This window comes from Dermochelys coriacea, chromosome 7 (assembly GCF_009764565.3).
Source record: "Dermochelys coriacea isolate rDerCor1 chromosome 7, rDerCor1.pri.v4, whole genome shotgun sequence".
Taxonomy (NCBI): domain Eukaryota; kingdom Metazoa; phylum Chordata; order Testudines; family Dermochelyidae; genus Dermochelys; species Dermochelys coriacea.
The window spans coordinates 52,582,557-52,726,735 of record NC_050074.1 but is presented as its reverse complement, the minus strand read 5'-3'; the positions used below and the strand labels follow the sequence as shown (position 1 = coordinate 52,726,735).

At 45.2% G+C, this 144,179-nt stretch overlaps 3 protein-coding genes and 4 long non-coding RNA genes across 9 annotated transcripts; 4 read left to right on the top strand and 3 right to left on the bottom strand.

Annotated features, from left to right (window-relative positions):
- Window positions 1–34,907: 34,907 nt before the first annotated feature.
- On the bottom strand, window positions 34,908–46,750 carry LOC119858577 (E3 ubiquitin-protein ligase TRIM38-like). Its single transcript, XM_043518746.1, is given in 8 exon segments — window positions 34,908–35,911; window positions 35,913–36,001; window positions 36,004–36,131; window positions 36,915–36,954; window positions 38,571–38,650; window positions 41,112–41,224; window positions 41,849–41,871; window positions 46,325–46,750. Coding segments are annotated over 8 exon segments (1,236 nt in total). The 3' UTR covers window positions 34,908–35,574.
- A 23,647-nt stretch (window positions 46,751–70,397) lies between these two features.
- LOC122461021 lies at window positions 70,398–71,222 on the top strand. Its single transcript, XM_043518740.1, has 2 exons — window positions 70,398–70,700; window positions 70,836–71,222. The coding sequence occupies exons 1-2, from the start codon at window positions 70,398–70,400 to the stop codon at window positions 71,220–71,222; spliced, it is 690 nt and encodes a 229-aa protein (XP_043374675.1).
- Window positions 71,223–72,482: 1,260 nt separating this feature from the next.
- Window positions 72,483–73,804, top strand: LOC122460960. Its single transcript, XR_006282614.1, has 3 exons — window positions 72,483–72,548; window positions 72,648–72,747; window positions 73,665–73,804. It is a non-coding gene; the product is annotated as an uncharacterized LOC122460960 (long non-coding RNA).
- A 14,666-nt stretch (window positions 73,805–88,470) lies between these two features.
- HELLS (helicase, lymphoid specific) lies at window positions 88,471–106,738 on the top strand. The gene is given in 8 exon segments (XM_038410595.2): window positions 88,471–88,734; window positions 91,073–91,255; window positions 91,436–91,579; window positions 94,262–94,458; window positions 95,101–95,197; window positions 96,352–96,513; window positions 105,865–106,007; window positions 106,263–106,738. Coding segments are annotated over 8 exon segments (1,191 nt in total). The 5' UTR covers window positions 88,471–88,695; the 3' UTR covers window positions 106,489–106,738.
- Window positions 92,290–143,749, bottom strand: LOC119858983. Of its 3 annotated transcripts, none has more exons than XR_006282610.1 (9): window positions 143,548–143,749; window positions 141,368–141,509; window positions 137,015–137,513; window positions 135,871–136,028; window positions 134,582–134,759; window positions 124,887–124,947; window positions 124,330–124,359; window positions 121,757–121,839; window positions 92,290–92,701 (listed from the first exon to the last, which is right to left on the bottom strand). It is a non-coding gene; the product is annotated as an uncharacterized LOC119858983 (long non-coding RNA). The 3 variants fall into 3 exon arrangements; XR_006282612.1 differs by having other exon boundaries at window positions 121,757–121,834; XR_006282611.1 differs by lacking the exon at window positions 92,290–92,701 and adding an exon at window positions 93,348–93,649 and having other exon boundaries at window positions 135,871–135,961.
- LOC122460958 lies at window positions 102,081–105,138 on the bottom strand. Its single transcript, XR_006282609.1, has 2 exons — window positions 103,288–105,138; window positions 102,081–102,412 (listed from the first exon to the last, which is right to left on the bottom strand). It is a non-coding gene; the product is annotated as an uncharacterized LOC122460958 (long non-coding RNA).
- Window positions 106,772–113,807, top strand: LOC122460956. The gene is made up of 3 exons (XR_006282607.1): window positions 106,772–108,060; window positions 108,292–108,368; window positions 113,765–113,807. It is a non-coding gene; the product is annotated as an uncharacterized LOC122460956 (long non-coding RNA).
- Window positions 143,750–144,179: the final 430 nt, after the last annotated feature.

The following is a 144,179-nucleotide window of genomic DNA, read 5'->3' as shown; positions in this document are numbered from 1 at the left end:
TCTCTCATATATATATATATATATATATATATATATATATACATATATATATATATATATTATACATACACCCTGATCCTAGATATCAATTCCCACTGTCAGATTTTTTTCCCATGGATGTTCCAACCCCAGAGCACCCACACAGTCGGCACCTATGAGTGCAGAGATCCTAGACTGTCTCCCCTTCCCTGTTACTGGGAACCAGAGCTCTGCTCCCAGGGAGTGGTACATGTGCAGAGACAGTGAGACCTGCCCCCATCCCCCTCCCCAGGGAGCAATGCTCCCTGTTGCAGCCTGTGGGCAGGGGCAGGGTCAGGGGGATGCCCCAGGCTGCTCCCAGCTGGGCTGGCTGCAATTTCCTGCATTGGGCAGAGGGAAGCTGGCTGCAAGTTCCCATGGTTTGCAGTAAGTGTGAGGGATCATGGGTGGGACAGCGACACCTGAGTAGACAGAGGGGAGTGGGACCCGGGAGAGGGCTGAAGGGGGGCATGGGGCTCTGAGAGCCAGAGGGCAGTGAGGGGAGAACAGGGATGTGTGAGGGGCAGAAGGGGGTGAGGATCTGCTGAAGGGAGGCTGAGGGAATACACAGAAATCAGGGAGCAGGGGCAGAATTCCGGGGCTCAGGGGAACAGAGCTGGAATAGAGGGAAACTCTGAGTGCGGGGATAAAGAGAAGGAAAGGGGGAATGTGGGGAGGCTGGAGGGAAAATATGAGTGCAAGCAGAGACTGGCTGGGGAAGGGAGAGCCAGAGAGTAGGAGAAAAAGAGAGGGATCATAGAATATTAGGGTTGGAAGAGACCTCAGGAGTTCATCTAATCCAACCCCTGCTCAAAGTAGGACCAACACCAACTAAATCACCCCAGCCAGGGATGGCAATCCTCCTACTAACACAGCCTAACTTGGATTGCACAGCAACAGAGTCACTGCAACGACTGCAATTCACTTTCTGCTGCCAGGCCTTAGTGACCCCCAGGATCGCTCCACCCCGCACCTCCTTGGTCCTAGTGAGATCAATTGCACTGGGCTTTTGCTGTTTGTGTTTGTCTTCTATTGTTATTATTTATTTTATTATCACCCTCGAGCATGTTCTGTCTGTGTAATAGCATGTGTTTTTGCTTTAAATACCCAATTGATACGAAACCTTTCAGATTTTGCTTTTTTTCCAGTCTACTTAGCCAATTTGTATAAATCTGCTTAGATTTTTCCTCGTTTTCTCTTAATTATCAAATGCTGCTATAAACTCTCCTCAACAGTCATGGATTTGTCCTGTCTCTAATTACTGAATAATGTAAGATTCCCTCTATTTGGGAGGAGTAATTACCACATATGGGGGTGTAGTGGAGAGAAAGCCTGGAGCACTGGGACTGATGCCAGAGCTGAGGCCTGAACCAGAGGCAGTGAACCCAAGTCAGGCCATGTATTAAAGCAGATGCTCACAAGTTCACTGCCCAGTACTGTACATGAACTTGGTAAAGTTGTTGCTAGTGTACTAGGCACTAGAATTTGACGTAAATATATTCCAGCTATTACAGAGCATAGGTGCCAAGTTTCTAATCTGCTGGAAGGTACTCCCCCCGGCTTTGTCCAGGCCTCGTCCCCACTCCACCCCTTCCCCAATGCCCCATCCCCACCCTGCATCTTCCCCCCTCTCTCCTCCCACCTCTTCCCCGTACAGTTCCGCCCCCTCCCTTGAGTGTGCAGCACCCTCGCTCCTCCCCTCTTCCCCCCACCGCCTCCTGACACCATGAAACAGTTACTACACGGCAGGCGGGAGACACTGGGAAGGAGCGGGAGGCGCTGATTGGCGGGGCAGGCAGGCAGGCAGGAGGCACTGAGAGGAGGGAGAGGCATTGATGGGGGGCTGCCGATGGGTGGTCAGCACCCACCATTTTTTTCATGTGGATTCTCCAGCCCCGGACCACCCACGCAGTCGGCACCTATGTTACAGATACATCCCAATCTAGTACATAGAATCATAGCATCATAGAATATTAGGGTTGGAAGAGACCTCAGGAGATCATCTAGTCCAATCCCTTGCTCAAAGCAGGACCAACCCCAACTAAATCATCCCAGCCAAGGCTTTATCAAGCCGGGCCTTAAAAATCTCTAAGGATGGAAATTCCATCACCTTCCTAGGTAACCCATTCCAGTGCTTCACCACCCTCCTAGTGCAATAGTGTTTCCTAATATCCAACCTAGACCTCCCCCACTGCAACTTGAGACCATTGCTCCTTGTTCTGTCATCTGCCACCACTGAGAACAGCTGAGATCCACACTCTTTGGAACCCGACTTCAGGTAGTTGAAGGCTGCTATCAAATCTCCCCTCACTCATCTCTTCTGCAGACTAAATAAGCCCAGATCCCTCATCCTCTCCTCATAAGTCAAGTGCCCTAGCCCCCACATCATTTTTGTTGCTGTCCGCTGGACTCTCTCCAATTTGTCCACATCCTTTCTGTAGTGGGGGGCCCAAAACTGGAAACAATACTCCAGATGTGGCATCATCAGTGTTGAACAGAGGGGAATAATCACTTCCCTCGATCTGCTGGTAATGCTCCCGCTAATTCAGTCCAATATGCCGTTGGCCTTGGCACACTGTTGACTCATATCCAGTTTTTCGTCCACTGTTATCCACAGGTCCTTTTCTGCAGAACTGCCTCTTAGCCAGTCAGTCCCCAGCCAATAGCAGTGCATGGGATTCTTCCGTCCTAAGTGCAGGACTCTGCACTTGTCCTTGTTGAACCTAATCAGATTTCTTTTAGCCCAGTCCTCAAATTTGTCTAGGTCACTCTGGATCCTCCAGCATATCTACCTCTCCCCCCAGCTTAGTGTAATCCACAAACTTTCTGAGGTGCAATCCATCCCATCATTGAGATCATTAATGAAGATGTTGAACAAAACTGGCCCCAGGACTGACCCCTGGGGCCCTCTGCTTGATACTGGCTGCCAACTAGACATCGAGCCATTGATCGCTACTCATTAAGCCCTACGATCTAGCCATCTTTCTATCCATTCATCCAATCCATACTTTTTTAACTTGCTGGCAAGAATACTTTGGGAGTCCATATCAAAAGCTTTGCTAAAGTCAAGATATATCATACCCACAGCTCTCGCCATATCCACAGTGCCAGTTATCTCATCATAGAAGGCAGTCAGGTTGGTCAGGCATGACTTGCCCTTGGTGAATCCATGTTGACTGTTCCTGATCACCTTCCTCTCCTCCAAGTGCTTCAAAATGGATTCCTTGAGGACCTGCTCCATGATTTTTCCAGGGACTGAGGTGAGGCTGACCAGTCTGTAGTTCCCCCAAATCTCCTTCTTCCCCTTTTTAAAGATGGGCACTCTGTTTGCCTTTTTCCAATCGTCAGGGACCTCTCCTGCTCACCATGAGTTTTCAGACATAATGGCCAATAGCTCTGCAATCACATCAGCCATTTCTCTGCACCCTAGGATGCATTAGATCTGGACCCATGGACTTATGCTTGTCCAGCTTTTCTAAATAGCCCATAGCCTGTTCTTTCACCACTGAGGGCTTCTCACCTCCTCCCCATACTGTGCTGCCCAGTGCAGTAGTCTGGGGGCTGACCTTGTCTGTGAAGACTGAGGCAAAAAAAGCATTGAGTACTTCAGCTATTTCCACATCATCTGTTAAAAGGTTGCCTCCCCCATTCAGTAAGGGTCCCACACTTTCTCTGACCTTCTTGTTGTTGCTAACATAACTGTAGAAACCCTTCTAAATGTTATGGTACATACAGGCAGAGTTGAGCTACATAGGCATAGTTTTCTTTCAAGTCACAAAACATATTCATTAGCTAATCAGTATATTTACATCTCATGCCACTGTAGCTCCATAAGCGCCTGTTGACCAATGTCAGTCAACAAGATCACTGGGAGGTGTTTGAGTAAGTTTAGATTGTTCGTGGCAGAAAGTGAAAGAGTTAAAAGTGCGAATGGATATCTGAAATTTTTTTAAAAAATCAGTGCCAGAAAATGACTCTGAATGTGATACAGAGATGGTTCCAGAAGAGCCACTTGCTGCTAAGAAAAGCAGAACATGGAAGAGAGAAAAACAAACATTTCAGGATCAGTGGGAAACCCAGTTTCTTGTGTTTCTGAAGCCATCTGATTCCGTTTCTAAGCAAGTTGCAGTGTGCCCTCTGTGTAAGAAAGAAATTCATCAAATTAAAATTTACGTAACACAACATCACTATAGCACTCATGCAGGGGAAGTGGAACAGAATTCCCATGGTGAGTTTCAGAGGCAAAAACTGTTACATGATGCAAAAAACGAACTCGAAAGACAACAGCGATGACTCAGAGATTTTTTGGAATAAAGCAGATCAGATGATACTATTATCATTGTTATTACTTCATTGGATTGATTTTTTTGTCTATGTTTGTGAATGAGAAATAAATTTTGAATATATTTCTATATATGTTTTTTCATTATTATTTGGACATTTATTATGAAAACGCATTTTTAAATTAATTCAGAATTGTTGTACAGACATCCACCTTTTACCAAAAAAGCAAAAGAAACAACAATAAAAAAGATAAAGATATGTATAACCCTTCTGCCTTTTGGAATTGGCAGCAACAAGGGCTGAGTTCAATATCTAGGGGTTTCTCCTCAACAATACAACACAAAACCAGCTAGAACCTCCACCCAGTAACCTGGGACAATTACATACCATCCTTTGGACAGCTCTAAGAGGCAATACTTCCCCTCTCGCAAGCACCAAGTCTGAATGTAGAAAAGAAACTTTTAATAAAAAGAGGGAAGTAACTTGGTATTAATTTGGGAAAACACCGCAAACAGGGTTCATAACATAAACGATGAGCAAAAGACCCACTTACCCAGATAAGCTGGGTAGTGTCCTTTTCCCTCAGGTTCTTAAGTCCAGCAACCAAAACTTTTAACATGCCCATCCCTTCTCTGCACCCCACTCACAGTTGTTGTCCTTAGTCAGTGCAGACCCAGACTCCAGAACAGCATATGCAGAGTTCACCTCGCACCCTGGGTGGAGCGGGGTTGCGGGGGGGGGAAGATAGCCCTTTACTCACTTCACTGCCCAGGCACTCACTTGCAGCTACCCTTTTCCAGCTGCCCTGCTCAGCACTCCACTCCTCTTCACCACCTGCCCTGCTAGCCAAGCACTGCACTATGCCTCCTGCTGGCCAATTACTGCCAATATCAACTGTTAGTGGGGGAGCCTCACTGCTGGTGCACAATGGGTAGTCTCTTATATCAGACACACTGTCCCAAAGCAGGTCTAACGCTGAGACCTAGGTATCACTGATTTCAGCTCTGTGGTAAATAACAAGACTCTCAGTTGAGTCTAAATTAGTTCTGTTATTACACATTGGAAAAAAGACTAAATAGTATCCAAAATCCACACCACCAAATACCTATCCCCACCTTTCCTGCCTCACTGGGCTTGTCTCCTGCCTAGCAAGTGTTGTTTAGTTGAGGGTGAGTCCCTCAATTGAGATATGCCAAGAACAGTTCTGCTGCCCTTGATTCACACAACAAGAATAACAACCCTTTATTACTCCTGCCCCAATAACAAGAAGACTGGGGATCCAGCACCAGCTAAAAGTGATCATTTGGGCAAGCAATCCCATCATGCTGAGCCCCTAGGCAGGGTGGGTGTGTCCATGCAAATGAGATCAGCTCCTGAAGTCCTCTTCCACCACTCATCACTAGATGTCAGGGGAGAGCTCATTCAAACTCTGCTTACACATGCAAAACATTTTATTTGTGTTTCTATTGTGTTTAGGTCCAGTGAAGAATAGAGACATCTCATTACATTACTTTTACATTATAATAATGTACTTTTGTACATTATTTTTATTATTGAGTCTGCAAAAAAACCCCACCCCATAAATAAATTACAATGATTTGGACATGTATATGTGCATATTTATTTATTTTCCCGAAAGATAATTAAATATTTTAAGAAAAATTGTAAGCGTGGCCACCAACAAGAGCTGGTGGCTGCATTCTGAGGCCACCAAAATATTTGTTGTGAGAACCCCTGCACTAGGCCATGCTCCCTCCCCAGCAGCACCTTGCCCTGATGAAAGAAAGGACATTAGGAGGGAAAGACTCCTTGGTAAGGATCCCAGACCCAGCAGGAAGATGAGGTTTCCCATGGGATTCTGAATTCCCATGTTGCTTCATGAGGGATTAAACTCTGATGCCAGCCTGCACTAGAGGAGATCACTGCTAGGTATCTTGAGTCACACATAAAAGGGCTCCAGACAGCACAGGTCCATGCCAAAGACATGAGGGTTTAGACTGGATTGCAGCAAAACTAACCTCTGGACGGTACTCACCTGTGTAAATCTGAACTATTCTAGTGTGTATGTGGGCAAGGACCAGCCAACATGGTTTTATTAGTCCTACCATGCAGCCTTTGGAAGCTCCCCAAATTCACTGCTCCTGGAAGCTTTGCTAGGAACTGTGGGGTAGCTACACAGAGGCATTGCCACTGAAAGAGTTTAGGACAGCACTTGGTCAAACCTTAATCATTCTGAACACAAATCAGCACCTCTAATGGAGTTTTCCCCAGAGTTTAATCCAGTTCAGAAAACTACCTAAGGCTAAAGTTCAATGGGAGATGGGTCCCTTTGAGACTCCCAGCCCATATTTCCAGGCCTGGTGGCTTCCGGGATTTGTATCACTTTGTAAATTAAATTTTCACAAAAATAGGTTAATTGATTCCCCACTCTCACCCTTAAATCAAACCACTCAAATCATTTCTGTTTCTTCAGGAAAAGATCCAGGCCCATTTGAAGATGTGATGAAGTGGGAGATTTTCTTGTTTTTTTTGTTTTTGTTTTTTTAAATCGTTTGCATGCAGAGGGGGTGGGACTCAGTTTCCCTGAGTATTACTGGTTTAACAAGGTGATGGGAGAGAGAGTTTGTTATTACAGAGGACCAGCAATGGAACTTGGGACCCCAGCCAATGGCCAGGAGAATGGATACCCCAGCGACTGGTGACCTGGTGAGCAGGAGGCCAAGCTCGGGAGTCACAGCCGGTTCTGGCCAGTGGGAGGACAATGGGACTGTGGAGAAAGGACCCCGGTGACCTGACCAGCCAGTTCCAGCCAGAGGGGAACAAAGGACGGCTGGGAGGAGAGGAGGCCCAGGCGATCCTTTTTATCTGGACAGAAGACAAAGGACAGAGGCGGGGCTTGGGGTCAGGTGATATCAGATGCCCAGCTGGAAAGCAAGGGGTCTCTGAACTGGAGAGACAGAGCAGGCAGAGCCCACCTGGATGAAGGGGAGACTTAGATGGACTGTGCTGAAGGAGGTCAGACCTGAGGGCCCAGAGAGTTTCCTATGCTGTGTTCATATGCTCAATGAACTCTCCTGTTTTACGCTGTCTGAGAGTCACTCTGGTCTAGAGAACAGGGTTGCATTATTCCCTCTGGGAGTGGAAGCCCCGGGGGTCCAAAGCGAGTGGACTCCCTGAGGGGGCCCATGGCAAGAAATAGGTGTGTTAAGGGCTTAGAGAGGTGCTGTTCTAGGAGGCGAGAGAGAGTGGACCCCCAAGAAGGGCTGTCACACTGAAAGGGGTTCCCGCCAGGGACTGTACGGGGCCAAGAGTGGGCACAACCTGTGAGTCCATGACAACATGGTAGCAGAGGATGGTTTGTGGACATACCTGTAGACAGTTGGCTACGAGTGCAGGCGCTTTGCAGTGAGTGGCTGCCAGCGATAAAATGAGGGAATTGAATGAACCAACATAGAAATGGCCTATAAGCAGCTCCATAAGAGGGAGGGAGGGAGGGAGGGCTGAGCGTCAGGAGGCTCACTAAGGAGCAGCTGATGGCTCAGCTTGTAGAGAGTCTGAGGAACAGGCTGCAGATCCCAGGGGGGCTCCCAGGATGCCCGGAGAGCCGGGGAGTAGCCGTGGGGGCAGTCTGTGAAGCAGCTGGGAGTCTATCAGACCTGACTCCCAAGTCAGCAGTGGGGGCCCCCAGTCAGGTTTCTCCTTGGAGGAGTTGCAGAGACTGGAGCTGGAGCTGAAAGCAAAGGAGCTGGAGAACAGCGAAAGCACAAGTTGGAGTTGTAGGAGAGGCAGTTCAAGAGGGCCTGCCGTGGGGGTGAGTGAGGAAGGGCCCCGAGATGCCCGTTCTGTGGGGAATCTAGACACCAAACTGCTACCCCAGTTTAAGGAGGGGAGAGGGATATTGATGCCTACCTCACAGCCTTTGAGAAGGCTTGTGATCTGAACCAGATTGACCCCACAGACAGACTCTGCTGTCTAATCCTCCTGATCCCAAGGCCATAGAGCAGGGGTGGGCAAAGTTTTTGGCCTGAGGGCCACATCTGGGTGGGGAAATTGTATGCAGAGCTATGAAAGTAAGGCTGGAGCAGGAGGTTGGGGTGCAGGAGGGAGTGTGGGTGTGGGAGGGGGTGCGGTGTGCAGGAAGGAGCTTAGGGCAAGGGGTTGGGGTACAGGAGGAATGCAGGGTGCAGCAGGGGGCTCAGGGCAGGGGGTGCAGCGCAGGAGGGGTGCGATAGGGGGTTCAGGGCGGGGGTTGGGGTGCAGGATGGGTTCGGGGTGTGGGCTGTGGCCTGGTGCTGCTTACCTGGAGCAGCTCTGGGGTGGCAGCGGAGCACAGCAGGGCTAAGGTATGCTCTCTGCCTGCCCTGGCCTAGTGCCACCCCCGGAAGCGGCCAGCACTGTGTCCCTGTGGCCCCTGGGGGATGGGGGGCAGAGGCCTCCACGCGCTGCCCTCGCCTGCAACTACATAAGAACATAAGAATGGCCATACTGGGTCAAACCAAAGGTCCATCCAGCCCAGTATCCTGTTTACTGACAGTGGCCAATGCCCAGGTGCCCCAGAGGGAGTGAACCTAACAGGTAATGATCTAGTGATCTCTCTTCTGCCATCCAGCTTCACCCTCTTACAAACAGAGGCTAGGGACACCATTACTTACCCATCCTGGCTAATAGCCATTAATGGACTTAACCTCCATGAATTTATCCAGTTCTCTTTTAAACCCTGTTATAGTCCTAGCATTCACAACCTCCTCAGGCAAGGAGTTCCACAGGTTGCCTGTGCTCTGAGTGAAGAACTTCCTTTTATTTGTTTTAAACCTGCTACCCATTAATTTCATTTGGTGGCCCCTAGTTCTTATATTATGTACCTAATACCTCCCCTGAAGCTCCCTTTGGCTGCGGTTCCCTGTTCCCGGGGAGCTGTGGGGGTGAACTGTGGGGGGCGGTGCCTACAGGCAAGGGCAGCATGTGGAGCCTTCGCCCCCCTACCGCCCCTAGGGCCACAGGGACATGGTGTTGGCTGCTTCTGGGACCGGTGCGGGGCACGCGGCGCCACGGGGGTGTCAATCCTGCGGGCTGGATCCAAAGCCCTGACAGGCCGGATCTGGCCTGCGGGCCATAGTTTGCCCACCCCTGCCATAGAGGCATTCAGCCAAATGGATGGTATTGAGATGGGGGACTATGACCTGTTCAAAAGGGTTTGCTGCTGAAGTTTGAACTGATCCCCGAGGTGTACAGGAAACGATTCTGGGGTATACGCAAGACCTCAGGGGTCACCTACAAGGAAGTCACCAACCTTCTGGGGGAATATGTAAGTGGGGGAAGGGTGCAGGGGCCACTACTGTCAAGGACGTGTATCAACTGGTGGGGTTGGAGCAGCTGTATGACATCTGCCCTCCAGACCTTAAGATGTGGTTAGTGGACCTGAAGCCTAAAGATCTGCCCAGTGCAGGGGCACTGGTGGATGAGTTTGTGGACAGCAGATCAGGGGAAGGAGGGAGACCCACGCTGGGGACTCAGAAGGACCCAGAGACCTCTCAAAGGTGGGACTCCAGGAAGCCCAACTCAGGCGTGCCCATGAAGGCCGTGGTGGGCTGACCCCCCTCATCAGATTTGAGGGACCTAAAATGTAATTACTGTGGCCAAAAAGGACATAAGGTGGCGCAATGCCTGAAGATGAAGGAAATGGCAGCCAAGCAGAACCCGCAGAGTATCAACTGAGTAGGAGCCCACCCTGAGGAGCCACCAACAGTCCAGGGTGGTTCAGTTGACCCAGCTGTGCCAGGGAGAGGGGACCGCCAGGCCAGGCCAGCAGGGGAAGGTGGAGCTCCAGGTCCAGAGCATCAGTACTCAATCCACCAGGTGAGCATGTGACAGACCCTGGGGGACAATCACCACATCATCCCCACTGAGGTGGTGGGGCAGGGGAAGGAGTGTCCAGGAGTTCTGGGACACAGGCGCAGAAGTGACACTGATGCGGCCTGAGATGGTGGACCCAGAGCAGCTAGTGCCCAGTGCATACATAACCCTGAGGGGAGTGTTCGGGCCACCCGTCAAGGTGCCTGTAGTGAGGATACACCTGAAATAGGGGGTTAAAGAGGGACCCAAAGAGGTTGGGGTGCACGACCACCCACCTACCAAGGAGCAAATAGGTAATCCTCCTTGGAGGACTGGCCAGATGGCACTCAGGACACCCTGGCCCTTACCCGGAGCCAGAGCCAGTGGGGCATGTGGGACCTCCTGAAGGGGGGGACCAAAGCACCGAGGATAGGGCTGGACAGGACTGGGCCAGAGCCTCCGTCCCAATGTGGGAAAACTGAGGCACCACCAACCAGGGCTGTACTCTCAAACCCAGCAGCTGAATTCCAGATGGAGCTGCAGGAGGATCTCTCCTTAGAGAAGCTGAGGGCCCTTGCTGGCCACAGTGGTGCAAGATCCCATGAGAGAGATCTCAGCCGGGAGAGATTCCTATGGAGAAGGGATTCAGGTACCGGGAAAGGGCTGGTTCGGGGCAAACTGAACCTTGGAAAGCCAGGAGGCAGTTGGTGATTCACCAGAGGTACTGCCACAGACTGTTGGACTCGGCCCACGATATTCCCTCTTCAGGGCATCAGGACATCCGGCACACCAGGCAGAGGTTGCTGCAGAACTTTTACTGATCCGGGGTCTTTGATACTGTCTAATAGTATTGCAGGTCCTGTGACTCCTGCCAGATGGTGGGCAAGGCCTGGGATAAGTGTAAAGCAGCTCTAAGACCTTTGCCCATCATACAGGAACCTTTCCAGAAGGTGGCTATAGACATAGTGGAGCCCCTCAGCAGGACGACTTGGTCAGGGAAGAAATACATTCTGGTGGTGATGGATTTCACTGCATACTACCCCAAGGTGGTGGCCTTGTCGTCTATTGAGGCAGACACCGTGGCAGATGCACTGCTGACCATTTTCAGCAGAGTGGGGTTCCCCAAGGAGGTCCTTACAGACCAGGGGCCCAACTTCATGTCAACCCTGCTTCAGTGCTTGTGGGAGAAGTGTGGGGTCCAACACACCAGGGCCTCGGTGTATCACCCTCAGTCCAACGGGCTGGTGGAGAGGATCAATGCGACCCTAAACATGATGCTGAAAACATTTACAGATCAGCACCTGTAGGAGTGGGACAAATATTTACCCCACCTGCTGTTTGCATACAGGGAAGTGCCACAGGAATCCACAGGGTTTTCCCCATTCGAGTTGCTGTATGGGAGGAGAGTGAGGGGACCCCTGGACTTGATGAGGAACGAGTGGGAGAGTAAGACCTTTTCAGATGGAGAATCAGTGGTGGAGTATGTACTGGCCTTCCGGAAAAAGCTCACTGAGCTCATGGGCTTGGCCAGGGAAAACATAACCAGGGCACAAAGGAAGCAGAAGGTCTGGTACGACCAATCAGCACGCACCCGCTCCTATGTTACCGGGGACCGGGTGATGCTTCTCCTCCTCATGAGGAAGAACAAGCTGCAAGCTGTCTGGGACGGCCCATTCAAAGTCATCAGACTGGTAAATGCGGAGAACTATGTAGTGGAACTGTCCAACTGGGTACACTACCACCAGGTGTACCATGTCAACATGATGAAGCCATACTGGAACAGGGAAAAGTTGGTGCAGGCTGTGTGTTGGCAGTGGTAGAAGGGAGAGGATCCCCTGGTGAGTCTCCTCCCTGAGGCTAGGGCTGACCTCTTGCGGGAATCAATTCACCTCTCAGACCAGCTAACCTCTTCCCAGCAGGCTGAGATCAAAGGGGTGCTGCATTCATACTGGCAGCTGTTTTCCAACTGACAGGGGCTCACAACAGGAGCCAACTCTCTCATCAAGTGTTCCCCATTTAGGGTCACTGGTAAAGCAGCCCAGGACCTGGAGAGAGAGGTCAGAGACATGCTGGCTTTAGGGGTGATCCCGCCATCCACCAGTCCTGGGGCCTCTCCCATGGTGCTGGTCCCAAAAAAGGATGGGTCAATCCGGTTCCATGTGGACTATCAGAAGCTCAATGCCATCACCATGTTTGATGCCTACTCCATGCCTAGGACTGATGAGATCCTAGATAAGTTGGGGACTGCCCAGTACCTCGCTACCATGGGTCTCACCAAAGGCTATTGGCAAGTGCCTTTGAACTAAGTGGCCAGGGCGAAATCTGCCTTCACCACCCCAATAGGGCTCTTCAAGTTCCTGGTCCAGCCTTTTGGCCTCAAGGGGGCACCTGAAACCTTCCAGTGCCTGGTGAATCAGTTACTAAGGGGGATGGAGGACTTTGCTCTAGCATATTTGACAATATCTGTGTATTCAGCCAAACCTGGGAGGACCATGTGTCCCAGGTGAAGAGGGTGCTGGGTTGCCTCCAGGATGCAGGACTGACTATAAAAGCTGGAAAGTGCAAGGTGGGGATGGCAGAGGTGTCATACCTGGGCCACAAGGTGGGGAGCGGCCATCTGAAGCCAGAGCTGGCCAAAGTGGAGGCAATCAAGGAATGGCCCGGTCCTCAGACTAAAAAACAGGTCCAGGCTTTCATTGGGATGGCGGGATACTACCGGAGGTTTGTGCCACACTCTAGCTCCCTGGCATCTCCCCTGATGGAGCTTTGTAGGAAGGGCAAGCCAGACAGGGTGGTCTGGACCGAGCAGCCAGAGGGATCTCTGTGCACTGAAGGAGGCACTCATCCAAAGCCCAGTGCTGGTAAACCCAGATTTTTACAAACCCTTCCTAGTGTTCACAGATGCCTCCTTCCTGTGGGTCATCATCCTGGCCACCATGGATGGAGAACACCATCCTGGTCACCATGGATGTAGAAGCTCTTTACACCAATTTTCAGACAGCTGCAGCGGCACAGGAGCCAGAAAACAGAGCTCTAAACAGGGGAGTTTGCAAGGGGAGTTTGTATTGTGGTGCTTGTTTGGGGTTTGCTTTTGCTGGGGGGGGTGGTCTTTTTGGTGTGGCTTGTGTTTCCCAGATTAACAGGATTTAGGTGGGAAGGAGATGACAGATACAGAGGCAGCTGTGGGAGTGACTCCTGTAGTGGAAGACACATTGAGGATGACTGGATGTGGAAGCTGTGGTATGTACATGATCCTGGAGAGGGGAACCGGTAAGAGTTTTTTCTGCATGAAATGTCGTCTGATAGAGCTGATGGAGGAAAAAATCCGAGGTTTGGAGATGCAGGTGGAAAGTCTCATTGAGTTTAGGAAGGGGTTTGAGCAGATGATGGAGCAAAGATATGAGGTATCTGAAGGGAAAAGCTCAGACTCACGGATGGAAGCAGGGCTGGGGAATTTTGAGGGGAGACTGGGTGAGGAAAGTGGTCAGTGGAAACATGTGACTAAAAGAACCAGGCAGAGGAAAAGACGGGCTAGTGAAGGAAAAATAGAGCTTAGGAATAGGTTTGCAGAGTTGGAAAATGAAGAAGGGGCTCAGCAGGTAATTGTTGAAGATGGAAGGGTAAGGAAGAAGAGAAGAGAGGCTAGTCCTATAGGAAAAGCGGAAGAGTCAAGGGAGACTACACCAAATATGAACCCCAGGAAGATACAGGATGGGTTGAAGAAGATTATAAGGGAAAATAGGAATGGAAAGAACTTGCAGCCAGAGGGAACAGGGGAGAGACTGGAGAATAGAACAGTCACCAGGAAAAGGCAGGTCTATGTGATCGGGGACTCTTTATTGAGAAGAATAGATAGGCCTGTAACTAGAGCTGATCCTGAGAATAGAAGGGTGTGCTGTCTTCCGGGTGCTAAGATACAGGATGTAGACCTGAGGTTGAAAAGGATCCTAAAGGGAGCGGGAAAGAATCCCCTAATTATCCTTCATGTGGGAACAAATGATACGGCTAGATTCTCGCTGGAAAGTATTAAGGGAGACTATGCTAGGCTGGGGAAGACGCTTAAGGAAATTGAGGCTCAGGTGATCTTTAGCGGGATCCTTCCTGTTCCTAGAGAAGGGCAACAAAGGTGTGACAAGATTATGACTGTCAACAGATGGCTCAGGCAGTGGTGCTATAAGGAGGGCTTTGGGATGTATGGCCACTGGGAGGCATTCACGGATAGTTCTCTCGGGATGGACTTCATCTGAGTAGGGAAGGAAATAGACTTCTAGGATCGAGGCTGGCACAACTGATAAAGAGAGCTTTAAACTAGGAATTAGGGGGAGATGGATGGGAGATGTCCAGGAAATCTCCACGCCAGATTTTAGCATTGAGAGGGAAGAAGACGAAGTAAGAAAGGATACAGCTGTGGGTAGGAGAATGTATATAAGGAGCGAGGGCGGTGTGGATACTAGTCTAATAGGTTATACTGGCTGTAGAATGACTGTGCCTAATAGGGTACAAAATGTGAGCGAGGCCAAACAGCAAAAATTAAGATGTTTATACACCAATGCGAGGAGCCTAGGTAACAAAATGGAGGAACTAGAGCTACTGGTGCAGGAAGTGAAACCAGATATTATAGGGATAACAGAAACATGGTGGAATAGTAGTCATGACTGGACTACAGGTATTGAAGGGTATGTGCTGTTTAGGAAAGACAGAAACAAAGGTAAAGGTGGTGGAGTAGCATTGTATATCAATGATGAGGTAGAATGTAAAGAAATAAGAAGCGATGCAATGGATAAGACGGAGTCCGTCTGGGCAAAAATTACATTGGGGAAGAAAACTAGTAAAGCCTCTCCTACGCTAGTGCTTGGGGTGTGCTATAGACCTCCGGGATCTAATTTGGATATGGATAGAGCTCTTTTTAATGTCTTTAATAAAGTAAATACTAATGGAAACTGCGTGATCATGGGAGACTTTAACTTCCCAGATATAGACTGGAGGACCAGTGCTAGTAATAATAATAGGGCTCAGATTTTCCTAGATGCGATAGCTGATGGATTCCTTCATCAAGTAGTTGCTGAACCGACTAGAGGGGATGCCATTTTAGATTTAATTTTGGTGAGTAGCGAGGACCTCATAGAAGAAATGGTTGTAGGGGACAATCTTGGCTCAAGTGATCATGAGCTAATTCAGTTCAAACTAAATGGAAGGATTAACAAAAATAAATCTGCAACTAGGGTTTTTGATTTCAAAAGGGCTGACTTTCAAAAATTAAGGAAATTAGTTAGGGAAGTGGATTGGACTGAAGAATTTATGGATCTAAAGGTAGAGGAGGCCTGGGATTACTTTAAATCAAAGCTGCAGAAGCTATCGGAAGCCTGTATCCCAAGAAAGGGGAAAAAATTCATAGGAAGGAGTTGTAGACAAAGCTGGATGAGCAAGCATCTCAGAGAGGTGATTAAGAAGAAGCAGAAAGCATACAGGGAGTGGAAGACGGGAGGGATCAGCAAGGAAAGCTACCTAATTGAGGTCAGAACATGTAGGGATAAAGTGAGAGAGGCTAAAAGTCGAGTAGAGTTGGACCTTGCAAAGGGAATTAAAACCAATAGTAAAAAGTTCTATAGCCATATAAATAAGAAGAAAACTAAGAAAGAAGAAGTGGGGCCGCTTAACACTGAGGATGGAGTGGAGGTTAAAGATAATCTAGGCATGGCCCAATATCTAAACAAATACTTTGCCTCAGTCTTTAATAAGGCTAAAGAGGATCTTGGGATAATGGTAGCATGACAAATGGGAATGAGGATATAGAGGTAGATATCACCATATCTGAGGTAGAAGCAAAACTGAAACAGCTTAATGGGACTAAATCGGGGGGCCCAGATAATCTTCATCCAAGAATATTAAAGGAATTGGCACCTGAAATTGCAAGCCCATTGGCAAGAATTTTTAATGAATCTGTAAACTCAGGAGTAGTACCGAATGATTGGAGAATTGCTAATATAGTTCCTATTTTTAAGAAAGGAAAAAAAAGTGATCCGGGTAACTACAGGCCAGTTAGTTTGACATCTGTAGTATGCAAGGTCCTGGAAAAAATTTGGAAGGAGAAATTAGTTAAGGACATTGAAGTCAATGGTAAATGGGACAAAATACAACATGGTTTTACAAAAGGTAGATCGTGCCAAACCAATCTAATCTTTTTTGAAAAAGTAACAGATTTTTTTAGATAAAGGAAATGCAGTGGATCTCATTTACCTAGATTTCAGTAAGGCATTTGATACCGTGCCACATGGGGAATTATTAGTTAAATTGGAGAAGATGGGGATCAATATGAACATCAAAAGGTCGTTAAGGAATTGGTTAAAGGGGAGACTGCAACTGGTCCTACTGAAAGGCGAACTGTCAGGTTGGAGGGAGGTTACCAGTGGAGTTCCTCAGGGATCGGTTTTGGGACCAATCTTATTTAATCTTTTTATTACTGACCTTGGTACAAAAAGTGGGAGTGTGCTAATAAAGTTTGCAGATGATACAAAGCTGGGAGGTATTGCCAATTCAGAGAAGGATCGGGATATTATACAGGAGGATCTGGATGACCTTGTAAACTGGAGTAATAGTAATAGGATGAAATTTAATAGTGAGAAGTGTAAGGTTATGCATTTAGGGATTAATAATAAGAATTTTAGTTATAAGTTGGGGGCGCATCAATTAGAAGTAACGGAAGAGGAGAAGGACCTTGGAATATTGGTTGATCATAGGATGACTATGAGCTGCCAATGTGATATGGCTGTGAAAAAAGCTAATGCGGTTTTGGGATGCATCAGGAGAGGCATTTCCAGTAGGGATAAGGAGGTTTTAGTACCGTTATACAAGAAACTGGTGAGACCTCACCTAGAATACTGTGTGCAGTTCTGGTCTCCCATGTTTAAAAAGGATGAATTCAAACTGGAGCAGGTACAGAGAAGGGCTACTAGGATGATCCGAGGAATGGAAAACTTGTCTTATGAAAGGAGACTTAAGGAGCTTGGCTTGTTTAGCCTAACTAAAAGAAGGTTGAGGGGAGATATGATTGCTCTCTATAAATATATCCGAGGGATAAATACAGGAGAGGGAGAGGAATTATTTCAGCTCAGCACCAATGTGGACATAAGAACAAATGGGTATAAACTGGCCACCAGGAAGTTTAGACTTGAAATCAGACGAAGGTTTCTAACCATCAGAGGAGTGAAGTTTTGGAATAGCCTTCCAAGGGAAGCAGTGGGGGCAAAAGATCTATCTGGTTTTAAGATTCTACTCGATAAGTTTATGGAGGAGATGGTATGATGGGATAATGGGATTTTGGTAAGTAATTGATCTTTAAATATTCAGGGTAAATAGGCCAAATCCCCTGAGATGGGATATTAGATGGATGGGATCTGAGTTACCCAGGAAAGAATTTTCTGTAGTATCTGGCTGGTGAATCTTGCCCATATGCTCAGGGTTTAGCTGATTGCCATATTTGGGGTCGGGAAGGAATTTTCCTCCAGGGCACATTGGAGAGGCCCTGGAGGTTTTTTGCCTTCCTCTGTAGCATGGGGCATGGTTGACTTGAGGGAGGCTTCTCTGCTCCTTGAAGTCTTTGAATCATGATTTAAGGACTTCAATAGCTCAGACATGGGTGAGGTTTTTCATAGGAGTGGGTGGGTGAGATTCTGTGGCCTTGTGCTGTGCAGGAGGTCGGACTAGATGATCAGAATGGTCCCTTCTGACCTTAGTATCTATGAATCAATGTTCCACATGAGGATGGACTACAAGCTGCCAAGAACAATATCCCTGATGAGGCCACAGCACACCTGGTAGCTGAGCTTTGTGGCTTTGTCCTCACCAAGAACCATTTCAGATTTCGGGACAACTTATACCTTCAAGTCACTGGCACTTCTATGGGTACCCACATGGCCCCAAAGTATGCCAACAATTTTATGGCTGACTTAGAACAACGCTTCCTCAGCTCTCGTCCTCTAGCGCCCCTTCTCTACTTGCACTACATGGATGACATCTTCATCATATGGGCCCACAGGAAGGAGGTCCTTGAGGAATTCCACCAGGACTTCAACAATTTTCACCCCACCATCAACCTCAGCCTTACCAGTCCACACAAGAGATCCACTTCCTGAACACTAAAGTGCAAATAAGTGATGGTCACATGAACACCACCCTATATTGGAAACCTACTGAGTGCAATACTTACCTACAAATTTGCTCCAATCCCTCAGACAGAGACAAACACCTACAAGATCTTTATCAAGGATTCTTAAAACTACAGTACCCACCTGGGGAAGTGAGGAAACAAATTGACAGAGTGAGACAGGTACCCAGAAGTCACTTACTACAGGACAGGCTCAACAAGGAAAATAACAGAACACCACTGGCCATCACATACAACCCCTAGCTAAGACCTCTCCAGCACATCATCAACTATCTACAACCTATCCTGGAAAACGATCCCTCACTCTCACAGACCTTGGGAGGCAGGCCAGTCCTTGTTTACAGATAGCCCCCCCACCTGAGGCAAATACTCACCAGCAACTACACACCACACCACAGAAACACTAACCCAGGAACCAATCCCTGTAACAAACCCTGTTGCCTACTCTGTCCCCATATCTACTCTAGCAACACTATCAGAGGACCCAACCACATCAGCCACACCATCAGGGACACATTCACCTGCACATCTACTAATGTTATATATGCCATCATGTGCCAGCAATGCCCCTCTGCCATGTACATTGGCCAAACTGGACAGTCTCTATGTAAAAGAATAAATGGACACAAATTGGTCATCAGGAGTAGTAAAATACAAAAGCCAGTAGGAGAACACTTCAATCTTCCTGGACATTCTATAACAGATTTAAAAGTAGCCATACTTGAACAAAAAAACTTCAGAAACAGACTTCAAAGAGAAACTGCAGAACTAAAATTCATTTGCAAATTTAACACCGTTAATTTGGGCTTGAATAGGGACTGGGAGTGGCTGGCTCACTGCAAAAGCAGCTTTGCTTTTCCTGGAATTGACACCTCCTCATCAATTATTGGGAGTGGACTATATCCACCCTGATCAAATTGGCCCTGTCAATACTGGTTCTCCACTTGTGAAATAACTCCCTTCTCTTCATGTGTCAGTATATTTATGCCTATATCTATAATTTTCACTCCATGCCTCTGAAGAAGTGGGTTTTTTATCCATGAAAGTTTATGCCCAAATAAATTTGTTAGTCTTTCAGATTTGGGGACAACTCATACCTTCAAGTCAGTGGCATTTCTATGGGTACCCACATGGCCCCACAGTATGCCAACAATTTTATGGCTGACTAAGAACAACGCTTCCTCAGCTCTCGTCCTCTAGCGCCCCTTCTCTACTTGCACTACATTGATGACATCTTCATCAATGACTCCTTGTTATTTTTGTGGATACAGACTAACATGGCTACCCCTCTGATACTGGAGAGGGAGTTTGTTATTACAGAGGACCAGCAACAGAACTTGGGACCCCAGCCAATGGCCAGGAGAATGGATACCCCAGCAACTGGTGACCTGGTGATCAGGAGGCCAAGCTAGGGAGTCACAGCCGGTTCTGGCCAGTAGGAGGACAATGGGACTGTGGAGAAAGGACCCCGGTGACCTGACCAGCCAGTTTCAGCCAGTGGGGAACAAAGGACACCTGAGAGGAGAGGAGGCCCAGGCGACCCTGTTTACCTGGATAGAAGACAAAGGAGAGAGGCGGGGTTTGGAGGCAAGTGATATCAGATGTCCAGCTGGAAAGCAGGGGGTCTCTGGACTGGAGAGAGAGAGCAGGCAGAGCCCACCTAGATGAAAGGGAGACTTAGATGTACTGTGCAGCAGGCCCTGAGAGTTTCCTATGCTGTGTTCAGACATTCAATAAACCCTTCTGTTTTACGTTGGCTAAGAGTCGCTCTGGTCTAGAGAACAGGGTTGCACTATTCCCTCTGGGAGTGGAGGTCCCAGGGGTCCAAAGCAAGTGGACTCCCTGAGGAGGCCCAAGGCGAGAGACAGGCATGCTAAAGGCTCAGAGAATTACGGTTCTAGGAGACGGAGGGACTTAACCCCCTGAGAGAGAGTGGACCCCGAGAAGGGTTGTCACACTGAAGGGGGTTCCCCCCAGGAACCATACGGAGTGAAGAGTGGGCACGACCTGTGAGTCCTTACAGAAGACTCTGAGGGAAGAGAGAGAAAAGCTCCTGAGATTTAAAGTGACTGGAGAGGGGAGAAGCCGGGCGTACCTGGTAGGTGCCCATCATTATTAGTCTGCAGGGACTTGCAGTGGGACATCTGTTTGTAGACAGATTCTTCTGTGGCATAGCGAAATGTGGGTTTCTAAGTTCTTTGTGTTTTTCTGTGATCATGAATTGCTGTCTTAAATTTGTGTGTGTGTGAGAAATCCTCCCCCAGGAGCAGGGTCACATCATCTTCTGCAGAATCTAAGCTTCCATGAGTTAATTTCTAGCCCTTGTGACTTTCAAAAAACTCCTCCCAAGGTGAGCAGACTATATCCCATGCAGTACTGTCTGCCCAAGTCTGCAGGCATTTCTGGGGTTGTTTAATTCTTTTTTCTCCCCTGGTGCCTCTGTCAATGTCCTGCTGAGTCCTGCCTGCTGCTGCTCTGGATCAGGATAGGCCTCTGATAACAGTGTGCTGACCATGTCATACATGGAAACGTCACATGAAGAGATACTGGGACCAAATGGGAAGGTGTTAGAAAATCCTCTCCCTAGTAACTACAGGGTATAGTCAAGAGTTAGATGTCTTAGAAGTTGCAAAAAAGAATTCTCCCTCCTGCATACTCAGCACTTCATGAAAGGACCCCAGGGTCCATACATGTCCCTGATTAGCCCTTTCCCTATTATTTTACAGAAAAAGACAAACCAAGAGTCAGAAGATTGTGTAGGACTTGCAACAAGTGCAACAAGGTCTGGAGGAACAAGAGCGGATCCTGTTGGCCCAGCTGAAACAGCTGGAAAATAAGATTTTGAAGATACAGAATGACAATGTCACTAAACTCTGTGAGGAGATTTCCTGTTTCTGCAACTTGATCAGTGAGATAGAGGGGAAGTGTCAGAAGCCAGCAAATGAGTTCCTGCAGGTGAGACTGAGTTAGAAAAATTCCAGATCCCAACAAAGGGTCAGGACAGCACCTGAATTATGGGCACTAGAGTTCTGCAGTCAGAGATCACAGTGTAACTCATTGAGTGCATTGCTGGAATGGGAATTATTCTTGCTTTTTGAAAAGTTACAGACTCATTTATGCCAGGGATGACATTAACTCAGCAGATTCAAGGCGAAGGCAGGGCCTCTGACAGTGTGTGTCATCATGGCATGTGGGACTAAGGTTGTTTTTCTGTCTCTTTCACCCTCTAGGATTTCAGAAGCATCTTGAGCAGGTATGTGGCTCTCTCTCACCCCCCACATGTTTCTCTGTGCTGTGAAGGGGCTTGGGGATATGTTAAGACCATATCTCCCCTGGGATCTACAGCAAAATGTGTGGGGCAGGGTCACATTTTGTATAGAAATCACTCTGATGAACTTAATCCTGAGGTTCTCATCCTTTAATATAAGACTCTGGAATGATCTATTCAATAGTGACCAAAAGTATTTCTTGGAGATCTTACATCCCTGGGGGACTGGCTGCCTCAGGATTCTGGGGGCACAATATGGGCCTTTCACCCCTAGGGCACTGCTTACAATTGTGCCCTGTTCAGCAGTAACTGAGTGTCTTTCACAGCTGAGGACTGTTTGGAGACTTGTGTGGAATGAGCTGGTGTGGAAGGAGTGAAGGTCTCAATCTAGTTCCTGGAAGAAAGATCCCATAACACTACACACACAAGAAACATGGGAACATACCAGTATTAGTGCAGGGAGGTAAAGGGGTGAATTGGCCATGAAGACTTGGTTCCCCTTTGAAGCACAGTTCTGCTCTGTCCAGGCCAGAGTTGAAGAATATTAACAGGGCTTTTGGGGGAAGGTTGCTTGGCCATGGCCTGTGCTGTGCCTGCTCTAAGGCTGGAAGAAGTAAAGGAATTCTAACTCTGGGCTCCTTAGAGCAAAAACTTCCTCTAGCAAGGAATTATAATGAGTTAGCAAATGAAATGTAATAATGTGAAATTCTCTCTCTCCAGGTGTGAGATGTGGAAGTTCCAGCAGCCCGTGGAGATTTCTCCTGAACTGGAAAAGAGACTCAGTGATTTCTCCCAGAAAAATATTGCTCTTATGGAGACTCTGAGGAAGTTCACAGGTACTGGGAAGGGATCTAGGAGAGGAAATGAGGGCGTGACTCTGAGACTGTGGGAGGAGATGGGCTCTGGCCAGTTGGTCTGTCAGTAAGTTATGTATCAATGTAATGAAAAGTGGAAAACTGACAAACTGAGCAGAGGTAGCAGGGGCCCAGGTGCCAGAATGTGTCACACTTATTCGCTCGGTGAGCTTTGGTACAATCATTAAGATAAAAATATAGCAAAATATGGGGTACCTCGGTTTCTCTTTCCCAACTAGAGAACTGCAGTGCATGTGCTCCAGAGCTATGTAGCATCCACAGCTGCAGCTAGAGTCAATAGGAGCTGCAGGTGCCCTGTGCCAAGGAGATCCATGCTCAGATTGGTACCCAAAATTTACATCCTAAATTAAGGGGCACTTTTGAAATGTGGACCCAGCCCATGCTTGTGCTCTGGCTCTGTCAAGGTTCCTTCCCCACTCTTAACTCTAGGGTACAGATGTGGGGACCTGCATGAAAGACCCCCTAAGCTTATTCTTACCAGCTTAGGTTAAAAACTTCCCCAAGCTACAAACTTTGCTTTGTCCTTGAACCCTATGCTGCCACCACCACATGTTTTAAACAACGAACAGGAAAAGAGCCCACTTGGAGACATCTTCCCCCAAAATATCCCCCCAAGCCTTACACCCCCTTTCCTGGGGAAGGCTTGATAATAATATCCTCACCAATTGGTACAGGTGAACACAGACCCAAACCCTTGGATCTTAAGAACAATGAAAAAGCAATCAGGTTCTCAAAAGAAGAATTTTAATTAAAGAAAAGGTAAAAGAATCACCTATGTAAAATCAGGATGGTAAATAGCTTACAGGGTAATCAGATTCAAAACATAGAGAATCCCTCTAGGCAAAACCTTAAGTTGCAAAAAGACACAAAAACAGGCATATACATTCCATGCAGCACAGTTTATTTTACCAGCCATTAAACAAAAGGAAATCTAATGCATTTCTAGCTAGATTACTTACTAACTTAACAGGAGTTGTGAGGCTGTATTCCTGATCTGTTCCCGGCAAAAGCATCACACAGACAGACCAATCCCTTTGTTCCCCCCCTCCAGATTTGAAAATATCTTGTTCCCTTATTGGTCCTTTGGGTCAGGTGCCAGCCAGGTTAGCTGAGCTTCTTAACCCTTTACAGGTGAAAGGGCTTTGCCTCTGGCCAGGAGGGATTTTATAGCACTGTATACAGAAAGGTGGTTACTCTTCCCTTTATATTTATGACAGCCCCAAATGCCAGCTCATGTAGGCCAATGGGCTGTAGGGAAGGTGTAAATCCGGAGGAATCCCCCCACTACAGGAGCCTCCTGTGCCTCCTCCACAGCAGCTGCAGGCACAAAGTGTTCCTGGGAGCGCTCAGAATGGAGTGAAGTTGACAAGGACAGGGCAGAGGAGGCAGGGGCGGAGAAGGAATAAAGGGGTGTGGCCAGGGTAAAACTGTGCCTCTGACGTCCTGCCCCCTGGCAACATCACATAGGGGGCCACTGAACCAGGGATGCAACTCCGGCTGAACCTCACGACTTCTCAAGCCTATGCCAATGTCTGCACCAGCCCCTGCAGCCACTGAATGTGGGAATCACAAGGTGCTACCCCCCCATCCCTTTACCAGTTTGAGGTGAATCACACCCACTGAACCAACTGTCTCCCTGCCTCAGTTTCCACATCTATAAAATAAGTGTTTTATTATTCCTATTTCAATCTATGGAGGACGAGAGCCCCACTGTGCTGAGCTCTGTACAGATACTGAGTAAATAGACACAAAGAGCTTACAGTTCAGGGCCCTAATCCTGCAAAGTCTTAGCTTCCCATTGATCTCAAAGGAACCAAAGCATGTAAAGTTCTATTCATGTTAAAATCTTTGCAGGATCTGGGCCTAGGTTATGATGAAATACAAAAGGAGAAGGAGACAAACCAACTGGGGACTGAAGGGTGAGGGAACAGGAAATCCATCTTTCACATAGTACCACCTTGGGTGGTTCTGAGGCTTAATGGATGTTGCTTCTATTGATTTGAGATGCCCGAATTAAAGAGAAAATAGGTGGTTTCAGATTAGCTTTTATTAAAGATCCGAGTGTGTGTCTCTCGAACAGTTTTTCTCTCATAATTAAAACAGTTATTTCAGGTAAAGAGAGGGCATGTTGTTATAAATATCACAGCCTGAAATCTCATCTCTTTTTTTCCTTTCCCGCTCCAGATAGTCTGGACTTGGAGCTGGAGACAGAAAGAGGAGAATCTCTAGGATCACACAGACAGGGTAAGATTTTACATGGAGAAATTAAGAGAAAATTCCCATGAAAACATTTTCATGAACATGTAGTGAAAGGTATAAACCAAACCAAAACTGACCGTGACACACACCCCTGAAAAATAAAAACATAAGCATGAAATACTGAGGAGATCCCAAGCTGAAGTCACACAAACGATTCTGACACCAACCTTAGTGCTGAGTCTATGCACTCACTGATGAACAACATACAAATGTCTGAGCTGAGCAACATACAAATGTCCTTAACATTGACCCTGGCGTTTCCATACATGTCTTTGTGCCTTTGAAATATTCAATTCAGAGGGTTGCAACATTCCTCTGCTTTCTCGTGTGAGGGGCTCTCTCCCATTGCTCTTCACTGGGATCCTGCCTTTCTCTTTAGCTAGGCTGGGCGGGGCTATCCCATTTGAGCTGGTTCCTTCTCCCTTTGTTAGAGGTAAGGTCCCCCTCTGATGCTGCCACCTCCTCCCTTCTCTCCGGGCTGGGGAAGCGGCTACTCCTCCAAAGACCACCTCTTATTTACCATTCATTGGTCTTGAGTGGTTCTTCCCCAATGCTGCATCCTCTACTCTTCTCCCACACCAGGGAGAGAAGGATGGGCTCAATATACAGCTTCCCCTGGGTTTAAATCTGTTGCCTCCCTCCTCTCACTCCCCTCCCTGCAGCTTCATGTTCTGACCTTCCCCTCCAACCCTCAGAGGAGCAGCCTCAGCAGGGAGATGCAGGTGGGAAGGAGGGGGAGAGGCAGTTTCTGCAGCTCCCACAGCAACTCCCAGCAGCCAAGGGGAGGAACTGCCAGGACATCTCTGTTTGGTCTCAGGCACTCAGGCCAGAGAAGCAGCTCCCCAGGCTGGTGGTGTAAAATCAGAGACCATGTGCTCTAATCTCTATGACCCTTTCCCCCTCCAGACTCTTTGCCATTTGAGTTAGAGCAAGAAAGGGGGAATCTCTGGGATCACACACCATGGGTGAGTTCTGGAGGATATTTTCCTTCAATTAACAGAAAATTCCCACGAAAACAACTCTCACCCACACGGGTACCCAGACACACTCTTACTGCCCAGCCCCCGAGACATCTTAATTGTAACCTGAGAATTTGTATTGTCATTGACACGCCTTTCCCATAGTAAATTCCAGGCAGTCAGTCGAGAGATCTCTCTCCTCATGGCTGTCGCATCCTTCCCCTTTTCACCTGGGAGAGAGACTCTCCCCCAGGGCTCTTTTCCAGCATCCTTCCTCTCCTCTGGGCATGGCTGGGCTCTGCCATTGGAGCTGCTTTGTGGAGTGGGGAGATGGTGTCTCTCTAGTGCTGCCATCTTCAGTCGTCTCTTCTCTCTGGGCTGGGGAATGGGCTACCCCACCCAATGCCACCTCCTACTTCCTGCTCACTGGCCTTGAACTATTGGCTCTTCCCCAATGCTGCATCTTCATCTCTGCTCCCAAGCCTGGGAGTGGAGAAGGCATTCAGGAGAGGGAGCTTCCCTCTGGGGTTGAATCTGGTACTGTGGAAAGGGATCTGGGGGTCATAGTGGACCACAAGCTAAACATGAGTCAACAGTGTAACACTGTTGCAAAAAAAGTGAAAATCATGCTAGGATGTATTAGCAGAAGTGTCGTAAGTAAGACACAAGAAGTAATTCTCCCGCTATACTCCACTCTGATTAGCTCCTCAGCTGGAGTATTGTGTCCAGTTCTGGGTGCCACATTTCAGGAAAGATTGAAGAAAGTCTAGAGAAGAGCAACAAAAATAATTAAAGGTCTAGAAAACATGACCTATGAGGGAAGATTGAAAAAATTGTGTTTGTTTAGTCTGGAAAAGAGAAGATTGAGAAGGGACATAACAGTTTTCAAGTTCATAAAAGGTTGTTACAAGGAGGAAAGAGAAAATTTTTCTTCTTATCTGCTGAGGACAAGAAGCAATGGGCTGAAATTGCAGCAAGGGAGATTAAGCATTGGAATAAATTGCCTAGGGAGGTTGTGGGATCTCCATCACTGGAGGTTTTTAAGAGCAGGTTAGACAAACACCTGTCAGGGATGATCTAGATAATACTTAGTCCTGCCATGAGTGCAAGGGATTGAATTAGATGACCTCTCAAGGTCCCTTCCAGTTCTATGATTCCTGGGAGGTGGAGGTGGAGGATGCTGGGCTGTGGGGGTGTCCAGAAAGTGGATGGAGGAAGGGATGGATCATCCACAACCCTGAGGATGCTTCTGTCCCCTCTCTCTCTGCAATGCCAGGGATGGGAGTGGAAGGGGTGAAGAACCCCTGAAGCTGCTGGAGGAGCAGAGGGCAGGCCCTAAGGGGCATGTAGGATCATAACTGATGGAGGGGCTGGGGCAGAAGTGATGTGAGGGTTGGGGAGCAGAATTCCTAGGTGGGCTGGGTGTCCGGCAGATGTGGGGGTGGCAGAGACACAGAATTAATTAATTGGGGTTTGGGAAGAAGGTGGATACTCTGCACCAGCAGGTGGTTGGAAGATGGAGACCCAGGGACTGGTGAGCGTGACCTCCAGGCCACTGGGGAAGGCAGGCTATGGTGGGAAGGAGCTGCTGGGAAGTGTGTGTGTGTGCTTGGGGGGGGAAATGTCATTTGGATGAAGGTGAGCTGGCTGTGCGGATGGGAGATGCAGGTACAGAGCAGGTTTAACCAGAAGGGAGAGAAGAAATGAAAGAGGAAAAAACCAGGCAATAATGAAGTAAAATAAGAGTAAACAGAGAAGCCTGGGGAAAGGGATCGGCAGTGATCCCTCAAGGTCGAGGATGATCTCTTTCACAGGTTTTATTTTTCATGGGTTCTTTGGTGACTGAAGAGTCCGATCCTTGAGCCACAGGCTCGTTGGCAGACATTGCAAGTGATGTTGGAAGATAGGGTTGGGCCGTGATTGCTGCATAACCGTTGTCTTTCTTTTTTTTCTGGTGTTTTTCTGCAATCAGGGCAAGGCGATTTTCCTCAAAAGTGGACGTTCCCTCTCTGACAAGTCTTCACCAGTTATCCCTATCCTGGGCTGCTGTCTCCCAGTGTGCAGTGTCAATGCCACATCTCTTGATGTTTATCTCGAGGGTGTCTTTAAATCGTTTCTTTTGGCTTCCTTGTTTCCTTTCTCCTTGGTGAGTTGGGCATACAGCAGTTGTTTTGGTAAGCACACATCAGGCATGTGCACACAGTGCCTGCTCCACCTCAGCTGATGCTGGATAATCAGGGCCTCAACACTGAAGATGTTGGCCTCTGTGAGGACACTAACATTAGTGCGATGATCCTCCCACTTTAAATGGAGGATCTTCTGAAGAAAGAGCTGGTGCTGGTGTTCCAGGTTTTTCAGGTGTTATAGGTCACCCAAGTCTCACAGCTGTAGAGGAGAGTTGGAATTACCACTGCTTTATAAACTAAAAGTCTAATATATGTTCTGATGTTGTGATTGTTGAACACCCGGCAAGACAGTCTGCCAAAGGCTAGGCTGGCACAGTGAATTCTGTGCTGAATCTCGATGTCTATGTCTGCCCTCTGTGAGAGATGGCTTCCAAGATATGTAAAGTATTCTATATTTTCCAGTTCTTCTTTTTCAATATAAATCTTCCTTACTGGGTCTGATGATTGACGGGGCACTGGCTGGTGGAGAACTTTTGTTTTGCTGATGTTCAAAGTTAGCCCTAATCTTTTGTAAGCTTCAGCAAAGCAATTAAGGGCTTTTTGTAGATCCTCCTTTGAGTGTGCAACTACAGCACAATCATCTATGCGCTGGATTTCAGCTATTGTTGCCGATATTACTTTAGTTCTGGCATGGAGATGAGAAATGTTGAAGTTACCATCAATCCGATATTGGATGCCAATGCCCTGTGGCAGATGGTCTTGGTTTAGTGTTTTCATAGCTGCAGAGAAAAGGGTGGGTGCCAGTATACAACCTTGTTTTACGCCAGTTCAGATGACAAAGGCCTTAGAGATAAAGCCACTGTTCAGGATGGAGGCAGTCATCTGGTCATGGAGGAGTCTTACAATGGTGATAAATTTTCTTCGAAGCTAAACTTTGACATGATTTTCCACAGAGCCTCACGGTTGACAGAGTCAATGGCTTTGGTCAAATCGATGATGGTCATATACAGCTTTTTCCTGGATCTGCCTGGCTGCAGAAATCATGTCGGTGTGCCTCGTGATGGTCTGAAGCCACACTGGGACTCTGGAAGTACTTCCGCTGCAACAGGAAGCAGGCGATTCAGTAAGATTCTAGCAAGAATCTTCCCAGCAATGGAGAGGTGGGCAATGGCTCGATAGTTGCCACAGTTGGCCCTGTCTCCTTTTTTGAAAATGGTGACGATGTTAGCGTTACGTAAGTCGGCAGGGATTTCTTTGGTGTGCCAGATTTTGAGAAGCAGCAAGTGAAGCTTGTTAGTCAGTGTTTCTCCCCCCACTTTCAGTACTTCAGCTGGTTTGCAATCAGGACTTGGTGTTTTATTGTTCTTCATTTGTTTAATTGTTTTACAAACCTTCTCAGATGTTGGTGGGTTGGCAAGAGTTTCCCAGATCGGGTGCTGAGGGAAGGAGTCAATGGTGTCGTCAGTCACAGTCAATTCTTGATTTAGAAGCTTTTGGTAACGTTCCTTCCAGCGCTCTTTGATGGATTTGTTATCTTTAAGAAGGGCGCTACCATCTTCTGATCTCAGAGATGTGAGGCCACATGAGCTTGGTCTGTACAGGGTCTTTGTCTCACAAAAAAAACTCTGCATATCATGTCTGTCAGTGAATGTTTGGATTTCTTTTGCTTTGTCCTCCCACCATTTGTTTTTGATTTCTTGGATCCTCTTTGGAACTTCAGCTTTGAGCTGATGGAAAGTGCTCTGCTTCTCATAGAATCTCAGGGTTGGAAGGGACCTCAGGAGATCATCTAGTCCAGCCCCCTGCTCAAAGCATGATCAATCCCCAATTTTTGCCCCAGATCCCTAAATGGCCCCCTCAGGATTGAACTCACAATCCTGGGTTTAGCAGGCCAATGCTCAAACCACTGAGCTATCCCTCCCTCCACCTCTGACTGGATAGTGGTTGGTTTTGCCAGTTGCAGAAAGCTTTTCTCTTCTGGATACGGTGGCAGGGAACTGATATGAAAAGAGTGAAAACAAAGCAATCCTGAGAAGGGAAAATGTCAGGGGGAAGCAGGAGGGGAAGGAATAAGATCAGTGCAGAAAACTGGGAACCCAAGTTGGAATGATCTATGATATTTAGGGGGAGACAGAGAAATAAATGAATGGCAAACACACGCTAGAGACAATGATATGCAAATCCATATGCAATCACTGTATTAAATGAAATAAAATGGAGAAGGAAAGAGAACGCAAGGGTGAGAGGAATCTCAGTCCCACCTGATACACACAGGATCCCTGGAAAGGATTTTGCTAATATGGGGGGGGGGGTGGAGGGAGGCCCTGCTGAGCTAAAGGGCTAATTCCATCTCCAATATCTATGTCTGTAATTCTTCAAAGAACAATAGTAATTCACATTTCAGGAATGCCCACACTGAGTTACACTGCAATCTCTGACTGTCCTGTCCCTGTGTTGGGATCTGGGATGTTTCTAACACAGTCTCACCTGCAGGAATTTGCTCATGGGCTTCTGATACTTCTCCCTTAGCTCACTGATCAGCTTCCTGAGACACGAAATCTCCTCAGAGAGTTTAGTGATTTATTTTCATTCTGGATCTTCAGAATGAGTTTGGCCAGCATGAGTCGCTCTTGTTCCTTAAGACACAACCTTTCACCTCTGGTTTGTTTCTGTTTCAGTAAATAACAATAGGGAAAGGGCTGGTCAGGGACATGGATGGAGCTGGAGTCCTTTCATGGAGTGCTGAGTGTGCAGCAGGAGAATTTATTTTCAAACCCTAACATTTCGGACACTTAACTATACCCTGTGGATTCTCTCACATCATTCTGTTTGACCACAAGCGTTTTTTAGTCTAATTAGCTAAAACTTGGAAACACAAAGCCATTTCAAACTGGAAAGCTGGGATCTTTGGGTTTGACCAAGTTGAAACAAAACATTTAAACAATGTCAAAATTTAAAAATTGAAATCAGGCGATCTGTCAAATTCAGTCCTGTTGTTTCAACAGTTTGGTTTTGATTTATCAGCATTTGTTAACAACAAAACCAAGTTTCATTAATAGATTCCTGCTCAGCTCTACCCCTGATGACCCTTTCCTTGGTCTCTTCCAAGCCCTGTTCCTGGGTTTCAGTGGCTGGGGCCTGGACAGACCAGAAGTAGCTACAGAAAAGACATTCACTTCTCCTCTGATCCACAGAGAGGAGCCCTCACACAACCCCTGTACAGCAGCAGCAGGTCAGGACAGGCATTTCTGGTAGTGGGATCTGAGAGGATGACAAACTCCTTGTCTTGTGGGGTGAGGGAAGGGGAGAGTTTGACAGCAGGGAGCTCATGTCCCTTGTCAATGAAGGTGGGTGTGAGATGAGGCACTGAAAGGAGGAGGAGGAGCTGGTTCTCAGACATTCACCTCCCTCATCCTCACTCTCCATGAATGGGGTCTGACTGCACATGCTCTGCAATTCAGCCACCCATCTGCTCTCCTTTCTCTGAGTGTGGGATGCTGTCCCTGAACTTAGCTGTCTTCTCAGCCCACAGCTTCCCCAACACCAGCTCTGTCTTTTCTCCCCGAGAGGCTGGGTTCTAGGTTGTTCATGGCTGCTGTTCCCCCTCCCCAGCCCTCCCCCGGGAATGCAGAATGTCCCAGTGCAGCCTGGGAATGGCAAGGTCAGTGTTTCCCTCACAGTGAAAAGGGAACCGTGTCCCTATTGGTGTTTGGGTCACAGATTCCACCCCCCCGAAATACATCAGAGATACAAATGACAGAAAATGCCCTCCACATAGAAAGGGAACTTTTAACAACTGATTTATTTATGACCAGGGAAACTGAGGCTTAACTCAAGTGGACAATGAGTCTTGCCTATTTGTGTGAATTTTGGTGGCTATGACTCAGTTGTTCCTCTTGACACTGTAATCACAGACAGTGAGACCATTCTGCATTAACATCTCGCTGCACTGACACAGCGGAAACTGTGCCCACAGGCTATGCGCGCTGGATTGTTGGAGAGCTCCAAGCAAAGGGAGCAGGTCAGTTGAGTGTGGAGGGTTTTTTGCTGGATTCTCAGCTGCCCCAGTGCAGGGAAGAGAGGAGTTGAGTTTCGTTTTCCTTTTTCCACAAATGGGCTGCACCTGAATCGTGACCAACAACATTTGGGGATTTCGGTGTGAGGGAGGTGGGAAGTGCCAGATTCACAAAGGGGACTCAGACCCAGCATTGCAGCACCTACTTTTAGCGTCAAGTTAGGCACCCAGGCTCCCTGTACAATGCATGGGGGGAGTTAGGGACCTAAGAATGGGATCCACAAAAGACAGTGCTCTGAGTGGGAACCTGCCTCAGCCAGACAATAGGACATGCCCAGGACAGTGGTGTGGCCTAAGCCCTGTCCATCAAAGGTTTTAGGTGCCTGGCTCAAGATTGGAGGAAGACAACTATTTGCACTTGGGATTCACAGCCATGAACCCTTTTCGAGGAGCCTAAGCCAGGTTAGCCCCTTCTCATGGGAAATAAGAGGGATGGTACCATTGCCTGCCTTGTTGTCTATGGCCTAGTGGTGAGGGCACTCAGCCAGGCTGTGGGATGCACAGCTTCAAATCCCTTCTCTGCCTAGCCTGGAGCAGGGGCCTGAGCCCAGGTCTCCCATCTTTGAGGGGAGTTCCCCGGCTACTTGGCTCCAGGAGCTGGGGCTCTCGCAGTCTCTCCTTTTGGAGCTGTTCCACTTTTTATAAAATAGTCATTGGAGCAGGGCCTGCAGCCATGATCTCCCCGGAGCGAGGACTAACCGCTAGGCCAGAAATCGCTTTTATTTGCTTCCTGTTCTACTTGTCTTTAGACACAGGAACCATAAATATCTCAGACATGACAGTAATGAAATACCAGCTGCTCTTCAATTAAAGGCTCAGGTACTGCTAGTGTTAAAGATGCACGTTAACCTTTTGCTTGCTGAGAATTATTACCCTTGCGTGTAAAAATAAAAAATCGAAACTGGTTTTTCTTTTCTTTAATCACAGTGATAGAAAACAACAGAATTTTGTTTGCAAAAAACTCTCTTCACCACCCATTGTCATTGCCCTTAGTCTGAGCTGGCCACAAAGAGAAACTTCCCTGAGTCACCAGCAGAGATCCCTGGAGCCCTGAAGCCTCCATGTGTCCCCTGCATTGCACAAGCCTGCTTCTGAGACTCCTCTCTGTGGGGACATAGGGGCCAGTGCAAACTGCCTCTGCACAGACCTCTGCACAGATCGTGCTCTTCAGGTCAGTCAGCAGAGCAGAGGAAAGGACCTCAGCAATGATCTCCATTCATTGCCTCCAGCATATCCCTCTTCCCCCCGACACAGATCGTGGAACCCATGGGTTTGGGACAGTGGGACAATGTCCCTGACATACCTATGGAGCAGAAACTTCCATATGTAAGAACAATTCCAAGGAAACGCTCTGATGTAAAGTTTGCTGAGTTTCATTTCCCTGCTGTATCTGGGAATAGACCACAGTATGGTTTACATTGTCTCAGTGGGCTCTGAAATCTTTGCTCAGGGAGAAGTCCCATCGTAGCCACTTCTCTCTTATCCCCACATTTAGTGTCAGGGGACGGGAGGGGTGAAAGGGGGCACTAGCATGTGTGCTGACTCCTGGCTCTGATGTGAAGTAAGAATAAATAAATGCAAAGTTGCCAGATGCAAGTTCTCATTTTTTTTTAGTGACCATTCAATTCCACCCCTCCCACCGCAAACCCTTCTCCATGTGTGTAAATTTGAACTCAAAAGGGATAACTCACACATACAAAGATCAGCATGGTCTTAAAAGGCTTCAGGATCCTTATCCTCAAAATGAAGCTCCCAACTAACTACTGAAATTTTCAAAAGTACCTAAGGGAGTTAGGAGCACAAATCCCATTGACTTTGAATGGGACATATACACCAAACTCACTTAGGTGTTGTTGAAATCCCACCCTAAGTACTTAATTAACCACAGACAAAAAAAAATAGTTTGGAGTGAAGGTTGTTGCTACATTTCTATGGTTTGCTTCCTTTACATGACTTACAGAAACAGTGAGAAGGCAAGGACATTCTGGCTGATTTGGGTGTCCAAAGCCCTTAGGACGGGAGGCTTTGAAAATCTCATATTGCCACATGGGACACACAAGACTGATAAACCATTAATGGATCACCACTGAGAACATGCTAGCCCATTGTGAGCTATGAAAGGAAATGGAAATGCTTGGCAGGCCTACATAATCTATGGAAAGCTTCATGTGATAGTCCTATGAGTAAGGCTGGTTGAAATTTTTGTATAAAAACTGATTTTTGATAACATTTAGGTTTTGATTAAACAAAATTTTACACTAAAAGTGTCTGCTTTCCATGACATTTTTTTGATTTTTCATCAAACAAACGTCCCAAAACTGAACTATTTCAGAAAAAAAACAAAATACTCTGATGGGGGCATGCCACCATGACTGAGTCTGTTCTATTGTTCCACAGCTATCTCTGATTACATTGGGACTGTCCGGTAGGAAAAGAGTCTCCACTGATCTGACTCATGACTGTGTCTTTACATTCAGATGTAACAGTGCATCAACATTAACAAGTTCTCTGAAGGACTTTTCTATGATGCCACGCTAATCCAGGCAGATCCCATCTCTGTGTGCTGTCTGTTTCTACAGGCAGAATCCTAGCTGTTGGACCTCATATGTTACCAGATCCTTCCACTCAGTGATCAAGGTGAATTTTATCCCAGACAAGTGAAATATTCTCCCATGAATTGTAATTACCTCCAAAATAATGTGTGATATCTCAGTCTCTCTTCTGGATTTCTTACCATAGAACATAGCGACTCTCCTGTATTTCTCATGATGACATTTCCTGAGATCACAAACAGGACAGCAGGACTTTCAAACGTTTGTTTTTATTTGAAGTTCATTTGGACAAAAAGTGACAAGCTCCTGTTTCTGATACTGGTCACAAAAGATGCGCTCTGCAGCAAATCAGAATTTTTGTATTTTTTTTAAAAAACTTGATTCAAATTCCACTGCCAGTGCCCCCAATTGCCAGTAGCAATGATGCTGAAGAGGTTGATCATAATGGCTGAATTTGGCCTCCTATGTTTATATTATGCCATGCCTTGTCGGGGGTGGAGGGCGAAGGAGTTATTGTCAGCTAAAAGTGAAGTGGAGCTCTCTGGATCTTAAAGCATGAGACACCACTGCCTGAGCTATGAGACCCAGCTCTGTTAGCTAAGGCTGTAGCAGGATTATCAGTCTTTCCTGCTACTGCTAGAAGTGGACAGAGGACCATGCTGAATGGGGGTGGGTGACAGTCAAAGCCAAAACATGCCAGCTACTAAAAGGCAGAGTGTTAATTGAACTGCCAGAATTTATCTTGACATTAAGATCTGTTGCAGTGATACAGACAAAGCAAAGTACAGTGAAGATAAAATTGGCTCAAAGAAGGATTTTCTTTCCTAATTTCTCCCTTAAAGCATTTTCCATTCCTTTCTGCAAGAGAATTACATTTATTCCATATAGGTTTCCCCTTCTCCAATGCACGTTAAGGTTTGTGTATGTTGTTCTGAAGGGTATTGACCCTCCCCTCCTATCTCCTTAGCCAAGCTTCACCTCTCCACTCCCAAACATATTCGCTATAGGTTTTCCCCTCTCCAAACTCCACTCACACTCCCCCCATCACCTTCTCTCCCTGGGCTCTACCTCTCTCTCTCTCTCATTTTCTGCCACTGAAGGCTGCAGACTCCTCCACCCTTGTGACGTTCTTCAGAGTCATTGGGATATTTTCCTCCATGTCTCAGGGACACACTGTGATATGGGATGGCCCACACAAGTATGAGAAAGATGTGTACATTCCTCTTTCCCCAACTGAGAAGAAAGGGTAGATTTTGTCCCCAGAGAAAGAGGCCGGTGGGAAAGTGAAGATCAGGGCCTCATTATCAACATTAAAAAATGTCACCTGCCCCCATTCGTAGTCCAGACAGACCCGGATCCTCCTAGGTTTATCAGCAAGAGGGAGGTGAGTCCCCTCAGGGGAAGTGTAAGCCACCAACCACCCTGCCCCCCTCTGCCACAAAGCCCAGAAGCCCTGCTCAGGGCTAACACTGATCCTTCCCTTCCTGCTCACAGACTCTGGCAACCCCGAAAACCCAGCTTCTTGCTTCTCCCACCTCCACCTCCCAGCAATTTCTCCCTGAGGTGAATTCCTCACAACCCAGTACAACCCAGGATCATTGTCAAATCTCTCCAGATTGTTGGGCAGATTCTGCTGTGTGAATCCCCATCTCACACTTTTCTGATCCTCAAACAGGACAAGTTAGGGATGAGCAGTGTCTGGATCCAAAGTCATATTCACTGGGGGGAGGGAGAGAGAGAGAGATAATCAGAGCGTTAGAGGCAGAGCTCAGCCCTGGGGGGAGGCTGAGGGCCATTTCTCATACTCCCCAGCAGCTCTCTTCCAACTGGGACACTCCCTGATTTTCTGCCTCTGTCGCAGGGAGCTGCCTCCCTGGTGGGCTGGGCAGGGAATCTCACTGCAGCTCCCATCCCACAATCACTAGGGGTACTGTTGTAGCTCCTGCTATGAGTGCAGAACCCTTCCAAGCTGCTCCTTATTCCCCCTGTGGGGCTGCCACACTCCTAGCTGCAGAGACAGAGCTGGGAGGTAGCAGAGCTGGAGTTGCCTGCAATGTTCAGTGAAGCCACCAGCGATACCTGGGGCAGGGAAAACAGCCGAAGAAGTGGCATGGGGAGAGATCCTTTCCCCACCCCAGAAAGCAGTGACCCCAAGCTCCTCTCCCTATCCTAAGAGAGCAGGAAGAGAGCGCGGGAGAGTCCAGGAAGGGTATAGAAGGATGTAGCAGACCTGAGAAGCAAGACTCTGTGCTCATTTACCCCAGTGCTCTGTCAGAAGCAGCAGGTCAGAGTTAAGGTTGTTTGGGTGCTAGTTGAGTCTGTTATTGTGGGAATTTAATTGATGATTGCCTTAGATTTAATTTTTTATGTTTTCTTTTTAATTTCAGTGGGGTGTTTTGCTCTGTTTAAGCTCAATTTGTATTTGGGGAATTTATAAATTAATTAGGATTTTTGTGAGAATTTTACCAGATTTTGAAGAGAAAAATCCTCATGAGGACTTACCTTTCTCATCTGGTCCCATAGATTGAAATATTTTTTTTCTCTAATTCAGATGTCAGATTGTCCGGAGAAAAAAAATTGTTACAGAAATTAGATGTTATGCTGATACATTTGTAATTATATCCCCTCTATTAATTAACAAACTTGTCTTTTGGAGGCCCATAGATAGGAGCATAGAAAGAAACAGAGACTGAGAAATGAAGACAGACATTTTTTTCTAGTGAGGCCAGATTAAAATTAAAACAATTTTTCATTTCTATTTCCCCATTCATCCTAGCAGCCCATAGATTTAAAATGCCAGAGGGCCCATTAGGATGATGCCCAGTGATTCCTACTTGGGGATTAATAATTTATGGCTGAACTAGAGCATTCTCTCTTATGTTGATGGAGAACGCACCCCACCCCCATGTGAAATAGTTCCACTGCGGAAGAACATTGGATTATTTTTAGGGCTGTCAAACAATTAAAAAAATTAATCACAATTAATCGTGAGATTAAAAAAAATAATTGCAATTCATCTCAGTTTTAATCACACTGTTAAATAATAATAGAATACGATTTATTTAAATTTTTTGGATGTTTTCTACATTTTCAAATATCCTGATTTCAGTTACAAAACAGAATACAAAGTGCACAGTGCCCACCTTATATTATTGTTTTTGATTAAATATTTGCACTGTAAAAAAGAAACAAGAGAAATAGTATTTTTCAATTTACCTCATACAAGTACTGTAGTTCAATCTCTTTATAGTGAATTGAAAAATACTATTTCTTTTATCTTTTTACAGTGCAAATATTTGTAATAAAAATAATAATATAAAGTGAGCACTGTACACCTTGTATTCTGTGTTGTAATTGAAATCAAATTGACAGAACAAGGAGTAATGGTCTCAAGTTGCAGTGGAGAAGGTTTAGGTTGGATATTAGGAAAACCTTTTTCACTAGGAGGGTGGTGAAGCACTGGAATGGATTACCTAGGGAGGTGGTGGAATCTCCTTCCTTTGAGGTTTTTAAGGTCAGTCTTGACAAAGCCCTGGCTGGTATGATTTAGGGGATTGGTCCTGCTTTGAGCAGGGGGTTGGACTAGATGACCTCCTGAGGTCCCTTCCAACCCTGCTATTCTACGATTTGAAAATGTAGAAAAACAACAAAAAATATTTATAATAAATTTAAAGTGGTATTCTATTACTGTTTAACAGCGATTAAAAGCTGTAATTAATCACAATTAATTTTTTTAATCAAGTTAACTCAAAACAAATTAATCCCTTGTGTTAACCGAGATTAATTGACAGCCCTAATTATTTTACAGTTATGTCTTATTTTGTTTTATTGCTAGTTATTTGTTAATATAGCAGAAGTGAAGCAAGGCATGTTACAAACAGAGAGAAGCAGATAGGGACAAAATACACAGAGACACTCTGGAGCAAAAATGGAGACAGCTTTGGTCAGGGGAAGCATGGCCCAGTGGTTAGGGCAAGAGACTTGGACGATCTAGGTTTAATTCTTTGCTTTACCCTAGACTTCCTGTGTAGCCTTGTGCCACTATGGGTACATGTGCACTGCAAACTAAGGTATAACTGTACCGTGGGTAGGCTAGCGAACATAGACAACAAGAGTAATTAAGATGTAGTTGCATGAACTTCAGCACGGGCTCCCCACCCAGTACAAGCCTGCTGGGTACTCTAGGTATGTACTCAGGTTGCTGGTCCATGGTGCTGCGTTTTCACTGCTATTGTTACCTGCGCTTGGCAGATTAAGGTCACATGGTGCAGCAATGCACACTACAGGGGTGTAATTTCTAAAGTGCACTAATGTGTGTTGCACAATAACTGGCGTGTGCAGACCCTGCTGGTGCATACTAAATGTTCCCTAGTGTGCTTCAAACTGCACTACATTAGAGTGCTCTAGGGAACGTTTAGGGTGCACCAGCAGGGTCTACATGGACTAATTAGTAGTGCACAACACAGCATTGGTGTATTTTAGAAATCACAGTCCTCTTCTTCACATTGCTGCACCATGTAGACATGCCCTGAAGCTAGCACAGATATGCCTGCCCACGCTATAGTTCCACCTTAGTTTGTGGTGTAGCCATACCCTTAGTCACTCTGTCTCAGTTCCCCATCTGTACAGAAGAAGATAATAGCGCTTCCCTATCTCAAAGGAGTGCTGTGAGGATACATACACTGAACTGTGAGGGGCTCAGATACTAGGATCATGGGGGACAAACAAGTGTTAACTACCCTGACTAGGGTAGTTAACATAAGAACGGCCATACTGGGTCATACCAAAGTTCCATCTAGCCCAGTTTCCTGTCTTCTGACAATGGCCAATGTCAGGTACTTCAGAGGGAATGAACAGAACAGGTAATCATCAAGTGATCCATCCACTATTGCCCATTCCCAGCTTCTGGCAAACAGAGGTTAGGAACATAATCCCTGCCCATCCTGGCTAATACCCTTTGATAGACCTATCCTCCATGAATTTATCTAGTTCTTTTTTGAACCCTGTTATGGTCTTGGCTTCACAACATCCTCTGGCAAAGAGTTCCACAGGTTGACTGTGCGTTGTGTAAAGAAATACTTCCTTTTGTTTGTTTTAAACCTGCTGCCTATTAATTTCTTTTGGTGACTCCTAGTTCTTGTGTTATAAGAAGGAGTAAATAACACTTCCTTATTTACTTTCTCCACACCAGTCATGATTTTATAGACCTCAGTCATATCCCCCTTTAGTCATCTCTTTTCCAAGGTGAAAAGTCCCAGTCTTATTAATCTCTCCACATACGGAAGCCGTTCCATACCCCTAATCATTTTTGTTGCCCTTTTCTGAACCTTTTCCAATATATCTTTTCTGCGATGGGGCAACCAAATCTGCATGGAGGATTCAAGATGTGGGTGTACCATGGATTTATAAAGAGGCAATATGATATTTTCTGTCCTATTATCTTTTCCTTTCTTAATGATTCCCAACATTTTGTTTGCTTTTTTGATTGCCGCTGCACATTCATAGAATATCAGGGTTGGAAGGGACCTCAGGAGGTCATCTAGTCCAACCCCCTGCTCAAAGCAGGACCAACCCCCAACTAAATCATCCCAGCCAGGGCTTTGTCAAGCCTGACCTTAAAAACCTCAAAGGAAGGAGATTCCACCACCTCCCTAGGTAATGCATTCCAGTGCTTCACCACCCTCCTAGTGAAAAAGGTTTTCCTAATATCCAACCTAATATCCAACATCGAGTGGATGTTTTCAGGGAACTATCCACAATGCCTCCAAGATCTCTTTCTTGTGTGGTAACAGCTAATTTAGACCCCATCATTAGATTCTAACCTGTTAGAATCACCATTATATATTGTGAATATATAATCCAGCTTCTTTCTAAATAAAGAACAGAAGTATTTACTGAATACATCTTCCTCATCTGTATCATAAAATCATAGAAATGTAAGTCAGGAACGGACTCAAGAAGTCATATTGTGCTGAGGAAAAATTAAGCAATACCTAGACCATCCCTGAGAAGCGTTTGTCTAACATGTTCTTAAAAACCTTCCAGTGTTGGGGATTCCACAACCTCCCTAGGTAACCTGTTCTAGTATTTATCATGAAGTATTTTACCATCTCCATTTGGTTATAGACTTACACCATTGTCATGATCCCATTTGTTCCTACTTTTTTTTTTTAAATCTCCGTGTTGTCATTAACCCTAATGGTCATAGATTTTTCATGAATATTTGTAGCTTCCCTTATCAATTGACTGCATCTCTCAACTAATTTAAAATCACTGATATCAAGGTCCTTCCCCCATCCCATTTGTTATATGCTCTTTTCTTTAATTTGTTGCTTTCACTTGACCTCTTAAAAGGATCTTTTCTTTTCAAGCCCATGACATTATAACCAACATTCTTTAAGGGCTTCTCTACACAGAGTTAGTACACATTGAAATAGCTGACACACACAATTCAAACCCTTAACACGCACTAAATCTCCATTAGCTGCACAGTCTGTACTACAATTTCATGATATTATCATCCCTGATTTAAAGATGTGGACATCAAGATTCCAAGGTTTCAAGATTTGGCACAGAGAGGCTAAGGTCCAAAATTTCCAGCATAATTTCTAAAGAAGAGATCTTGCTAACCTGTATGTGTGCCTAACTTTAAGTACATGAGTAGTCCCACTGAATCCTTCTAGCCCCCCTTCTCAGTACCTTTGAATTTCCTCTGAGTCTCCATTAGAGAATTACTTTGGTTATAAGTATTGAGGCTCTCAGCCAGTTCAGGAGAAATCTCCACTTGGTGCTAGAGCTTCACCTCCATACGCCTAGAGAAAATAGTAAGATTGTTATTCAAGTTAGGGAAAGTTATTCGCCTAAGGAGCCTAGAGAATGAATTACTTTGTTTATGCCAGCCTCACAGCACGTGTAGCTCAGGCAATGACAGTGTAAGCTTCCCCCATGGTGTCCCATCATGGTGCTTCATCCTTACCCAGAAGAATCCAGCTCTAGGGATAAGAAAGAAATTCAGTCTCCAAAGCTAATGTACTTTTGAGCTCTGTGTTTTTCTGAACAATATGGGAGGACCTCTTCAAAAGGCAGCAAAGATAATTTGTTGCCTATTTCCCCCTTTATCCTTACAAATCTCTCACTCTCTGTTATCATATTTCTGGTGCTCTTTTTTCTGTGGACACCTGCCCACCAGGAACTGGAGTAAGACCCCTGGCTCTGCTCCCTAGTATACTTCACAATTCTCTGAATGCTCATCAGATGGTAAACATTCTGGATCCCTGCTGACTTGGGCAGAATCCAGTGGCCTAGAGGTGAAAAGCCCATATTCCATCCCTGGAATCCCAAGGAAAACAGTCCTCCAATGATGAACTTTACTGGGAAAATATTTCAGGTTAAATAACCCATTCCATCCTATTGAAATTTGAGGAGATGACACCTACCTGCTCAAGATGCTGCTGTCCTCCTAGAGGAGAGAGAAAGAGAGGGGGAAGCTCAATGCACATATCTTAGTTAGCAAAAATGTAGTTCTTAAAATCAGATCTTTGTGGTTATTGTTATGGTGAAGTTTTTTTTATGGATGGATACAGTGCTCTGAGTCTCTCAAGGCATCATCAAAAGTGCAGAGTTAAAGTCAATTGTGTTTGCTGTGACTTTCCAGACTCTGAGTAGCTTCTTTACATTTAACACTGTATTTCTGGTTGTTTAATGTTTTTGTTTGTTTCTTACTTACAATGTTTTTGAAGGATTTTTACTCTTAATTGAGAAATTTGTAATATCAACCATGACTTCACCTTAACACATATGTTTGTCTGAGGATCATTGGTTGAATAAATAATGAAGTCTGGTAGAAAGTCAGATCTTCATCGTAACTCTCATTGTCTTTTCTATTTGGTGATTTTATCCATGGAAAGATGATTTAATCCATGATTCCAGGCTGTAGCAGATTTGGGGGGAGGCCTCACAGGTCTATTTCACATTTGGAGCAGAAATTGGTGACCTGGAGCCAGGTATTTTGGGGATGTAATTTATTTACCAAATGTACACATGCCCTGTTTCTTCAAGCACAGGTGGCGAGAGGCTATATCTACACTTAAAATGCTACAGTGGCACTGCTGCAGCTCTGCAGCTGCACTGATGTAGTGCTTCAGTGTAGACGTTTACTACAGCAATGGAAGACTTTCTCCTGTCACTGTTGTTAATCCACCTCCCTGAGAGGTGGTAGCTAGGTTGATGGAAGAATTCTTCCATCGATCTATCTAGTACTGTCTACACAGGGGGTTAGGTCAGCTGTGGATTTTTCACACTCCTGAGAGACGTAGCTATGCCAATGTAACTTTTCAGGTGTAGACCAGTCCACAGAATGTGCACAGACACCTCCCTTTAGAAAGGCATACAGCAAGACAACTCTGGCCTGCCTCCATCAGCAGTTCCCTTGCCTTTCTCTCTTTCGGGCCTCACATGGGACTCAGCCAATCTTTAGCTATGTCTACACTACAGAGTCTATCCTGGCATAGCCCCCTCATGTAGACTCAGCGTACAATGACAGAAGCAGTTTTTCCACCAATGTATGAATAACACCTCCCTGAACAACATTAGCTATGCTGACAGAAGCATTCTTCTGTCAGCATAGCTGTATCTACACAGGAAACAGGAGACTTGTTGACATAGTTATGTTGGCTAAGGCTGTTGCCCTGGATTTGAAGGAGGGGATGTACCCCAGTATGTGATCAAGCTAATTGGAACCATATTATGTGCATGCAGCCACCATGAATTAATAAAATAGATACCATGTAGTTAAGGGTTAATTTGAAAGCAGGCTCTTAGAGGCAAGGTCAAAGGAGAGGAGAGAAAAGTAAATAATTGAGACTGAAAGTAGATAAGTGGATGGAAGACCTTGAGTCTGGGCACCTCTGATATTAGAAGTTTATCGAAAGCTAGGAAAAGTGATGATCCCTTAGGGGTCATTAACACCTATGTGTTTTGTAGAAGTTACTTATAAAAAGTCAAGATAATAGAGTGTACTTTGGAGTAGCCCTCTGAAGCCATCCTAAGAGAGATGTTTTTCCTGACATGTTTACTCCCTGGAGGGTGAGCAACTGGCCACTGCACATCTGCTGTTAATTACTCGATACCGTTCCAGATTGTAGGTAAGTATTTGGATGTTCTAAACCTATTGCTTATGTCTGTGCTCAAGTCTAATAAACTGCAATTTTAGATAGAACACACTTACTTGCATTAATATTTCATCACACGGAATTGCTGTGTTCCTGTTGATTTATTCCCGACACTGCCTGGAGTGAAATAGTTAAGTTACCCCTGCTGTGGGTTCTGAAAACCCTGGGTAGCAAGGGGGAGTGGGTTTTTTCACATCCCTGATTGATATAGCTATCTGGTATAAATATAAGTGTAAACCAATGCTTAACTCACACTAATTTTATCTCATAAGGAAAGCCTGAGTCTCAAGTTTGGTCTCACTTAAAAGTTAAGTGTGCATAGATGTGTCAGCTGGGGAATGAAAGAAAAAACCACATCCCTAACCAACACTGCTATGCCAATAAATCCCCAGTATAGACACAGCTATGCTGATAGAGTGCTTCTCTCAATGTAGAGAATGTGTTGGGGAGGTGGCATTCCTACCCTGGCAAAAAAACTCCTTCTGTTGGTGTACACTTCATCTACACCAGAGGACTCTGCTGGCATAGGTATGCTAATATTGCTATGCCAGCGTAAACTCTGTAGTATAGACATAGCCCTAAACTCTTTCTCTGGGGCCACATGGCCTTTTCTTTACACCCATTCTGGGCAGCCTTTACAATACAAAGAAGCCTCAAAAATGTTTACTGTGTGGGCTTACCTACATGGGGAAGTTAATCTGGAGTAATGTAGGCTGTGAATTTAAAGTGCAATAGATATTCGAATAGCACCCTGGGTGAATATTCCTGTTCTGGAATAAGAGTGCCTTTTTCTGATTTAGCTTAATCCACTCTTATTCTAGAAGTAGTATGTCTGTACATGGAGTTATTCTGATATTGCACTTTAAATCCACATCCTATCTAGCTACCTTAATCTGAAAGAACTTTTAAGCGTAGAGAAGGCCTCTGAGTTAACTGCTCAATCTCACTAACAACCTTCTGAGTGTGGTTATTGTGTGGCACATTAATCTTTAGTACAGGAGTTTTGTCCTGAATGCTGATACAGAGGTTTGGAAGGATTAGATTTTTATTGGTAAATATTGATTTCACTGTACGCAAACTACAAAAAATATTTCCATCAATAATAGACATTTAGATATAGGCAAAGTAAGAAATGCTGCTTGAGAACTTATTTTATTTTAGATATTACTTTGTATATTTTGACATGTGATGTTGAAAATTTTTATTTGAATGGTTATAATGCTTTAAATTTTTGAATCTACATGTCAATTGTCATTAAATAATTCTTGTCTAACCTTCCATTCTTTGATCACTCTATCATTCCCAAAACTCTGAAAATTGAAATTAAAAAATTATTAAAACATAATTTTGCACAACTGTGAAAATTTAAGTTGATAATAATAGAAAAATACTTTAAAATAAACACTGAAATTACAAAATAATAAAAATTGAATTCTGCCAAGCCTAGTTATACTTCAGAGATCTCCAGTCAGCAAGCTGTTAGCACCAATGACCCTCTAACAAACAGGACAGGACCATATGTTTTCAACTTTACCTCCAAGTTATCTGTTAGCAGTGTTTTGTTTGGGGAGGTAAAATTCAATGGATCGTCTTCCCTGCTGTGTTTTCTATTTGTGCCATTTCCCACAGGTCTCCGACATTAATCTACACACCCCAGGGTGGCGGGTGAAGCTTCCCCTTGGGGAGATTAGCTCCCTCTCCCGCCTCTTCCAGCGGAGGCCCTGTCTCTTCTGGCTGAGGCCTGCTGGCTGCTCTCAGCCCCCAGCGTCCCCAGCTGGGGCAGGCGGGGAGCTGGAAGCTCAGCCCCTCCCCTCCATGGCCCCGGTCGGGGGCTAAGAGCTCAGTTAGGGCTACAGGGAGGGGGCTGAGAGCTCAGCCCCAGCTGGGGTCAAGCTCTCAGCCCTGCCTGGGACTGTGGCAGAGCTCTCTCTACCCTGGCTGGAGCGCTAAGCCCAGAGCCCCACCCTCATTCTGCCCCTTCCACCCACGGTCCTGCCCATGTCCCCACCTCATTCCATCCCTTCCCTGCAGCCCCACCCTCATTTCACCCATGGCCCCACTCCTATTCCGCTACTTCCCCCACAGTCCCACCCCCATTCGACCCCCACTCCATCTTTCCCCTACAAGGACCGCCCCCCACACTTGCTCCTTTCTGCCCCCTCCCCACGCTGCAGCCCTGAGACTGGAAAAACTCTGTGGGCTGCAGCGGAGAGCAAGAGCTCCTCCAGCCCCAGGGCTGTGGTGGGGGAGATTTTTCCGGGGGCCCCAAACTGGCTGCCACTGACCCCCCTCCCACCCACAGCATGAGGTTTGGGGAGGCTTATCCTCTCCCAGCCTCCATTACACGCCACCCATGTACATGCCTGAGACAGGAGAGTGGTGGATACTGTTGTTCTCTTCCATCTCAATGCCCTGTCTGTCTGAAGTAGGAACATTCCTTGCATTCATGGCCTGGTAGCACCATGTGCTGATCATGATCTTCAGAGGACAAGTGCCACCCATTCACCTGCAGGGACTGCTGAGCATAGTTAACTGTAGGGTGCCGACAGTCTAAGGTGACAGGGCTGAAAAGAGGTCAGTCCATAATTCAGGACTATGGATGGAGCCAGCTTCCAGGAGAAGAAATCTGTGAAACTGGGAGAATCTGGTGTTTCTGAGAAATACTCAAGAGAAATTTCACCTCCTTGGGGGGAAAAGTATATCATTAAAAGGTTAAATCAGCCAAGTTCATTTGTTTCCTGCCTTGTCCTCCTGGGCAGAATCCTTTATGAGAACCACAGTGTGAGCTCTGTGTTCCTTGGACTCTCTGCAGATCACACAAATGGCTTCTCTGTCATCCTCACAGAACAACTTCAGCTCTTTCTTGTGTCTTGCACATAGATTCACTTTTTGTTCTCTCTCTGCTTCAACATGCAAGTATTTAACTTGCTCTACTCTATTTGCCAGCTGCCAGTTCAGCTGGAAATTCTGTCTCCGGATCTGGGCTCTGCAGCTGGGGCAGCACAAAGGGTCAGAGTCCCCCTCTGTGCATGTCTCACAGTGCTTAGTGATGCAGGCGAGGCAGAAGTTGTGCCCACAGTCTAGAGTCACAGGCTCCGTCAGGTACTCCAGGCAGATAGGACATACGGCTTCATCTTGCACCCTCTCTGCTGAAGTTCTTGAGGCCATGTCTGCTGGACTCACCGGTGTTTTGCCTATTGCTTATTTTTAGTCTGTACGGGGAAGACAGAATGAGAAAAAAAAAATCAGTGAGAAGTAAAGGGGGGAAATGAAGAGTAAATGGCTAGGGGAAGGTGTGGAAACACAACGCGAGAATGGAGAAAGGACAGCAGAGGAGATGAGTACTCCAGACAGGCTTTGGACGGGATAGACATATTGTAAGTTATTTGTACTCCCAGGTACAGGCCATGGTGAGCTAGCTCTGATATTGGACTTGCTCTACTACTCTAGCTAACAGCACTTTCCCTCTAGATGCCCTCCTTCAGTTTGCATTTGACTGAGTGATTTCTTTTGCTTCTGCTCTTTAAGACAGTGGCCAGATCATGTGGAGGATCAGGGATTTATTCACTTTTTAAGAACCACACACCTTGCAAATAATCATTCTGTTACAATCAGCGATCCAGGAGGTGGCTCTGCTTTACCCTGGCTTGACCACACCCATTGGGCCAGAGAGTCTGGGTCTGTCAATGATTCATAGTCCATAGCGAGGTGACGGTGAGGGATTTATACAGAGAAGAATCCATTCTGCTTTACATCAAAAAGAACAGCAGACAGGTATATTAGAATTCAATCACCTGGACTGATGAGGATTGTCTAAGGCCGTAAAAATCACAATAGCCTTTGAAATGCTGGACTTGGAGCTAGGAAGGTGGGGGGCCCTTCCAAAGCTAGATGGAGAAGCGTTATCAGAATAAGAGTGTGACACCCAGAACCAGAAGTACCCCTCTGCCTCAGCAAGAGGGAGCTTTACTGGAGCTTAAACTGTTTGTCAGCTCCCTGCCACACCAGTCTGTCCACCTCACCAGTAAACTTCTTGAGACTCTGCCAGTCTTACCCCTTCCTTGCAGGTAACAATCCCTGAACCCGAGTTCCTGAACCCCCTGGAAAAGCGTTCCTCTGCAATATTCAGCCCTGATCACTGGATATTCACAGAAATTACCAAGTCCGCCACCTCCAAAGAGCCAGGGCACACCCAACCAGTTAATTTAGCTGAGGATCCACACTTTACTTCAATACACGGCACTGAGGTGAGTTTATGGTAAAATTAAAAAAAAGTATTAATAAAGAACTGAGATTTAAGAGATAGTGAACAAGGATAATAGAACCAGGAAATGGCTACAAAGAAAACCCACTTTCCAGTGTCTTGAACTGAACAGATCACAATCCTGGTCTCACGCATTTTCTCATTCACAGTCAGTTCTCAGAGTCCTCAGCCCTCAGGGCTGGGGGACCTGCTTTTCACGGATTGCAAGGGCACTGGCCTCTTTGTCCCTTCAGAGATGGATCCACAATACCTTTTTCCCTTTGCTTAGAATTCAGAAAGCCTTTGAAATGACTTTTCAATACTATAAGGGGGATGGTTCCCTATTCAAAGCCGGGGAGAAAGTATGCCCTAGTAACGGCAATGAGAAATATATTTGGTACCAGCAGACTTCTCTGCACCACTGCTGGTTCCGGATCCAACAGTGATCCAGATGTTGGTATTGGCACGAGTGTCATATATGTAGGTTTCAGTACTGATGCTGGTCTTAGTGTTGGTGCCAATGGAGTTTGGAAGCTGTCTGTGCTGCAACAGACACCCAGTTTCAATGCCTGGTGAGATCTGGAAGATTTCTCTTTCAAGGTCATAAGAACATAAGAATGGCCATACTGGTTCAGACCATAGGTCCATCTAGCCCAGTATCATGTCTTCCAACAGTGGCCAATACTAGGTGCTTCAGAGGTAATGAACAGAACAGACAATCATCGAGTGATCCATCCCGTCACACATACTGAGTTTCTGGCAAACAGAGGCTAGGGACACCATCCCTGCCCATTTTGGCTAGTAGCCCTTGATGGACCTATCCTCCAAGAACGTATCTAGTTCTTTTTTGAACCCTGTTATAGTCTTGACCTTCACAACATCCTCTGGCACAGAGTTCCACAGGTTGACACAGGACTTCCCATGTCTATGCATGTTTGGGATATGGGTCTTTTTTGCAAACTTTGATCTCAGTATTCTGTGCAGCATCTATCAGTCTCTTTTGCTTTTCTCAGAAAAGACAACCGAGACAAGAGTTTCATCCCAGCCAGGACTCTTGTACCAGCCTGTCTGGGTCCATTTCCAAGCTAGACCCTCCCACATCAACCTGGGAGGGACAAGCTAGGACCTCCCACATCAACCTGGCCCCACATCAGTGTACTGTGCTTCCTATTCCTCGCACAGCACTGCCACCAAACGGTCTCAGGGATGGACCAGGGCACACAAGCAAATGCCCTTGGGAGTGCAAATAATGTCAGAATATAGAATAATCGCATGGTTTAAATAACTTGAGAAAAAAAATGATTGGAGGGAAGTTTGTTTCTGTGTGAACTTCCTGCCTTTCATCATCACCCTCCCCTCCCCACCCAGTTTCACTCAGGGAGGCTCCCTTTGGAACTGAAGGAAGTCAATTAAGCAGGGAGGGTTTGTGGATTTCTAATGAATTTTCCCACATGGTATTTTTAACTTAAGGAAAAATATGTATCCTTCTTTCATTTAGTCCATTTACCTTCACTGTTTGGTTTGGAGGGAGAGGTGGGAGGAAGGGTTTCTGGTTTCCCTTCTCAGGGATGCTGTCCAGTGGGAAATACTGGGCTAAGGAAGAAGAGCGAGCTTGAAATGTGGTGTTGATGGGTAACTTGAGCAAATTATTGCTCCCAAACTTGTGCAGCAGGGGAGGTAGCTCCGGATGTGCATTTCCCCTCTATCTCCAGGATCATAAGATCTCAGTTATACAAAAATCTTTGATGTATTTATCCTTGCACCAGCTGTGTGAGACAGGGAAGTGCTATCGCCCCTTTGTACAGAGAAGGACTGAGATACAGAGACATTAAGTGATTTGCACAAGGCCACAAAAGTCTGGCAGAACAGAAAATATAACCCTGGTCTCCAGTCTCAGGTTTGACCCCTAACCATCCCCTAATCCTTCCTCTGAAGTTATAGCTCCTTCTTAAGCTCAGTCAAGCAGAAGGGCTAGAACTGCGTATGTATTTCTGTTGGGGAAGAGGCGACCTTAAATGCATGGGAAGCTTGATGGGGCAGCACTGTGGAGCTAAAAAATTTACACCGAGGATCTGCCCAGAACTGTCTTACCAGAGATAAACAAACAAACAAAATGTAGAACAGAGAGCACTTTAAATTTAGGATCCTTCCCACCACAATGATAATGGGTCTACAGTAGTTCTCAACCTATTTACCATTGTGGGACACATATGCAGCTCTCTGTGTGTTAGGTGGGCCACATCCACACAATATATATACACACTACCTCTACATCTACAAAAACAATAAGGTTTAGTATTTGTTACATTCTAGTTAATTCTTTTTGCAAGTTATACTTTTGGCTTTCATAAGAAGTTCCACAGGTTGATTGTGCATTCTGTGAAGAAGTATTCCTTTTGTTTGTTTTAAATCAGTTGTCTACTTATTTTATTTGGTGACCCCCGGGTTTGTGTTATGTGGAGAACAGCCGAGATCCATACTCTTTGGAACCCCATTTCAGGTAATTGAAGGCTGCTATCAAATCACTCTTCTCTTCTGCAGACTAAATAACCCCAGTTCCCTCAGCCTCTCCTTGTAAGTCATGTGCTCCAGTCCCCTAATAATTTCTGTTGCCCTCTGCCGGACTCTCTCCAATTTGTTCACATCCCTTCTATAGTGGGGGGATCAAAACTGGACACAATACTTCAGGTGTACCCTCACCAGTGCCGAATAGAGGGGAATAATCACTTCCCTCGATCTGCTGGTAATGCTCCTACTAATGCAGCCCAATATTCCTTTAACCTTCTTGGCAACAAGGGCACACTTTTGACTCATATCCAGTTTTTCATCCACTGTTATCTCCAGGTCAGAACTGCCAGTCGGTCACCAGCCTGTAGTGGTACATGGGATTCTTCCTTCCTAAGTGCAGGACTCTGCACTTGTCCTTGTTGAACCTCATTAGATTTCTTTTGGCCCAATCCTCCAATTTGTCTAGGTCACTCTAGACCATAACCCTAGCCTCCAGCATATCCACCTCTCCCCACAGCTTAGTGTCATCTGCGAACTTGGTGAGGGTGCAATTAATCCCTCATTAATAGATCATTAATAAAGATATTAAACAAAACCGGCCCCAGGACCGACCCCTGGGGCCCTCCACTTGATACAGGCTGCCAACTAGACATCAAGCCGTTGACCACTAACCATTGAGCCTGACAATCTAGCCAGCTTTCTATCCACCTTATAGACCATTCATCCAGACCATACTTTTTTAACTTGCTGGCAAGAATACTGTGGGAGATTATCAAAAACTTTGCTGAAGTCAAGATATATCACATCCACCACTTTCCCCATATCGACAGAGCCAATTATTTCATCATAGAAGGCAATCAGGTTGGTGAAGCATGACTTGCCCTTGGTGAATCCATGTTAACTGTTCCTGATCACCGTCCTCTCCTCCAAGTGTTTCAAAATGGATTCCTTGATGACCTGCTACATGATGGGGACTGAGGTGAGGCTGACTGGTCTGTAGTTCCCCGGGTTCTCTTTTTTTCCCCCCTTTTTTAAAGATGGGCACTATATTTGCCTTTTTCCAATAGTCCAGGACCCTCCCCCCCCCCCGATCACCACAAATTTTCAGAGATAATGGCCAATGGCTGTGCAATCACATCAGCCAACTCCCTCAGCACCCTTGGATGCATTAGATCTGGATCCATGGACTTGTGCATGTCTAGCTTTTCTAAATAGTCCTTTACCTGTTCTTTCACCATTGAGGGCTGCTCACCTACTCCCTTTGCTGTGTTGTAAATTATACCCACTGGATCACTCTTATCCACATACTTGTTGACACCCTCAAAGAATTAGATTGGTGAGGCATGATTTCCCTTTCCAACCAGTTTGTCTGGTTCTAAATTTAGGCTTACCTCCAGTCATCTGGTACATACCACAGTGAATAGTTCTGTAATTTTGTATGAGTGCCTTCAGAACGCATCTGATCCTGGTGACTTATTACTGTTTAATTTAACACCTCAATCTGGGGCAGATCCTTAGATTGTCACCTAAAAAGAATGGCTTGGGTGTGGGACTCTCCCCCACGTCCACTGCATTAAAGCCGATCTCCCTCTATTCCCTCCACTCCTCTGCACCCTAATCTCCTCCTCCCAGGAAGCATTCACATTTTAATTTTCTGAAATAACCTGAGTACCTTTTGAATTTTCTTCTGTATTCAGATTACATATCTCCAACATAAAAAGCCCCTTTGGACAGAGACAGATTGTGGCAACAGGCCAACAACTCATTTCCAGATTTCTGCCTAGAATGGGTTCTCAATTTACAATGCTTGGGAGTTGTTCCGGTTTAATGGCCACAGCACATTCCTTGAGCCAGGCAGATCACAGCAAAGCAAGGTGGCTAGCAGCCCTCTTGGGTACTCTGCACATGTGCAGTATAATCCATTCAGTGCATGAGCATTAGGCTCCAGCCAGTCTGGAGAGTTTAACTCTTTATTGAATAGAACATTTAAAATGTTGCTCCTCCTAAAACAGAGGTCCCCAAACTAGGGGGGCACGGAGGAATGTTCGGGGAGTGCAGCGGGCCTGGGTCAGCCCCCACGGGGGATTGGGGGGAGCACCACCCAACCCCACAGCACCCCCAGGTCTGCTCCGGCCCCAGTTGCAGCCCCATCTCTAGCCTCAGTGTGGCTCCACACCTGGCCATGGACCTGGATGCTGACCCCCACTGTGGCCAGCTGCAGCTCCGTTCCCACCTCTGCCCCCAGTCTCAGCCAATAGACACGGTCCATTCCCAGTCCCGGCCCCGCTCCTGACCCCAGACCCACCCTCAGCTGTGGCCCCAGCCTCAGCCCCTTGCTCCTGTCCACAAGTTTTACCCCCTCAGGAACCACAGCCCAGCTCTGAGCTCCAGCTCAGGGGAGGGCCGGTCAGAGGAGAGCAGACAGGATTAAGGGGAAGGCACAACCATCAAAAGTTTGGGGCCACTGTCCTAAGAGGTAATGGGTGTCAGGCACTGGGGGGGGAAATATTCTAGTGAGATCCTTTGGGGTCTGATCAGAGCTATGACTTGATTCCCCAAGTGTACAAAAATTTGTCAGAAAATCCATCAATTTTAAGAAAAATGTTTGGGGGGGGCTATATTTTAGGAACCCCTTTGTCAAATGACCCGTAATTTGACCATTAACCCTTGCTCCCATGAGGCACAGCAAATTACAAGGCAATCCAAGTATCTGTGCAGATTTGAGAGCACCAAGAAATGTCATCCTTAAAACAGAAAGGGCTTCTCAATTTTAACTACAATGGAGCTGGTGCTACCCCAGAATTTGCCAGATCTCTGGCTGGCCTGAAGTTTCTTTCTTGCACAGCTTGTCTGCACTGAAGGCAGGAGACATCTGTATTCGATCCCTCTCAACAGGGGGAGATGCAGGCTAGATAGAAATTGTGCCCACACAGTCTGGACTCTAGAGTGACAGGTTCTGATGTCGCAAGTAGCTTCACTCTGGTGACTTTTCCTAGGCTTCCCTGAGGCCCTCGCTCCCTTTGGACAGTGGAATAGGGTAAGTCTCACTTTCCTGTGCTCAGAGATACGCCCCACCTGCGCAGCAACTGGGAGTTTCCCTTCCTGAAACTGATTCATGGTGTTTGCTGAGATGCTAGGAACCCATTCGGAGAATCACAGCCCTGGAATCTTGTGAAAATGTAGCACTGCCGACCTCCATGAGTCAGCCCCTGCCAATGAAATTAACCCCAAAATCGTGTGTGTTTTTTTAAAGATTATATCGGGTTTTTGGTCTCTTTAGATGTCTGGACCTCCCCCACCCCGCCAGTGTGCGTGAGACAATTAGCTGCCCCCTCACCCACATCTACGGAGTGAAGGATTTCTGCCACACTGCACAAGCTCTCATCCCCTCATCTGGCTGGACCTCAGTCCAGCAATTAATCTGCCCCCCCAACCCTCAAATCAATCCACGCCCCCACAGCCCCCGCATCAGTTCTGCCCCCCAGATCTGACTGACCCTTCAATCCTGCCCAGCCCCCATATCCATCCCCCACCACATCCGCCCCTCCCCCAGACCCACATCAGTTCCACCCTCATATCCTCCCCCCAGCCTCACCTTTGCTCCTCCGGCAGCTCCTGAGGCTCTTCATGTCCCTCTCTCAGGCCTGGGGGCTGCAATGGGGTCCCCTCTCTCCCCTTCCAGGCTGGGTGGTGCGGGGAGAAGCAGAGGAGATGAGCTGGCCGCTACTCACAGGAAGGAGGAGGAGGAGGAGACAGCGCTGAGCTCGCTACCCTCGCGTGGAATCAGAGAATCCGCTTCCCATCACGATTTGCTACTTTGCTGTTACTGAGCAGGCTGGAGGGACTGGAACATGCTCAGTCCCATTTGCTGAAGCCGCTGCCCTCACTTGCATCCCAATCAGCTCCCTGCATTCAAAGGGGGCAAGTCGTTGGTGGGTGGAATTTGTGCAGGGGCCCAACAGGGTTGCCAGGCATCTGGTTTTCCACCGGAACTCACAGTCGAAAAGGGACCCTGGGGGCTCTGGTCGGCACCGTTGACAGGGCGGTTAAAAGTCCGGTCAACGGCGCAGCTGGGTGCTGGGTCTAAGGCAGGCTCCCTGCCTGCCCTGGCTCTGTACTGCTCCCAGAAGCGGCCGCCAGGTCTCTGCGGCCCCTAAGTGCTGGGGCGGCCAGGAACTGGGAGGCTCCAGGTGCTGCCCTCGCCCCAAGTACCGGCTCCACAGCTCCCATTGGCAGGGAACCGCAACGAATGGGAGCTGTGGGGGCAGTGCCTGTGGGCACGAAGGCACCGCGCACTGCTGCCTGGCTGCACATGCACCTAGAGGCCACAGGGACCTCGTGACCACTTCCTCAGAGCCACAGTAAGCACTGCTGGGACCTGCACACATACCACTGCACTCAGTCCCCTCACCCAGCCTGGAGTCCCCTCCTGCGCTCCAAACCCCTCATCCCGGCTCCACCCCCAGCCAGAGCCCTCACACCACCCCCCCCCCCCCAGCATCCCAACCTCCTGGGTCAGCCCAGACTCCCCTCCTGCACCCCAAACATCTCATCCCCTGCCCCACCCCCAGCTGGAGCCCTCCCCCCGACACACGCTAACCCCTGCCCCAGCTCAGAGTCCCCTCCCACACCCCAAATCCCTCATCCCCGGCACCACCCCAGAGCCCACACCCCCAACCGGAGCCCACACCCTAAGCCCTGCCCCAGCCCCGAGTCCCCTCCTGTATCCCGAACACCTCACCCCCGGCCCTACCCCCAGCTGGAGTCCTCATCCCCCACACCCCCTGCCCCAGCCCGGAGCTCCCTCCTGCAGCCCAGAGCCCATACCCCCCTCCAGCCCAGTGAAAATGAGTGAGGGTGGGGAAAAGTGAGTGATGGGGGGGGGATGGAGCTAGCGGGCGGGGCCTCAGAGAAGGGGTTGGGCAGGGGTGTTTGGTTTTGTGTGATTACTAAATTGGAAACACTAGAGCCAAAGCTTGTCCAGAGGAGGGTAAAACAGGGGAAGGAGATGAACAGATGGACAAAATTGGAACAGAGAGCAGGAGCTGGAGTTCAGAAAAGGAGAGATGTGCTTCCAGACAGCGGGAGAGGGGGAAAACCCAGGCCAGGGAGAGGCAGTTGGGATAAAAGTTACCATAAATGGGGTGAGCCATCTGCTGTGGTTGCCAAAATAGCGTGTGGGTGCCTTTGTGTTCCTGGCTTGTCCATCTCAGCACCCCCACCCCAGTACTCCACAGCCCCACGCCTACCTACAGCAGCTTCTCTGTCTGCAGTGATGGACTGAGCTCCCAATAGAGACTTGATTCAGGGAGATATTTCACAAAGACACACCTACTCTGCCATAAAACAGATACTTTTTGTGTGTGTTTCTTTGCTTCAAAGAATTCCTGCTCTGTTTCCGTAGGTGTCAAACTTCTGCACAGGGCCTCACAGCAGCTCACCAAATGGCCTTATTGCCTGTTTTGGACTCCCTTTCCTCTCATCCACTGGAAATGCAGTTTCACTCCTTTTAATTTATTTTAAAAATACAATTTTTAATACAGTGTTTGCTACCGTACAAAGAAGAGGGCAATGTGATAGCTACTCTCAGGATATTGCAGGCTAAATCCAGCTGGGATTTCTCTGTTCATTTATCCATCCATCTTAATATATGTTTTTCTCTCCATCCTCTGTCTATAACATGGCTTGGAGTTAGAGTCAGTCCAAATCCTTACAGGGTCTATTTCTGTAGAACATAGAGGCTCTCCTTCTATGTTTTATGGGCTAGATTCTGCTTTCCTACATCAAAGCAAATCTGGAATAAGGAGGATAAACTTCAGATATGGATTTACTTCAGTTTTACAAGATTGTAAATGAGAGCAGAACTTGATTTTTTCAGCAAATCTCCTCAGCAGCAGTGGTTAGCATGCTGTCTACAAAATTATCTAGCAGATAGAGCAGTGTATGTGGGGTGAGAACTTTTGGGTTTGATTCCTGGTTCTGCTACTGTGTATGGAGAGCAAGTTGCTTACCTCAATTTCCCCGTCTTTAAAACACCCTGACTACTGGACTATAGCATGTTTTGGACTGTACAATGATTTGTGCTTGTTCTCTGACCCAATTAATGGTCAATTATTTAAATGAAGTGGAATGGCTTCTAAAAGAGATATTGAGAGACACCCATGTGAAAGTATCCTGCAGGTCAGTGCACACTCCTAAGGCCTGGGAGCTCCTGTTAAATCCTGTCTCTATGTAAATTGGAGGCCAGATTCTCAGGTGGGGTAAATTAGCCTAGACCCACTGAAGTCAATGAAGCTTTGCTGATTTAAACCACCTGAAAGTCTAGCCCAAAATTACTATTTAAGCCCATGTTGTTAGCTACAGTACACAGTTACAGCTGTATAGCAAGAACTGGCTATTTACTGCATAATTTGCTTTCCCAGACCTTGATATGCCTTAGTAGCTAGGGCTGTGACCTAATCACTTAAATAGGAAGCCACAGAAAACAAAGTCACAGCCCTAGTGAGAGAGTGTGAGTGTGAGTGTGAGTGAGGCTTTTTCACCCTTGAGCTCCCATCTTTTAGGCCTTGTCCATGCTGGAGATAGAGTGTGTTTTTTACAATGTCTAGCCCAAGGTCCAGTGTGCTTCAACAGCGGCTCTGGGAACTACAATTTGTGGACTAAAAACTGCAGCATGTTGCAAAAAGAAAAGGAGTACTTGTGGCATCTTAGAGAGTAATAAATTTATTTGAGCATAAGCTTTCGTGAGCTACAGCTCACTTCATTGGATGCATTCAGTGGAAAATACAGTGGGGAGATTTATATACATGTATTTTCCACTGAATGCATCTGATGAAATGAGCTGTAGCTCACGAAAGCTTATGCTTAAATAAATTTGTTAGTCTCTAAGGTGCCACAAGTACTCCTTTTCTTTTTGTGACTACAGACTAACACGGCTGCTACTCTGAAATATGCAGCATGTTGGGAGAACTTCCTGGTTCCTACCAGGATGTACTCTCTACCCCCCAGCAGGAGGTCGTAGCACTGGCTGAGCTGGGAGCAGGTAGCAGGCAAGCAGAGAGGAGGCTGGTGGACTGTAATCCTGTTCTATGTTCTTTACAGAATAAAGCCTTGTTCTGGTCTGAGGTGAACATACACTGACACACAATGCAGAGCACACAGAGGAGCCTCAGGCTCAGTTTCCCAAAGTTGTGTAAAAAGTCGCAATGCAGGCTTCCCCTTTCTTGAACAACCTCCTACTGGGCCACTGAACTGGAAGGGGGGGGCTACAATTTTTTAGTTATTGGTGCCTTGACTCAGATAGGGGAAATTTAATTTTTTGCACAGTAGGGAAGCTGCCACACAAGAGAACCAGAACAGCATTGATTAACAGTTTGGAGCCCAGGGGGGTTGGCCTGACCCTGATTTGGTGTCAGTGAGAATAGAGACCCCCAATGAGTATTGTAGCCAGAAAACTCCTGCTACTAAGGGTGAAGCTATGGGGGAGGGGGGGAATCTTGGGGAGGAACACAGTAATGTCATACCTCCCTGCCCGGCACCAAATTCGTGGGGTTCCTGTGTTCAGTTGTGGTCCAGATTGCAGGATAGACACAGAGGACTGGATAAAAGATATATAGTACCTGCTAGCAGCCACTGGCATTCCTGAGCCTTTGAAGTTCCCCACTCTTGTCAGATACCTGGGGGGGGGATGTAAATTAGTTCTTAACCCGCCACCTCAGGAGCAGTTTCCAACCCGAGCTATTGAAGAGCTTAGAGCAGATACAGTGACTGCCATTTATCACTGGACCCCATGGCAGACTTTTATGAGAGATGCCAATGCTCTAGAGCAGGGGTGGGCAAACGTGTTGACCCGAGGGCCACATCTGGGAATAGAAATTGAATGGCGAGTCATGAAGGCTCGCAAAATTGGGGTTGGGGAGTGGGAGGGGGTGTGGGCTCTGTGGTGGGGCCAGAAATGAGGAATTCAGGGCATAGGTGCCAACTTCTGCTCCCGCTGGTGGGTGCTCTACCCCCCTCTGCCCCCATCCCTGTCCCGACTCTACCCCTCCCCAGCCCCCTCCCGCTCCTGCCTCACCCCCATTCCAACCCCTTCCCCAAAGTCCCCGACCCAACTCCGGCCCCTCCTTGCCCCTATTCTGACTCCTTCCCCAAATCCCTGCCCTGGCCCTGCCTCTTCCCCGCCTCCTCCCCTGAGCGTGCCATGTTCCCGCTCCTCCCCCTCCCTCCAAGCACACTTCCAAACAGCTATTTGGTGGCGGCAAGGCGGGAAGCACTGGGAGGTAGGCAGAGGAGCAGGGATGCGGTGCGCTCAGGGAAGGAGGTGGAGGAGGAGGTGGGGTGCAGGGGGGGAGCTTGGCTGCTGGTGGGTGCAGAGCACCCCCTAATTTTTCCCCATGGGTGCTCCATCCCTGGAGCCCCCACGGAGTCGCCACCTATGGTTCAGGGTGTGGGAGGGGGCTCCAGGCTGTGGTGGGGGGTTGAGGGCTCCAGCTGGGTGTGTGGGTATGAGGCATTTGGGATGCAGGAGGGTGCTCCAGGCTGGGATTGAGGGGTTTGGAGGGTGGGAGGGGATCAGGGCAGGGGCATGGGGAGAGGCTCAGGGGTGCAGGCTCTGGGCAGCGCTTACCTCAAGCAGCTCCCAGAAGCAGCAGCATGTCCCTTCTCCAGCTCCTACATGAAGGCATGGCCAGGCGGCTCTGCATGCTGCCCTGTCCAAAGGCACCGCCCCTGCAGCTCCCATTGGCTGAGGTTCCTGGCCAATGGGACCTTCAGGGGCGGTGTTTGAAGTGGGGGCAGCATGCAGAGTGGAGCTCCCTGGCTGCCCCTACACATAGGAGCCAGAGGGGGGCTATGCCACTGTTTCTGGGAGCCGTGTGGAGTGGCCCCCAACCATGTGCCCCAGCTGGAGTGCCAGGGCGGGGCAAGCCCCACACCCCACTCCACAGCGGGAGCTCAAGGGTGAGCTCTAGAGAGACAGCTTCATCCTGTGCCATCGAGTTAGAGGCCCTACTGCGGGTAGTAGAGAAGAAGCTCTGAGGGGGCCATTCTTTCCCTGATAGGGACTATAAGTTGACACAGCAGTTCATGCAGGGCATCAGGGAGTGAGAAGTGCGGGACAGGTTGACACTTATGCAGCCTTGCTACATGACATTCTGACAGCTGCAAGGAGAACTGCATCAGCTGGCCCAGGAGAGGAACATAGAGGGTAGAATGGATATGCCAGCCCAGAGGATAAGCAGCATGAAACAAGCTGCCCAGTCAGATGGTGCTGTGCAGGTTGCTCCCAAGGTGCCTCCACCCAGCAGTACCTCAGATCATGTGATGCTGGAGGCAGTAAAGGGCCTAACTGGGCTAGTCCAAGAACTGACTGTCCTCCAGAGACAGAGCCATGAGAGAATGGGACAACTGGAGGCACAAGTACTGCAGCAAGGTGCAGTAGTAAGGACAACATATCAAAATTCCAGATGGGGAAAGGTCAAGATTCCCCTGATGTTAGTGTTCATGGCGCCAGAGGCCATTTCATATGCCTCCATTGTGCACAAGAAGGCCACATAGCCCGGGGCTGCCATCAACCTCTTCAGCATCACTTCATGGGGCCAGGGCAAGGTGAGGCTCCCTCTTCAAACTGCCCCTTTAAAGCCTGGCACTGAGGGGCTGGTAAAGGGCCTAGAGCTGGTGAGAAGTCCTCCAGTAGCATTAGTGTTCACAGCTTCCCAACATATTCTACCAGTTGCAACTTGGCATCCAAGCCTGGTGGAGCCCTTGAATGAGGAAATTGTGGAAGTGAATGGTATCCTGTGCAAGACTGTAATTGATTCAGGGTCTCAGGTCACAACCATCACAGAGGATTTCTGGAGAAACCGCCCTACTCTGAGCAAGTTGCATCCCATGCCTGTAGTTATCCTAATAGAGGGAGCCAGTGGCCAAGGAGTCTCCCATCAAGGAACAATCAAATTAGATGTATCTTTTCTTGGCCAATCCTACAAGGGAGTCCCGGCCCTTGTGGTGCCTGGGACAAAGTACTGCCAGGGAGTCTCCATGTTGTTAGAGACAAATGTCATCTATTCCAGTTGGCAGGATTTAGCACCAGTGGGGGAACCAATTCCCAGCCTGCCTAAAAGGGGAGTCATCAGTCTGGTATGTAGCCTCTTAGTAAATGGTCTCTGGCCAAGAGAGGCCATCCTTGAGATACACTGGCAAGCGGCCCATCTTGTTAAGAGCTGGAGATGTTATGCTTCTAACAGGTTTCAGAGTAGCAGCTGTGTTAGTCTGTATTCTCTAAGGTGCCACAAGTACTCCTTTTCTTTATGCTTATAACAGTGGTTCCCAAACTTGTTCCGTTGCTTGTGTAGGGAAAGCCCCTGCCGATGCGGCAGGTAAACAAACCGGCCCGGCCCACCAGGGGCTTTCCCTGCACAAGCAGTGGAACAAGTCTGGGAACCACTGGCTTATAAGAAGCACATGAAGAAAAGGAGTACTTGTGGCACCTTAGAGACTAACAAATTTATTAGAGAATAAGCTTTCGTGAGCTACAGCTCACTTCATCGGATGCATTAGCTCACGAAAGCTTATGCTCTAATAAATTTGTTAGTCTCTAAGGTGCCACAAGTACTCCTTTTCTTTTTGCGAATACAGACTAACACGGCTGCTACTTTGAAAGAAGCACATGGAATCTTTTAAAAAGGGTACAAGGCAATATGCTGCCTTTATTGAGAGTACAATTTAAGCATTGAAATCAGCATGTGTTTTCATTCACACACACATACACCCCGAAAGGTTCTGCAGCTGGATCTTATAGTTACCTTAGTGTTGCTCAGTCAGTTCCAGTGACCAGCTGACACTGCACACAAGGGAGGGGAGCTGGGGCTCTGTCAAATGCGTTCGAAGCTCTGGTGTTGATGCAGAATGAACCCAGAGTCCTGTTGAAGTTTGTTAGCACCTTGCCTGGCTACTACAACATTTTGGCGACATGGGTGGGATCTTCGCCTCTGAACCCACCTGTACCCTTTCTACAAAGTCCAGGTGAGCCTCCAATTGCTTTTACTGCCTGGATCCATATGTTTGAGACTTATCTGCTTGCAATCAGTGCTACAGAGATTTCTGAAGTAAGAAAGCATGCTCTGCTAATCCACTGCCTTGGAGCAGAAGGGCAGCATATATTTTACACTTTTCCCCTTGCAGATGATAAACATGAGACTGCACTCACTGCCTTAAAGAACTTTTTTGTACCAAAAGTGAATGTAGTAGCTAATCGCTACAGAATTTGCCAGCGTAAGCAGAAACTGGGGAGACTATAATGCAGTATATTGCTTCCCTGAGGAGTCTGATTGTAATTTGTGATTTTGGGAATATGGTAGATGAGATGATTAGAGACCAGCTCATTGAGAAAACAACCATGCTTCATGTAAGAGAATGTTTATTTCTAGAACCACAACTTACACTAGAAAAAGCAATAACCATTGCTACCCAGATTGAGTCAGCAACAGTTGAAACCAAAATAATGAATATGGATAGAGGATTCAGAGTAGCAGCCGTGTTAGTCTGTATTCGCAAAAAGAAAAGGAGTACTTGTGGCACCTTAGAGACTAACAAATTTATTAGAGCATAAGCTTTCGTGAGCTACAGCTCACTTCATCGGATGCATTTGGTGGAAAAAACAGAGGAGAGATTTATATACACACACACAGAGAACATGAAACAATGGGTTTATCATACACACTGTAAGGAGAGTGATCACTTAAGATAAGCCATCACCCACAGCAGGGGGGGGAAAAGGAGGAAAACCTTCCATGGTGACAAGCAGGTAGGCTAATTCCAGCAGTTAACAAGAATATCAGAGGAACAGTGGGGGGTGGGGTGGGGGGGAGAAATACCATGGGGAAATAGTTTTACTTTGTGTAATGACTCATCCATTCCCAGTCTCTATTCAAGCCTAAGTTAATTGTATCCAGTTTGCAAATTAATTCCAATTCAGCAGTCTCTCGTTGGAGTCTGTTTTTGAAGCTTTTTTGTTGAAGTATAGCCACTCTAAGATCTGTGATCGAGTGACCAGAGAGATTGAAGTGTTCTCCAACTGGTTTTTGAATGTTATAATTCTTGACGTCTGATTTGTGTCCATTCATTCTTTTACGTAGAGACTGTCCAGTTTGGCCAATGTACATGGCAGAGGGGCATTGCTGGCACATGATGGCATATATCACATTGGTAGATGCGCAGGTGAACGAGCCTCTGATAGTGTGGCTGATGTGATTAGGCCCTATGATGGTATCCCCTGAATAGATATGTGGACAGAGTTGGCAACGGGCTTTGTTGCAAGGATAGGTTCCTGGGTTAGTGGTTCTGTTGTGTGGTGTGTGGTTGCTGGTGAGTATTTGCTTCAGATTGGGGGGCTGTCTGTAAGCAAGGACTGGTCTATCTCCCAAGATCTGAGAGAGCGATGGCTCGTCCTTCAGGATAGGTTGTAGATCCTTGATGATGCGTTGGAGAGGTTTTAGTTGGGGGCTGAAGGTGATGGCTAGTGGCGTTCTGTTGTTTTCTTTGTTGGGCCTGTCCTGTAGTAGGTGACTTCTGGGTACTCTTCTGGCTCTGTCAATCTGTTTCTTCACTTCAGCAGGTGGGTATTGTAGTTGTAGGAATGCATGATAGAGATCTTGTAGGTGTTTGTCTCTGTCTGAGGGGTTGGAGCAAATGCGGTTATATCGTAGCGCTTGGCTGTAGACAATGGATCGAGTGGTATGATCTGGATGAAAGCTAGAGGCATGTAGGTAGGAATAGCGGTCAGTAGGTTTCCGATATAGGGTGGTGTTTATGTGACCATCGCTTATTAGCACCGTAGTGTCCAGGAAGTGGATCTCTTGTGTGGACTGGTCCAGGCTGAGGTTGATGGTGGGATGGAAATTGTTGAAATCATGGTGGAATTCCTCAAGAGCTTCTTTTCCATGGGTCCAGATGATGAAGATGTCATCAATGTAGCGCAAGTAGAGTAGGGGCATTAGGGGACGAGAGCTGAGGAAGCGTTGTTCTAAGTCAGCCATAAAAATGTTGGCATACTGTGGGGCCATGCGGGTACCCATCGCAGTGCCGCTGATTTGAAGGTATACATTGTCACCAAATGTGAAATAGTTATGGGTCAGGACAAAGTCACAAAGTTCTGCCACCAGGTTAGCCGTGACAGTATCGGGGATACTGTTCCTGACGGCTTGTAGTCCATCTTTGTGTGGAATGTCGGTGTAGAGGGCTTCTACATCCATAGTGGCTAGGATGGTGTTTTTAGGAAGATCACCAATGGACTGTAGTTTCCTCAGGAAATCGGTGGTGTCTCGAAGATAGCTGGGAGTGCTGGTAACAAAGGGCCTGAGGAGGGAGTCTACATAGCCAGACAATCCTGCTGTCAGGGTGCCAATGCCTGAGATGATGGGGCATCCAGGATTTCCAGGTTTATGGATCTTGGGTAGCAGATAGAATACCCCAGGTCGGGGCTCCAGGGGTGTGTCTGTGCGGATTTGTTCTTGTGCTTTTTCAGGGAGTTTCTTGAGCAAATGCTGTAGTTTCTTTTGGTAACTCTCAGTGGGATCAGAGGGTAATGGCTTGTAGAAAGTGGTGTTGGAGAGCTGCCTAGTAGCCTCTTGTTCATACTCCGACCTATTCATGATGACGACAGCACCTCCTTTGTCAGCCTTTTTGATTATGATGTCAGAGTTGTTTCTGAGGCTGTGGATGGCACTGTGTTCTGCATGGCTGAGGTTATGGGGTAAGCGATGCTGCTTTTCCACAATTTCAGCTCGTGCACGTCGGCGGAAGCAGTCTATGTAGAAATCCAGGCTGCTGTTTCGACCTTCAGGAGGAGTCCACCCAGAATCCTTCTTTTTGTAGTGTTGGCAGGAAGGTCTCTGTGGGTTAAGATGTTGGTCAGAGGTGTGTTGGAAATATTCCTTGAGTCTGAGACGTCGAAAATAGGATTCTAGGTCACCACAGAACTGTATCATGTTCGTGGGGGTGGAGGGGCAAAAGGAGAGGCCCCGAGATAGGACAGATTCTTCTGCTGGGCTAAGAGTATAGTTGGATAGATTAACAATATTGCTGGGTGGGTTACGGGAACCATTGTTGTGGCCCCTTGTGGCATATAGTAGTTTAGATAGCTTAGTGTCCTTTTTCTTTTGTAGAGAATCAAAGTGTGTTTTGTAAATGGCTTGTCTAGTTTTTGTAAAGTCCAGCCACGAGGAAGTTTGTGTGGAAGGTTGGTTCTTTATGAGAGTATCCAGTTTTGAGAGCTCATTCTTAATCTTTCCCTGTTTGCTGTAGAGGATGTTAATCAGGTGGTTCCGCAGTTTCCTTGAGAGTGTGTGGCACAAGCTGTCAGCATAGTCTGTGTGGTATGTAGATTGTAATGGATTTTTTACCTTCAGTCCTTTCGGTATGATGTCCATCTGTTTGCATTTGGAGAGGAAGATGATGTCTGTCTGTATCTGTGCGAGTTTTTTCATGAAGTTGACAGATTTCCACTCTATACGGCTAAATTCAGTGCCTTGCATAATGACAGGTTTCAGAGTAGCAGCCGTGTTAGTCTGTATTCGCAAAAAGAAAAGGAGTACTTGTGGCACCTTAGAGACTAACAAATTTTTTAGAGCATAAGCTTTCGTGAGCTACAGCTCACATCATCGGATGCATTTGGTGGAAAAAACAGAGGAGAGATTTATATACACACACACAGAGAACATGAAACAATGGGTTTATCATACACACTGTAAGGAGAGTGATCACTTAAGATAAGCCATCACCCACAGCAGGGGGGGGAAAAGGAGGAAAACCTTCCATGGTGACAAACAGGTAGGCTAATTCCAGCAGTTAACAAGAATATCAGAGGAACAGTGGGGGGTGGGGTGGGGGGGAGAAATACCATGGGGAAATAGTTTTACTTTGTGTAATGACTCATCCATTCCCAGTCTCTATTCAAGCCTAAGCGCTATTCCTACCTACATGCCTCTAGCTTTCATCCAGATCATACCACTTGATCCATTGTCTACAGCCAAGCGCTACGATATAACCGCATTTGCTCCAACCCCTCAGACAGAGACAAACACCTACAAGATCTCTATCATGCATTCCTACAACTACAATACCCACCTGCTGAAGTGAAGAAACAGATTGACAGAGCCAGAAGAGTACCCAGAAGTCACCTACTACAGGACAGGCCCAACAAAGAAAACAACAGAACGCCACTAGCCATCACCTTCAGCCCCCAACTAAAACCTCTCCAACGCATCATCAAGGATCTACAACCTATCCTGAAGGACGACCCATCGCTCTCTCAGATCTTGGGAGACAGACCAGTCCTTGCTTACAGACAGCCCCCCAATCTGAAGCAAATACTCACCAGCAACCACACACCACACAACAGAACCACTAACCCAGGAACCTATCCTTGCAACAAAGCCCGTTGCCAACTCTGTCCACATATCTATTCAGGGGATACCATCATAGGGCCTAATCACATCAGCCACACTATCAGAGGCTCGTTCACCTGCGCATCTACCAATGTGATATATGCCATCATGTGCCAGCAATGCCCCTCTGCCATGTACATTGGCCAAACTGGACAGTCTCTACGTAAAAGAATGAATGGACACAAATCAGACGTCAAGAATTATAACATTCAAAAACCAGTTGGAGAACACTTCAATCTCTCTGGTCACTCGATCACAGACCTAAGAGTGGCTATACTTCAACAAAAAAGCTTCAAAAACAGACTCCAACGAGAGACTGCTGAATTGGAATTAATTTGCAAACTGGATACAATTAACTTAGGCTTGAATAGAGACTGGGAATGGATGAGTCATTACACAAAGTAAAACTATTTCCCCATGGTATTTCTCCCCCCCACCCCACCCCCCACTGTTCCTCTGATATTCTTGTTAACTGCTGGAATTAGCCTACCTGCTTGTCACCATGGAAGGTTTTCCTCCTTTTCCCCCCCCTGCTGTGGGTGATGGCTTATCTTAAGTGATCACTCTCCTTACAGTGTGTATGATAAACCCATTGTTTCATGTTCTCTGTGTGTGTGTATATAAATCTCTCCTCTGTTTTTTCCACCAAATGCATCCGATGAAGTGAGCTGTAGCTCACGAAAGCTTATGCTCTAATAAATTTGTTAGTCTCTAAGGTGCCACAAGTACTCCTTTTCTTTTTATGGATAGAGGAGGAACAGTCCAGGCTGTGACTCCTTTGCAGAAAAGTTCACTATCGCTGCCGATAAACAATTACAAGAGGAAAACTAATGAAAAACCACCAAATCAGCAAATTCAAAACACAGTAAAAGCATGCTTTCGCTGTGGATCCCCACAACACCTTGCAAGCTACACAGGATGTCCAGCAAAAGTAGTTCAGTGCAATCGTTGCAAAAAGATTGGGCATTTTGCTAAGGTATGTTGCAGCAGCCAGTTCAATCAACAGGTGCATGCAGTTACAATACCAGATGTTACTGTGTTGAGCGTGGACAAAATCGCTACCGCACATATTCCAGAACAAATAAAGTGCACGGTAAACATTTCCACCATACCCTCAGGCAAATCACACTCTATTCAGCTAATGTTGGAAAGTGGCTCAGCAGTATCTATACTACCTGATTCCATCCATTTGCATTATTTTAAAGATGTGCCTCTTACTGAACCCAAGCTTCACTTGGTGTGCTATTTGAAAAACCAGATTCCAGTATGTGGCTGCCTGCCAGCAATAGTTACTTTTGGTGATTGCTGTGTAACTGCAGAGTTCTACATTGTCCACAAAAAGAAAAGGAGTACTTGTGGCACCTTAGAGACTAACAAATTTATTAGAGCATAAGCTTTCGTGAGCTACAGCTCACTTCATCGGATGCATTGTCCACAAAGGCACTCCTATCCTTAAATCTCAGGGTAGTTAATGGACGAATTGATCTTCCTCAGCAAAGCACTCTTGTGATACACACACTAGTTTCAGCTGGGACCCAACACCAGGTTGAGGAGAAACTCAGCTGTGCTTATGGGTTTCTGCATAAAGTTAAAATGTGGAATAATGTGATGCCTGTATGACAGAAATCACGGCGCTTACCATTTTCAGTCAGGGAAGCTGTTTCAGAGGAACTTAGAAAACTTGTTCAAGAGGACATTATTGAAGAGATTAACTTCTTGGAATGGGTTTCACCTATAGTAGTGACGCAGAAGAAGGGTGGAGGCATTTGCCTTTGTGTGGACTTAAGGGAGCCAAATAAAGCTATTGTGATTGACAGCCATCCTCTTCCTCACGTAGAAGAAGTATTTGCAGAACTCCGTGTAGCAAAGATGTTTTCTACTCTTGATTTGTAGAGCACATACCACCAGGTTATGTTGCATGAAGACAGCAGAGACCTCACAGCATTTATTACACATGAGGGACTATTTCGTTTTAAATGTGTTCCATACGGTCTTGCATCAGCCCCAAGTGCCTTCCAAAAAATGATGTAATTGATTTTGAAGAATCAACATGGAATTCAGTGCTATTTGGATGATATTATCGTGTTTGGAAATACTTCAGAGGAACATGACAATAACCTGCAGTCTGTACTAAACTGCATCAGCAAAGCAGGCCTCAAGCTCAATAGGTCCAAATGCAAATTTAGACAAACTGAACTCTCCTTTCTGGGGCATACAATTTCACAGGCTGGACTAAAACCTGATCCGGCTCATATCCTGGCAATTTCAAATGCTCCTCCAACAGATTTGCAAACCTTACGTTCCTTCTTGGGCCTTACCTCCTGGTATTCAAAATTCATTCCCAGTTTATGCTTCTGCCATTGAACCATTATGAGAATTACTACAGGGAAGTTCAACCTTAGTGTGGACAATGGATGCACAAGCTAGTTTCGAAATGGTGAAAGACTTGATTGTACATAGTCCAGTACTTGCACTATTCAGTCCTGCATTGCCCACAATTGTAACTACTGATGCTTCTGATTATGGACTTGGGGCTGTCCTCACACAACTTCATGAGGTCAACACAGAGAGGACTGTTGCATTTGTTTCAAGGACACTAAGGCCATGTCTACATTAACCGCCGGATCGGCGGGTAGTGATCGATCTATCTGGGATCGATTTATCGCATCTAGTGTAGATGTGATAAATCGATCCATGATCGCTCTGCCGTCAACTCCAGAACTCCACCATGGCGAGAGGCGGAAGCGGAGTCGACAGGAGAGCGGCAGCTGTCGATCCCATATCGCGAGGACGCGAAGTAAGTGATTCTAAGTCAATCTAAGATACATCGACTTCAGCTACGCTATTCTTGTAGCTGAAGTTGTGTATCTTAGATTGATCCCCCCCCCCAGTGTAGACCAGGCTTTAGTAATGCTGAGAGAAAATATTCTACAGTCGAAAAAGAAGTACTTGCTTGTGTCTGGGCTACTGAAAAATGGAGAACTTACCTGTGGGCTGCATGTTCAAATTGCACACAGACCACAGCCCTTTGACGATGTTGCTCACCACGAAAGGACTGGGAAGAGCAGGATATTGTATTGCGCGATGGTCTGCAAGACTACTCTCTTTCAATTATGAACTGGAATATAAGCCTGGAAACTAAAATGTGGTAGAATCATAGAATATCAGGGTTGGAAGGGACCCCAGAAGGTCATCTAGTCCAACCCCCTGCTCAAAGCAGGACCAAGTCCCAGTTAAATCATCCCAGCCAGGGCTTTGTCAAGCCTGACCTTAAAAACCTCTAAGGAAGGAGATTCTACCACCTCCCTAGGTAACGCATTCCAGTGTTTCACCACCCTCTTAGTGAAAAAGTTTTTCCTAATATCCAATCTAAACCTCCCCCATTGCAACTTGAGACCATTACTCCTCGTTCTGTCATCTGCTACCATTGAGAACAGTCTAGAGCCATCCTCTTTGAAACCCCCTTTCAGGTAGTTGAATTACCTGAGTAATTACCTTCTCAGGTAATTGGTAGCTGATTGCCTTTCTCGCCTGCCTTTGCCTTCACCAGATGGTCCACCGGAGGATGAGGATATAGTAGTTGCACTTATTACAAGCACTCTTACTGCAGTTACAAGAGAATAATTTCAAGCTGCTTGTTCAGCATTTCCAATTCAACAAAAACTACGGGAATTTCTGACAAAAACCTTGACCCAGTTTTAGAGTTCGGGATGAACTTTCTTTGCTTGATGGCTGTGTGCTATGAGGTACACACTGGCTACTTGTGCAAGAAGAATTACAATTAAAACTCATACACCTGAGTAGTAGAAGGGCCCTACTGTCAATCAAACCCTAACCCCATCCCTTGACCCCTTAAGCCCCATCCCTTGACCCCTTAAACCCTGCCCCCTGTCACCGGAAGTCCCGCCACATGGGGGTATTACTTCCGGGGTCAAGGCTGCCACATGACTGGAAGCAAGGTGTGTCATGTGACCCTCTAACAAGTGCTCCCACGTCCCTCTACCAATCAGGAGGGGTTTTGCCCATGTAGGACTGCCCCGAGAGGAGATTTGACCAATCAGGGCAAGTTCCAGGGTGGGGGGTCCTGGCCGGAAATGGGCTGTGTGACCTCTCTAACTACTCCTCCCCCCACTCTCTACCAATCAGGATGGATTTCGCCCCGTAGGCCCGCCCACAGAGGAGATTTGACCAATCAGGGCGAGTTCTGGGGCAGGGTGTCTTGTCCAGAAGTGGGTCGTGTGACCCCTCTAACAACTCCTCCCTCACACCCTCTACCAATCAGGATGGGTTTTGTCCTGATAGGACTGGCCCCGAGAGGAGATTTGACCAATCAGTGTGAGTTCCGGGGCGGGGTGACCCGTCCAGAAATGATTTGTGTGACCCCTCTAACAACTCCTCCCACCACCCTCTACCAATCAGGAAGGGTTTTGACCACATATGTCTGCCCCGAGAGCAGATTTGACCAAAATAGGGCAGGTTCTGGGACGGGGTGAACTGCCCAGAAGAGGGGCGTGTGACCCCTCTGCCAATCAGCGCGCAGCACCATAACGCCATAAGTCCCAGCACTGGGCAGAAGAGGCCATCTTTTACCAAAAGTCCGTGTTTTAGAAATCGTGGAAACATGGACTCCTTCATCACCCCCCTGAGAACTTCGGACTTTGTTTTAGCCTCAAGGGTCTTCGACAAACCACGGAGAAAGCGCTACGTCAGTGAGAGTTCTGAGGAGGAGGAGGGAGCGACTGAGGGGATCCCTTTGGCCCAGCCATTGATGGATATGCCAGAACCCGAACCCGAAACCCAGCTGCTTGTGAGGCACCCCGATGAGCATGATGGCCTCTTGTTGTCCATCCCCCTGGAGGAGGAAGGCGAACGCAGCTCAGGGGAGTCACTAGTGGACAAGATGAATGGAAAAGACAACACTCAGGTAAATGAATGTTTAAGAAGTGACGGTTGAGGGTTAGGGGTGTAATGGGGCTAGGAACCAGGGATTGTGTAAATCAAAAACCAAGCATTGGGGTGATTACACTGTTTCTTTTCCGAAAAAAAAATCACTCAACAGTTTGACGATGCCTTTCTAGAGGACCCGGAGACCCTGGACAGCATTGCATCAAGCAGCGAAGATGAACCGGGCCCACCTTGTTTTTGCTCAACGCCGATACAAAATGTTGAAGAGCATTCCAAGGATGACGGCTATGAGGAGTTTACAAGGAGGCTTGGCATGGAACTGATTGAGCCAGTGCCACGTCGTGAATGTAAAAAAGTCATGCGGACTATTGTACGCGTTGCTGTTTATGCTGTTCTTAATCACTATCTTAGGGAAAAGCTTTTTGAAGATTGTGAGGGCTGTGTCATAGATGTACCAGGCCAGCGGCACCATGACTGTGTGACTTGGACTTCAGTGGATATAAACTGCAAGCTCCGGGGCCTGTGTGCTGAGCTGTGTTAGGAAAGCTTATTAAACACTGTTATTGCCATAGGTTATGCTATGCAATGTCTGTGCCTAACCAAAGAACATTTAGTGCAAGGGATGACCTTGATAAATGCTGTGCAATTCAGTGGAGACCCTGACCGTGTTTTAAAGAAAATGACCAAACCGGAAGATGCCTGCTTAGAGCGTTATATTGACCGTCTGGTCCGCACAAAAAGTTACAGAACGCTGCTTAAGAAAAAGGCTATTTGTAAGAAATCTAAAAGGACTAAGTTAGAAAATGGTGAGGGGCCAAACATGCAATATAAAACTTGGTAGCTGTAAATTAAAAAAAAAATCTATTGAAAAGAGCTTTGTGACTATATGTATTTCTGTTAAAAGGTCTCTGGCCCTTAAGGGAGCTTAAAGTTTTTTTTCTTTTTTTAATGGAGCATCTTGGTTTGTTTTCAAGGAGCTGTATGTCTTTTAAATAAAAAAAAATAAATTGTTTGTGAGAACCTAGCTCTTGTGTCTTTTGTGCAAGAGAGACCCATTTACAGCAAAAAAGCTGAAATGTATGTTTTGGGAGGGGGAAAAATATCCTAAAAATGTGTTTACAATAAAACAAACAGGGATGGTTCAGACATGTGGTTGAGTACAATAAAGTTGACGTATTCTGTTGAACTGAATGGGTTTAACCCCCCTCACTGAATAGCCAGGGTGACTGTGATTACTCACTCTTGTTGCCATAGGGCTAAATTTGATGGGGGTGCACCCATAGTAAGGTAAGGCTGGTTCTAATTAATATGAAATGAAATAAAACCTCAGGAGTTCTCAGATGCTATTGGACAGTTTAAATATAACCTTTGGAGTTGGCAGAACTCTATTGGACAGGAGTTTAAATATGACGCCAGGAGTTGATGGAACGCTATAGGCCAGTTTAAGTATGACCCAGGAGTTGGTTGAAGGCTATGGGGCACTTTTTCTAGAAAGCACCCCCACCCCACCAAACTTTAAGCATGAAAGAAACATGTTTTTAAAAAAAACAAACAAACAAAAAAAAACAAGCCTCAAGATTTTCATTGATATCTGCAAAGGGTCCCTCACTTGAAATGGTTATTGTAAGAAGGCCTTACAGGGGAAAAAAAATGTATTTGAACTTAAAAAAGAAAAGCAAAACAGCCCAATTATGCAGAAAACTTATTCCCCCCCCCCATCAGAAAAGGGAATGCTGGGGGGGTGATCCAATCAACCTGCTAACTATTTTGAAACAAAGAATTAGGATGGTATAAAAACCTCAGGTAGCTTGGAGACTGTTTCTTTCAACAGAAACTCTCTTGAATTGCTGATGGACTGCAAGAGGAGGTGTGCTCCCTGTTTTTAACTCTGAAAATATATATATTATATAATGCCATTCTTTGACCATGCTGTCTTAGTAAATAATGGTGCGTATCTTTATTGCAGTGTGATCTGTTTAGCATGGAGCCAGTAACTTTAAGTTGCAGTTCATCACCCGGCCAAGATAAACACCATTTTTAACTGTAGTTGTGCTTAATAACTTCAGGTATTACACAGGTTGAATAAGGATTTGGGGGCTAATACTAACAAACATTTTGGCTTATTTTTTAAACCAAAGCCTCCAAGTACACATGCCTGGGGCAGGGGACAGAATAACCAGGGGGTCTTTTTAAAAGCATGTGGGTTTATTGAAAAAGTATTTTGTTGCAAACAGTGTTTTAAACTGCTGTTGTGTGTGTTTGTGTAAAACATAGGTGGTTTTTAAAAAGTATATGTCTGCAAACTGATGGAAAGGGTGTGTTTATAAAGCTGCTGGGTTTTTGTGTGTGGGTGTGAGAGAGGGGTCTGTGCAAGACATAGTTGCAGGGTTTTAAAAGTACTTGGTTGCAAACTGTTGCTTTGTTTCCAACTAACAGGGTTTTTCTGTGCATAATGTGTTTTTTAAAATAGGGTGTTGGGGCATTTGGGGGCTAATGCTAACTAACATTTTGGCTTGTTTTTTAACCCAAAGGCCCCAAGCACACATGTCTGGGGCAGGGTGGGGGACAGAACAACCAGGGGTCTTTTTAAAAGCATGTGGGTTTATTGAAAAGTAGTCTCTAAGGTGCCACAAGTACTCCTTTTCTTTTTGTTGCAAACAGTGTTTTAAACTGCTGTTGTGTGTGTGTAAAACATAGGTGGTTTTTAAAAAGTATATATCCTCAAACTGATGGTAATGGTGTGTTTCCAGTTAACAGGGTTTTTACTGTGCAAAATGAGATGTATTTTTTAAAAAATATTTGTGGGGGTTGTTTTTAAAGTGGTAGAAATAAACTCAAAACTTGTGTTTGTTGTATAGCCTGAAATGGATTATTTTGTTATAAAGCTATGACTTTTTAAATAGAAAAAACACCCTAATTAATTTTTTTTTAAAGTTTACTAGACAGTTTCATGTGTTTTATTACAATCATGTTTGCTTTACAGTACGGTCAAAACATGAGGGAGTAAAAATGCTCAAAAGAAAAAGGAAAGCGACAACTGAAAAGAAAAATTCACCAGTATCAGTGATGGATGGATGAAGCCGGGTAAATATATTTTGCTTATTAGTCTGGTTAATTTATAAGGTTTTGTATTTTAAGTAAATACACAGGTGTAGGTGAGAAAGCTGGCAAAGTTACATTTTTGTAAAAAAAAATTTTCCCCTCCCCCAAGGCATGTGCAGCCCTTCTGACAAGGCTGTAGTGGGAGCTACTAAGACACCTCCCCAAGAACCACCAAAGAATCAGGAATCTGCTTTGAAACCTTTAACAACGCAAAACAGCACAAGAGTGCAGATGAAGCATCGGGGCAGTCCAAACCTCATATATGTCAAACCCAAGGACAAAACCAAAGACTCTGGTAAAAAACATCCATGCAAATGCAACTTCAGTTCCTCAGCAGCCACCACTACACCAAGCTCTGAGAAAACTGTGAGCGAAAACACACACATTCACAAACCCAGAGCAGGCGCTCTAGGGGTTGTGAATAAAAAACCAAGGATTGAAAACTCCTGCGATGCCAAGGTATTGCAACCATTCAACCACAACTCCAGTTCCTCAGCAGCCACAGCCGCACCAACCCCTGAGAAAACTGTGAGCGAAAACGCCCACATTCACAAACCCAGAGCACGCGCTCTAGGGGCTCTGAATGTGCGCAAAAACACACACATTCACAAACCCAGAGCAGGCGCTCTAGGGGTTGTGAATAAAAAACCAAGGACTGACAAGCCATTCTCCCAAAATCATAAGCTTGTCACAGATCCCCCATATTCTAGTATTTGGGAAGAGTTTGATGTTCCATTCAGAAAACTGATGGACGCTATATCCTTGGGGGGGTCTAAAACAACAGTATTCTAAAAAGATTTGGAAAAAATATGATGCTTTGTTCAGAAAACTGATGGATGGGGGGCCTAAAAGAAAGGAGGGCTGGAAAGGGTGGCTTTGATCAGGTGTGACTAGGTGTGGAAAGGGGCATCCTCAAGGGTGCACATCAGCTCATGTGTAAACAAAAGGGGGGTCAGCACTTGGGGGATAAACAGATGGCTGCCAAAAAGTTCCAGGCCAGGGTCACTCTAAAAATTTTAAAAAGGGCTAAAGAGGTAATGAGGAAAAAAAACCAAAAAGAGGTGTCCCCTACCGGAGGCTCTCAAACTGGCATGTCTGAAAATGGGGAGGAGAAATCAGACTCTGGTTTAGAAAATTCCCCAGAGGGCTCTCTAGACGGGGTCCCATCTACTCCCAATGACCCTCATGGAGGCGCCTCAGAGTCTGACTCTCAATTAGTATCTGATGAAGAAGATGCCACTGATGGTTCCATAGGGGAACCCCCAAGTAACCCTGAAAATGCAGAGGTGTATATGGAGAGAGTGAGAAGTTGGCAACATGAATTACTTAGATTTGGGGGCTCGGTGTATTATGAGGAGTTTCGTTTTGTCAATCTTGAGCAAATAAATTCAGCTCAACAGGTTGTTGAAGCCATACACAGAAGGATACAGCTAGTTCTTGATGACATTAATAGTAGGGTAGGCCCTGATGATTGTGTACAGTTACGTTTAGAGAGCTGTAATTTAACTAACCCTTTGTTTTCAGTCAGAAGAACTAGGGATGAGCTGTCCACTGAGGATTTCTTAAACCAGACCTCAAAGCTGCTACAGAGCAATACAGAATTGCATGTCGATGGGACATTGCGCCTCATTGTGACAGTTGTAAAAAATAGGGGTGGGGGCGCTCATAGAGTTTTAAATTCTATCCTTAGTAGTCAAATTATTCATAAAAAGAGACAATGTTTAGTAGACCTGATTTACATCGGTACCAATCTATGTTTTGCAGGTGGGCTCTTGGCCATCATGTCTGGTCATAAACCTACGGATGCGGAATTGTTAGCGGAGGCGAGAAAGTTACACGAGAAACTGGGGTGGTCAGATCATAAAAAGGTTATGCTCAGTGATGTAGCAAAGTTTGAACAGCATTTAGGAGTTAACATACAGGTGGTGCTGTATGCGGTGAAAGGTGGCTGGGGTTTTTTTAAAACGGAGGGCCCAGTACCCGATGAGCATTACTATGGGGTTCTGGATGTGTGAAAAAGTTGTTTGGAGCAAAACATTATTGTGAGTTTTGCCACACGATGTACAGTCACGACCACTCTTGCAGGTATCGTTGCCGCCTCTGCTTGAGCGCAACATGCTCAGACAGTGTGGGTGTGCAGCTGAGGTGTCCCAGCTGTAGACTGTATTGTCGGTTCAAAGAGTGTTTAGACAGACATGTCAACTGTGCATCAAAAAACCAAGTTGAATGCCTGTTTAAAACTTTGTATGATAAGTGTCAGTTGTACGTGGACAAGCAGCACAGTGTAAAGGGAGGCGGTGTAAGCAGTGTCAGGGCTTGATTGTTGGAGATATAGACAGTCACCTCTGTTTTATGGATAGCCTTAGAAAGCCCGAATCCTCAGAAAAGTATATTTTTTATGATTTTGAATGCACGCAGGAGACTGGGTTGCACACTCCCAATTACATTTTTGCTATGTCCCTAAAGCCAGAAAAATCCTGGGAATTTAAGGGCGACGAGTGTCTTTCTATGTTTGTTAAGACCTTTATTGGCAAAGACTTCTGGGACTACACATTCCTAGTGCACTATTCCAAAGGTTATGATGCATACTTCAGCTTTAGACAGTTACTGAAGGAAAAGATGTGCATAGAACAGATCACTCAGGTTAGTAAATTAATGTGTGTGGAAGGCCCTGGGCATTTGTTTTATAGACTCTTTAAACTTCTTGCCCATGAAGCTTAGCAAGCTCCCGCAGGTGATGGGGTTTGAAAGTTGCAAAGGGTATTTTCCACATTTTTTAACACTTTAGAAAATCAAATTATGTGGGGCCTATGCCTGGTGTGGAGCACTATGGTGTAGAAAACATGATGCCCAGGGAAAAAGCAGAATTTCTCGACTGGTATCAAGACCACAGCTCTGAGACTTTTGACCTACAGAAAGAGCTTGCATATTACTGTCAGCAGGATGTAAAAATTTTGAGACAGGCTTGTATCCTATACAGAAAAGAAATTATGAAAATGACAGAGAAGGGTGATATAGTAGAGAGAGAACCTGGTAAATTCACCGAGATAAAGCTGTGTATAGATCCATTCCGGTACATAACGCTGGCATCTGTCTGCATGGCTATGTACAGGTTTATGTTTTTGGAGCCTAACATGGTAGCTCTTCTCCCTCCAGACAACTATCACAGACGAAAAAGAGATATTCAACCCCATCTATTCAGTGGCTGTTGTATACCTCTCAAAAAGAAAATATACAAATATGGCATGCTTTACAGGGTGGGGAACTACAGGTAGGCCCCTACTTTTTAGACAGTTATGCCAATGTTGATGGGATACACACAGACTTTGAGTTTAATGGTTGCTTTTTTCACGGTTGTGTCACCTGTCATTGTGAAAAAGCACAAAACCCTATGATGGGTACAACTTTTGGGTTTCTTTATTACAAGACACAGCTCAAGACTGACTATCTAAAATGACTTGGGTTTGTAATGAGGACTCTTTGGGAGCGTGAGTAGGAGGTGATGAAAGAAACAGACAGGGCGCTTGCAAGCTTTTTAAGCCGAGCCCAGTTACCCCAGCCTCTCATGCCTGAGAAAGCGTGAGTTTACACCAACACAAGATCAGGCTAAACCCCACTAAATGCCAAATTGCTAAACTGTTTTTAAATTCTCTGTGGGGTAAATTCGGCCAAAGAACCAACCTACCCAATACCAGCATCATGAGAGACACTGACGAACTCTTTCAGTACCTAGAAAAGGAGTACTTGTGGCACCTTAGAGACTAACAAATTTATTAGAGCATAAGCTTTCGTGAGCTACAGCTCACTTCATCTGATGCATTTGGTGGAAAAAACAGAGGAGAGATTTATATACACACACACAGAGAACATGAAACAATGGGTTTATCATACACACTGTAAGGAGAGTGATCACTTAAGATAAGCCATCACCAGCAGCAGGGGGGGAAAGGAGGAAAACCTTTCATGGTGACAAGCAAGGTAGGCTAATTCCAGCAGTTAACAAGAATATCAGAGGAACAGTGGGGGGTGGGGTGAGAGGGAGAAATACCATGGGGAAATAGTTTTACTTTGTGTAATGACTCATCCATTCCCAGTCTCTATTCAAGCCTAAGTTAATTGTATCCAGTTTGCAAATTAATTCCAATTCAGCAGTCTCTCGTTGGAGTCTGTTTTTGAAGCTTTTTTGTTGAAGTATAGCCACTCTTAGGTCTGTGATCGAGTGACCAGAGAGATTGAAGTGTTCTCCAACTGGTTTTTGAATGTTATAATTCTTGACGTCTGATTTGTGTCCATTCATTCTTTTGCGTAGAGACTGTCCAGTTTGGCCAATGTACATGGCAGAGGGGCATTGCTGGCACATGATGGCATATATCACATTGGTAGATGCGCAGGTGAACGAGCCTCTGATGGTGTGGCTGATGTGATTAGGCCCTATGATGGTATCCCCTGAATAGATATGTGGACAGAGTTGGCAACGGGCTTTGTTGCAAGGATAGGTTCCTGGGTTAGTGGTTCTGTTGTGTGGTGTGTGGTTGCTGGTGAGTATTTGCTTCAGATTGGGGGGCTGTCTGTAAGCAAGGACTGGTCTGTCTCCCAAGATCTGTGAGAGTGATGGGTCGTCCTTCAGGATAGGTTGTAGATCCTTGATGATGCGTTGGAGAGGTTTTAGTTGGGGGCTGAAGGTGATGGCTAGTGGCGTTCTGTTGTTTTCTTTGTTGGGCCTGTCCTGTAGTAGGTGACTTCTGGGTACTCTTCTGGCTCTGTCAATCTGTTTCTTCACTTCAGCAGGTGGGTATTGTAGTTGTAGGAATGCATGATAGAGATCTTGTAGGTGTTTGTCTCTGTCTGAGGGGTTGGAGCAAATGCGGTTATATCGTAGCGCTTGGCTGTAGACAATGGATCGAGTGGTATGATCTGGATGAAAGCTAGAGGCATGTAGGTAGGAATAGCGGTCAGTAGGTTTCTGATATAGGGTGGTGGTTATGTGACCATCGCTTATTAGCACCGTAGTGTCCAGGAAGTGGATCTCTTGTGTGGACTGGTCCAGGCTGAGGTTGATGGTGGGATGGAAATTGTTGAAATCATGGTGGAATTCCTCAAGAGCTTCTTTTCCATGGGTCCAGATGATGAAGATGTCATCAATGTAGCGCAAGTAGAGAAGGGGCATTAGGGGACGAGAGCTGAGGAAGCGTTGTTCTAAGTCAGCCATAAAAATGTTGGCATACTGTGGGGCCATGCGGGTACCCATCGCAGTGCCGCTGATTTGAAGGTATACATTGTCACCAAATGTGAAATAGTTATGGGTCAGGACAAAGTCACAAAGTTCTGCCACCAGGTTAGCCGTGACAGTATCGGGGATACTGTTCCTGACGGCTTGTAGTCCATCTTTGTGTGGAATGTTGGTGTAGAGGGCTTCTACATCCATAGTGGCTAGGATGGTGTTTTTAGGAAGATCACCAATGGACTGTAGTTTCCTCAGGAAGTCAGTGGTGTCTCGAAGATAGCTGGGAGTGCTGGTAACGAAGGGCCTGAGGAGGGAGTCTACATAGCCAGACAATCCTGCTGTCAGGGTGCCAATGCCTGAGATGATGGGGCGTCCAGGATTTCCAGGTTTATGGATCTTGGGTAGCAGATAGAATACCCCAGGTCAGGGCTCCAGGGGTGTGTCTGTGCGGATTTGTTCTTGTGCATTTTCAGGGAGTTTCTTGAGCAAATGCTGTAGTTTCTTTTGGTAACTCTCAGTGGGATCAGAGGGTAATGGCTTGAAGAAAGTGGTGTTGGAGAGCTGCCTAGTAGCCTCTTGTTCATACTCCGACTTATTCATGATGACGACAGCACCTCCTTTGTCAGCCTTTTTGATTATGATGTCAGAGTTGTTTCTGAGGCTGTGGATGGCACTGTGTTCTGCATGGCTGAGGTTATGGGGTAAGCGATGCTGCTTTTCCACAATTTCAGCTCGTGCACGTCGGCGGAAGCAGTCTATGTAGAAATCCAGGCTGCTGTTTCGACCTTCAGGAGGAGTCCACCCAGAATCCTTCTTTTTGTAGTGTTGGCAGGAAGGCCTCTGTGGGTTAATATGTTGGTCAGAGGTGTGTTGGAAATATTCCTTGAGTCTGAGACGTCGAAAATAGGATTCTAGGTCACCACAGAACTGTATCATGTTCGTGGGGGTGGAGGGGCAAAAGGAGAGGCCCCGAGATAGGACAGATTCTTCTGCTGGGCTAAGAGTATAGTTGGATAGATTAACAATATTGCTGGGTGGGTTACGGGAACCATTGTTGTGGCCCCTTGTGGCATATAGTAGTTTAGATAGCTTAGTGTCCTTTTTCTTTTGTAGAGAAGCAAAGTGTGTTTTGTAAATGGCTTGTCTAGTTTTTGTAAAGTCCAGCCACGAGGAAGTTTGTGTGGAAGGTTGGTTCTTTATGAGAGTATCCAGTTTTGAGAGCTCATTCTTAATCTTTCCCTGTTTGCTGTAGAGGATGTTGATCAGGTGGTTCTGCAGTTTCTTTGAGAGTGTGTGGCACAAGCTGTCAGCATAGTCTGTATGGTTTGTAGATTGTTTCAGTACCTGTTTTCCCCCAACTACGAGGTTTCATCCTGAGTTTATCGATGATGAAACAGCATGCATATCTTGGAAGCACGCAAAAGACCGTTATTCTGTCTCTGGCAATACCAATGTTTTCATAGCCTGTTTCACCACCGCTTATGGCCGCTTAGAACTATACAGCCTTCTAGATGGGTTGCAAGAGTGGTGCCTGTACCACGACACTGACTCGGTGATATTTGTGAAAAGGGAGGGGGCCTAGAATCCCCCTCTGGGGGATTATTTAGGGGACCTCATGAGCGAGATCCCACCAGATCAACACATCACCGAGTTTGTGTTGGCAGGCCCAAAAACATACAGGTATAAGCTGTCAGGAGGAAAGGCCTGTATGAAGGTCAAAGGTATTACCCTGAACGTAGCAAACTGTGAAAAGATCAACTTTGACCGTTTGAAAGATCTAGTCCTGGACTATTGCATGGGTCTGCAAGAAAACCCCTCCAAAAAGATAGAGGTGCAGCAGCCCTCTATTGTAAGAAACAAAAATCAGTGGCAAAAAGAGACAAAAACCATTAAAAAAACACAGAAAGTCATTTACAACAAGAGGGTCCTAGGAGAAGGGTTTAAAACCCTGCCCTACGGCTTTTGAAAAATGGATACGAGGTGGAAACACCCCTTTTCTGCAATTCTCGCGGGGCTTAGCAACTGCGGGAAAAGTTACTTTATAAAAAATATATTGGATAATGCCAAACAAACATTGTCTGTCACGCCTGAGACTATTGTGTGGTGTTACAGTTGTTGGCAATCTCTGTATAAAGAACTGCTCTGTAAATATCCCTTTATCAATTTTGTGGAGGGGCTGCCTGATGCTTTTGACGATGATAGTTTGTTTCCTACCAATAAAGTAAAAATGATTATCGTAGATGATCTGATGAACTCTGCTTGTGAAAGCGATGAAATTAAGAAAGCCTTTACCAAGTACTTGTGGCACCTTAGAGACTAACAAATTTATTAGAGCATAACCTTTTCTTTTTGCGAATACAGACTAACACGGCTGCTACTCTGAAACCTTTACCAAGTACGTGCATCACAGGAACCTGAACATTATGTATGTAATTCAGAACGTATTTTGCCAGGGAAAAAGAGTCGCACTATTAACCTAAACACAAAGTACATGGTTCTGTTCAAAAACCCCAGGGATAGATTACAAATTGCTACACTCGCTCGGCAAATGTACCCCAGCAAAGCTCAATTCTTTCTAGAAGCTTTTGAGGATGCTACCAAAAGGCCTTATGGCTACCTGGTGGTGGATTTAAATGCTTCCACACCAGAAGCTTATAGACTAAGAACTTGTCTTTTCCCTCCAGACTGGCCAGCAGTTTATACTTTAAAAAGAACAACAGCCGGGTATAAAAAGAGATGAATTATTGGCAGGCCCTCTTTTTAACAGCCCAGGCTGCTGACTGAAAACATGTCTAGCTGTGTGAAGAGAGACCTGGGCCTTTTAAAATTACTTAGCAAATTGTCCCCGCAGCGAAGGAGGGCTATACTCTGCCTCTGACGATCTAGTAGCGGCCATCTCAGAAATAGCACTCATACCTTAAAAGGAAACATACCTTTAACACAGAATCAAGTGCGTGTGCTGAAAAAGAAACGCACGCTTATAAAAACTTTGTGTAATAAAAGGGTTTCACTTAAAAGAAAGAAGCATCTGGTGAAGCAGTCTGGGGGGTTTATCGGACCATTGTTAAGTTTTGCTATCCCTCTGATAACAGGGCTTTTAACTAATCGATAATGGAGTATGCAGAAAAAATGTACCTGGTGCCCAGCCGCCATCTGGAGCAATTAAGGGCTCCCCCTCCAGCAGAGGAAAATATCAGAATGACTGGAACTCGCTTACTGGATGCTGAAATGAAGTCTGTTCTTCAAAGGACTGACTTAGCTGAATATGGAAAGGCTAAACTTTACAGCACCGTTCTTCAAAGGTACCTAACGAACGTGAAGCAGAGTGATGTGGATAAAGGAAAAATAAGTCTGTTTCTTCCAGAACAGGAACAGTGTGTGACTGCCAAACCCTCAGAAACACCAAAGACCTCGGACTCTGTTGCTCAGGAGGTGTTGGATAACGTGAATAAGCGTTATAAGAAAAATGCATTACTATTGTTAAATAAGCTGGGCCAGGATAAAAATATCTCTTCGTGGAACGATAAAGGGTCTTTTGTGTACAAAGGCTTTGTGATTAATGGTTCTAACATGCTCGACTTAGTCAGGGCCATCACCCAGATGCGCTCTGTTCCTAGCAGATGTGTACCTAAAGGATGGAATATGTTTATGAATGCCATGCGGAACTGAACATACCATCTTCCGTCATGGGCAACGCAGCCAACAGAGATCTTTTGGAACGCCTCAAGGCCTCGACTGCCGACACCGGGGTGGATCAAGAAACCGTGACCCCTTTTTTGCCGTTTAAAAAATGAAAATTGGCTAAAAGAGCCGAATGGCTCAGTGTGTGATCTTTTTCACATTGTAATTGTTTTTTTAAAACTGGTAATGTTTTGCTTTAAATAAAACATTTCTGAATTGGTCATTGTGTTTAGTTTGTTTTTTTAAAAACCCCACCAAACTTCAATTGTCTTTAAACCCCTCACCTGGGGTGCTTTATTGGGTAACATGGCTATGAAAATTGTTGCAAGATACACATGTCTGGGCTTGTTGAAACACGTTTTGAGCATGGCTAGGCATGTCCAAGAATTTAAATTTATTTTTTACAAAATTCATCACCATCCGGTAATTTTGCACTAAGTAATTAGAATACAATTTTAAAATCTGGTCAAAAGATAAACCCTTGCTACGATGGTGTAAGAAAAACACGCAGTGATAGCCGCAGGCGATGGAGCTGGGGTCTTGGAATTGTCTGTTGTGAAACACAATGTCTGTGGCATTTTTGTTTAAAAATTTCATAATGCTTTTAGGAAAAAACACACTGTTTGGGGGGTGCCAACGTTACGCTCCACCAGATACAAGGCAAGCCAGTGTTCACCTGGCTAGTTGTGTGGATGTGTGTTGACCACCAAACCTAGGGGTCTCTGAGACTGGCTCCCTGGCGGCAAGCTATTGCAGGGAAACACATCTAAGAAATTCTTTTTCGTGTAAGGGTCCGTTGATAAGACTCATGAGAGCTGCACAGTGTCCATGTTCACATTTAGTCAAACAGAACATTTCTCCTCTGATTATCTCTATGACGTTGTCAAAAACCCCATACACGATCATATTGATGGTAACGGTTAAAGCCTTCCTAAAATGTATTTCTGCTCTCAGGTTCCCATTTTAATCAGGGAATAGTGATTGGCACATTCCTGGTTGGGGGACAGGTCAAAGGCAAACAAGGGGTAACTCTGTGTAAACTCCTCACGATCGATTAACAGAGAACGATCTTTCATGTGTTTACCAGCCGTCTGTAGCAGATTCATGTATTCTCTCACGCAGCGTCCTGCCTCAAAGTTTGGTTGCAGAGGCTTGGTTGGTATTTGTTCACCATCCACATACAAAGCCACAAAATTAATATCGTAATGCTTAAAATGAAAGGGGATTTTTAGTGTAACTTCCGCTAAAGGCATCATTATCCACAAACCCTAGGATAAGCATTTTGGGTAACTGATCCTTCCTGTGAAGCTGTATTCCCCACTTTCTCCAGAACAGCACAAGAGACATGACCTACCATGTCTTTAGCTATGTTTTGAGCGGCAGTTTTTACGTGGGGTTTAATAATCTCTAGCCCCCTCCTCAAAAGCGGTACGTCTTTTCGAAAGAGGCTACAGAATATTCCACCCACGCCCGCCCCATACATCATGGGGCCCCATGATATCCAGGAAGGGCATATCCCACTTGGGCTTTGTAATAGTTCCTGTAGATGTTGGGGTCGCCGTAATTTTTTAGGATCGCCATAATAGTGTTTTGCTTTTTAGAAAACTTGCTGTCTCCGGGGACGCAGGTGTAGCTTGATGATCACCTTGCCAAAGCGAAATGAGACACTTCTGTTCTAATCTGTCTTTATTTCAATGGTAATGGTGTCAATGTGGTGTTTTACTGATAGGGACGTAATGAGGTTTATCATAGGCGATGGTAACAAACTCGTTGTTCCTTCCTTGGACGGGGACACAGCGTAACAGGGGAATAGAAAAGTCCCCCACAAACTGGTGTTCTATGATATCCATGTACAGATACAAGGAATTAAAACCCCCTGTAATGTCTGCCGAGAGGGAATTTTTGGACACTGCATTTGGGGCCCAAGCCCAAAATGTTAGCTAGCTAGCTCCCCGCTGGTAGAAAACATATAAGTAAAAGCGGTGGATTTAAGTCTAATTTTTCTACCCACAGGGTCATAGTTCATGACCATCTCAGGTGGTCTGGGGTGACAAGCCATGGTACTGTTCATATGATCCAGTAATTTGGGTATGGACGAGTAATAACCTCGTTGTAGGATGAAATTCCATGCCATATCTCCAAAGGCGATTTCAAAAGGAGTGTCTTCGTTGATAGTGCTCCCAGCTGTGCGGGTATTGTATTTCCACTAACCCCACCTCCCAGGCACCAGAGAGATCCAAGAACTTAATTGGCTGTATTGTAAAGTTCGAGCTGGTGTTTTGGGGAAAAACTGCAGAGCTGGCGTTGCTGGGCAAAGTAATGTAAAACCCGCCGTTGCTCATTTTCTCTGTCTTTGTAGGAGGAATAACTTTTGTTTGTTTTTGTTGTTTGTTTGTTGTTTGTGTCTAAATGTCACAGAGTTGAGAAGCTTTCATCCAGCTGTTAAACTTATCAGGCCACCCCAACCATTTCACCAATAGTTGCTTTTTTCTCCCTTTTCCTTTCTCCGCTAGAACTTTTTCAATCCTGTAAATCCTGTCTCGTTTGGGGTTTACTTTTTGTAATTCTTCAGGGTAAAAAGATCCAGTAACTGTCTCACCCTCGTAATCTTTTAATCTGTATACAGGTCTCTGACCCCTGGTTAAGGCTTCATCCACTATGAATATCTCATCGGTAAATGTCTGTTCGTAACCTTTTTCAAAAGCTCTTTTGGTTTTAGATAAAAGAAAAACTTGTGGCACCTTAGAGACTAACAAATTTATTTGAGCATAAGCTTTCGTGAGCTACAGCTCACTTCATCGGATGCATTCCGATGGTTTTAGATAGTCTCACGTGGTCGCTTTTTCTAAAAGGGGCAACAACCGGTTTTATTTTAAAACCATCTTCATAAACCGTTTTCCATACCTTCAGAGAATTTGAAGGGTTAACATCAGTGGGTCTGGTACATATAGTTCTGTGAAAGCTCTGGTTGTAACTCTTTATAAAGTCAGGTAACACATCGATGTAGCAAAAGGTGTTATGGGCTGTAAAATATCTCCACATCCTAGTTTTTAAAGTTCTGTTAAATTGCTCCACAACCCCTGCTTTGTCTTCATTATTAGTAACAAAATGGTGAATGCCATGCCACTTTAACAATCTGCTTAAGGGTTTGTTTAAAAATTCTTTCCTCCAATTGGTTTGTAATTTTTGAGGCACACGCCATTCGCTAAAAATAGCTTTTAAGGCCTTGGATACCTCACCACTCGTCTTGTCTCTTAGGCCTAAGGCCCAGGCATATTTGGATAGAATGTCTACCACTGTTAAGATGTAAAACCGCTGTTGTGTTTGGAGAACCGGGGCATATCCACCAAATCTGCCTGCCACTGCGCATCCACATCTGAAACAATGGTCTTGTTTCTTTTAAATCTTATTCGAGCCGGTTTGTGTAAAGTGTAAGCATCCTGGTCTGAAAGCCAAGCTGTAACCTGTCTTCTATTTAAAGTTTTACTATGGTCACTTGAAAAAGAGGGTTCACCCCGCCAAAGCTTCCAACTTCCCCGGGGGTGTAATATATTTTCTTTAACAGAGCCGTCTCTGGAGACATGACTGTTACTGGCACCATCTTTTACTAACATAAGTATGGGTGGGGGACGACATTCATGTTAACACATTTAAATAAATTTTATTAATCTCCTGGTTTAACACAACCTTTTACAACTGCCTGTAAAAATGGATGCCATGACTCCTAACATGAGGGAGTCTGTGCTGGTTCACTCTTCCATTTTGTCCTTTTCCTCTTGAGATCTGTGTCTCAGATATGAGCAAAAACAGCTGATGTATGATACATTTACTCCCACAGGGCTACCGATGTGTAAGTTCTCAAAGGCCTCTAGAAAGGCATCATCGAGCTGTCGAGAGATTTTTTCAGAAAAGAAAAAGTGTAAGCACCCCACTGCTTGGTTTTTGATTTACACAATCCCTTGTTCCTAACCCCATTACACCCCCCCCACCCCCAACCATCACTTCTTAAACATTTATTTACCTGAGCCACGTCTTTTCCGTTCACCTTGTCTAACAGTAACTCCCCCAAGCCATGATCACCTTCCACCTCTGGGGGGTGGACAACAAGAGGCCATCTCGCTCATCGGGGTGCCTCACAAGCAGCTGGGTTTCGGGGTCGGTTTCCGCCGTATCCACCAACGGTTGGGCCAAAGGATCCTCCTCGGAACTCACTGATGTAGCGCTTTCTCCACACAAATTCAGCTTTAGCTCAGGGCTAAAACAATGTCCGAAGTTCTCACGGGGGTGGTGAAGGAGTCCATGTTTCCACAATTTCTAAAACACGCACTCTTGGTAAAAGATGGCCTCTTCTGCCCAGCGCTGGGACTTATGGGATGATGGTGCTGCGCTCTGATTGGTAGAGGGGTCACACGCCCCTCTTCGGGGCAGTTCACCCTGTCCCAGAACCTGCCCTATTTTGGTCAAATCTGCTCTCAAGGCAGTCCTATGTGGCCAAAACCCCTCCTCATTGGTAGAAAGTGGTGGGAGGAGGAGTTAGAGGGGTCACACGAATCATTTCCGGATGGGTCACCCTGTTCCTGCTGCTCTGAGCGGCATGGTAAGGGCGGGCGGGGGAGTTGGATAAAGGGTAGGGGATTCTGGGGGGGCAGTTAGGGGACAGGGAGAAAGGGGTGGTTGGATGGGGTGGAGGTTCTGGGGGGTCAGTCAGGGGATGGGGAACGGGGGGGGTTGGATAGGGCGTGGGAGTCCCGAGGGGCTTGTCAGGGGGTGGGGGTGTGGATAGGGGTCATTGCAGTCTGGGGACAGGGAGCAGGGGGGGTTGGATATGGGGTGGAGTCCTGTGGGGGGGTGGTTAGGGGAAGGGGACCCCAGGAGGGGGTGGTCAGGGGACAAGGAGCAGGGAGGGTTGGATGGGTCGGGGGTTCTGAGGAGTGCAGTCAGGGGGCAGGAAGTGGGAGGGGATGGGGGACAGGCTGTTTGGGGAGGCACAGCCTTCTCTACCTGGCCTTCCATACAGTTTCGCACCCCGATGTGGCTCTCAGGCCAAAAAGTTTGCCCACCCCTGGGTTTAATGGTGCACTGATTTAGTATTAAGCTCAAGCCTCCAGAAGTTGGAGCCTAAATTTGTCTTGTATTAAATGTGAATTGTTTGATAGTGTAATGTGGAGCACAAGGGAAACATCTTTGCCTCTCAAAGTATAAGTCGTATGCTCAGGAAAAACCAAGTGCTGGAATATTAGATCAGGCTTGCAAGATACACATGATAAAGTGTTCTAGTTCTGAGAATTGATAAGGTGCAGGTGGCGGGGCGGGGAGGGGCGTGACTGTTAGTTTTCTGCTCTGTTCTTCTAGGGAATTGAGTGTGAGGGGGAAGCCAACTTCTAGTGGTCACTAGAATTCCCTTAAAAAAGGGAAACCGTTCCACGTGAAATATGTTGTCCTTTGTGTGTCAAGTTTTGAGGTCGGGTTCACTTTTATGGATAGCAACTTGGTGTTCAACATTTATCATTTTATTTAGTAAATATTACTGCTTTTAAACTACAAAGAGTTGAAGGATACATTGCCATTTAGCAGTTGAATGTTTTAAATATTAATTGGCTAAGTGGCAATATCATCACTGGAAATTTTGTGCTTGAGTTATTGTGTGTGGTCAGCCACACTTCGATTAAATCTGCCTTTATCATTGCAGCTGGATGCTGTTTTTCCTAACTGTAGCAATAACATTGACTTGGAGATTTGCTAGAAGTCTCAGCAGCTTGCTCAGTATGTTAACTAAGCTTTGCAATGTTTGTGCTTAAATTCTCTGAACTTCCTTCTGTTGGATGAAAGCTCTTCTAACAAACTGTGTGCAGAAGACCTACAGAAAAATGGAGATTCTAATAGCGTCATTAAAGATAGGTTGTCACAAGCTGTATGACATAATGCCAAGCACTTCCTTGATCCAGTATGGAAATTTAACGGGGAGCCAATACCCTTTCAACAGCCAAAGCTTTTTTCAGGAGGTGTTATGAGGTGGTACCAAGTTGAAGGCATGGAATGGCTGAGGGTATGAATCTATATGTTAGCCTATATGTTTATACTCATTTCAACAGAAGATGATATTGCTCATGTTTCAAAGTCTTCCAGATTAAGTATATTGGGGGAACAGTGTTTCTTTTGGGTTTGGCACAAAAGCTGCACAGAGCTGTATTTTTGTTTTAAGGAACTCTTGGTCCATGTTAGCTTTGGCCTTTCCAGCCCTGTGTGGTTGACTGAACCACAGAAATTGCATGCACGTTCCTTTAAAAGAAGGGAATATGTATGGGGGCATTGCCATGTAATGTCCGGGTGGAAATTTTCAAGGAAGACAGCTTAAAGCCACTCTCCTAATAGGAGTAAAAAATGCATGTGGGAGATTGTACTCCATTTCCCCTGTTACAACATATTGATATTTCAGGCAGGATGTTCCTTACCTGACTTCAGATGAGCTCTATCCCAACTGTCAAAATTCAGTGCTTCCATCTTTATTTTGGAATTACAAGTGGCCTGTAAAGGATTTCTAAAACACAAAATTGGGCTCGTGCACCTATTGTTTCTTTATGATGTATAAAAGAAGCGTGGATATTTTAAAAAAAATTTCTTCTTGATTTTTCACTTTAGAAATATCAGGAGTGTCAAGTCTAGTCTTCCCTGTTCTAACTAGAGAATGTCTTGGGGATCTGATGTGTGTTGTGAGCTCTTACAACCTATTTGGAGAGTTGGTATTTTGAATTTTTAACAAAAACTTATTTATATTGGGCATTGGAGTTAAATGTATTAGAAGATTTAAATAGTCTGACTAAAAGTCTTTCCTCTTTCAACTTCTCATGATTACAGGGCTAACTGACCAGTTCCATGTCTGATCTCTCTGAGTGCACCTCTTCAGGTGGTAGGCCTCTTGCCCGTACCTGTCCCAGGGTAGAATCTTGTGCCATTTTCCCACTCTTAGACAGGAACCTGAGTATACCAACTGCTTAACATTCAACAGGTCCAACCCAGCATCAGGCATGTGTTTTCTCCTTATGGGAATTTGTGACCAATGGTATTGACTCAAGAGCCTTCTAAAAGATGTTTTAAAATTCATTTCTCTCTTGAATCTTTGTTCCAATTGCTAAATAAAAGTAGCTATGCACATTCAGTTTCATCTAAATTGTACACTTCATTACATACTGAAAAGGAAAGCCTGACTTGGCAACAAGAACAGAATAGACCCAATTAAGTCTTCTGAATTCATCACAGGGCATACCTACACTACAGATTTCTGCTGGCACCATTATGTTGGTCAAGGGTGTTAAGAAGTGTGCCAGCAAATGGCCCCTACTGTAGCCTCAGGTACACTTGCAAAACTGCGCTTTTTCATGTTATAGCTTATTTCTCTCGGGCTAGGGGGTTGGAATAAGCTTTATGGAAAAAGTGCAGTTTTGCTGGTATAAGTTATGACTGCACTAGGAGCACACTTTGTCTGTATAGTATACTGGTATATCTATACTACCAAAGCACTCCTAGTGTAGATGTGGCCATAGTGTCTTTCCAGGTAGACAAGATCTAACTTTCTAATGTTTAAAAAACAAACAAACACAAACCCCTCTCCCAGTTTTTCTTTAAATGGCCTTTTATCCACCAAAGAAGCTTAAAAGGATACAAGCGCAAGTTTTTTCCTCTGATTGTTTTTGGCTCAAACTTAAAGGTAACAATGTGCTGATTTTAGAAAGCAGATGATAAAGGCTAGTTGGCTAAAATATCAGTGTAACTATGTAAGGTGATTCCTACTTCTGTGCAGAAGCATGACAGTACAATTATGCAGCTGTTTTTTTGTTAGCTATGTCTCTGTATTTGTTTAACTTGTAAAGCATATTTATTCATGGAGCAAGCGATAACTTTTAAAATTTATTTTTATATTGAACACTAAAGTGTCTGAATATGAAATACTGTATCTATATTCTGCTTTGATTATTCAAAAATGACCTAACAGAATTTTTACCAAACTTTAGTAAAAAAAAATTACCTTTTAGTTTAGAAACAAGCATGAAAAATGATAGCAGAAAATTTTCAGTGAAGTTACTGTATCAGGGATAAGCTTTCAGTTAAGGGCATGCAGATACCTGATATGTGTCCAAGTTCTTGCACTTTCACAAGGCCAGTTGGCCACCTAACTGGCCACATGTATGCGTAAATATTTGACTGGCACATGCACGTAGATCCTTTATATTTAAGTTAGGCAAGTAGAAATTTTATTCATCTAACTCTGAAAATATGCATATGGGAAAAGATTGATAGCAGGAGGCAAATGGTGAATGCAGTCAGGTGTTTATATTCACCTGGATGCCTAGTGCTTATTAGGCATGTGTATCTTTCTGTGTATGCAGATGCTTTGGGAAAATGGCATTAATGGCATTTTGGCTGATGAAATGGGACTGGGAAAGACAATCCAATGTATTGCTACAATAGCACTGATGGTAGAAAGAGGAGTCCCTGGACCATTCTTAGTATGTGGTCCCTTGTCTACTCTTCCTAACTGGATGTCCGAGTTCAAGAGATTCACTCCAGAGGTAAAAAGTATTTTCTTTTTAGTGTTTAGAAGAGCAAATTATTTCATTCTCATAACTGTTTTGGTTTGGAACTTGTTCTATATGTATTGTAACCACAGTGGTAGTTCTTAGTGTGATTACTTTAAAATGTGTGGGTTCTTGATTGCTACTTATTAATGGAAGTATAAAAACTCCTTTTAGATTCCCATAATGCTGTACCATGGAGCCCAGCAGGAATGTCATAAATTGGTTCAAAAAATTCACAGGCGAGAAGGTTCACTGCAAATTCATCCTGTGGTCATTACTTCGTTTGAAATAGCCATGAGAGACAGAAATGTCTTGCAGGTACACAAGTGCACCCTGCCAGGTGGATTGCCTCATTATCTCTAATATATCTTAAACAGTGTTTTCTAGTGCAGTAGGAACTTCAAACATTCTATCTGCCTGGTGGCAGTGTCACACTGTAACAGTTATAGCTGCTTTTATCAGTTTCCAAGTGCACTGTTCCCTCAGTGTCTAGAGCCCTGGATTGGCATATTTAGTAACTTTATGAAAAAAGTAGAATGCACTACCTAAAAGGGGTTGTGGACAATGGTAGGGAAATTAAGAAGGCAAGCATAATCCATAGCCTGATGCAAACTTGTCCTAAGTGATCTCTCGACAGATGGACAAAAATTGGTTGTTTAAAGGGGAGGTGATTGTGACGGGTTCCCCCGGGGTGCCACCTGGAACTGGGGTACCACTGAGCTCTCTGACATACCAGCCTGGGCTCCCTCTCTCACTGTGCTGCTGTGATAAGCTGCAGACCCACTCCCAGTCCTATACTTCCACCAGCATTCACACATGTAGGGACACATCCAACTGCAGTTACATACAGGCTTTATGACCAGCCACTTCATGAAGCACCAGTAGAAAGTCTGCAGCCAAAGTAACTCTCAACTCCCCAGGCACACACCCCTTCTGGAGCATAAACCCAAAATTATACCATCTTGCACTGCACAGGGATTTGTACAGTATAAGCTCATAGAGTGTTCCCTTCCCGCCCCTCCCCTTTCCTCTCCCCCCCATGTGGAGAGGAATACGCAAAAGCCTTTGCCCCTTGAACTACGATTTCCCATGCATTTCACTCAAACTCTCTAGTTTAGATAAAGCAAAAACAAGTTTATTAACCACAAAAGATAGATTTTTAAGTGATTATAAGGGACAGGAAACAAATCAGAGCAGATTACCTAGCAAATAAACAAAACACAAACTAAGCTTAATATACTAGATAGATTGGATATGAATTAGCAGTTTCTCATTCTGAGAGATGACACAAGCAGGCTTGCAGATTCTTAAGGAACAAGCTGCTCTTGCTTTACAGCTTGAAATCCCCAGGTCTTTCATACACGACAAGAAATCCTTTTAGCCTGAGTCGAGCACTTCCCCCAGTTCAGTCTTTGTTCCTCAGGTGTTTCCAGGAGCTGTCTTGTGTGGGGAGTGAAGAAAACAGATGTCACTCCTTATATAACTTTAGCATATGGTGGGAACCCTTTGTTCCAAACCTCAGCTTGTGGAAAAGCACTGGCATCCCAAGATGGAGTCCAGAGTCATGTGGCCTGGACACAGGCCCTTGCATACCTTACTGAGGGCTTGTCTGCACTGCAACATTGTCAACAAAACTTTTTTCTTTCACAGGTACTTTAAAAAAAAAACCCACCCCCACCCCCTGCACAAAAGACACAAGTTTTGCCGATGCAAGTGGCAGTGTGAACACGGCTTTGTTAGCAGGAGTGCTCTCCTGCTGACAAAGCTAACGCCGCTCGCGAGGCTGGACAGAGAGCATTTACAAACACTGACTTTTAGAAACAAGACTGTGTAGTGTAGACACACTCTGAGTCGTAGCAGCCATTAATTACAGGCTGCGTGGAACCTTCACAGGAAGATTAAGTTCTTCCAGGGTCCATTGTCTTTGTTGATGGGCCATTGGCACTGTCTGGCTTCATTGTTGTACCTGAAAGGCTGGCTGTGGGTGTTTTCCAGAGTAAGCCCATTTGAAATACAGATCCCTAGTCAGTATTCATAACTTCAGATACAAAAATGTTACATGCATACAAATGGGATAATTATATTTGTCAAATCATAACATTTTCAATGACACCCCACATGACTTATCTTGTACAAAGCACATCATAATTATGCCATAATCATATTATAGTAATATTACTATGAAGAATATGGGGTGCAGTGTCACAGTGGGTTTTGGAGTAGAATTTGTATTCAGTACAGTACATTGGAGTGGTCACTTAAGACAGGAGGTTGCTTAACAATGGTCATCTCTTTCGCTGTAGAGTCAAAGGAGGAGCATTCCTGATGCAGCACGGTTTTTGATATCCAACGTAATAACATTTCAGTTCTACATCAGCTTGTGCACTCCTGAATAATATAAACTATAAAACATTACATAAACTACATTTAAAAACATTAAGGTTGCAAAGTCAACAGTTAGGAAGTGCCAGAATTAAGGTTGCCCGTTGCTCAAGCATGGTCTTCACTGAGTATGTACGAACTGAGACTTTTCCATAGCTTATAACATGGCCAAATTTGGGGTGGGTTTTTATGAATATTTAGAAAGGCACTTCCCTGACACACAGGTCAGTCCTTGCTGATTTTAACTCCCTGCTCCACTGGAGCCCAGATAAAGTCACATGAATTTAAGATATTTTTGTTAGCCTTGTTCTTGGAAACAACTTGGGCTGTTGTGGGTGAAATTTTCCCTCCTCTTCCCCGCCCCAATCTCCTCCCCTCACCCCCCCCCAAAAAAAAAAACCCAAAACGTCCAGCCTGAGGTAGATTCCAGGCATGGGAAATTTTTGCCTAAACAGTTGAAGTTAGGCAAAGTTATAAGCAAATGACAATAGGGTCTTATAATGGGAAGTGTTGGGCAGCCATAATAGGCAGTTCTACTAGTCCTGTCTGTAATATGTATTTTGATGTGGCAAAGATCACATTTCTTGAAATGGTAGGTGACTTCTTTTCTTTCTGTAGCATTGCTTCTGGAAGTATCTGATAGTGGATGAAGGACATAGGATTAAGAACATGAACTGCCGTCTTATCAGGGAATTAAAATGGTTTAATGCTGACAATAAACTTCTGTTAACTGGTACTCCCTTGCAAAACAACTTGGCAGAACTCTGGTCACTACTTAACTTCCTGCTGCCAGATGTATTTGATGACTTAAAAAGGTAGGCCATGGTCTATTGGCCCAGACTGTTTGTGTGTGTTCTGCATGAGCTGCTCAGAACTAATGCCCTGCATCATTACAACTATCCGTCTGTTCATCTGAGTTGGATAAATTGATAAGTTATCACACAATGATTGAATTCATCTTTGATCAGTGATGGAGGGGCTTGAATGGTTTCTCCTTTCCTCCGGTGACTTTTTATTTTTCATTTCTGAAGTTGCTTCTACAAAGAGGGAAACAATTTTCATATCTCAGCCAGTGAGCAAAAATTAAAACCCTCTGAGCCAACCAGGAAGCATTAAGTTTTCCTTCTTGACTACCTGTCACATCGCAGTGCCAAAAAAACAACTTTGAATTCAGTGCTAAGCTGGAAAGAGATGGCAAAGGTCTAGTTCTACAGCAGAAATAATGTTATTTTGTATAACAAATTGCACTGTACTTTCCAACTAACATTTCTATTTGTTATAATTCAGTTTACAATTGTCTGGCCTTAGATAAAAGGAAATGCATGTTTTAATTCTACCCGATGTACATCTTTCATACATAAGATGCTTTAGAAACTTCTTTGGAGTTTGACACACATTCAAATAACAACTAATAATGCATATGAAATAACTTGAATTTGTTTTGTCTCTGTCTCTAGCTTTGAGTCCTGGTTTGACATTACAAGCATTACAGAAATTGCTGAAGACATTGTTGCTAAGGAAAGGGAGCAGAACATCTTACACATGTTGCACCAGGTCTGGGATCTTGATGGTTTTGCTGTTCTTGTTTTAAAGTGTTATTGCACCTTTAATCCTGAGCATATTATTAGAACAGATTTCTTCTTTGGAGTTGATCATAACACAACTTAGCAGGTCTGGTGTTGTATCTTTGGCATTGTTGGCACTTCCTGCATTTATTTTGTATTGGACCTTCTCAACATTAGAAGATTAGAAGAATGGCATAAGTCTTTGATGATTTTTTTTTTTTTGGTTTTGGTTTTGGTTTTGGAATGAAACTGAGAATTCTGAAGACTAAAGCTAACTGTAACTTTTGTATCTGCACTTTTTTAGCACTTGATGTTTCATTAGCATTAAGTTGAGTTGTGTGTGTCATTGTAAATAACTTCAACAGTTTGTCTTTTATGGAATGCGACTCAAACATATTTCTATCTCAAATCATTTTGTTGGCAGTGGCATAGCTTTGTGGGCAGGGATCTCTTCTTACTTTCCAAGTTTGTAATGGGGTTTTATTCCCCTATTCAAAGGCAAAACCAAACTATTGTTAGGTGGTCACTATTTTTTTTTTTAAGTCAACACTTGCCAACAGTCACCACTGTTTTCCTATTCTAGCTCTACGGAAAAACTTGTCTCCTAGATATGCTATGAGCTGTAGCTCGCGAAAGCTTATGCTCAAATAAATTTGTTAGTCTCTAAGGTGCCACAAGTACTCCTTTTCTTTTTGTTGACAAATGCTGACTCTTCACTGACAACCCCTATAATCCAGTAAGGGCACTACTTCATTGTTGTATCAGGATCACATAAATGTTTAAGTCCATAGAGATCCTAGGGAATGTAACTTTCAAAATATTTTTTAAATAGCCACTTTTCAAAACTATGGCATGTACACAATAACTGCATTAACATTATAAGGATTTCTCAGTATTTTAGTATGAACCCCTCAGCCCCAATCCAGAACACACACCCCATCCCAAACCCTAACCTGCTGAAAGTGAATGAGGGTGGGGGAGTGGAGTGGAGTGGGCAGGGCCTTGGGCAAGGGGCGAGGTAGATCCTGGGTTGCCCTTAAATTCAAAAAGTGATCTTGAGCATAAAAAGGTTGGAGACCACTGCACTAGAGAGCTTGGCCCCACATGTTTAATGGTTGTGATATGTATTTGTTTACATTTTAGATTTTGACGCCTTTCTTATTGAGAAGACTGAAATTTGATGTAGCTCTGGAGGTTCTTCCTAATCAAGAAGATGTGGTGTATGCACCACTGGCAAAGAAACAAGAAACCTTCTATTCTGCTATTGTAAATCGGACCATTAAAAAGCTGCTCAGAAACAATGAGGTACCTACTGCTGTGGACTTCAGAAATGTATAAAAACAATTATGGTTCACAAATGAAAATACCATAGCATTGGTTACACTAGTAGTGACTTCTAAAACACTTTTTTTTTTACCAGTTTCATTTTGTGTACAGATGCATAGCTCGTTGGTTATATTAGAATTCTATACATTGAAGTTGAATAGAAACATTCTACTTTATCAATTTTGGTGTCATTTTTTTTGTTACAGGTCTCTAAAATATTTTCCTGATTTGAGATTTTGGACTTTTGTCTATTATTTCATTGCCTCTCAGCTCAAAATTGGCTTATTACCCTGTCAAAGTTTCCATATACTTAAGTCTTTTTAAACTTCAGCACTGACTATTATTGAAGAAAATAATAAAATTGAGTAAAAGCTTTTTGTTGTGAATAGTTCTAATCCTTCTGCCACTTATTTCAATTGGAATTTATTGCTGTTGACATCAGTGGGAATAGAATTTAGAGCATGTTGCTCCTTGGCTAGTTTTAGCCTAGAAAGGACATAATGGTATTTCTGTAGTTCACAGCTAAGAGACCTTCCTCTTGCTCAAGTGACAGTTAAGGTTGTTGTGATAGTCCACAAGAGCAGTGAGTCCCCGTGCACCTCTTAGAAAATGAGGCTTTCTGTATCTAAAGTTTCAGAGTAGCAGCCGTGTTAGTCTGTATTCGCAAAAAGAAAAGGAGTACTTGTGGCACCTTAGAGACTAACAAATTTATTAGAGCATAAGCTTTCGTGAGCTACAGCTCACTTCATCGGATGCATTTGGTGGAAAAAACAGAGGAGAGTATCTAAAGTTGTGTACTGAGAATTGAAGCCACTTTTAAAAAAAAATTAGAATTTAAGTTTAGTTAAGTAGTAAACAGCTGAACATCTTCAGTAATCATACTTCGGTTATTGTCACAACATAACTTTTAGGTAGAACAAGAGGGTGACCTTCTATAGTTATTTTCTTATCAAATGCAGAGCTTGCCAAGCCAATTTGTGGCAGCCTCCTCTACGAAGTGTAGAGCCCTCAGACCTCCATCAAATCTTGTCAGAGGGCAATCCTCAATAATGTGTGACATTGTCTCTTTGGCCATAACTGGATGTGCCCCAGGTGTGCAGGCTGGCTGCACATTGATCCTGGCCCGCTTGAAAAGGACCCTGACTGGCATGATAAATCAAAGCCAAGTACACACATGGTAGGGTCAGTTATAAGAGCCTGGTTCTTCTTTAAGTCCATTCCATATTAGGTGTGTGAGCTCGTCACATGCACCGGTGCCAGAAATTTTTCCCTCAGCAATATCTGTAGGGGACTGGCTCTGGTGCCCCCTGGAGTGGTGCGCACATGCTGCAGTATAAGGGGCACCTCCGGTTCTCCCCACCCTGAGTTCCTTCTTGCCACCAGTGACGGTGCTGGGGCATCTGCTGCTTTGACTAGCATTGTTTTGTTCTCCGTTCTTGAGAAATTTACAAACCCTGTAATATCGTAGAATATCAGGGTTGGAAGGGACCTCAGGAGGTCATCTAGTCCAACCCCCTGCTCAAAGCAGGACCTAATCCGCAGCTAAATCATCCCAGCCACGGCTTTGTCAAGCCTGACCTTAAAAAACTCTAAGGAAGGAGATTCCACCACCTCCCTAGGAAATGCATTCCAGTGTTTCACCACCCTCCTAGTGAAAAAGTTTTTCCTAATATCCAACCTAAACCTCCCCCATTGCAATTTGAGACCATTACTCCTTGTTCTGTCATCTGCTACCACTGAGAACAGTCTAGATCCATCCTCTTTGGAACCCCCTTTCAGGTAGTTGAAAGCAGCTATCAAATCCCCCCTCATTCTTCTCTTCCTCAGACTAAACAATCCCAGTTCTCCCAGCCTCTTCTCATAAGTCATGTGCTCCAGCCCCCTCATCATTTTTGTTGCCCTCCACTGGACTCTTTCCAATTTATCCACATCCTTCTTGTAGGTTGGGGCCCAAAACTGGACACAGTACTCCAGATGAGGCCTCCCCAATGCCGAATAAAGGGGAATGCTCACGTCCCTCAATCTGCTGGCAATGCTCCTACTTACACAGCCCAAAAAGCCGTTAGTCTTCTCGTCCACTGTAACCCCTAGGTCTTTTTCTGCAGAGCTTCTGCCTAGTCATTCAGTCCCTAGTCTGTAGCGGTGCATGGGATTCTTCCATCCTAAGTGCAGGACTCTGCACTTGTCCTTGTTGAATCTCATCCGATTTCTTTTGGCCCAATCCTCTAATTTGTCTAGGTCCCTCTGTATCCTATCCCTATCCTCCAGCGTATCATAGAATCATAGAATCATAGAATATCAGGGTTGGAAGGGACCCCAGAAGGTCATCTAGTCCAACCCCCTGCTCAAAGCAGGACCAAGTCCCAGTTAAATCATCCCAGCTAGGGCTTTGTCAAGCCTGACCTTAAAAACCTCTAAGGAAGGAGATTCTACCACCTCCCTAGGTAACGCATTCCAGTGTTTCACCACCCTCTTAGTGAAAAAGTTTTTCCTAATATCCAATCTAAACCTCCCCCATTGCAACTTGAGACCATTACTCCTCGTTCTGTCATCTGCTACCATTGAGAACAGTCTAGAGCCATCCTCTTTGAAACCCCCTTTCAGGTAGTTGAAAGCAGCTATCAAATCCCCCCTCATTCTTCTCTTCTGCAGACTAAACAATCCCAGCTCCCTCAGCCTCTCCTCATAAGTCATGTGCTCTAGACCCCTAATCATTTTCGTTGCCCTTCGTTGTACTCTTTCCAATTTATCCACATCCTTCCTGTAGTGTGGGGCCCAAAACTGGACACAGTACTCCAGATGAGGCCTCACCAGTGTCGAATAGAGGGGAACGATCACGTCCCTCGATCTGCTCGCTATGCCCCTACTTATACAACCCAAAATGCCATTGGCCTTCTTGGCAACAAGGGCACACTGCTGACTCATATCCAGCTTCTCGTCCACTGTCACCCCTAGGTCCTTTTCCGCAGAACTGCTGCCGAGCCATTCGGTCCCTAGTCTGTAGCGGTGCATTGGATTCTTCCATCCTAAGTGCAGGACCCTGCATTTATCCTTATTGAACCTCATTAGATTTCTTTTGGCCCAATCCTCCAATTTGTCTAGGTCCTTCTGTATCCTATCCCTCCCCTCCAGCGTATCTACCACTCCTCCCAGTTTAGTATCATCCGCAAATTTGCTGAGAGTGCAATCCACACCATCCTCCAGATCATTTATGAAGATATTGAACAAAAATATCCTACCACTCCTCCCAGTTTAGCGTCATCTGTAAACTTGCTGAGGGTGCAGGACCGACCCTTGGGGCACTCTGCTTGATACCGCTGCCAACTAGACATGGAGCCATTGATCACTATGCGTTGAGCCCGACTATCTAGCCAGCTTTCTGTCCACCTTATAGTCCATTCATCCAGCCCATACGTCTTTAACTTGCTGGCAAGAATACTGTGGGAATATAGTTGTATATAGTTAGTAGTCAAATTAGTTACCCTTAGTAGTAGTTCTTGAAGTCTTCTTTAATCCCAAATGGGACTCAGCCTGGGGATGGGGCACGCTTTAAGCCCTGCGATCGTTGCAAACAGTGTATGCCCACCAGTGATCCCAATCGTAGCTGCCTAAGGTGCTTGGGTGAAGGGCACATAAGTAACAAGTGTCATATTTGTAAGTCCTTCAAACCCAGGATGAAAAAGGAGCAGGACAACCGCCTTAAAGTGCTCCTGATGGAGTCAGCACTCACTCCGGCACCGGAGCAATGGTCCAACTTGGCACCAAGCACCAGGGTGTTGGTGCACAGTGCTCTGCCTGCACTACCACGAGCCAGTTCCGATTCCCCCTCCATGGATCATAGAATATCAGGGTTGGAAAGGACCTCAGGAGGTCATCTAATCCAACCTCCAATTTTTGCCCCAGATCCCTAAATGCCCCTCAAGGATTGAACTCGCAACCCTGGGTTTAGCAGGCCAATGCTCAAACCACTGAGCTATCCCTCCCCCTAGGCAAGAAGCTGAAGAAGACAGTGAGGGGAAGATCTCCTGCTTCCCACAAGGGAAAGGAGAGGGCTGGGGGCAAGCCAAGACCCACGCCAGCAGCTCAACACTTCCTTCAGGAAATTGGGCCCCAGCTCAAGTCGAGCGGTGCAACCCATCCCATACCTTGTCTGCAACTCCGGATAGCAGTGGAGGCCTCTGTCAGCTTCAGGTGCCATTGACACCTGAAGCCCTACAGCTACCTCAGGAGATCCTGACGCTTCTGGTGCTGCCCATTCCGGCAGTACCCTGGTATCAGGGTAAACCCGCCTTGGGACCTCTGCATATGTTCCTGCCTCAGTGGCACCATTCCCCATTGCAAGGGACACGCCGCCACCATTTGCCTACTGAAAGCCTTCACGCCTCAGAGATAGAGAAGCAGGCTCAACGGAGCCCTTTTCCTGTCTCCCGACTTTGGGCACTGACAGCAGGATTCGAAGCATACCTCACCAGTAGCCTGGCAGAGACCCACCAAGGCATGTGCCCCCTAGCAGGAGCACCAAGACCAACCCCTCACATCTCCAAGGGCTCGGTACAGATCACTGACTGATCAGGGGACTGAGCCAGCAATCACTAGCCCATCATCATCTGTCTCCAAGATGGAGATTGCTGTATTTGGGAGATCCTCCTGGCAATCGGCTTGTGGTCCCACTTAACGTCCCGGTACCAGTTGAGTCGCTTCAGGCATAGATTGCCGGATTTCCGACACTGATCTGCTGAACGCAGTAGGTCTCCAACGCTCCTACCAAGACATTCGTCTCACTCAGACAGGTCTACCTTGAGGCGCAGTGACTAACATCAGTCAGACAAGAGCCGCTGCCCCGTCTTATCTTGGTCTCCTGGTACCGACTGCTCTGGTTATAGCTCCAGCATGGAGCAGGGTCCCCTGACTGCAGGACTAGCTCTGGTGCCATCTACATCATCTGCACCGAAATCCATCCTGTGGCCCCAAGCACAGTGGCCAGTGCCATGTTATCCATGGAACCCTTGGGGGTCACCCAGGCTGCCCACTCAATACCGGGACCTCTCTCCAGTGCTTGAGGCTTCGCGGGGAGAAAGACCCCACAGGTCTAGGAGGACCTAGGGGAGCAAGCTGCTGGACCACCAATGGGCATTGAGGATCCTGCGGCACCGGCATCATCCTTGTCACCAGACGAGGCAATCACGGGGCCCTCTCACCCAGTTTCTCAGGATGATGCTAAGACACACCAGAAACTATTCAAGAGAGTCACATCTAACCAGGGGCTTCAGGCAGAGGAATTGGAGGAGCCTTCAGACTCCCTGTTTGACATCCTCTGCTTCTCCTATGGTGGCTTTACCCCATAAAGGGTAAAGGGGATATCTAAGATTACTAATGCCCTGTGGCAGTCTCCATCCCTCCCATCTCCAAAAGGGCAAGCGCAAGTACTTTGTGCCAGCTAAGGGACATGAGTACTTATTCCCACCCGGCCCTCAATTCCCTTGTGGTTGAGGCAGTTAACCACAGGGAAAAGCAAGGACAACAATGACTCAAGGATACTGGATCTCTTTGAACGTAAAGTTTATTCATCTTCCAGTCTTCAGTTAAGAGTGGCCAAACACCAGGCTCTCCTTGGCCAATATGACTTTAACATGTAGCAAGTCATGGTCAAGTTCGAATGTTTGCTTCCTGAGGGGTCCAGGAAGGAATTCCAAGCGGTTATTGACGAAGGTATGACCGCGGCCAGGGCGGCCCTCCAGGCAGCGTCAGATGCAGCGGATTCTGCTGCTCACACCATGGCTCCGCCATCTCCATGTGGCAAGCCTCCTGGTTGCTCCTCTCTAGCTTGTCTGCCAAGGCTCAGCAGTCGATGCAGGACCTTCCCTTCAGCAGCCGGGCCCTATTGGCAAAGCAAACAGACAGCAAGCTGCATGGTTTAAAGGACTACCATACCACCCTGAAAACTCTGGGCCTTTACGTCCCAGGCCTGGCACATAAGCAGTTCAAACCACAACAGCCTCAGGGCCAGGGAGTCAGCCTCAGTAGGACCTGCCTCACAAGAAAGCCCAGGGCTACGAATGTCATCCGAGCCACCCGCTTCCACCCTCTGTGCAGTCGAGCTCAATCTGAAACAAGCAGGGGGCAAACTGATCATTTTGAGGTGCACCCAAAGGTGAACTACCAGACTATTCCTTGGATCCATCTTCCCCAGTTTTTTCCAACCGCCTTTCCTTTTTCCTTCCTGCATGGACTGCTATAACTTCAGATTGCTAGGTCCTCAACACTGGCACAGGGTTATACCCTCCAGTTTCTTTCTGCCCCCCTTTTTTACCCCTCCTTCCCTGTCCCTCTTCAGAGACCCGTATGAGAGTCTCCTCGCGCAGGAGGTAAAAGGGTTATTGCAGCTGGATGTGGTAGAGGAGATTCCTCTCGAGTACCAGAACAAGGAGTTCTATTCCCGGTACTTTTTAATCCAAAAGGCCAAGGGCGGTCTACGGCCCATTCTAGACCTGCGAGACCTCAAGAAGTACCTAAAGAAGCTGAGGTTCCATATTGTCTCCCTGGCCTCTATCATCCCTTCCCTGGATCTGAGAGACTAGTATGCCGCCTTCAACTTGAAGGACACGTACTTCCACATAGCGATCTTTCAAGGACACAGATGCTTCCTCCGATTTATGGTGGGGACCTGACCAGTACCAGTTTTCAGTCCTCCCGTTTGGCCTGGCAACAGCACCGAGGGTGTTTACCAAGTGCATATCGGTGGTGGATGCTTACCTCAGGCATCCCAGATCTACCTGTACCTTGACGACTGGCTAGTGAAAGGCAGCTCCAGGTCTCAGGTCCAAAAGGATGTTGCAGTGCTGCAAGCTACGTCCCTCTCCCTGGGCCTACTGGTGAATGACAAAAAGTCTATGGTAGTTCCGGTGCAGAGGATAGAATTCATCGGAGCGGTGCTTGACTTGACCTGTGCCAGAGCATTTCTGCCACTAGAAAGGTTCCAGACATTGGCAGACCTCATCGCGGAAGTCTCCACATCCCCCCTGACTATGGCCAGGGTTTGCCCGCATCTTGGGGTCCACATGGCTGGCAACGGTCTATTCCCAGTCCAGGGATCACCTGGAAAAGATCATTTCCAACCCCAAACAATCTTACCTAGCTGTGATGGTGGATCAATCACAGGACAGTCCTAGAGGGAGTTCCATTCGACACTCCCACCCCCACTCCATCGAGTTAGTTTTTGACACCTTGGCTGAGGTGCGCACCTCAGCAATCTCCACACCCAGGGTATGTGGTCCCAAGAAGAGAGGATGTGTCACATAAACATCAAAGAACTCAGAGTGGTCCACTTGGCATGCAGATTGTTCCTACCTCACCTGTCGGGCAAGGTGGTGAGAGTCCTGACAGACAACACAGCCTCGATTTTCAACATCAACAGGCAAGGGGGAGCGCTCTTGGCTCTCAGCCAAGAGGCAATCCATCTCTAGGACTTCTGCATCAGCCATAAAATCCACTTGGAAGCATGTCACCTCCCTGGTGTCAAGGACACGCTAGTGGATCACCTCAGCAGAGACTTCCTCTCTCACTACGAGTGGTCATTCCACCCAGAGGTAGCTTGCATGATTTTCCAGTGGTGGGGAACTCCCCAAGTGGGCCTGTTTGCCACCAGGCAAAACCGGGAATGTCATCGGTTTTGTTCTCAGCAAGGTCTGGGCAAGGAGTCCCTCTCTGATGCCTTCCTCCTGTCCTGGTCAGGGGAGCCTGATGTATGCATTCCCTCCGATTCCACTCATCAGCAAGGTCCTGGCAAAGATAAAGAGAGACAAGGCACAGGTTATCATGATCTCCCCAGCATGGTGTCACCAGCAATGGTTCGGCACCCTCATGAACCTGGCAGCAGCCCCTCCTTGGCCCCTGCTTAATCAGCTGGACTTGCTGTCAAAAAACCACGGTCGGCTATTATACCCCAACCTCATTTCCCTCCAACTCTCGGCGTGGATGCTGCGTGGCTGAACCCAGAGGAGCAGACCTGCTTGGATGAGATCCAACAGGTCCTCCTGGGGTGTATGAAGCCCTCAACCAGACTAAGTTACTTGGCCAAATGGACGAGATTTTCCCGCTGGGCGTCGGAGTGTGTCATCTCTCCCTCGCATTCTTCCGTACAGTCTATTTTAGACTACCTGCTTCATCTGAGGAACCAGGGCCTGGCACACTCTTCCATTAGAGTACATCTCGCAGCCATCTCTGCTTTTCACCCACTGATCTAGGACCAGATGGTGTTTCCTCATGACATCATGGTCAGATGCTTGAGAGGCCTCGAGAGACTGTTCCCGCAGGTACAGACCCCTGTCCCACAGTGGGATTTTGGTTCTTTGAGCTTCTGGGCTCCTGCTCCCTTTCCCACCTGTCATGGAAGGTCACTTTCCTGGTGGCGGTGACATCGGCGAGACGAGTCTCTGAGATTAAAGCCTTGGCCTCAGAACTGCCGTACATGGTCTTCTTCAAAGACAGGGTTCAGCTGCGGCCCCACCCAGCCTTCCTGCTGAAGGTGGTATCCATCTTTCATATGAACCAGAACATCTTCCCCCCTGGTGTTCTGTCCCAACCGGCATAAGACTAGTGAAGGGAGGTGTCTTCACATGCTGGACGTCCGTTGGGCCTTGGCTTTTTACCTACAGCATACCAACCCTTTCCGTAAATTAACACAGTTCTTCATCACCACTGTGGATAGGATGAAAGGCTTTCCAGTGTCCTTGCAGAGGATTTCCAACTGGATCACCTCTTGCATACGGACATGTTACGAACTGGTGGGGGGTCCCGCCAATCATCAGAGCCCACTTGACTAGAGCTCAGGCATCCTTGGCAGCCTTCCTAGTGCACATCCCTATCCCCAGGACATCTGTAGAGCCGTGATTGGTCATCTGTCCACACATTCACAGCACATGCTGCGTTTGGCAGAGTTGTGTGGCAATCTATTAACTCCTACCCATCTCCATTGGTACTGCTTGGGAGACACCTAATATGGAATGGACATGAGCAACATATCTCAAAGAACAGCAGTTACAGAAAAAGGTAACTATCTTTTTCTGATGTCAGCTGCAGACCAGTCTTCACTACATCAATGTCACAGAGAAATTTGGGCAGTATAAAATATTTTTCCAATAATGTACCTTCAATAATAAATATTGGGAAATGTATACTGTTAGTGAAGAGACTCTTTAAGCAGTAGATATATTGAGAATCACTGGGACACCAAGGGGTTGGGTCACATCTGGCTGCCCTCTCCCCTTCCCCCCCCACAATGATACATGAGAAAAGTTTGCTGACTGTCATAATTTGTATCACTTGCTACAGGAAGAAGCAGTCGAGTTGAGTTCTATAGGACAACCAAAGCGTCGGAGTTGAAAAGCGGTTGTTTACTGTGAACTAGATGGTGATACACCTGATGAGCTGGAAAAACTGATCAGCAAAATGCAAGAAGAAGTAGAAAAAGAGAGGTGTATATCTCAAAGAAAAAAATCCCTGTTTTAAAAATATCTTTAACTTAGAAGATCCCTTTAAATACACTATGAAATATTACATAAAATTGAAACTAAATTTTGAATCAAGATAAATGAAAAGCTGCATTATCCTTTTTCTAATTCTGAAAATCCAGTAGTTCACAGTATGTCTTCCAGACATTTGTTAGGTTGTACTGTACTTAAAATGCATTGACATTTTGCTGTACTAATAACATTATCTGTCTTTGCAAGGCCAGTGATAGAAATGACCATTCCTACGGATTCAGAAATCAACCTTAAACTGCAGAATATTATGATGTTACAGAGGAAATGTTGTAACCATCCATATCTCATTGAATATCCACTGGACCCTGCCACACAGCAATTTAAGGTACATATCCTGAAGCATTCAAAGCAGTGTTTTTTCAAAATTACTGTAGGTAATGTAATGCCGGTGAACAACTTTAGACTTGTATAGTATGTTTCTCCACAAAACCCTACCCAATGTGATTCAGTCTTGTTTTGAAATTTCCTACAGCAGATATGAGAGAGAGTAAGTTCAGTGTCTGTTCCCAGCCAGTGGCAGGGGGCAGGCAGTGCCTGTGGGTGAGAGCTGCGCGGAGCTGCTTGCGTGCCTCCGCTTAGGAGCCAGACGTGCTGCTGGCTGCTTCCGGGGTATAACAGAGTCAGCAGTGCCAGGACAGGCGGGAAGCCTGCCTCTGCACCCTGGCTATGCCACTGACCAGAGCCGCCGGAGATAAGTCAGGAAATCTCAAAGTAAAGTTATACATGCAAACTTTCTTCTGCACACTGTATATACATTGATTGTGTCTCTTTAAAATGGTTACATACTGTTTCTCAGTATTTCATGCAACTTTTTCTACATCTGAGAAGTACATTGTTAACCTGTAGCATATCTTAAGTACTAAAGCACTACAGGGAGAATTAACAAAAACTTAGTGAGGTGCGTGGTAGGATTTGAAAGCAAGATCTTAGAAGTGACTGAGGAAAGAAAGAAGTGCATAATGGGGGAGACAAGGATGGACAGATGTTTCAGTAAATGTAACAAAAGTTCAGGCAAGGTTGGGTGAGTCCAATGGTAACAGAAAGCTGTAAAGCCTTCTGGGCATGTGTTGTGTTGTTCTTGGCTTTGACCTTGTTCAACTATGGCCAATTAGAAGTAATCTTATACCATTTCTTGATAGACATGATAGCTGATCCAAGTGACCCCTCTTTCATTAAACCTTCCAGGTCTCATCTTCAGTCATACTTTGACTGAATCTATCTCTCTTGTTTTTACAATACCAATACATTCTGTTGTCTGGAAGACTTCTCTTCTGTTCCCACACTCAGATCTGAATTGGAAAACATCCAGATTTGGGTACAGAAAGGTGTCTGGATGTTCTCGTCTGAAGAAATGTTTTTGTTTTAAAAATGTTAATCAAAACAGTTATAGCTAATTCACTGAGCGAAATACACCCCAATAAAATGGACAGGATATCTTTCATTTATTCTCTATCTTGTAGTGATAATACTCCTCACTTTGTTTCAATCAGCAACATTGCAAACAGAATACATTTCGGCATCCACCATCTAACTTTATTTGCAATGTTTTTACTGTAAGTAGAACTAATAGCTTTTCCACTGTGTGTGTGTGCATGTCAAATCAGTGTTTTGCAACCTTTTTTTTTTTTTTTTTTTGCATGACACGATTAGAAAGTAAAGGCCTACATGAAAACCTTTTATGCAGCTCTGACTTCCGCTATTTAATTTAGTAGTCACAATTTAGGGTATGTTTGGTATATGTTTAGGCAACAAATCCAAGTATATCCAAGAAATAGTTCTTTCTCTCTCTTTCTGAGTTGGGTTAGCAACATACATTAGATGTCAGTTTATAGAATTCATTGGTAATTTGGCAGCCTTTATATTCAAAAAAGGTTTCTCTTTTTATAGATCAGTTTAAAGGTGGTAAATCTGGGTTAATCCAAACAAAGGGTTGCTTGGATCCTAAGGAATTAATGGAATTACTGAAATCCAGGGACTATGAAAGGTATGTTAACTTCCACATTTTGTTAGACCTGGGAGATGCAAATAAGCGTCTGAGGATCTCAACTATCCTGCTCTTCCAGTATTGCTAAATGGGATGTGGATCTCTGATATATGGGAGGGGAGGTCCTGGGGGATTCTGGTATGGAAAGGTGGTGACGGTGGGGGGGGGGGGTCTTTGTGTGGAAAAATGATGAGAACTAGTGTTTAGACTAAGATACTCCTATTTCTATAGAGAGGTTAAAGGATCCAGAGAGAAAGTAATCCGTGACAAAGATCTAGAGTTACTGCTGGATAGAAGTGACCTTATTGGTAAGTAAAACTAATTTGGTCCTCTTTTCCTATTTGACAGTAAAATATATAGAATTTTTCCCTTTATATTTTTTATGTAAAAGCAGAGGAGAATTGCCAATGCCTTTATTTGCCCAAGAGCATGGTCCCCACAGAAATTTCTAATAAAATTTTGTCAGTGTTCTATTCAAACAAATGGATGTATGTGAAGTACCATTGTCTACTACTACATTGACAACTAGAGCTGGTCAGGAAGTCTTAACAACTTTTTTTGGTCAGAAAATTCCAACTCCTCAAAACTGAAATTGTTCCTGGGAAATGAGGGGTTGTTTTGATGAATTTCCTGTTTTGAAAATCTTTAAAATGGTCAAAACAGAACATTTTTAATACATGGGGGGGAGGCTTGAAACAGATTTTGTTTTGAAACACATGCTAATTATAGTTTGTTTGTTTGTTTAATTTAACATTTTGAAATTGTTGAAATGTTTCAATTGACCTCAACCAAAAAAGTCTCAGATTTTTTTAGTTTTCCTCCTGATTTTCCTCCTGATTTGGGATGGAGTAACCATTTCCATCAGAAATGCAGAGTTTGAGGGGGAGTTTGTATTGTGGTGCTTGTTTGAGGTTTGCTTTTGCTGGGGTGTGCTCTTTTTGGTGTGGCTTGTGTTTCCCAGATTAACAGGACTTAGGTGGGAAGGTGATGACGGCTACAGAGGCAGCTGTGGGAGTGACTCCTGTAGTGGAAGACACAATGAGGATGACTGGATGTGGAAGCTGTGGTATGTACATGATCCTGGAGGGACCTGGTAAGAGTTTTTTCTGCATGAAATGCCGTCTGATAGAGCTGATGGAGGAAAAGATCCGAGGTTTGGAGATGCAGGTGGAAAGTCTGGTTGAGTTTAGGAAGGGGTTTGAGCAGATGAAGCAGCAAAGACATGAGGTATCGGAAGGTAAAAGCTCAGACTCACGGATGGAAGCAGGGCTGGGGAATTTTGAGGGGAGACTGGGTGAGGAAAGTGATCAGTGGAAGCATGTGACTAAAAGAAACAGGCAGAGGAAAAGACGGGCTAGTGAAGGAGAAATAGAGTTTAGGAATAGGTTTGTAGAGTTGGAAAACGAAAAAGGGGCTCAGCAGGTACTTGTTGAAGGTGGAAGGGTAAGGAAGAAGAGAAGAGAGGCTAGTTCTATAGGAAAAGCGGAAGAGACAAGGGAGACTACACCAAATATGAGCCCCAGGAGGATACAGGATGGGTTGAAGAGGATTATAAGGGAAAACAGGAATGGAAAGAACTTGTAGCCAGAGGGAACAGGGGAGAGACTGGAGAATAGCACTGTCACTAGGAAAAGGCAGGTCTATGTGATAGGGGACTCTTTATTGAGAAGAATAGACCGGCCTGTAACTAGAGCTGATCCAGAGAATAGAAGGGTGTGCTGTCTTCCGGGTGCTAAGATACGGGATGTAGACCTGAGGCTGAAAAGGATCCTAAAGGGAGCGGGAAAGAATCCCCTAATTATCCTTCATGTGGGAACAAATGATACAGCTAGATTCTCACTGGAAAGTATTAAGGGAGACTATGCTAGGCTGGGGAAGACACTTAAGGAAATTGAGGCTCAGGTGATCTTTAGTGGGATCCTTCCTGTTCCTAGAGAAGGGCAACAAAGGTGTGACAAGATTATAACTGTCAACAGATGGCTTAGGCAATGGTGCTATAAGGAGGGCTTTGGGATGTATGGCCACTGGGAGGCATTCACGGACAGAGGACAGTTCTCTCGGGATGGACTTCATCTGAGTAGGGAAGGAAATAGACTTCTAGGATCGAGGCTGGCACAACTGATAAAGAGAGCTTTAAACTAGGAATTGGGGGGAGATGGATGGGAGATGTCCAGAAAATCTCCATGCCAGATTTTAGCATTGAGAGGGAAGAAGATGAAGTAAGAATGGATACAGCCGTGGGTAGGAGAATGTATATAAGGAGCGAGGGCGGTATGGATACTAGTCTAATAGGTTATACTGGCTGTAGAATGACTGTGCCTAATAGGGTACAAAATGTGAGCGAGGCCAAACAGCAAAAATTAAGATGTTTATACACCAATGCGAGGAGCCTAGGTAACAAAATGGAGGAACTAGAGCTACTGGTGCAGGAAGTGAAACCAGATATTATAGGGATAACAGAAACATGGTGGAATAGTAGTCATGACTGGACTACAGGTATTGAAGGGTATGTGCTGTTTAGGAAAGACAGAAACAAAGGTAAAGGTGGTGGAGCATCATTGTATATCAATGATGAGGTAGAATGTAAAGAAATAAGAAGCGATGCAATGGATAAGACAGAGTCCGTCTGGGCAAAAATTACATTGGGGAAGATAACTAGTAAAGCCTCTCCTACGCTAGTGCTTGGGGTGTGCTATAGACCTCCGGGATCTAATTTGGATATGGATAGAGCCCTTTTTAATGTCTTTAATAAAGTAAATACTAAGGAAACTGCGTGATCATGGGAGATTTTAACTTCCCAGATATAGACTGGAGGACCAGTGCTAGTAATAATAATAGGGCTCAGATTTTCCTAGATGCAATAGCTGATGGATTCCTTCATCAAGTAGTTGCTGAACCGACTAGAGGGGATGTCATTTTAGATTTAATTTTGGTGAGTAGCGAGGACCTCATAGAAGAAATGGTTGTAGGGGATAATCTTGGCTCAAGTGATCATGAGCTAATTCAGTTCAAACTGAACGGAAGGATTAACAAAAATAAATCTGCAACTAGAGTTTTTGATTTCAAAAGGGCTGACTTTCAAAAATTAAGGAAATTAATTAGGGAAGTGGATTGGACTGAAGAATTTATGGATCTAAAGGTAGAGGAGGCCTGGGATTACTTTAAATCAAAGCTGCAGAAGCTATCGGAAGCCTGTATCCCAAGAAAGGGGAAAAATTAATAGGAAGGAGTCATAGACCAAGCTGGATGAGCAAGCATCTTAGAGAGGTGATTAAGAAGAAGCAGAAAGCATACAGAGAGTGGAAGATGGGAGGGATCAGCAAGGAAAGCTACCTAATTGAGGTCAGAACATGTAGGGATAAAGTGAGACAGGCTAAAAGTTGAGTAGAGTTGGACCTTGCAAAGGGAATTAAAACCAATAGTAAAAGGTTCTATAGCCATATAAATAAGAAGAAAACTAAGAAAGAAGAAGTGGGGCCGCTAAACACTGAGGATGGAGTGGAGGTTAAAGATAATCTAGGCATGGCCCAATATCTAAACAAATATTTTGCCTCAGCCTTTAATAAGGCTAAAGAGGATCTTGGGGATAATGGTAGCATGACAAATGGGAATGAGGATATGGAGGTAGATATTACCATATCTGAGGTAGAAGCGAAACTCAAACAGCTTAATGGGACTAAATCGGGGGGGCCCTGATAATCTTCATCCAAGAATATTAAAGGAATTGGCACCTGAAATTGCAAGCCCATTAGCAAGAATTTTTAATGAATCTGTAAACTCAGGAGTAGTACCGAATGATTGGAGAATTGCTAATATAGTTCCTATTTTTAAGAAAGGAAAAAAAAGTGATCCGGGTAACTACAGGCTAGTTAGTTTGACATCTGTAGTATGCAAGGTCCTGGAAAAAATTCTGAAGGAGAAATTAGTTAAGGACATTGAAATCAATGGTAAATGGGACAAAATACAACATGGTTTTACAAAAGGTAGATCATGCCAAACCAACCTAATCTCCTTTTTTGAAAAAGTAACAGATTTTTTAGATAAAGGAAATGCAGTGGATCTAATTTACCTAGATTTCAGTAAAGCATTTGATACCGTGCCACATGGGGAATTATTAGTTAAATTGGAGAAGATGGGGATCAATATGAACATCAAAAGGTGGATAAGGAATTGGTTAAAGGGGAGTCTGCAACAGGTCCTACTGAAAGGCGAACTGTCAGGTTGCAGGGAGGTTACCAGTGGAGTTCCTCAGGGATCGGTTTTGGGACCAATCTTATTTAATCTTTTTATTACTGACCTTGGCACAAAAAGTGGGAGTGTGCTAATAAAGTTTGCAGATGATACAAAGCTGGGAGGTATTGCCAATTCGGAGAAGGATCGGGATATTATACAGGAGGATCTGGATGACCTTGTAAACTGGAGTAATAGTAATAGGATGAAATTTAATAGTGAGAAGTGTAAGGTGATGCATTTAGGGATTAATAACAAGAATTTTAGTTATAAGTTGGGGACGCATCAATTAGAAGTAACGGAGGAGGAGAAGGACCTTGGAGTATTGGTTGATCATAGGATGACTAAGAGCTGCCAATGTGATATGGCTGTGAAAAAAGTTAATGTGGTTTTGGGATGCATCAGGAGAGGCATTTCCAGTAGGGATAAGGAGGTTTTAGTACCATTATACAAGGCACTGGTGAGACCTCACCTAGAATATTGTGTGCAGTTCTGGTCTCCCATGTTTAAAAAGGATGAATTCAAACTGGAGCAGGTACAGAGAAGGGCTACTAGGATGATCTGAGGAATGGAAAACTTCTCTTATGAAAGGAGACTTAAGGAGCTTGGCTTGTTTAGCCTAACTAAAAGAAGGTTGAGGGGAGATATCATTGCTCTCTATAAATATATCAGAGGGATAAATACAGGAGAGGGAGAGGAATTATTTAAGCTCAGCACCAATGTGGACACAAGAACAAATGGGTATGAACTGGCTACCAGGAAGTTTAGACTTGAAATTAGACGAAGGTTTCTAACCATCAGAGGAGTGAAGTTTTGGAATAGCCTTCCAAGGGAAGCAGTGAGGGCAAAAGATCTATCTGGTTTTAAGATTCTACTCGATAAGTTTATGGAGGAGATGGTATGATGGGATAATGTGATTTTTGGTAAGTAATTGATCTTTAAATATTCAGGGTAAATAGGACTAATCCCCTGAGATGGGATATTAGATGGCTGGGATCTGAGTTACCCAGGAAAGAATTTTCTATAGTATCTGGCTGGTGAATCTTGCCCCTATGCTCAGAGTTTAGCTGATCGCCATATTTGGGGTCGGGAAGGAATTTTCCTCCAGGGCAGATTGGAGAGGCCCTGGAGGTTTTTCGCCTTCCTCTGTAGCATGGGGCACAGGTCACTTGAGGAGGGCGTCTCTGCTCCTTGTAGTCTTTAAACCATGATTTGAGGACTTCAATAGCTCAGACATAGGTGAGGTTTTTCGTAGGAGTGGGTGGGTGAGATTCTGTGGCCTGCGCTGTGCAGGTCGGACTAGATGATCAGAATGGTCCCTTCTGACCTTAGTATCTATGAAACTGTGGCAGAAGCTAGCAATACTTTGACTGTAATAGCTGCTTACAGCAGAATTTAAGTTTACAGCTTTTTTTTTTTTTTTTACAGTGGAAAGTCAAGTACTGTATATCCTGAATGGCTCAAGTGAGTTAAGAACTAATGAAGTATTATAACAAAGACTGACTGAGTTTCAAAAGCACCTAGTGGTACTGATTTCCTAAATCTCCTAAATGTATGTCAAATACTACTGGTTTAAGGGTTTGCACCAGTTTGAATTAAGTTGGTTAAAGCACTGCACTCTTCTGTTGTAGACAGGACCTTGAACTGTGGTGTCAGGGGAGAGTTTCCAAAGCACCCCATAGATAAAGGAAAAAGAGTCCTACTAAAAGATAGGTTTCAGAGTAGCAGCCGTGTTAGTCTGTATTCGCAAAAAGAAAAGGAGTACTTGTGGCACCTTAGAGACTAACAAATTTATTAGAGCATAAGCTTTCGTGAGCTACAGCTCACTTCATCGGATGCATTTGGTGGAAAAAGCAGAGGAGAGATTTATATACACACACACAGAGAACATGAAACAATGGGTTTATCATACACACTGTAAGGAGAGTGATCACTTAAGATGAGCCATCACCAGCAGCAGGGGGGGGAAGGAGGAAAACCTTTCATGGTGACAAGCAGGTAGGCTAATTCCAGCAGTTAACAAGAATATCAGAGGAACAGTGGGGGGTGGGGTGGGAGGGAGAAATACCATGGGGAAATAGTTTTACTTTGTGTAATGACTCATCCATTCCCAGTCTCTATTCAAGCCTAAGTTAATTGTATCCAGTTTGCAAATTAATTCCAATTCAGCAGTCTCTCGTTGGAGTCTGTTTTTGAAGCTTTTTTGTTGAACCAGTTGGAGAACACTTCAATCTCTCTGGTCACTCGATCACAGACCTAAGAGTGGCTATACTTCAACAAAAAAGCTTCAAAAACAGACTCCAACGAGAGACTGCTGAATTGGAATTAATTTGCAAACTGGATACAATTAACTTAGGCTTGAATAGAGACTGGGAATGGATGAGTCATTACACAAAGTAAAACTATTTCCCCATGGTATTTCTCCCTCCCACCCCACCCCCCACTGTTCCTCTGATATTCTTGTTAACTGCTGGAATTAGCCTACCTGCTTGTCACCATGAAAGGTTTTCCTCCTTCCCCCCCCTGCTGCTGGTGATGGCTCATCTTAAGTGATCACTCTCCTTACAGTGTGTATGATAAACCCATTGTTTCATGTTCTCTGTGTGTGTGTATATAAATCTCTCCTCTGCTTTTTCCACCAAATGCATCCGATGAAGTGAGCTGTAGCTCACGAAAGCTTATGCTCTAATAAATTTGTTAGTCTCTAAGGTGCCACAAGTACTCCTTTTCTTTCTACTAAAAGATAATGGCACTGATTCTTTCTAAAAAAATCCCTTATGTATATTAAAACTGGATGGCATTAAGGAATATTAAGCCTCATGCTTTAGGCTTTAAGCCTGTCTTTAAAATGTGGGAATTATCCCACATGAGATCTAAACCTAGTACCTGTCTTCAGCACGTTTACACCTTCCTCAGAAGCAGCTCATACTGGCCACAGTCAACCAGAGCTGGATAGCAGCCCTTAGAATGAATTGCTATTCTGCAGCAGAACCCTTATATAGGAAACTGATTTTTAAAGCCACTGCACCAGTGCTGGCAGCAGCTTTCATTTATGATGTGGTAAAAGGGAAGTAACTGCTTCCAAGAAAGGACGATTACTGGAAAGCCCCAATTATGCAGGCAAGAAAAGAATTTGAAGAGTAGCTTGTTTTTTAGTACATCGAAAGCAGGCAGCATGCCAAACAGTGGGACCATTGGATGATTGAGGTGCTAAAGAAGCACTCAAGGAAGATAAGGCTATTCCAGAGAAGCTAAATGAATTCTTTGCATTGGTCTTCACTGCAGAGGATGGGAGGGAGATTCCAACATTTGATAGTCTTTTTAGGTGAAAAGAAAAGGAGTACTGGTGGCACCTTAGAGACTAACACATTTATTAGAGCATAAGCTTTCGTGAGCTACAGCTCACTTCATCGGATGCATTTGGTGGAAAAAACAGAGGAGAGATTTATATACACACACAGAGAACATGAAACAATGGGTTTATCATACACACTGTAAGGAGAGTGATCACTTAAGATAAGCCATCACCAGCAGCAGCGGGGGGGAAAGGAGGAAAACCTTTCATGGTGACAAGCAAGGTAGGCTAATTCCAGCAGTTAACAAGAATATCAGAGGAACAGTGGGGGGTGGGGTGGGAGGGAGAAATACCATGGGGAAATAAAGAAAAGGAGTACTTGTGGCACCTTAGAGACTAACAAATTTATTAGAGCATAAGCTTTCGTGAGCTACAGCTCACTTCATCGGATGCATTTGGTGGAAAAAACAGAGGAGAGATTTATATACACACACACAGAGAACATGAAACAATGGGTTTATCATACACACTGTAAGGAGAGTGATCACTTAAGATAAGCCATCACCAGCAGCAGGGGGGAGAAAGGAGGAAAACCTTCCATGGTGACAAGCAGGTAGGCTAATTCCAGCAGTTAACAAGAATATCAGAGGAACAGTGGGGGGTGGGGTGGGAGGGAGAAATACCATGGGGAAATAGTTTTACTTTGTGTAATGACTCATCCATTCCCAGTCTCTATTCAAGCCTAAGTTAATTGTATCCAGTTTGCAAATTAATTCCAATTCAGCAGTCTCTCGTTGGAGTCTGTTTTTGAAGCTTTTTTGTTGAAGTATAGCCACTCTTAGGTCTGTGATTGAGTGACCAGAGAGATTGAAGTGTTCTCCAACTGGTTTTTGAATGTTATAATTCTTGACGTCTGATTTGTGTCCATTCATTCTTTTACGTAGAGACTGTCCAGTTTGGCCAATGTACATGGCAGAGGGGCATTGCTGGCACATGATGGCATATATCACATTGGTAGATGCGCAGGTGAACGAGCCTCTGATAGTGTGGCTGATGTGATTAGGCCCTATGATGGTATCCCCTGAATAGATATGTGGACAGAGTTGGCAACGGGCTTTGTTGCAAGGATAGGTTCCTGGGTTAGTGGTTCTGTTGTGTGGTGTGTGGTTGCTGGTGAGTATTTGCTTCAGATTGGGGGGCTGTCTGTAAGCAAGGACTGGTCTGTCTCCCAAGATCTGAGAGAGCGATGGCTCGTCCTTCAGGATAGGTTGTAGATCCTTGATGATGCGTTGGAGGGGTTTTAGTTGGGGGCTGAAGGTGATGGCTAGTGGCGTTCTGTTGTTTTCTTTGTTGGGCCTGTCCTGTAGTAGGTGACTTCTGGGTACTCTTCTGGCTCTGTCAATCTGTTTCTTCACTTCAGCAGGTGGGTACTGTAGTTGTAGGAATGCATGATAGAGATCTTGTAGGTGTTTGTCTCTGTCTGAGGGGTCGGAAACCTACTGACCGCTATTCCTACCTACATGCCTCTAGCTTTCATCCAGATCATACCACTCGATCCATTGTCTACAGCCAAGCGCTACGATATAACCGCATTTGCTCCAACCCCTCAGACAGAGACAAACACCTACAAGATCTCTATCATGCATTCCTACAACTACAGTACCCACCTGCTGAAGTGAAGAAACAGATTGACAGAGCCAGAAGAGTACCCAGAAGTCACCTACTACAGGACAGGCCCAACAAAGAAAACAACAGAACGCCACTAGCCATCACCTTCAGCCCCCAACTAAAACCCCTCCAACGCATCATCAAGGATCTACAACCTATCCTGAAGGACGAGCCATCGCTCTCTCAGATCTTGGGAGACAGACCAGTCCTTGCTTACAGACAGCCCCCCAATCTGAAGCAAATACTCACCAGCAACCACACACCACACAACAGAACCACTAACCCAGGAACCTATCCTTGCAACAAAGCCCGTTGCCAACTCTGTCCACATATCTATTCAGGGGATATCATCATAGGGCCTAATCACATCAGCCACACTATCAGAGGCTCGTTCACCTGCGCATCTACCAATGTGATATATGCCATCATGTGCCAGCAATGCCCCTCTGCCATGTACATTGGCCAAACTGGACAGTCTCTACGTAAAAGAATGAATGGACACAAATCAGACGTCAAGAATTATAACATTCAAAAACCAGTTGGAGAACACTTCAATCTCTCTGGTCACTCAATCACAGACCTAAGAGTGGCTATACTTCAACAAAAAAGCTTCAAAAACAGACTCCAACGAGAGACTGCTGAATTGGAATTAATTTGCAAACTGGATACAATTAACTTAGGCTTGAATAGAGACTGGGAATGGATGAGTCATTACACAAAGTAAAACTATTTCCCCATGGCATTTCTCCCTCCCACCCCACCCCCCACTGTTCCTCTGATATTCTTGTTAACTGCTGGAATTAGCCTACCTGCTTGTCACCATGGAAGGTTTTCCTCCTTTCCCCCCCCTGCTGTGGGTGATGGCTTATCTTAAGTGATCACTCTCCTTACAGTGTGTATGATAAACCCATTGTTTCATGTTCTCTGTGTGTGTGTGTATATAAATCTCTCCTCTGTTTTTTCCACCAAATGCATCCGATGAAGTGAGCTGTAGCTCACGAAAGCTTATGCTCTAATAAATTTGTTAGTCTCTAAGGTGCCACCAGTACTCCTTTTCTTTTTGCGAATACAGACTAACACGGCTGCTACTCTGAAACCTCTTTTTAGGTGACACATCTAGGGACCTATTCCAGATAGAGGTGGTTTTGGAACAAAATTACTGATAAGTCACCAGGCCCAGCTGATCTTCACCTGAGAGTTTGGAAGGAACTTTAGATATAAAATTACAGAGCTACTAACTTTAGTATGTAACCTATCACTTACATCAGCAGCTGTCACATTGGTGGCTAGATAATGTAATACTGATTTAAAAAAAAAAGGCTCCAAAAGTAATCCTGGCAAAAGCAAACAATGTTAACTGTTCCTTTCCTAATGGTTGCTAAGATCATATATATCATATTGCCACTATATACCTCCATGGTATGCCAACACTTTGCATATTGGGTGCAGTTCTTGTCACTCCTGTCACAAGAAAAGATGTATAAGAATTGGAAAAGGTACAGAGGAGGGCACCAAGAATGATGAGTATAGAAGCGCTTCCGTAAGGGGAGAGTTTGATGGACGGTTCAGCTTAGGAAAGAGATGAGTAAGGGGAATAGGCTAAAGGTTTATAAACTCATGAATAGTGTGGCAGAAGTGTTGGTTGTCCCTTCATGTAATACAAGAACCAGTGGTAACCCAGTTAAATTAGTAGACAGCGAGTTTAAAATGAACATAAGGACTTCCTTGTCATCCTGTGGTGCTCGTTGCGCTGTTGTGAAAGCCAAAAGTAGCACTTGATTCAAAAAAGAAGGTGAGGATAAATTCATCAGTCGCGGTGGTCAGGGTCTCATGCACTCGGTGTCCCTAAATCTCTGTTTACCAGAAGTTGGGACTGGCCAGTGGGATAGATCACTTCATAATTGCCCTGTTCTGGTCATTCGCTCTGAAGTATCTGGTATTGGCCCCTTTGAAAGACAGGCTACGGGGCTGCATGGTAGTCATTCTCAAGCGTTGCTAGAGCAGAGAGCAAGGAGATCAAGCCCTTCTCTACTGCCAAAAGTCTGTTTCCTCTTAGGTATTTGAAACCCAAGTAGTCTATTACACTTCCCACCATCCAGTGAACAAGGCATGCCTTTTAACTACACTGCCCAGTTGGACCAGAATCTCACAAACCCCCACAATTAATTGCAAATTCTTTTACAAGTTGCATAGAGCTACATCTACCCCCAGCAAAGCTTTGATCTCTGCAGCCATTGTCACCACAGTTTGTAAAGAGCCATACACCAGTCTCCCACCTCTTCCCCAGTGCTGAGATTCTGAGTCTAGACAAGGCATCCTAGAAGGACTTTAGCTATGTAAACAGATGCCCTAAGATACTGATGTAGCTGTGGCTATGCTGGGGGGGTGTTGGCAGCATAAGCTTGGTAGAGCAGGTGTGAGTTTGTTCACACCTCTGCTGCTAAAATGTAAAGTGTAGACCAAACAGCCATTATCTCCCACCAAGCTGTCCTTTCAGACAACTCCAACAATATTGTCAACCAGGCAAAAAGGTGCAGCACATTGAGCCTGGGAGGGTTATGGGGGGCATAAAATAAATGGAAACACCTTTCGCTGTAGTGAATTTAACAGCCAGACAAAAGGAGCTGGGAGTGCAGCCCTTGGCCCACAGGCTGCAGCACCCCCACCTTGCCTGCACCACTGCCCAATGACCACTTGATGCAGCTGTGGCTAAATCAGCACAAGCTGAGCTCCCACATTCTAGCCAGCAAGTCCTTTGGGGCTGGGGACACCATTTCTCCCCTGTTAGTGCTTCCACCAGCACCCCCTTGGGGGGACACCACACATAGCAATGCCCCTGTTCTGACAGCAAGGAGAGAGATGAGGTGTCAGGGACTGGGGTGGTGTCACATTAGCTAAAAGGCTGTCATCCTCCAGCTACTGGGGGAGGCATTACTCTAGATAGCGGGTGTCATCCCTAGGTTATGGAGGGAATCTCTCTGATGGGTGGGGGTCAGTCTCAGATCAGTGGGGACATCAGCCTCTGATAAGAGGGTCCATGGGGGGCAGGGAGAAAGCATCTTCCCCCAATAATGGGAAGCCGGGGGGTGGGGAGTCAGGGAAGGGATCTCCCACCTCCTTACTGCCTGGCAGGGGGCGAATTCCCATCATGGGGGAGTGGGGAGTCCTCACAGTGGGGGTCCTGCCCCTTTCCTGGTGGCCAAAGTGGGGTTTGCCAGGTTTGTTGGGGGGGTTGAGCTGTTGGTCCCTCCTTTGGTCAGGGGGTGTGGGGGGGTCCCCTGTAGGGTGTGGGTCTGTCAATTCCACCCCCCTCCCCCTGGGCAAGGGTTGTGGGACCACAGGGATGGTCCCTTATGGAGGGCACTGGATGGCCCTCTGGGGGAATGGGGCTCTGTCACTCCCACCCCAGGACAGGGGGTCTGGGAGATTCCCTGTGGGGAGATGCAGGGAGGGTGTCCCCGGGAGGGTGTGGGGGCCATCAGTCCCTTCCCAGGGCAGGGGGTGCGAGAACAAGGGGGATTCCATATGGGGGTGGGTCCCCAGGAGGTGTGTGGTCTTTTAGTCCCTCCCCAGAGGGGGGTGGGGGGACAGGGTAGAATTTTTTGCTAGTGACCATGTATGGTTGAATTATTCATGGCACAGCCTGATCTTTGTATGATTATTAGTTCACCAGCTCACAAGATGGGTGAATATTTAGCAAATACTTTATTCAATGAAATTTCACCAGTTGCCTGTAACAGAGCTGAGGCACGAGCCAGCAAGCACTCATGGTCAGGTCTGCAGTGGAGTTTGCCGGGATGGATCAGTGGGGAAATGCAAAACATTTTAACTTGCATGCTAAGCCTGTTTGGGCACTACTTTCCTCTAAGGAATCAGAGTTGCCTTTAAAGACAGTATTGCTTTAAGACAGTATTCCCCAAGAAAATTACAGGATTTGATTAATAATCCCTTGCCCTCTGCTTTCCTATTGATTTGTATATCATCATAATTGCTATCAGGGATTTGGCCTTTTATAGACATTCTAGACAGACCACTGAAGTGCTGAGTTCAAGTGAAACGTTAGACCGATTTTGCACCTTCAGATCTATGCTGTTCCCCACACACATAGCACTACAATTCCCATCTGCCTTTGCATAAAGCTTTGCAGACTCAACCCTCTCCTTCCGTTTGTGCTAGTGAAATCTCTTTGAGCTATCAGCACTAGCAAAAACAATGAGCAGTCCTTGGGGCACCTTAGAGACTAACTCCACAGCCCTAGCAGAATCTTTTGCTAAACTCCAGGGCAGATCCAATTTAATCCAGAAGAGGGCAGAAGCCGTGTACAACACCCACTATATGAGAAAATTCTCCAAGTAGGGAAGCAAAACTAGTCATTTATTTGTTAAATGCACACAGTGTGCTCACTGCTGTGCTATGCAGGACACAAAGGCCATCCCTGTTTTGAGCTTTGCAGAGAGCTGCTGCTGGCTCTTTCCAAAGAGTAACTTTTTACCCAGTACTTACATTATTTTTAACTTTCAAAGTGGGATGCTTTCAGATCGGATCGGACGTATTTTGTTGACAAGCTCCAGATGCCGGTTGCTACACTTAGGAGGAATTTGGAAAATCAGACTAGAGTGAATACAACTTCCAAAAATATGTTGTACTGCATCATAAAATCCAGTGCATTCCTTCCCAGCAATATTGGATACCCTGTTCCCATAGTGATACATTTCTTCACTATGTAATTCAATGGTTTTCAAATTACAGGTTGCGACCCCATACTGGGTCACAGTGGCTCTAGTCGGCGCCGGCACCACACTCCCATTGGCTGGTTCCCATCTGCCTTAGCACCCCTGCTGCGCCCACACCCCAACCCCATGCCCCAATTCCCAACCCCAGATCCCCCTCCTGCACCCCAAACTCCTGATCCCCAGCCCCATCCCAGACTCTGCACCCCCAGCTGGAGCCCTCACCCCCTCCCACATCCCAAGCCCCTGCCCCAGCCTGGAGCCCCTTCCCACATTCCAAATCTCTCGGCCCCCAACCCCCTTCCCCAGCCAGAGCTCTCACCCCCCACCCACCTCAATCCTCTGCCCCAGCCTGATGAAAATGAGCGAGTGAGGGTGGGGAAGAGTGAGCAATGGAGGGAGGGGGGAATGGAGTGAGCGGGGGACAAGGCCTCAGAGAAGGGGCAGGGCAGGGACATGCCTTGGGAAAGGAATGGGCCAGGGCAAGGGTGTTCAGTGGGGTGACCAGATGTCCCCTTTTTAAAAGGACAGTTCCGTATTTAAGCCCTCCTGCAGGTGTCCCAACTTTTTCTTAAAAATGGACAAATTGTCCTGTATTTTCTGTCTCTTCCACATCAGTACTGGCGGGTCCTGCTGCTGGCTGGATCACTGCTCACAGCCGCCTGACCACCAGCGGAGAGTGTGGGGGAGGTCCAGTAACTGATAATGGGGGTGGGTATGCAAGGCTGGTGGCAGAGTGAAGATGCGGCGGGCAGGACCAGCCATTCCCCCTGCTGGTCCATCAGCTCGGCCCCCCTCCCCGTCCCATGTCCAGCTGGCACTTGGGAAAGCCTAAGACCATCCAACCCAGGGCACTGGCCAGAAGGAGCCACGCCCTGCATGTTCCAAAGAGCCACACAGTGCTGACACGGGGAAGCCTCTCCACCCCTCAGCTAAACTCTGGAGTTGTGGGGGGGAGCAATTTCCAGCCTGTTCACACCCAAACCTGGAGAATCTACAGCAGCTCCCGGGACGGGGGTTTAGCACCTTCTTCACCCCGCTCCCTTGCCCTGTGTCCTGCCTCCAGGGAACGCGGGACTGCTCCATCCCCTAGGCACTCTCCCCTCCTGTGCCACCTCTCTGATTGGGTTCACTGAAGCCCCTGCAGTCAGGTTCCCAGGGCCCTGATGCACCATGCACCCTTAGTAGAGTTGCCAATTTTGGTTGGATGTATTCCTGGAGGTTTCATCACATGATGTTAATCTTTAATTCCTGGGGACTTCCGGGCAATCTTGGAGGGTTGGCAACCCTAAACCTTAGGGTTTAACCCCTTGCGGCCTGTGCTGCAGCTAGGTTATGTTGGTGGCCAGGAGCAGTCTTTCAAAACTGTGCGAGCAGGAAGGGACAAGCTTCTTCCAGCAGTGGGGAAGAGGTAGGAGTAGGGGGAGAAGAGATGAGCTTTGCAAAGACACAGGCCAAGTCATCCCTCTCCCGTCCCCTCCTCCTCCCCTGCAGCTGGAAGCCGCTCCCATCCCTTCCCTCCCCCACATTGCCCGAAAGGCTGCTACTGGTCACATTCTGGTGTGAACCCTGGCAGAAATCTGGGGAGCAGGGGCAGGGCATATGACCTTGCATGCCCCCACACATGTTGCCTTGGGAAGACGCAACACCAGGTACCAGGAGAGGCTGGGAATTCGCAGCCAATACTTTAGCACCAAGATACTTGGTACAGAAAGCCTCAGGAGATACACTGCAGGCATAAGGGCTGTGACTGCAGCCCATGGTATTGCTCCCACTCATGGCAATGGTGGATTTGGCCCATAGAGGCCAACATTTATTTAATCCAAAATACATTAGTTCACATTATTGTCTAGATTCAGGCTGGTGCTGTCACTCTCCGCACTGCAGGACCAGGAGTTTCCTCCTGAAAATGCTCAACACTCGAGTGAGAGGTTTTCCTTTAGCCTATATAATAGAATAAGCCAAAATGACTGACTTTCATTCAAAATACTGCCAAAGGGATTTCCCAACTCACACACAAGATTTCAAAGAGGTGCTGAGCATCCTCAATGCCTATTGAGCTCAGCTGGAATTGTGGGTGCTGAGTACCTAGGAAAATCAGATTAACAGAGTGAGTGTGTGTGAGAGAGAGAGACAGACACACACACCCATGTTAATACCAGTGTGGGTCTTTGTCCCTCTCTAGCAGGTGGACCATGTAGACAGTTTTATGGGCCAGGCAGCGAGGTTCATGCTTTTAGATCCAGAGACCCTGAGTTCAACTACCACAGATGACCCACCAGTTGGGGGTGGGGATGTGGATGGGAGTGTGTATTCTGTCAAGGAAATAAGGATTTAATTTCTCACCTGTTAGTGGTTGGATATTCTCTAATATCTCTTGGATAGATAAGAGAAAGATATAATTAGCATTGACATGTTTACATAATTTGTAACTATGTTTGACATCATTTTGAAAATTGTTACTCCCAAACATTGTAAATATGTTTCTAAAAATAGCATCTAGCTATGTTAGAACAAGATTCAACATAACATGCTCAAAATATACCATCAGGTAGTCTTGAATAAAGTTTCGGCTAAAAACTGTTTTTTCAGAAAGTCCTGGCCCACTTTGGAGAATCAAGCCCTTCTAGATACAACTGTTCAAAAAAAGTTTAAGTATGGCTTTGCTTAAGAGGACAGTTGTGTGACATGGAAAAGGCTTTATGATAGTGTATGTACACGCAAGAGTAAAGCCAAAGACTAGGAAAAAACTTTTTTTCTACTAACTTAATTTTTAACCTTTACCAATCAAGGAAAGGTTATATACAGCCTACTCTGAAACCCATTTTGCTGTATCAATTTTAAGGAATTTGTCATGCTGATCCCTGAGAAGCAATTTGTATAAAACAGCCAACACATCTTACCGTTGCCGCTTTTAATAACATTTCTTTCTTTTTTTTCTAATTTCTCTTTCCTTTTCTGCTCCTAAAAAACACAAAGTTCTTACTTGTATTGAACATCTGCAATAAATCTACCCATTATAAAAATACTAATATACACTGAGTACACACAGCTCTATATTAACAATGGAAACTGGGGACTGGTTTTGCTTTTGTAGTCATATTTTAAAATGGTGCCAAGATGAAAGCTGATAAGTAGCTGAAATTGCTTGGCAGTGGGTAACTAGAATTATTTTCAGAGTAGCAGCCGTGTTAGTCTGTATTCGCAAAAAGAAAAGGAGTACTTGTGGCACCTTAGAGACTAACAAATTTATTAGAGCATAAGCTTTCGTGAGCTACAGCTCACTTCATCGGATGCATTTGGTGGAAAAAACAGAGGAGAGATTTATATACACACACACAGAGAACATGAAACAATGGGTTTATCATACACACTGTAAGGAGAGTGATCACTTAAGATAAGCCATCACCCACAGCAGGGGGGGGAAAGGAGGAAAACCTTCCATGGTGACAAGCAGGTAGGCTAATTCCAGCAGTTAACAAGAATATCAGAGGAACAGTGGGGGGTGGGGTGGGGGGGAGAAATATTTTGTACTGCTTTTTGCTGTATATTTTACATAAAACTAATGCCTTCCCTGCAATCTATTTTTGCATGACATGCAGCTGCATTTTCAGTTTTACACATTGCATTGTTCCAAATTATTTAAACCGGAACGAAGAAAACTGGATTCCACCTACCTAAAATAAAATTTTAACTCTTCTGCCAGGTGGAGCCAGCAGCAACCAGGGCCAGGTTCAATATCTAGGGGTTCCTCTTCAACAAATACAACAGAAAATCGGCTCAAGCCCCCACCCAGTAACCTGGGAAAATTACACACCACCCCTGGGTGCCAATGACAGGCAATACTTCCCCACTTGCAAACACAGAATCTGAGTATAGAAAATAAACTTTTAATGAAAGGAGGGAAGTCAACCGACATTAATTAGGGAAAATGCCACAAGCAGGATTCATAAACATAGAACTGTGAGCAGGACACTCACCCCAGAGTGCATGGGGCAGTGCCTTCTGCCTCATGTTCTTGAGTTCTACAACCAAAAGTTCCTTTTCTGTGCCCCTCTCTGCTCCCTCACAGTGGTTTGTCCTGGGTCAATGAGGACCCAGAGTTCAGACGTGAATCTGTGTGAGTTCACCTCCCACCCAGGGAAGAAGGCACCTTGCTTGCTCTGCCATCTGAGTGCTTGCCCTGGCTGGCCGCTCCTGCCAGCTCGCCACTCAGGTTCCCACCGGCCGCTGTTCCCGCCTGTCAGTCACCTTCTGCTTCCACCTGCTTCTCTGCTGTGACCTCTGCCATTCAGTCTGTTCGTGACTTTTAGCTCTTAATAGGCTGGGCAGAATCACCAGTGCACATAACAATCTATGAAGCAAAAGACTTAGGCCTTGTCTACATAGGAAGGATGCATTGGTTTAACTTAAATCTGTTTTTAAACTGGTGCAAAAAGTTTTGTGTGAACATTTGTATTCAAGTTCAAGACTGGCTTATGTTGGTTTAACTATACCAGTTCCCAGTCAACTTCAGTTAAACTGAAAAATCTACTTTTATAATCAAATAGGAGTGTCCACATAGGGGTTTGCACTGGTTTAATTTGGTTTAAAGTTGCACCTTAACTTAAGTCAATGCAGCTTTCTCTTGTAGACAAGCCCTATGTCCTAAAACACTTGCCTCAAGGCTAATTGGGAAGCTCAAGAAGGTCCACAAAGTAGAAGTTACCACTGGATCTAATTACTTTTTGTATAGTCTCTAACACTGGTAGAGTTCTTGTCATAAACATACAGCTAAGCGTAGCATAAAATCCCTCTTTACCCTGTAAAGGGTTAATTCCTCTTTTACCTGTAAAGGGTTAAGAAACTCAGATAACCTGGTTGGCACCTGACCAAAAGACCAATAATGGGAGAAGATACTTTCAAATCTGTGGGGGAAGGTTTTTTGTCTGTGTCTCTCGGAGCCAGCCAGGAAACAGGGCAGGGAAAAACACATCTCCCTAAGCTATATCTGAACTAAGCATCTAGTATTGCAGAAATAGTAAGTAATAGGAAAGAAATTTGTTAGGTTATCTTTTGCTTTAGCTTGTGACTTTTCCCTGTGCTAGGAGGGAGGTTTATCCCTGTTTTTATAACTTTAAGTTTTGCCTAAAGGAGAAATCCTCTGTGTTTTGAGTCTTTTGTTATTCTGTAAAGTACTTACCCTCCTGATTTTACAGAGGTGATTCTTTTACCTTTTTTCTAATTAAAATTCTTCTCTTAAGAACCCGATTGGTTTTTCATTGTTCTTAAGATCCAAGGGTTTGGTCTGTGTTTACCTGTACCAATTGGTGAGGATATTATTCTCAAGCCTCCCCAGGAAAGGGGGTAGGGTTTGGGGGGATATTTGGGGAAGGTAGGGCTCCAAGTGGCCCTCCCTGAATGTTTGTTTAATTCACTTGGTGGTGGCAGCGATACTAAGGCAAGGAAGGAATTTGTGCCTTGGGGAAGTTTTTAACCTAAGCTGGTAAAAATAAGCTTAGGGGGTCTTTCATGCGGGTTCCCACATCTGTACCCCAGAGTTCAGAGTGAGGAAGGAACCCTGACAGTTCTGATTTAAACCCTTACAGGATCCTGACATCTACAAGCTGATGTGTCTTTGCCTTTATTTGAGGGGAAGGGGTTTGTTTGACAGGAATGTGGAGGCATCTGTTATTCACAGAAGAGGCACAACTCAGGCAATGGCAGGACATGCTTCCCCAGCACAAACACACACACCAGGGTGCCTCATTTCTGATCTGGAGGGATTCCCACTGGAGTTAAGTGAAAGTCACAACTGCAATTCAGTCCTTAGCCTCTCTGTTGACAGTGCCGATAACAGAGCAAACTAAGGCCATTTGTGATGGTGCTTTTTGTGATGTAGACACCTGTCTAGTGGGAAATGGGCTGAGATATCTCCCAACACAACTCTAGCTTATGCCACATAAACCAGTGCACAACCACCACATGATGTAACATGGGTACTAGCCTAGAATAGACGAGATCTGGTGACTTAAAAGAGACTGTGTATCCTATTACCGATCTATAGAGCCATGCAGTTCCACATCTCTCCAATATTTAGTATGAGGGAGGGGCGTTGGGTACATTTGTATACGAGAGACTGAGGATTTTCTGGACCAAACTCAGGATAGCCTTCTAGGGGCACAAAGCTCTAAAGATGTAGAGCAGGTTGCACAGAGGAGCCAAGAGGCCAGTGAAGAAGCTTGGCAACATGTGACCTCCAGAAGAGGTAAGCGGAATGTCCGGGTTCCAGTAACACAGACACAGGTAACTAACCGCTTTCATGTTCTCTCCACAGGTACCAATGCGGAGAGTGGACCAGATGATATGTCTGGGGGGAGAAAGCAGAAGGAGACTCCGCTGGTTGGGAGGCATGAGATGCGATGTCCTGAGGTTGGAGGTTCCACGACCACCACTCCCAAGAGGAGAAGGCGGGTGGTGGTGGTCGGGGACTCTCTCCTCCGGGGGACTGAGTCATCTATCTGCCGCCCTGACCGGGAAAACCGAGAAGTCTGCTGCTTGCCAGGGGCTAAGATTCGTGATGTGACGGAGAGACTGCCGAGACTCATCAAGCCCTCGGATCGCTACCCCTTCCTGCTTCTCCACGTGGGCACCAATGATACTGCCAAGAATGACCTTGAGCGGATCACTGCGGACTATGTGGCTCTGGGAAGAAGGATAAAGGAGTTGGAGGCGCAAGTGGTGTTCTCGTCCATCCTCCCCGTGGAAGGAAAAGGCCTGGGTAGGGACCGTCGAATCGTGGAGGTCAACGAATGGCTACGCAGGTGGTGTCGGAGAGAAGGCTTTGGATTCTTTGACCATGGGATGGTGTTCCATGAAGGAGGAGTGCTGGGCAGAGACGGGCTCCATCTTACGAAGAGAGGGAAGAACATCTTTGCCAGCAGGCTGGCTAACCTAGTGAGGAGGGCTTTAAACTAGGTTCACCGGGGGAAGGAGACCAAAGCCCTGAGGTAAGTGGGAAAGCGGGATACCGGGAGGAAGCACAGGCAGGAAGGTCTGTGAGGGGAGGGCTCCTGCCTCATACTGGGAATGAGGGGCGATCAACAGGTTATCTCAAGTGCTTATATACAAATGCACAAAGCCTTGGAAACAAGCAGGGAGAACTGGAGGTCCTGGTGATGTCAAGGAATTATGACGTGATTGGAATAACAGAGACTTGGTGGGATAACTCACATGACTGGAGTACAGTCATGGATGGTTATAAACTGTTCAGGAAGGACAGGCAGGGCAGAAAAGGTGGGGGAGTAGCACTGTATGTAAGGGAGCAGTATGACTGCTCAGAGCTCCAGTACGAAACTGTGGAAAAACCTGAGTGTCTCTGGATTAAGTTTAGAAGTGTGTGCAACAAGAGTGATGTCATGGTGGGAGTCTGCTATAGACCACCGGACCAGGGGGATGAGGTGGATGAGGCTTTCTTCCGGCAACTCACGGAAGCTACTAGATCGCATGCCCTGATTCTCATGGGTGACTTTAATTTTCCTGATATCTGCTGGGAGAGCAATACAGCGGTGCATAGACAATCCAGGAAGTTTTTGGAAAGCGTAGGGGACAATTTCCTGGTGCAAGTGCTAGGGGAGCCAACTAGGGGGAGCGCTTTTCTTGACCTGCTGCTCACAAACCGGGTAGAATTAGTGGGGGAAGCAAAAGTGGATGGGAATCTGGAAGGCAGTGACCATGAGTTGGTTGAGTTCAGGATCCTGACGCAGGGAAGAAAGGTAAGCAGCAGGATACGGACCCTGGACTTCAGGAAAGCAGACTTTGACTCCCTCAGGGAACAGATGGCCAGGATCCCCTGGGGGACTAACATGAAAGGGAAGGGAGTCCAGGAGAGCTGGCTGTATTTCAAGGAATCCCTGTTGAGGTTACAGGGACAAACCATCCCGATGAGTCGAAAGAATAGTAAATATGGCAGGCGACCAGCTTGGCTTAATGGTGAAATCCTAGCGGATCTTAAACATAAAAAAGAAGCTTACAAGAAGTGGAAGCTTGGACATATGACCAGGGAAGAGTATAAAAATATTGCTCGGGCATGTAGGAAAGATATCAGGAGGGCCAAATCGCACCTGGAGCTGCAGCTAGCAAGAGATGTCAAGAGTAACAAGAAGGGTTTCTTCAGGTATGTTGGCAACAAGAAGAAAGCCAAGGAAAGTGTGGGCCCCTTACTGAATGAGGGAGGCAAGCTAGTGACAGAGGATGTGGAAAAAGCTAATGTACTCAATGCTTTTTTTGCCTCTGTTTTCACTAACAAGGTCAGCTCCCAGACTGCTGTGCTGGGCAACACAAAATGGGGAAGAGATGGCCAGCCCTCTGTAGAGATAGAGGTGGTTAGGGACTATTTAGAAAAGCTGGACGTGCACAAGTCCATGGGGCCGGACGAATTGCATCCGAGAGTGCTGAAGGAATTGGCGGCTGTGATTGCAGAGCCCTTGGCCATTATCTTTGAAAACTCGTGGCGAACGGGGGAAGTCCCGGATGACTGGAAAAAGGCTAATGTAGTGCCCATCTTTAAAAAAGGGAAGAAGGAGGATCCTGGGAACTACAGGCCGGTCAGCCTCACCTCAGTCCCTGGAAAAATCATGGAGCAGGTCCTCAAAGAATCAATCCTGAAGCACTTAGAGGAGAGGAAAGTGATCAGGAACAGTCAGCATGGATTCACCAAGGGAAGGTCATGCCTGACTAATCTAATCGCCTTTTATGATGAGATTACTGGTTCTGTGGATGAAGGGAAAGCAGTGGATGTATTGTTTCTTGACTTTAGCAAAGCTTTTGACACGGTCTCCCACAGCATTCTTGTCAGCAAGTTAAGGAAGTATGGGCTGGATGAATGCACTATAAGGTGGGTAGAAAGCTGGCTAGATTGTCGGGCTCAACGGGTAGTGATCAATGGCTCCATGTCTAGTTGGCAGCCGGTGTCAAGTGGAGTGCCCCAGGGGTCGGTCCTGGGGCCCGTTTTGTTCAATATCTTCATAAATGATCTGGAGGATGGTGTGGATTGCACTCTCAGCAAATTTGCGGATGATACTAAACTGGGAGGAGTGGTAGATACGCTGGAGGGGAGGGATAGGATACAGAAGGACCTAGACAAATTGGAGGATTGGGCCAAAAGAAATCTAATGAGGTTCAATAAGGATAAATGCAGGGTCCTGCACTTAGGATGGAAGAATCCAATGCACCGCTACAGACTAGGGACCGAATGGCTCGGCAGCAGTTCTGCGGAAAAGGACCTAGGGGTGACAGTGGACGAGAAGCTGGATATGAGTCAGCAGTGTGCCCTTGTTGCCAAGAAGGCCAATGGCATTTTGGGTTGTATAAGTAGGGGCATAGCGAGCAGATCGAGGGACGTGATCGTTCCCCTCTATTCGACACTGGTGAGGCCTCATCTGGAGTACTGTGTCCAGTTTTGGGCCCCACACTACAGGAAGGATGTGGATAAATTGGAAAGAGTACAACGAAGGGCAACGAAAATGATTAGGGGTCTAGAGCACATGACTTATGAGGAGAGGCTGAGGGAGCTGGGATTGTTTAGTCTGCAGAAGAGAAGAATGAGGGGGGATTTGATAGCTGCTTTCAACTACCTGAAAGGGGGTTTCAAAGAGGATGGCTCTAGACTGTTCTCAATGGTAGCAGATGACAGAACGAGGAGTAATGGTCTCAAGTTGCAATGGGGGAGGTTTAGATTGGATATTAGGAAAAACTTTTTCACTAAGAGGGTGGTGAAACACTGGAATGCGTTACCTAGGGAGGTGGTAGAATCTCCTTCCTTAGAGGTTTTTAAGGTCAGGCTTGACAAAGCCCTAGCTGGGATGATTTAACTGGGACTTGGTCCTGCTTTGAGCAGGGGGTTGGACTAGATGACCTTCTGGGGTCCCTTCCAACCCTGATATTCTATGATTCTATGATTCTATGATTCTATCTCTGGGTATTTCAGGAGAATCAGAAGTCCGTATTTCAGGGTGGTGCTGGTTGTGCCAGATCCTGCCAGGAATAAATCTAGTGTGCTTCTCACCAAACTATCAGTGTTAAATTCCAATTGGACATTTTGTTTCTCCTACAAAAAGGTTTGGAACAGTTGACTGAAAAGCGTCGGAATTTATTCACACAGACCAAATAAGTCTCCCCTTACACACAATGTGTGGCTTTATATCAATCCCACAGCACCGGCCTTGGGGCTGGCAATTGCAATAGCATTACTGCAGGGCTTTGGAGAATATTTTGCTCTTGTAAAGAAGGGAGAATTGGACTATTATAGCAAAAAGATTTGTTTTCATTTGTCTTTCTAATTGTTAAGACTCAGCTGTGCAGTAGGTCCTTGTTTCCTAGATTTATATATTTCAAGGCCAGAAAGGACCACTATGATCATCTAGTCTGACCTCCTGTGTAATACCAGAAATAGAATCCCCAAAATAATTCCTTTTGAACTAGAGCACGGCCTTTAAAAAAATCTTTTAGAAAAACATGCAATCTTGATTTTAAAATTGCCAAGGAAGGAGAGTACACCATGACTGCTGGTAAATTGTACCAATGGTTACCCATCCTCATTGAAAAATGTATGCCTTATTTCCAGTCTGAATTTGTATAGATTCAACGTCCAGCCACTGGATCTTGTTATGCCTTTGTCTGGTAAATTGAAGAGCTCATTATCAAATATTTGTTTCCCTATGGTAGGTACTTATAAAATGTGGTTAAGTCACCCTTAACCTTTTCTTTGTTAAACTAAACAGATTGAGCTATTTGAGTTTATCACTAGAAGGCAAGTTTTCTAATTTTTTAACCATTCTCATGACTCTTCTCTGAAACCTCAATAATATTTCAACATCCTTGAATTGTGGGCACTGAACTGGATGCAGTATTACAACCAGCAGTTGTACCAGTGCCAAATACAGAGGTAAAATAACTAGGGATATCAAACCATTAAAAAAATAATCATAATTAATCATGAAATGTAAAAAAATTATTTTTATTACAAATATTTGCATTGTAAAAAAGATTTTAAAAAATCAATATACAAGTTGAAGCATGAAGGGGCATATAAATGTTTAACATATCTGGCATGTAAATACCTTGGAACTCCAGCTACAGCAGTGCCGTGCGAATGCCTGTTATCACTTTCGGGTGACATTGTAAATAAGAAGCGGGCAGCATTATCTCCCGTAAATGTAAACAAACTTGTTTGTCTTAGCAATTGGCTGAACAAGAAGTAGGACTGAGTGGATTTGTAGGCTCTAAAGTTTTACATTGTTTTGTTATGGCGTGCAGGTAGGTAAAAAAAAATAATTCTACATTTGTAAGTTACACTTTCACAATAAAGAGATTGCACAACAGCATTTGTATTAGGTAAATTGAAAAAATACTATTTCTTTTACCTTTTATGTTTTCTGCAAATATTTGTAATCAAAAATAATATAAAGTGAGCACTGTACACTTTGTATTCTGTGTTGTAAATCAAATCAATATAATTGAAAATGTAAAAAGAATCAAATATATTTATAATAAATTTAAATTGGTATTCTATTATTGTTTAACAATGCAATTAAAACTGTGATTAAACATGATGATTTTTTTATCTAGCTAATTTGTTTTGCATTAATCGCTTGAGTTAACCGTGATTAATTGACAGAGCTAAAAATAACATCTCTGCTCCTATTCAAGATTCCAGTTTATGCATCCAAGCAGCGCATTAGCCCTTTTGGCCACGGCATCACACTGGTATCCTGTGGCACCTTAGAGACTAACAAATTTATTTGAGCATAAGCTTTTGTGAGCCACAGCTCACTTCATCAGATGCTATAGCTCACGAAAGCTTATGCTCAAATAAATTTGTCAGTCTCTAAGGTGCCACAGGTACTCCTTTTCTTTTTGCAAATACAGACTAACACGGCTGCTACTCTGAAAACTGGGATCTTGTGTTTAGCTAATTACCTACCATGACTCCCAAGTCCTTTCCAGAGTCACTGCTTCCCAGGATAGAGTTTCCCACCTTGTAAGTAAGGCCGGCATTCTTTGTTCTTAGATGTATACATTTACACTGTGCCCAGCTTACCAAGGGATCCAGATCCCTCTGTCTCCGTGGCTTGTCGTCTTCATTATTTGCCACGCCCCCAATTTTTGGTTGTCTGCAAACTTCATCAGTGATGATTTTATGTTCTTTTCCAGATCATTGATAAAAATGTTAAATAGGGGGGCTAAGAACAGATTCTTGCTAGAACCCATCAAAAACACACCTGTTTGATGATGATTCCCCATTTACAATTACATTTTGAGACCTAACCATTCGCCATTTTTAATCCATTTAATGTGTGTCATGTTGATTTTTTTATCAGTCTAGTTTATTAAATTGCTTGATTCTTTTTACTTATGTATGCTATTTGTCTGGGAAGCAGCAGAATACTTACATTTTTTTGACAAAAAGAAAAAAGAAATTCAAACATTTAAAAACATTTTTAAAAAAGGAAGATGGCTTGGTGTTGATTCTCCAGGAGAAGTGACTTCATCGAACATTAATAATGAGAATACTTTAACCCAAGCTCTAGTAAGCAAAAGGACTGCCACTCTCACATACCTGTTCTATTTTGATAAGGAAAGCATCGATGAAGTCTCAAGGATAATTGGGATCCAGAGACCCTTTGTGCATCTTCACTGTCTCCAAAACAAAACTTGTGAATTCCTTTAAGTTTTTAAATCTCTTTTTGTGAGGCCCAGGTATGTAATCCATAAGAGTCGGGGGAAAAAATCTTCAGCTGTAATGATTGAAAGGAAATACACATCCTAGTTTATTTGGACACAACTTTGGTTTATCCGGAAAAAAAAAGTTAACTTCATAATGATTATTCAAGTTGCTTACTTCAATATGATATATTGATTACCTTATATGACAAGTTTATAATCCAACTTGGATCCCAAAACTCTTTGCAAACTATACCAAATCACTCTCCAATATACATACTTTCTGCACTAAAACTTTGGTGAGTTCGTTCACTAGCTAACACAGTGATTTTCAATCTGTGATCTTATATTCTTATTGTCCGCAGACCATGTCTAAGGGATCCATGAAAGGTTGTCATTACCATACAGCAGGGATTTCACCTGTAGTCCGCAGACCCTGGGAGTCCGCAGACTATGTCTAAGATTTCCATTTTTTGCGCCTCTATTTGAAATTTTGTAGGGGTCTGCAAATGAAAAAAGCTAAAATACTGAGCTAAAATACTCTGTATTATTTCCAAAATACAACTACCCTCAATACACAGATCCAGTTCTTGAAAAATCTCACTCAAATGCACAAACATTAACCCTGACCACAGATTTCTAGGCAGTAATAGCACATTATAGACTTTAAAAGGCAAAAAGCCCTTGTGTTGAGGTTGGAGTTCAGGGGTAAAATTCTCTGCTGATGAAACTCTACTGACTTCAACTGAGTTATACCATCAAAGGTTCTCAGGAAAGGGTGGGTGCGGTGGATGGATGGGTGCTGGAAGTGAACAGGAGTTTGCTTTGGAGGTATGAAATGGGATCACATTCAGGTATCCCATTGTGAATATATTAAGGCATGTGAATTGCAATGGTTTGGAGGTTAATGTTTTAATTGGCAATTTCCTTTATTTTTACCAATTGTGTTGAAAGGGAATTTCCTAGAGCAAACTTAATTCTGAGCTAATGAAGTGTTTTGTATGAGAATTTAAATAATCCTGAGAAAGAAGTCTGAGGCTGGGTTGGTTGAAGCTGCAGCCTAATGAGGAGAATGGGAACATGATGGGAATCTGAAACAACAACTGTCTGAGGAAAATGAACAGTCATTGAATTAAATCTCCTTACCGTAAAAAGGAGAAGAGTAGAATAGTCACTGAAACTCACCCATGCTGGGAGAGAGCAGAAGAGCTCATCATTTTCCTCTATCAGACCCATTAATGTCAAAAACGTTTTATCCTCGTAGTCAAACTGGTCCCTGAAGACAATGGAACAGATGACAGAGACCACATGGGTGAGGGAGAGGATGGGATCAAAGGGCTGCTCTGGACCAAAACAAACACAGAATCCAGTTTAAAAAAACATATGTGGCCTCAGTGTCGCAGTCATTGGGCCCATGGGAAGTTCAGCATCTCACAGCTCCAGGCCAAGATGGGGGCTGTGACATGAGACAGGGCTTCCCCCACCCCCCACTCTTATCTCTCCTACCTTAAGTTTAAAAAACCCACCCAAACACACACACTTCCCATTTTGAGGGAATCAGTTTCACTCTGCCTGACTTGCTCTGGTCTGACCATCAGTCCCTGTCTGACCTGCTTGTCCGGCATGGGGCTTGTTTCATAGAAAGGGTCCCACTCAGAATCAGACCCTGCTCAGAGGGTACAGCCTGAGCCATTGCTTTGTGTGGCTGTAGCATCTTTTCAAGCTCTTATAACGCAGCACTTTCCCTTTTGATACTGCCAGCCGGGGCTGTGAGTAGTAAATACGCTATTGTGCTGCCGAAGGAGGGCATGCTCCCAGCACAGCAACCAAGTGGATGGGTCTGTTTTGCATGTCTCTTCTTTGCACCAAATAGACCCCACAACCGTCTGCTGAGCTTGAATTTCCCCCTTTCATCAGCAATATTTCAGCCTCCTTTTCACATTCTCCCTTCTGCACAAACATAAATAGCTTTCCCTTTTGATACTGCCAGCCGGGGCTGTGAGTAGTAAATACGCTATTGTGCTGCCGAAGGAGGGCATGCTCCCAGCACAGCAACCAAGTGGATGGGTCTGTTTTGCATGTCTCTTCTTTGCACCAAATAGACCCCACAACCGTCTGCTGAGCTAGAATTTCCCCCTTTCATCAGCAATATTTCAGCCTCCTTTTCACATTCTCCCTTCTGCACAAACATAAATAGCACACTGGTCTGCCATGCAGAGCAAACCAGTCGGTGCAATGTTTAGGAGACTTGTCTACAAGAGTTCACCCCACTGACCTGTACACCACATTACTTAGGGGGAAGAATGTTCAGAAGCAGCATTTAGTTCACCTTTCAGAAGGTTCAGTGGGTGCTTCCCCAGCACCAGACTCTAATCATGTCCTTTGATGCAGTCAGGATCCTTTTTGTTCTTCCTAAGAGTAACAACTGCCCCATTGATTCATGGAGCAAAAGCGGCAGCATCAATGTGTCTCCTCATATACATACACAGGGTTAATGAAGGATCTCCTGGCGTTCCCTCTTCACACAGACCATTCTTCCAGGCACAGATAGCTGAAAAGGTAGCCATTAATTTTGCACCAGCGCAGTTTTCTCTGTATAACCAAAACTGTTCCATGGAGTAGGTGAACCACGGTTGCTCAGATAAAAACCAGAAATGATACCATTACAAAAGACATGAAGCTGATCCCCACCATGTGTATTTCTGAGCCTTTCCACCAGGAAATGGGCCTCCTCCTGGATCCGCTCCTCAATGCTCTTCTTCTCCATCCCAAAATCCCTCAGGGTACTGAGAGCAAATCGATGCAGCTCCTGACTGCTTGAAATAATACTTGGGAAAAGGGAAGGAGAAGAGGAATAAAACTTAAATCAACTACTTTTGCCTAAAAAGAAAAGCAGTACTTGTGGCACCTTAGAGACTAACAAATTTATTAGAGCATAAGCTTTCGTGAGCCACAGCTCACTTCATCGGATGCATTTGGTGGAAAAAACAGAGGAGAGATTTATATACACACACAGAGAACATGAAACAATGGGTTTATCGTACACACTGTAATGAGAGTGATCACTTAAGATAAGCCATCACCAGCAGCAGGGGGGGAAAGGAGGAAAACCTTTCATGGTGACAAGCAAGGTAGGCTAATTCCAGCAGTTAACAAGAATATCAGAGGAACAGTGGGGGGGAGAAATACCATGGGGAAATAGTTTTACTTTGTGTAATGACTCATCCATTCCCAGTCTCTATTCAAGCCTAAGTTAATTGTATCCAGTTTGCAAATTAATTCCAATTCAGCAGTCTCTCGTTGGAGTCTGTTTTTGAAGCTTTTTTGTTGAAGGATAGCCACTCTTAGGTCTGTAATCGAGTGACCAGAGAGACTTTTGCCTAAGTATGGTTACATTGTAAGTACTTTGAAATTTAAACTACTTGCAGCTTAATGCAGAGAAAGGGAAGCTGGAATAACAGTATCCTATACCTTAACCTCATTGTACTTTCATTGTCATTACAATGAGTATGCAAACTAAGTTCACTGTAGTTCTATTGGTTATCATGCCAAATTGCACCCACTTTAGTCTATAATAGAATGTGAGCTGTCATGTTAAGTGAGAAAACAGGCTGTTGGTATAGGAAAGTAGTTGTCTGAATGAGACTTTTTTCCCTTTTACTTCTGATCACAAAAATCTGAGTAAAGCACATGTTCTCACACATCATAAAACTAAGAAATACATTGGGACATAAATAGGTAGGTAAAGTTTGTATTGTTCTAATAAAAGAACTGTGTAATTGCATGGAATTTTCATTGTAACTAAGTAACTAAAGGAAGGGATTTTCCCCTCTGACCCACATATGAATACTCTAGGTATAAGAACAATAGTATAGTTAGTGCAAAGATATTGTGGCATATTCATCTATCAAAAAGATAACTCCAGTGGGGTTAACGTAACTGCAGAAGGTTCACAAACTAAATAGTTCTGTGAACTTTTCAAGCCCCTAGGATAGTTGGAATTTCATTGCAAATTCCACTGGGTTTGCCCACCACTTGATGCTCACAGAATCATAGAACCATAAGGTTAGAAGGGACCTCAAGCGTCATCTAGTCTAACTCCTGCCAAGATTCAGGATTCATTGTGTCTAAACCAGTGGTTCTCAAACTTTTTGTATTGGCAACCCCTTTCACACAGCACACCTCTGAGTGTGACCCCCCCCCTTAAAAATTAAAAACATAGGTTTTTAATTTAATTTAATTTTAATTTAATTTCATTGTAATGGGGGCTCAGGCTGTCAGCCCCACCAGGCACAGGCTGACACCTTGCAACCCCCAGATAATAACCTCGCAACCCCCTGAGGGGTCGTGACCCCTAATTTGAGAACCCCAAACCATCCAAGACAGATGGCTATCCAGCCTCCTTTTGAAAACCTCCATTGAAGGAGCTTCTACAACCTCCCTAGTCAGTTTGTTCCATTGTCCTACTGTTCTTACAGTTAGGAAGTTTTTCCTGAGATTTAATCTTAATCTGCTATGCTGTAGTTTGAACCCATTGCCTCTTGTTCTGCCCTCTGTGGTAAGAGAGAACAACTCTTCTCCATCTTTTTTATGGCAGCCTTTCAAGTATTTGAAGATAGCTATCACATTCCCCCTTAATTTCCTCTTTTCCTGACTAAACGTACCCAGTTCCTTCAGCCTTTGCTCACATGGATTGCATTACATCCCTTTAAGAAAAGGAGCACTTGTGGCACCTTAAAGACTAACAAATTTATTTGAGCATAAGCTTTCGTGAGCTACATCTCACTTCATCAGATGCATTCAGTGGAAAATATAGTGGGGAGATTTATATACACGCACAGAGAACATGAAACAATAGGTTTTATCATACACACTGTAAGGAGAGTGATCACTTAAGATGAGCCACCACCAGCAGGACGGGGGGGAAGGAGGAAAACCTTTCATGGTGACAAGCAAGGTGGGCCATTTCCAGCAGTTAACAAGAACGTCTGAGAAACAGAGGGGGTGGGGTGGGGGGGAGAAATAACATGGGGAAATAGTTTTACTTTGTGTAATGACTCATCCACTCCCAGTCTCTATTCAAGCCTAAGTTAATTGTATCCAGTTTGCAAATTAATTCCAATTCAGCAGTCGCTCGCTGGAGTCTGTTTTTGAATGTTCTGAAACATTACATCCCTTATTATCTTTGTCAGTCACCTCTGGATCCTTTCCAGTTTCTCCAAATCTTTTCTATACATTGGTGACCAAAATTGGACACGGTACTCCAGCTGAGGCCTAGCCAGCGCCAAGTAGAGCTGTACTATCACCTCCTGTGACTTGCTACGCCTTTGTTAATGCAACCCAAAATTGCATTTGCTTTTTTTTTGCAACAGCATCACATTGCTGACTCATGTTGAGGTTCTGATCCACCACAGCTCCCAGATCCTTCTCAGCTGTGTTGCTGCCAAGACAATTATCCTGCATTCTGTATTTATGCATTTGGTTTTTCTTCCCTAAGGGTAGCACCTTAATTCTATCTTTCTTAAATTTCATTTTGCTGTTTATAGCCCAGTTCTCCAATTTATCATGATCCCTCTGAATCTTAGCTCTATCCTCCAAAGTGTTTGCAACCTCTCCAGATTTGGGTTACAGCCAAATTTGATCAATATGCTCTCCATTCCTGCATCCAAGTCATTAATAAAGATGATAAATAACACTGGACCCAGAACAGATCCCCGTGGAACCCCACTTGAGACCTCCTTCCAGTCTGACATCATTCCATTAACAGTTACTCTTTGTTTGTGGTTATTTAACTAATGATGTATCAACTTAACGGTAGTACTACCAAGCCCGTATTTCTCCAGCTTACTTATGAGAATGTTATGTGAGACTGTGTCAGAAGCCTTTTATACTGCATTTTTCAACCTCTGAAGCAAAAAGTAGAGTTTACACTAATGTGAAGTTAAAGAGAAGCATTAAGACATGGCAGGAAATCTCCCACTTCCCATCTGAACCATTTTGCTGACACCAAGCAATTTTAATTTGCAAGAAAGAAGCGAGGGTAGAGTTCTGGTCAGAAAATTGACTCAGTATTTTGGTATCCCCATATTTTTTCTTCCTTCTTTGCCAAAAACCCTCAAGAACTGAGAGCTGCAAGCCTAGGCACCGACTCTGTGGGTGCTCAGCACGCAGTGGCAGCCCCACCGATCAGCTGTTATTCCATTGCTTCCTGCCTGCCGGTGGATCCCACTGATCAGCTCCTCCCCTCCCACCAGTGCCTCCCATCTGCCAATGATCAGCTGTTGAATGGTGTGCAGGTGGCACTGGGGGAACGGGGAGGAATGGGGCAGAACACTCTTGGGGAGCGGCGGAAAGAGGCAGGGTGGAAATGGAGTGGGTCGGGAAGAGGCAGGGCAGGGGTTGGGGTTGGGGGAAGGGGTGGAGTGTGGGCAGAGCCTGGGGTGGAGCACGGGTCAAGCCCCCCTCAGCAAATCACAGAGTCAGTGCCTCTGGCCTCAAGTGACAAAATAAATCTGCAACTGCCATGAGAAACCTAACTTTAACCTCTTATTTTTAAAAATCTTTTTAAACCCAATCAGTACTATTGTAGTAAATGAAACTCCATCTCTTTCCCATTTTCACAGTTATGATTTTCACAGACCGAGAGAATCAGTTCTATGTGCTGAAGCTACCAGAAATGTACCTGTTCCTTTGGTGATCTTCTCAAAAATTGGCAAAATTCATCTTCCACTGAATTCGTCCTTCACAGCCTCACGTCCATGCAGCACCACAGCCCAGTCTGAGCCTAAATATATTGTAAACACTGGATCATACTTTCCACTGAGCTGTCAAAGTATAACAAAAAAAGACCAACAAATTTTAACATTAGTTGGTTAATTAGTTAATTGGGAATATTAGTGGATTTCATAACAAAGGGATAAAGGCGGCTGTGTGCAGCTCTGCCAGTTCTAGTCAGGATTAGTACTGAGTAGCAACCTTGAATGCATTGTTTTCCCTTCAACATTTTGCATTTTGGATCTGGTTTGGGTATCTCATGGTTGGTCTTACTCTGTGAAGAGCAATAATGAAGCATAAAATCATAGATTTCAATGCCAGAAGGGACCACTGTGACCATTTAGTCTGCCCTCCTATGTAATACAGACCAAAGAACTTTCCCAAAATAATTACTTCTTTTAAGAAAATATTCAATCTTGATTTAAAAATTGTCAATGACGGAGAATCCACCATGACCCTTGGTAAGTTGTTCCAGTAGTTAATTTCCCTCACTGATAAAAATTTATGCCTAACATTCCATTTGAATTTGTCTAGATTCAGCTTCCAGCTGCTGGCTCGTTAGACCTTTCTCTGCTAGATTAAAGAGCCCATTATCAAATATTTGTTCCTCATGTATGTAGTTGTAGACTGTGATCAAGTCACCCCTTTACCTTATTTTTGTTAAGTTAACTAGACAGAGCTCCTTGGATCTATCACTATATGGCATGTTTGCTAATCCTTTAATCATTCTTGTGGCTCTTTTCTAAACCCTCTCCAATTTATCAACATTCTTGAATTGTGGGCACCAGAATTGGACACAGTATTCCAGCAGCAGTTACACCAGTGCCAAATACAGAGGTAAAATAATCTCTTTATTCCTACTTGAGATTCCCTTGTTCATGTATTCAAGAATCACATTAGCCCTTTTGGCCACAATATCATACTGGGAGCTCATGTTCAGCGGATTATCCACAATGACTCCCAAAACTTTTTCAGAGTCACTGCTTCCCAGGATAAAGTCCCCCAGCCTGTAAGTATGGCCAACATTCTTTCTTCCTAGATGTATTAAATTTAGACGTATTAAAATGCTTATTGTTTGTGCCCAGCTTACTAAGTGATCCAGATCACTCTGTATCAACGACCTGTCCTCTTTGTGATTTACCACTCTCCCAATTTTTGTGTAATCTGCAAGATTTATTGATAATAATCTAAATACTCTAATACTGCAGAACAAATTTCTGCAGCATCCTTGGTTTTTCAGTCCTTGAAATCATGAAACAAAAATGAATGTGAATAGATGAGAAGTTAATGTATATATTAGTATATATGTATATTATATCTGTAGCACCTCTGACACCTGTAGTTACAGTGTGCATTTACGCTGAAAAATGACTTAGAATGGCACATTTTACTCAATAACCCCACTCCCCGGGCATATTCAGTCAGATCTGCTGACTGTAATGACTAAGATAAATTGTTACTTCTTTTTGTCCATTTTTACCCAGCACAACCAAGACTGACTAAGCTATAAAGTCTGTTCCAACCTGCATATTATTAACAAAATTGTTTACTTTTAAATTGCAATGAGTGACACTTGAGCATACTTACCAATGGCAATGGGGTTACACAAGTGTTATAAGGGCATAATTAGAAGATCATGAGGTTGTACAGGAGAAGCCTGTACCTTTACTTTGAGCATTACCTGACCTTTAAGTGGTTTATTATTAGTAGTATTTATTATTTGTATTGTGGTAGCATCTAGGAATCCCATTCATGGACCAGGAGTCTACTGTGGTCAGCATTGTACAAACAAAGATCAGAAAGATGGTCTCTGCCTCAAATGTTCTTTTAATATCATCTGGGGGGAGTGGGTATTGTTTTTGTCTCGGAAATGAAGCTGTTTGAACCAAGGGTCTCATAAAATAACACTTTGCAGTCACACAGTCATTAAACAGTGAGCTCATGCACTTCCCAATGTTTAATTAACCACAGTTCAGTTCTATTTTGAGACCTGACTATGAAAAAATGACTTCTCCTTACTCCACAGATCATCCCCTTGGTGTATTCATAGTCATATCAGCTGATTTAATGAAAGCATTACACTCTTACCTCCTCTATAGTTTGGAGCAAGTTCTCCGTATTCAGCTGCAGCGTGTTTCCTATGATGGAAAAAGCAACAGAACCAGGTGGCAGGTTTCAGGGTGGTAGAAGTGTTAGTCTGTATCAGCAAAAACAACGAGGAGTCCTTTATTTGAGCATAAGCTTTCATGGGCTAGAACCCACTTCATCAGATGCATGGAGTGGAAAATACAGTAGCAGGTATATATATACACAGTACATGAAAAGATGGGAGTTGCCTTAACAAGTGGAGGAGTCAGGGCTAATGAGACAATTCAATTAACAGTAGAATACCAAGGGAGGAAAAAATCACTTTTGTAGTGGTAATGAGGGTGGCCCATTTCAAACAGGTGACAAGAAAGTGTGAGTAACGGTAGAGGGAAATTAGTATGGGGAAATTAGTTTTTGTAATGATCCATCCACTCCCAGTTTTTATTCAGGCCTAATTTGATGGTGTCCAGGTGGCAGCTTCCCAGTTCCAGACACCTTTCTTCATGCTGAAAAGAAAAGAAGGCTAGAGATACAAATCACCAGGAAAATAGTTTCAAGGGGTAGCCGTGTTAGTCTGTATCAACAAAAACAACAAGGAGTCCGGTGGCACCTTAAAGACTAACAGATTAATT

Coding starts and splice junctions, on each gene's coding strand:
- LOC122461021 (XM_043518740.1), top strand. CDS start 70,398: ATGGACTCCTTCATCACCCCCCTGAGAACTTCGGACTTTGTTTTAGCC. Junction 70,701..70,835: donor ATGGAAAAGACAACACTCAG/GTAAATGAATGT, acceptor ATCACTCAACAG/TTTGACGATGCCTTTCTAGA.